The sequence below is a fragment of the Pezoporus wallicus genome, unplaced genomic scaffold (genome assembly GCF_028554395.1).
Source record: "Pezoporus wallicus isolate ANWC-B61680 ecotype Strahan unplaced genomic scaffold, APGP_CSIRO_Pwel_v1 contig_6872, whole genome shotgun sequence".
In the NCBI taxonomy this organism is placed as follows: domain Eukaryota; kingdom Metazoa; phylum Chordata; class Aves; order Psittaciformes; family Psittacidae; genus Pezoporus; species Pezoporus wallicus.
In genome coordinates, this window is record NW_026642757.1 from 538,014 (window position 1) to 682,192 (window position 144,179).

General features: G+C 38.4%; 1 long non-coding RNA gene across 1 annotated transcript; it reads left to right on the forward strand.

The window, feature by feature from the left end:
* Nucleotides 1-15,838: 15,838 nt before the first annotated feature.
* Nucleotides 15,839-84,529, forward strand: LOC130611479 (uncharacterized). The gene is made up of 3 exons (XR_008975243.1): nt 15,839-15,936; nt 66,070-66,237; nt 84,380-84,529. It is a non-coding gene; the product is annotated as an uncharacterized LOC130611479 (long non-coding RNA).
* Nucleotides 84,530-144,179: the final 59,650 nt, after the last annotated feature.

The following is a 144,179-nucleotide window of genomic DNA, read 5'->3' on the forward strand; positions in this document are numbered from 1 at the left end:
TGTTGATCAGATTTTGAAGCACTTAATCCATTTTTATGTAGTCCCTCTTCAGGTTAAACACCCCTTCTATTAGACACAACGGCTTACGTCTGTAACTGTATGAAAGAATAAATACTTCATGATCTGACCTATAAACAAATATTTATTCTTGGTAAGATACTAAGCCATTGTGTGACTTGGGAAAAAGACTTCTGCCTCTCTGTGTTTCCTGACAGCTGTGAAACAATTCTACTTCAGAAGTCACAGGATTTGAATTTCAAAATAACTTACAAGTTGGGAGCAGAGCTTTAATGTTTTTAAAACATTAAAGGGAACTAAGTGAGAAAGAAACTGGAAATTATTCTAGAAGTGTCAGGAGAATAGTAATTTTCATTTGTAAAGGACTTTAAAGTTTTGACGTTCTTTTAGAGAATTTGGAATGAACACCTTAGTTCTCTTGGAACAAAATGGAGAAAAAAAACCCCAACCCCGGAACTCCTTGGAGACCCACACATCAAGTCTGGCACTGGTTTTGGCAGGATACTCTGGGAGTTTGAAAGGACTTTCTCAGAGATTAGAAGAAAGAGTTTTCCAGGTTTTCCATACTTGAGCTGTTACTGCCGCCCAGATGACAAGTCTCAAGGAGAAATCAGTCCATCACTTTGAAACTAGTTCCTGAGTAGAAGAATCAGCTCTACCCCATTTATTTGAATTGGCTTTAGAAGTTATATCAAATGATTGCTTCTGTTTAGTCCTGTGGGTTGTGGGTAACCTTCTCATCCCTATTAAACATGACTTTTTACGTAGCTGTGAACATACGCCACAAGAACGGCATGTTGGCAAAGCATGTTGTGAATGTTAAGAATAAGTCATGTGGGACTCTTGAGGAATTGAGGAGGGCAGTCATGCCCTGGTATTTATCTGTGCTCCCTGGAAAGCTGACAAAAGATGTAAGGGATGTGCAAGATAGTCTTGCTGGTTAAAAAGAATGAATCAGTAGAACTGTAAACCATTAGCCAGATGCTTAACCCAAGGTAGAATAATGAAATGGCTACTCTGGCTGTTAAGTAAGAATTAGAAACTAAAAATATAATTAGGCTTTTCAGTATGGAGCTTCTCAGACAAATCTGCATTTGTTTTGTCTTCAGCAGAGTTTGAGGTCTGGCTGATAGACAGTTATATCAATATTAGATATTTTGATTTCCCTGAGGCATTTAATTTAGTACCACATAACATTTCAGTTTAAAAAACACCACATTGTGTAGCATTAACAGGCTACACAGCAGATGGATTAGAACTGGCTCACTGACAGGTATCAAAATAAAGTTGCTAATGGGGAGAGATCAATAAAAAATTCCATTTTTGTGATGGCCTCCTGGGGGCCAAGGCTACTTTATATATTTATCATTGATCCAGACATTGATGTAAAATCCTTAGTGGTGGAATTTTCAGATGACTTAAAGGTCTGTGAGGTAGCAAGTAGTGGAGACAAGTAATTAGAGAAATCTGAACCACGCCATGTGATGTTCAGAAGTTGTGATAGGTTAATGCTGCAGTAGTATGGGAGTGCCACATCACTACTGTGATTGCAGATGCATGTACCAACCAAACATGCTTTGGCAGTAGCCTCATGCTCAACCTGCCGTGGATTTGTTCTACTGTTACATGTCCCTACTATCCCCAGCAAAACCTAGCCTCAATCTGTTCCATGTAAGAAATATGCTGGTTACAGAAAGGAGAAAGGTGAAAGATGATGTTCTGCTGCAGCAGTTCCCATAAAGTCAAGCAAAAGGTGGGCCTCTTGTACCAGATAGCAAAGATCTCCAGGGCAAATTAAGTCACATCAGCTGGAGAAAGAGATTTTTACTGTTTTCTCTTACTTTTGAAATGTCATTGCCCTGTTTTCTCAGAGCTGATTGGAATGTGCTGTATGCTATTTGCTATTTCAGAATTGGAGAAATCTTGCAGTTGGAAGGAACTTTTTGCAGTCCAAACTTCAAAAATTTCAAGGGTTGGGATCTCCCCATGTCCTCCTGGTAATCTGCTCCAGTGTTTGGACCACTCCAGTGAAGATTTCTTTTTCCTTGTGTTCAAAGGGAATTTTCCATTTTGCATCTTGTAGCTCTTGCCTCTTGTCTTCTCACTGAATAACTATGAGAAGAGTGTGAACTTGAAAAGTTTTGAACTATCTATCAGCCATAGTTGATATACATACCTCATGTTAGTTCTGTGTTGGGATTTCAGCCTCTTGTAGAAGTGTACAGTAAAGTTCCTAAGTGTTCAGTGCTAAATGCATTAAGACTTTAGAAAGGGAACGCTTTTCCTAGAAATGTATTTATAGCCACTAAAATTATACCTCAGTGCATCTGGAATTTTCAGTTCTTTTAAATAGACTCCAAACAAAGAAAATATTTCTACATTTTCCTCTGTCTTATTGTTGCTATTTCTTTTTTTATCTATGCAACAATAAATGCCAGAGTTGTAGAGTATGCTGATGTTTTTAATAGTATGAGGTTTATTTTGTAGGTATTTACTCAAGGCACAGTTCTACATGATTTGTTTGTCTTGTGTGATGTTTTTGCTGGTTTTCTTGTGTCAACAATTGGGTATTGCCCAGCTGGATAGGTGCTCTGGCTATTATAGCCATTAATTTGAATGGAACTCTGGTATGTATGTATTTTTAATGATTCAATATCTTAACATTTTTTGGCATACATCACTATCTGTATTTCTAATTCTGATGGTTTCCTATAGCACTATCTGTACTTCTCACTGATTTGATTTATATCTACCATAAGTAGGAACCCCTAAACTATTCTTATTTCATCAGTGGAATTGCCCTTGTCTATGATTTTGCTTTCTATAATCTTTGTAATGTGTATAGAGGCAGCTCCTCTCACTCCCTGCCCCCAACAAGAAGTCATTTCTTCAGCTCATCTAGCTGTTTTTCCCTCCAAACCCTAGTTAAAGGTCTTGTTATGCCTGAGTAGTTCTGAACCAGTTATAAAATGCATTGGGCAGGAAGCAAACATGTTTCTCAGGCTTTCATCAGTTTTAATACAGAAATGTGGTGTTTCATATATAAGAAAACATCTAAAAATAATTGGAAATTAAAAAAGCTACGGAAATGGCTAATTTGATCCTGAAAAGAAGTGTCACAGTTGCTATCTTAGTATTTAATTTTGAAATTGCCATTGGTATTTGGAAAAATCCCATTTTCATGAAGGAGAAACTGGGAAACTGTAGTGTGAAATGTTGAATTGAGTCAGACAACTGTTTTGCCAGTTTCTTCTGTGCATAACATGAAATTCCATTTCCAGTGAGGCATAGTATTAGGCTTAGTTTTTTCCCCTTCAAATTTGTGCCTGTTCTCTTGTTTTGCTACAGTTAAATACTGCTTGATCATAATTTTGATAATAGTTAGAAATTGAATTGTTCAGTATGAAAGTAAACTACTGAATAGTTATCTTCTACTTTTACCTATCTAAATACATGTATGTGGATATATGTAAGTATAGGTATTTGAACCCTAGAGAAAGCAACATAAATCCCTAGAAACCTCCAGACATTAAATTTAGGTTCTTAAATGCAAAAAGCTGAGGTTTGTTTGTGTGAATCAATATTTTCACAAGTTGTGTATGCAGCTTGCATTTTACTCAACCTTGGAAGTGTACAGCAATAAAACTGCTTCGGTATGATTTAGGATTATGGTGCTGTGAAAAGAATCCCTCGTGGGTCCTTTCTAGCTCAGGATATCTTATGACTTTTTGTTAATTAGGGGGTTATGACAAAAAAACTCATCACAATCAGTGAAACCTTAGCTTGATTCATACCTTCTAATTTCATATTATACTTCATTTTTGGATCCAAATTTTGAATTAGGCCCTGAAAGTTGTAATTGGGAAGTATATATGTGGCCAGGTCATGGAATAAACCCAGACCCGGTGTTTACTCTGATAGCTGAATGGAAATGGTTCAAATAACAGTAATGAATGTTCATCAGAACTGATTTTCAAAGGCAAATACAATGTTAGCTATTTGTTTAGCTGAAAACTCATTCCAGTGAAAAAATATGGACTTGTCAAGAAACCTAACACCCTTTGCTTAGATGCTTGGATTTTATGCTTAAAAGAGGCACATATCTGTGGAAAAGTCTTCAACATATTTTATGGAGGACTACTGACTTTGACTTCTTCCACATTCGCTGCCAGTTCAAATGGACTGCAAATTCTCAACTCAGACTATGTTTTTGGTTAGGTGGTAGCCCTCAGTGAATGTACTCCTGCACCCAAGGATGAATGGGAAGAAACGGGAGGGTCAAATGCTGCAGTTGCTGAAATTCATAACCGCTTTTTAACATAAATTAATAGCATAAATTACCTTGACTTGGATGACGAAGCTTTTTAAAAATGCCACCCCTCTCTGGTTATTAGGACTTGAAGCAGAAATGTAATTGTAATGTGCCTATTTAGGAGCTGTTTATATTGCTCTAGTTTCTGCTGGAGTTCAGACTTTTAAACTTAACTACTCATTAATAAGAAAAGCACTTTTGTTTAATACTTAAAATTTAAAATTGTGAATACTTGGACATACATATACATAATTTTTGCAGATGATAGATTTTAAATTATTTGACTGCAGTTTTGACAGATCTCATTCTAGTTGACACATTTTCCATCAGCTTTTGTTTGTCCTGCTTAGAAATTCTTTTGCAGCAAGAATTTTTACTGGATAAATGAAGTATATTTTAAATGTGACCTAATTTGCTGTATTTTAATTTGTTATTCACACTTTAAATCTTGCTCTAAACTGATAAAATTATTTGTTTTCCACATGGGAAAGGATTTCATGCAGTTGAAACACATTCTTTGTTAGTGAAGAGTTGTTTTGGCTTTCTTTTTAGTGCTCTAGGATTTCTAGTCAGATTATTAGTTGTCTCTGGGTAAGGAAAAGACTATTTGAATGGCTGCTCCTTTTAATCCAAATAAGCCTGGTCTCTAAAGAGATTAACATAAACACATATAGTTGCTTCCTTTTGCCTATGCTTCAGTGGTTTGGTTAGTTAGACTATATGCCACCTCTGATTTGTAAAGAGAAAGCAGAGAACAAACTAAAACTCTGAAAAAGCAATGATTAATTAAGACGACAACTGTTGACTGAGAAAGCAACACAGACTGGGTCAGAAATGGATTATTGTTAACAGAAGAGATAACCTAAATTTGTATTTGCAAGCCTGTGAAAGATGTTGTATTGACCTTCTTGCACAGCCCTAGTGAACTTCCAAGCTGCTTGAGGAACAAATTTCATCTGAAATAACTGTGCTGATGCGAACTGCTTGTTTGTGAGATACAGCAAACAGATATCTTGTAATTGATTGTTCTTATGCTGCTAAAACATTAAATTCATCTAATCTGTTTTGTGGCCTCAATAAACACTAATGGAAGAAATAGTCAAATAGGATGGATATTAAATTTTCTTTTAAAACTATAAATATTGCCTTTATGGTTGAAGAGACTTGCATGCAAATGTTACACAGTTAATTTACATCCCTCTCTTATTCTAAGTGTTCAGCTTCTTCATTTGACCTCTCTTAGACAAAGGAACTTTCTTGTGCATGCAACTGATCTCAGTACTAATGTAGCTCCTATGATGACACTTTTCGTGTGAGATGCAAAATTGTTGCCTAATCTGTCATTAAAGAAGCTTCAACACTTATGTAAAATTAATTCTTTAAGAGCTGCTACAGTGGTGTGCATACATAATGTCACATCTCTGTACGCATATTACTGCTGCCTTTAAATAATTCTGTCTAAATTAGACTGTGGTCTTGCTTCAACTCTTGTTGATTCTTTGCCAATTGTTTATTTAAAGTACCACAAATACTGTAGGGTTCAGACCAGCATAAAAAAAACCAAAAGGGAAATCTGAATTTAAAGAAATTAAATAACTTCAGTTATTTAATATAACTTTTGAAGAAAGCAGCAAAAATTTCAGTCTATGAACCCCCAGTATAATGGTAGATTAAGGCAAGAAATATAACTTGAACATGATTGGAGTTTTCTCTGACACATGTCACACTCTGCACGAGGTCACAAATTACTTTAGCTTGAAAAATACTTTGTGAAAAGTTTTGTTTGGAAGGCTTTTTCCACTGCTAATCCTCACCCACCAACACCCGCTCTCCTCCTGCCCCATCCAGTCCCCTAAAGTAACTGGAACATGTATCTAAAACTTCACATTTTAGCTACCTCTCCCTTAAACAAAATCAAACCCCAACCCAAAACAGAATGCGCAGAGGGTTCAACCCAAAGTCAGTACTTGAACAGACTGAATACTTTGCTGAAAAAGAGACAGTTTCAAAGCATGAGGTACTGACCATAAGATGTATTTTCATTTACTTAAAACAACCAGAAAAATCCCTTCCTAGAAATGGAATGTTCTGGTGCTTTATCAGTATTACTTCTAGATAGTTAAGTTTAAGGTATCATGGGTTTCAAATTAAATGTCAGAAATCACTTGGCACTGAAAATGTGTCTCTGCCTAATGCAGAAATCAAATAACTCTGGCATATTCCATTTTCAGTTCCTGTAACAGTGCCAGGAATGGTAATGTATCATAATTGCTTTTCTGGCAAAAATCAAACCAATAAAATGCATTATATTTTTAATAATAATAATACTTAAATTCTTACATGTGATCTTAATTTGCTAAGTAGTTTAAAAGACTGAAGGAAAAGACTGCATAAATATTTGAATATTGGTTGAGTACTTTTTGGAATCTAATTCTGCAACACCTTGATGAAGTGCTGAGAACTTGAGATTTCCTGGGGTCATTATTCTCTTGGATGCACCTACATCCCAAGGTGTACTCCATGTGAGTGATGCACTAGGAGCTTATACAATATAAACCAGCAGTTACTGTCATCCTATACTCTGAGTTAAGCTCACTATTGCAATTCAGCTTTGTACTTTTTCTATTTTTATATATATTGGCAAAAGGGCAGTGATTTGTAAGAAGGAAGTGATGATAAATCCTTAGAATCCAGTCATCACATGGATTCTCACTTCAGACTTTAGCAGGGTTATACAGAAGTGGAAGAACACATCACAAGAAAGATGAGGGGCTGGCCCTCCAGGTGCACAAGTGGCTCAATGGGTTATTGCAATTGGATTTTAAAACTTTGAAAGTAAAAAGCTGAAGCAAAACAAGACTGGTAGTGAATATTTCCACTGGGGCTAGAGTGTGAGAAACTAGGCCTGGGAGGGTCATGGATTTCTGCTGCAGTCATGTGAATGAGTTTCAAATTTTTCCCACGACAAATAGTAATTTTAAAGTAAGGGCATCATACTTCTGTGCAGTGCTCCAAGTAGCAGCTTCCTACCCCTGCTTCATGGTCTGCTACATGTATATCATATGACATTATTTTATCATGTAGACAAAATGTCACATGGTAAGCTCATGATATTGAGGTTTGTTAAAAGGTATTTTGAAGAGAGGAAAGCTTGACTTGAAATTTGAAATTTAAGATTGAAATCAACTCCTCTCTACCAAGTCAATAAATGAATAAATGGATCAGGTGGAAACTACTCTCTGTTCTTCCATCTCTATTGAGGAAGGAATTAGACTGAATTTGACAGATTCAAGTGATAAATAAGGGATGCAGTTCAACAAGGACAAAAGCTCTCTTCTAGATCTAGGCAGAAGCAGGCAAATGCATTAACTTGGCACAGGCAATAGTTGTGGTTCTGTGATTTGGGGGGGGGGGGGGGGGGGTGGGAGGGTGGCTGTTTTTCTTAATTCAGGTTTGTCATAAGTTAGGGACAGGACATGCAATGCTATATTGCTGTGCAAAGACAGCCCTCCTGGCTTTGTGGACAGAACATTGTCACTTGTTATCTTTTCAGTGCTGGAGCACAGATGTCCATTTTGACTATAAATTAATACTTTGATTTATCTAGCTTATATTCTTAAAGTTCAGAGAAAGGGAGCAAGAATACCCTGCTGTACTTCACTGTATTAGGATTCATTCAATCAGAGGTATGTAGAGATGGATGACAGGGCCTTTTGAGTTCCCTTTCAGACTTCTTTTTCTACAATTATATATAGCAGATACTGTTTACGTGTGTGACACAGGTCAATCAGGAGGAATTCAGTTCTGTCTCTTGAAATGGTAATGGAAATGCAATTTATGATCTCTTTCAAAAATGATTCTTACTACTGGTAAAAGAACATGAACTACAGCAAACGCACCAGTTCTCAAACACAGGGAGTAAAGAGTAACCATAAGTAGCAGCTTCAGTGTTGTCTCTTCCAGCTGCTGCCGTACCTTTTGGGTCAATCTTGAATCTCCCTGGCAAACTGCTTGCTTACACTGGCAAACAGTTAATGTAGAGTTTGAAGAAATAGCTAGGCATATTTACAGAAAATTCTGCACATCAAACATTTTCACAGTTTTTCTATAATTCCTTCCCTACATCCACAGATGCCCTTCCATTTAGTTAAATTTGAATTCATTAGAGTCTTACTTCAATTATATTCCATCCTTACAGCTCTGAAATGCATAAAATATTCTCCTTGATCCATGACAGATTATCTTTTTTTTGTTTGGACAGTTTGTAGTCCTGGGAATGTATTGGGTTATTATTATCATAAAGGACTGGATTCTGTTAGCAGCCTGAGCAATTAGCAGTTGGGATATTCTGGTTTTTATCTCTGTTTATTGGCCAAATTCCTGGCTAAACCAAATAGACCAAATGTACTATTTCAGTTTTTTCTTAACTATAAGCTAATTTCCAGAGAGATGCAAACATAATATAACTTCAATGGCATTTAATGTGAGTTAGATAACTACTAGGTTCTGCATCTGTTTGGAAGATAGGTTTGCATTCCAGCCTCAGGCAGAAAGCGATTTCAGATTAAGAATGCACAGCAGTGGTGCTGTAAAATCCATGGAGACACGGAAGTGTGTTTGCAACCATTTGACATGGGAAGCTTAGACTGCCAAACTCTGAAATTTCAAGGGCTTGGTGATCTCTCAAAGAGACTTAATGCATGATCTAGAATTAATGGTTGAGAAAATGAATAATTGGTCATCTGTGGCTTGCTGGACAGAATCAGTGGATGGAGCATGATATAAAACATAAATACGTTACAAAGAAGCTGACTGAAATTACCTAGTAAGCTTTATATTATGGTGGAGTTTTTTGCATGGGAGAAAACACATGCATGAACAAGAAAGCAATAATGGGAATGGGAAGAAAAGAAACACAATTTCTGTGTTGCAAAGGCAACCATTGCTCTGTTGCATAGATGCTTGATGCTTTCAAAATAATGGAGATAACTGGTCAATTCAAGAAACAAAAGCAGATACAGAAATATCTCAGACCTATAGGCTTACTGACAAGAGTCCAAGGTACAGGATCCCTGGTTTGTGATGCATTTGTGTTTCAAAATCCAGACGTTAGAGCTCATGTAGATTTGGAAACCTTCTGCCAACTTGCTGTGTATACTCAGCTTGTGTGGGCAGTCAGTGCTTCTGTCAGTCAGGAGTACAAGAGTACCACTTGGAGATCTGAGGCAGCTGACAGTGTGATACCTTCTGGTGTAGAGTGAAATTCTGGGAGAGGTTTGAATTTATGGTTTTGTTTAATTTTTTTTTTTGAGAATTGCATCATAAAGGACATCTACATTACATTTTATGCATTGCTGTCGTTGCAGTTTTCCTGAAACAACAGGAATTGCAGTGAGAAGAAATTGGAACATGCAAAGTAGAAACCAACAGGCGGAGCAATTAAAGCTAAAAGTTTTTGCTAAGTAACACAGATTAACAAGGACAAGAAGCCATTTAGTCTACTCATTTAATGCAAAAGACAACTGATATAAATAGACACTTAATCTAGAAGATCCACGGAACTTCTGTACCATATGTCCCTGCAAAATACAAGTCCAAAGTACTCTCCTGAGAACTGAAGAGAAAAATGAAACATGTAGTACAAGAGATGAAGTGCCAAAACATATAATTCTTAGTATTACAGGAAGACAGGAGGAATGAGAGCATAAGCAGTGCGCTCAGTCCACACAAAACAGTCAGTGCTTGTAAGTTACTGTCAAGACACTGTTTTAGTAGGGAACTCAGCAATGTATAATGAGTTTCATGGTATAGTTTCTATTTACCTGAGTGTCTCTGCAGTATACCAAAATGGTTTTTGAGTATGCCAGAAGTGTTTGTGTAGTCTTCTTTGACAGAGCTGAAGTTCTGCTAGATGCTGCTGCCTGATGATGGAATTTCAATGTATAGTCCAGAAAAAAAATCGGGTATCTCCCCTATCCTTAATGTCTCTAGAGGATCATATAAAATTATCCATTTTACAATATTTTGTGAAGAGCTATGCTATTGTTTTATTCAGCTGCAGGTATATAAAGTAAGCAAAGAAAAACCCACATACTGTTTCCAGGTGAACAGATGCTAATGTCTTAATTCAATTTTTATTTCCAGTTCTTGCTCTGCTAAACTCCCACTGAAGTCAGCAAGTCTGCCTAAATAAAGAACAAATAAAAACTAAATAAATGCCTTAGGTTTTGTTCTGGGGCAAGGAAATGACTATTGGATTGCTGATCAGCCAAGCTTTTCCACAGAGAGCAAATATTAAGATTTCCATATATTAAAAATTCAGTGTGTGTAATTCAAAATAAGTCCAAAACCATCTATCTCTGATCCATTAAAACTCCCCTGAGAAATGCAGATAAACGTTTTTAATAGTACTTTTTATTTCTGTAATGGCTATGCTTTTTTTGGGGGGGAGGGGATCACACATTTCACTCATGTATGAACTAATAAATTCTCATATAACCCAGCGATAGCTCCAATAAGAGAAAATTATTATTTTGCTTATTTTTAGAAGCTGTAAAATCAAAATCCAAAGTCTTAAATGTGTGTTTTCTAAATCATTTTATTGGTAAGTATAAACTGAACCGTGCATACTACCACTTTCAGACGCTGAGTCAGTGTTGAGCAGCAATTTTGAACTTGGTTATTAAACAAATTTAGGACAATGTCGGTTTGACCTGGTTTAATTTTTTAGAATTGCAGGAATGATTGCTGTATAGTCTATGATACCAGTTAGCAGCAGTTCTCTTCTTGACCTTTCTGATGTTATTGATGGTTTGAATTTGAATGTTTTGGAAAGGATGTGTATTTTCTTTTTCTTCTCCAAAGTCTGAATGCAAATCTGCCAGAAATCTGGTGGCAGAAAAAGCAAGAGATTTAAAGAGCTTCCTGTGTTTTGTGCTTTTGTCTGATGTTTCTTTTAGGACCTCTGATAGCTGGTTTGATTAGTACTTTTTGCTAGCTAACTCTTGCTGTGACAAGAGAGTCCTAGATTAAGATGAGTTTCATTATAAGCTAATGATGAACAGAGGGTTATACAGACTTCCTTGAATTTGTGTAGATACACTCACTCAGACTGAAATCTGATGTGGCTACACACCATGAAAGTACTTTCTCTGAGGGAGAGACGTACTTCTGACCTAGGCTGCGGATGCAGTTGTTGCAGGGTCATTGAGTGGCAACATCAAAACCTGCTACCTAAGTTTAAGGGATTTTGTGATGCAGGGAAATCAATGGCAATCAAGGAGGCAAATTACTGCTTAACTGACACAAGTGTACGTATTTATTAAAATTATTATTATGCAGCATTTGTTTAATCTAAATGCAGGCTATTTTGTGCTGTCTAGTATGTGTTAATTGTGCATTGAGTTGAGATATTGAGCAAGGCTCCATTGCTGTACTTTTAGAAAGCTTGATATGATATCAGAAGATGGAAAGTATCCAGTGAGATCAACCTTTAAAGCTTTCATTAAGTTTTGAGAAATAAGATGACAATAATAGCTAAACTATGTGTCTTCTTTCCGTCAGGATGTTTCTTTGCTAAAGAGATATGAAAGATTGATAAATAGATATGAAAGTTAATAGCATTCAATGTTGACATAGATGAAACTTTAATGGTTGGATACAGTAGCTTAGGGCAGGTTTGTTTCAACTGGTTTCACACTATCTGATATGATGCTACTTCAATCCCCTGAGTGCTCCTTGGCATTTTTTTCCTCTTACATTGAATAGTTAGCATGCAGAGTGTAGCATAGGGAGCAGTCCTATCAGCACTTCACAACCAGAATTGATCTAAAATAAATAGGAGTTCAATGCATCGATCAACTTGCATACATTTGAACAGTTGCCAGAGTTGGGAATTAGCAACTTCATTATCTCTCCTTTTGTATTCTTAATAGGGAGTTAACTGGATGTATGTCAAAAGCATAACTCTAGGATGTAGACGGTTTGCATCATGATGAGCGCAGTGAATATAATTTCAAAAAATGGTGAGGGAGAAAGATTGCCATTTGATTCAATTAAATACTTTAGAGTAGATCATGAAGCATTCACCTCTAATATAATATTTAACTGGATTAATATAAAACAAGTTGATGCAGGCTGTCTTGATCTTAAAATGGATAACTTGTGCAGCACTAATTTTTCTGTCTCCAAATTTTGAAAGAAGCTGTATGCATTTCCAGATTGGATTTGGTGTTTTATTCTTCAAGGGCGCAGGAATTGCAAATGCAAACCTAACACAGCTAGATAGCTGCCTTTTGGGGTTTGAGGGCAGATGGGCGGTGGGGTTTTTGGAGGAGAAAAGCAGGGCCAAGGCCTGTTGAACTGAGTGGTTTACAGCTGTTCACACATACTTGTCTCTAACCGGAGTGCTACAGTTTCAGCAAACTGTTTTGCCTGTAGGCAAATCTTCACAGTTCACATTTTCTCAGCATGCCTGGGGGTTTAACTCGAGGTGAAACTCGGGCTGTTTATATTTACATTTGAACTTTCACTTGTCAATATGAGTCTAGGGATCAGTATCAGGGTTCCACCTTCTTTACTCAGGATTTTGTCTATTTTAGTTATGTGTGAAATTGGCAGAGTGCAAATCAATGTGCTATGCTTAAAAGTGTTAAAGCAAACAACAGTCTGCTGATCACCAGCTACTGCTGCAGTTACTAGTTTTCTACTCCATAGCTAGACCTTAGCGCACCAAGTCCTTGTAGCACAGACACTTGAGAATTGCAGTTGGAGTCTTGAACTGTAATAGCAAATACCACTCACGCATTTATTGCCTGAGGTTTTGTGTATGTCTTCCAAGAATAAATATATAACCTGTAAGCTTATAAAGTCTGCTTCACCCACTATTTTGATGAAACAGAAACAGCAACAGAAGGAAGCCCTCAAGCATAGATCAGGTTATCTTATTCAGTAGCAGGCATGGAGCATGACAAACCAGAGTCAGCAGCGTGGCAGTGTCATAGGAGACACTGGGTAAAACTTCCACTGACATCTTTTATGTCCAGAGATTGGATCCGTGTTCCTGAGATCACAAGACTGTATCTTCCCTGAAACCTTATTAAACCGCTACACCAGGACGCTCCATATGCCAATGAGCCCTTTGAAATGCCTCTCTGTGGTTTTGCTATTTTAACTTCATAACACATATCGGAGAGGCCAAAGTTCCCCTTTTTAATTTTACCACCTCTTAATAGAAGCAAGATGCAGTAGACTGGATGGCAGTTCAGGGTAAGTGGAATTCAATGTAATAACTCAGTGTACTTGTTAATCGCTCGACACAAAGGCCTCAGCTCTTCCCTGGCTTTGCTTTTTTTTGAAGAGGGGTAATCTCTATTTCATCTCTACTACAAGCTGTGCTTTTGGCCTATTTATAACTGCAGCTGCCTGGAGAAAGCCTAAAGGAGATGTGATCAAACCAGACTGTACAGCAAAGCACATTACATAAACATGCAATTTGTACCAAAGAATAATTTGAAGTATGAGGGGAAAATGTCAAGCATGATGTCTGAAAACCAATTTGGCTTAAAATTCACCGCATTATGTATATGTGGCATTTGCCAGCATCCCATTTATCCTTGCAGGGAAGTCAGACATCAATCATACCTGCATGTCAACTACTGTCAACAATGCTAAACTTTTTCAGTGTATTTTCTCCTCTGGCACACATTAATTTAGAATATATTAATGTAAGAACTCATGCAGTGATTTTTCTTCATAGGCAGACAAAAATTATTTCTCCTCAGATGCATGCTATGAAACTAAAGAATATCTGTAAGTCACTACTGATACAAGTTTGCTTCCATTCAAATGTTGCTGCATATTAGGAATGACTTTTTCTTTCTATTTTTAGAACTATTTGAAAAGTTGAGCCTAGAATGGACCTCAAAAGACAAACTTACTTGCTTACGTGTACTGAAACAAATGTACCAAAAGCATCCCTGACAGGTGTATTTGAAATACTGGGGTTAAAAATCAGGTTTTCTAATGTCTAAACTAAGGATTTTTTCTCACCTCCCAAATATGTAATAACTCCTTTCTTCCCCAGTAGAGATCTATTACTATCAGTTTAGAGCAAATCTTATGTATTTGGGAATCTGTTGTCATGTGACTTGGCATTACAACTTTTTTCCAAGGTTAGTAAATGGATTTCTTCTGCCTTCCTGCTTGGATCAGGTTTTGGAGGCCTTATTCCTATCAGTACTCTCTAAGCTTCTTTTAATTAGTCTTTACTCATTAAATTGTTGTGCTCAATGCTAGATGCAACATTTTGGCTGAGGTTTGTTGGGTCTAAGTATTCAGTAGGTGGAGTCTTGTGCATAGTAGTATCTTGACCTGTTTTCATTATTTTCATGCATTTCATTTCTTCATGTACATTGCTTGATGATGCTATTAACTAATACTGTTATTAATCACCACCAGTTGTATCACATCTGCGCTCTGTGGTGAGGATGGGGCTCTATAATTAGGATCACTGCGGGGTGAGTACAGAGCATGAGGCAGGCTCTGCAGCCCCGACCAGACCTGCTGCATCAGGGACCTGCCATGCCATCCATCACCCCTTTCTGCTTGCAGGCCTGGTCTCCTCCTGAAGTCATCCAGGTAAGTGAAAACTGCTTATGCAGGTTTCATCCAAGCCTGATGTTAAACAGGGAATGGGGTTTGCATGTGAACACACCTTGCAGGGCAGACCCTGCCATTCTTGCTCTACCGAGGTTTAACATGTAGCACTTGCTTTAGTGTGAGAGAACAGGATAATACTCTATATAATGTATGAAACATACAGATGCATCTATGGTATGTATCTGTGATCTTAAGTGGACATTTAAGTGGATGTTAAGTAGATTTGGTACTTACTCATTTTTGACTTACAGAATCATAGAATGGTCTGGGTTGGAAAGGACCTTAAGATCATCTAGTTTCAACCCCCTGCTACGGGCAGGGATGCCTCACACTAGACCATGTCACCCAAGGCTCTGTCCAACCTGACCTTGAACACTGCCAGGGATGGAGCGTTACCACTTCTTTTGGCAACCTGGTCCAGTATCTTAACAGCCTCACAGTAAAGAACTTCCTCCTTATATCTAACCTAAACATCCCCTGGCTAAACCATGTTTAGTCAGGCTTGGAGCAGACTTTAAAAAAATGAAAATATAACAGTTTAAATTTCTTTAGCCACATAAGTACTGCCTATTGAGACTTCATGTGCTCTATTTAAGTACTTTTAAAAAATACATAATCTCTTGTAATAGCCCATACTGTAAATTCTGTATTCTGGAGGTGCTGCATCCTCTGGTATTTTGTCAAAGGTGTAGTATAAATGTTTGCAAAATCTTCTGTACCTATGGAAATTCTGAGGGGTAATCCTGCTCAAAAAAGAGCATCAGAACTTGGGCAGCTGTGTAAAAAAGAAACAAAGTTTTGCAACTTTTGTTCTTCTAAAGGCAGTATTTGATGTTTCTTTTATTTTTTTTGGCTGGACCTGAAGTCTCCTTCTTTTATTTAACAGTAGTCTATTACATTCCTCTGGAGCTAGCTGGCTTCCTGTGGCATTCCATCATCATGTCAATGTAGTGCTTCACAATATTTTTCACATTTTCTGCCTCATACATCAAACTATAGAATGCTATCCATAAGGTACAGCTGTCATTCTGTAAAATTTTTAGCAATGCTCTCATTTTTATCTGACATCTAGAAATACCTAAAGTAATAAAAAATCATTTCTACCTCATATTTGCTTTGGTGCTCATTCTGTCCCTGTCAGTGTCTATACGTTATAGCAGGCAAGATTTATACATCCCCTTGTTTAGCATTCTGTAAGGGCCATGCACAGAACCCAAGACTGTGAAATTATTCCTGGATTTGGGGTGGGGGGAATCAACTTGCAAAAACTTCCATTGAATGTATAATATATGCTCTTTTTGACCATAAATCAACACTTCATTGAACGGTTTCTGTTCTCCATATGCTTTTTTTCTGTGCAGATTCTCACATTATCCTGTTTCTACGGTTCTGAAGATCATTAACTTTTGCTGTATTTTTTACATAGAATGATTTTATTCAGGAGAGGACAAGATGCCTGAATCTGCCCTTTATTTACTATTCAGTTGAATTAAGTGTCACTGATCTGCAAATTCAATCCTCTAAGTACTTCAAATCATCATGGAGAGAATATAAAATAAATCTGTCATATTTAAAGTAATGATTTGCATTATAATCAAGATAAATTGTCATAATCTCATACGTCTGGAAAAAAAAAAAAGCCTGAAATCAGAGTTCAAGAGCTCTGAACAGTTAACTCTGTTCAATGTTACTTCCATGCAGCTGATACCCTTCTCTGATCAGGAAAATGTCATGTTTCCAGGGTCATCTGTTTAATGCCTCACTACATTCTTCATGAGCTGCAGGTTAACTTCAAAGAATGAAAAGGATTTAAATCTCTGTTGGCCTGAGTCTGTAACTCATTTGTTAAAACATGTATGAAACATGAGTCGTATGATTGAAACAGAGTTATTCAGTTGTGGTGTCATTAATAGAATTCCGATAGTACTATATGGTAACTCCAGCAGTTTCATAAACATGTTGACTTCTGCATATCATCGACTCGCAAATATTGGCACAGATTGCTAAAAAAAGCTTTGGAAAAGTTAATGCAAATATTGGTAGGTTAGCCCAGTGTCTTTTAGTCTGCAAAGGTATACAGATTTAAATTTATTGTTGTATAGAGGTACTCTGTCCAATATTAGCAATTCAAATAAAGAGCTGTGCTTTATACCATAGTACAAGAACTGTCAAGGTTTCTAAGTTAATTAGGCTAAACAGACAATTAATTACATCTTATTAAAATGTAAAGGACCTGTGACAAATTGCACTAATTGCATGTTCGCATATATCTGAAGAGGTCAGGCTACTTAAAAAAAGTGTGTTGTTAATGGAAGACAAATGTAGTTTTATATGCTCAATAGGAATATTATAAACTGCATTATTTATGACTCTGGTAGAACACTTAGAACACTTAATAATTTTAAGTTCTAAATCAAACTGTTCATTAAGGGATGGAGTCAGAACACAGCCCTGAAAGTAGTCTGTAAAAACCTGCTGCCAGTGTAATATTAATTTGAAGGTCTATTGGTTCCCCCATTCCACTCCCACCCCACTCCCTTCTCCTCCTTGGCAATACAAAGATACTGTTATTGTAAAGCATGTAAACCCTAAGGAAGTTTGAGCTCTTTGAAGTTTTCCTTTACTCTCCCAATCAGATAGCACAAAAACATCTTATAGTATTAATTTTTTCCAAAATTATGTTAAATCAACCTCTCTCAGGTCTAAACTATTGCCATTCTATGTAATAATTACCAGTAAAACGAGCAACGATATAGTGAATGATTGGACGAAGACTACAGAAGAAAGTTGAGGAAACCTCCTAAAGACTTAGTAGCTTTTGCTGTAAAATGTATGGTCAGTACTGGATATTTTAGTGGATATGTTATATTATTTTAAGTACTGATTATCTTCAGTTTAAATGAGTAAGTGTAAAGTTGCTGCATTTATGCATTGTAAATGGGCCAAGCTAAGACTAGCGCAAGAGAGAAGGTTTGCCATGATAGAACAAAAGGGAGATGCCATTTCAAATCACAGCTAACACAGAAGAGCACAGAATCACATTTACAAACCCTTTTGTCACAGGCTTGGAAGTGCCTTATTTCTTAGACTGCTCAGTTAGGATAAAAATCAGTGCTAAGAAATGTATCTGGAGTGGAAGTCATGGGCACTCTAGTAATGTTAAATCTAAAATGCTTGCACAGGGAGGTAACCAGACTTACTAAAACTGACATTCAAAATCACAAAAACTTCTTTAGACACTTCCATACCAGAGAACATGGAAGACAGTGTTAGAAATTTTGTGGTACTCTGGGAGCATTACAGATGACAATCTGCAAGAGTAACTTTAAATTCAGGTAGTGTGAAGAACTGGAATATCCATATGTTTCAGAATTTTGAGGGGGAAAGATGTTGTTTTGATTATATAGTCTTGAATTAAAAAAAGATTTTGGATTCAATGGATATTTCTTCCTAAATTCATTGGCTCTGGTATTGCTGGAATGAAATTCTTGTAATGTGTCTAACAGACAGGATCATTTGTCTGTGTTTTCCCTGGCTTTGCACCAGTGGTCATGTTTCTGCAATATACTTTTCTTCGTTAAGCACAGAGGTTAGGATCATCTTTTTGATTAGCTCAAATGGATAAGAGTAATGTCCTAATGTTATTTAAAAAATGAATCTATAGATATATTTCCTAATGGCTTGGTTGTATCAGAAGATAAATTATGGCTATTAATAGTGACTACAGTAATATAGAAGAATAAGAGTAGAAATTATTAAATACAAATGGATATATTTTGATTACTGCTGGAATAGTTGAAGTGCTTTGAACCATGTACCTACATAACTCTTAATCAATCAACACAGGGTACAAAATGCCTTACTTTAGCAGATATTTAAACATAAATCTGAGATTAACTATGTGATTTTATAGCCTCTGGGCTTAAAAAAGACTATTCAAAGTGAAGATTTTATTCTTCTAACCAGGGAGAGCAGGATGTCAGTGTGGTTTGACACTCCCCTTATTTTCTAAGCTTCATGACTGGTTTATCTAGTATTTTGCTATGCTTGTTTAAGTGTTCAGTGTGTGTACGATGCTATGTCACAGTTGTTCTCATAACAAGGGGTACATCAGAAAAAAATTGTTTTTCCACTGCTATTGCTTTTGTCCCTGAGGGCTGTGGTTTAATTGCCCTATGAACAACTTCACACTCAGCAATGTCTGACAAATCTTGCTGCTACAGAGTAGTGACACAGAACCAGATGCTCCAAGCTTCACTCTTGCCATCAACAGTATTTGAGCTGCGTGCCCTGATGTTAATGGTTTTTCACATGAATATCACCTTTGCTGGCCTATGGCACTTACTATTGGTACTGAGCTTACAGTTGCTTCTAGTTAATGAGCTATCATGCAGTATTGTTATTGTTAATTATTCTGATTTTAACCACATGTGAAATCCATACACACTCTGCTTTAATACAAATTTATGATAAATTTTGTTTTGCTATGAGACTATTTCTCCTTAATTAAACTATGCAGTAGCAAAGAGAAATTAGTTGTCTTAGAAACAGTTATGTGTGCATAGTCTTCATACACTATTGGTAGGAGCCCCTTTTATTATTTCACATTTTCTCCAAAAATGGTCTGTAGCAGAAATCTAAACTGAAAATGTTGGCATACCCTGCACAGAAACTGTATAAAAGTGACACCTTGGTAGATTGAAACTGAAGTCGTTGATAGAATGAAATCTTCCTCTGAAATGATCAGGTTATACTCTCCAGTATGGATTGCTTATAGATAGCTGCCAAAATAAATCCACTTGGAGAGGAAGGAGGAAATTGTTCTTTGAATGACAGCCTCCGGCCACATTCCCCAGAGAAGTCAAGACCAATGATGATGAGTTTCAGGGTCTGACAAGGATAATAAATTGATCCAAAATAACGCAAACCTGGGGAACCCTTGGGTGTTCTGCACAACAGTGTCTGGCAGGATTTCTGCATATACCTGTCACAACCAGGGAGGGAGACAAAGGGCTTCCTGGCCTCACCTGTGTGAAGGAGCATTATAATGTAGCTGGGGCTGCAGTGTGTTGTGCTTACCCTGGTCGCATGCTGCGACTGTGACCTGGGGGTTGAAAAGGAAAAATGTCTTAACAGAAGGTTAAGAAGGGAGAAGAGGATGAGCATACACTTCTTACAACACACTGGGCAAAATGCTGAGGGTGTGAAGGTAAGGCACAACAGGGAGGAGGCTGTTTTAAGCCAAAGGAGTAGAGTGTGTTAGTGATTTCTCCATTTAAACGCACAATGCATACATGAGTTATTGAATGAATTACTGACATACTTATCTGGGACAATCTGAGGGAAAACTTGCATCTGACTCTTTCCCTTATCCATTCTGCTGTTGCATTCCCAGGACATTCCAATAGATACTTGCCAATATAGTAAAGATTACTCTGCCACATAGTTTTGAGATCTATCCTTTTAACAAAGTGTGTCTTTAATACTATCTATTATATTTTTATCACTGCAAAAGTAAACCTGAGTGTGATGATAGTACACCAGTCTTAATTTCATATTTAGTAGTAACTGATATGGCAAATGAAAGCATTACATTGTATAGTGGAAGTACGTGCTACATGTATTTGTGTGTATATGTCTATACAGTATTTATACACAGTTTACTACAAAGGGGAGTAGAGTTATTCAGACAGATTTACACAATGCCAGTCTTTCCTTTCCAGATATACTCTCAAAAAACATTGCTTCTTCACATGGACAGGCAGGGCTAGATCCTTAAGTTTGTTGCAAATCAGTTTGCAACCAGGTGGATCAATTTACTAATTCATAGGTAAATTATTTTTTATGTGGCATCTAACTGTTCTCTTCAGAGATCACTGTTTCCTCCTTCACAGTATTTGGCTTTACCACAGTATTGCAAATTTGTAACGAAATTCATAGACTTATGTAGGATTTCCTGTGATGGTCTCTAGAGTATCAATGATGTTCAACTAGACAGTGAAAAGACAAGTAGTCAGATATACATTTCTCTTATTACCTAAGTCTATACCCTGCAGAATGTATTCAGAAAGTCAAAGACTTATTCTGTGTTTAACTTTGTCTTTTCTTATTCACACAAATTCAAACTCTTCAGTTTCTATACAGCACAAAACACTTCCTAACTTCCTCTTCTATTATATTAAGCCTTAATCCAAAATCATAGATAAATTTGGAAATAACATTGGTTTGCTGTTTATACTTTTTGTCATGGGAGAGGTTAAAAGTTATGGTACCATTTCAAATAACTGGATGAACGCAATCCAACCAGTAATCTTTAGAATATTGTAACAATCTGCATGCATTGCTTAACTTGGAGAGAAGTAGTTTTTTCCTTATTTGTAGCAACTTTAAAGACACTTATTCTCTATGGCCTTAAACCAAATGTATAGTTCAATTTAGTGGCCTCATTTCTGCATCTGGAAAAATGGTCACTTGACTAATACACAGCACAGGTTGCACTGGGATGCTCTGTCTGGGTGCTGTGACCTAAGTACTGCGGTAGTTATTTGTCATTGTAAGGGATAAAATGTTTCTTTGTGCTGCACATATTAAAAATTTAACTACATGAGATTTTCAGTGTCAGGAGAAAGCCCAAGTGTCATTTGGTAAATAGTGTGAATTCAGATATGGAGCATTTGATTCATCCTTCAATTTATTTGTGTACAAGCCCTCTTATTTTCATCTTGGATTCTTTTCTCCCTTCCTAAGTAAAGGTTTTAATGATAGTCTGAAATTGTTTCCTTAAGCCTGGAAGATATTTGTAGCAGCAACATGCTGAAATTATAATCGAAATGTGGAGCTGTGATCATCCTTATCATCTGCATATGTCCCCACATGGTGAGCATTAATTTATTCTGGTTTGCTATCTTTGCATGTTAAAACTGATTCATAGTTTGTAAATATAATCAAAGACAACAGCTGCCCCCTTCTGTATCTGTAATAAAATGGAATCTTCCCAGCAATCTTTTTGTCTGGAAAAATTACTATTTTATTCCAAGACTAAATCTCTTCAGTGTCAGTTTGATGAGTGGAATAAAGCATTCGAGTCCAGCACCAAAATGCTTCTATTATAGAGGCATCACGAGGGGCGCCACAATTTAAAATTGCATTTTGATTTCCAATAAAAGCAGGACTAAAATCTCTTCATCTGATACTTTAATATTTGAATTTAATCTCTAAATTTGGCACAATAGCTCTTCAAGGGACAAGTGAAATTTCTATCTATTCTTCTAATAAAATATTTATAATGTTCTTCATTAGAAATATTTCAAAAGGATCTTCTTAGAAATGCTACTTTAGTTCTCATCTTTCTTGCCTTCCCATAGCTAAGTGAATGGCAATTCTCTCAAATTTCCAGCTGATGACATTCTGATAGCTTTTTGGGCATGGGCCTTTTCAGAAAAGTTGAGCCTCTAGTTCTTTGGTTTGGGATAGCATAACTGAGACTGGTGAAGATTAACCAATAAAACTTTTTCTGTCCATAATCATAGAATCATAGAATAGTTAAGGTTGGAAAGGACCTTAAGATCATCAAGTTCCAACCCCTGTGCCATGGGCAGGGATACCTCACACTAAACTGTCATCCAAGACTCCATCCAACCTGGCTTTGAACACTGCCAGTGATGGAGCATTCACAACTTCCTTGGGTAGCCCATTCCAGTGCCTCACCACTCTCACAGTAAATAATTTCTTCCTTATATCTAACCTAAATTTCCCTGTTTAAGTTTAAACCCATTACCCCTTGTCCTATCACTACAGTGCCTAATGAAGAGGCCCTCCCCAGCATCCTTGTAAGCCCCCTACAGATACTGGAAGGCTGCTATGAGGTTTCCATGCAGCCTTCTCTCCTCTAGGCTGAACAGCCCCAAGTTTCTCAGCCTGTCTTCATATGGGAGGTGCTCCACCCTCTTTTATCATCCTCATGTCCCTCTTCTGGACTTGCTCCATGTCGTTTTTATGCTGGGGACACCAGTACTGTACACAGTACTCCAAGTGAGGTCTCAAGCACAGTAATCTTAAGGCAAGAAGGTCACAGGGAATTTCATGTGTACCTATGTCCCAGCACAAAATTTCACAAATCTTACCTAGTAAAGGGGCTCTCCCTAGTAAGTATAAAGGGAATTAGCTGTAAAATGAAAGTGAAGGCTCCATATAGACTTAAGTATACAGGCTGAAGTTGGCAGATTGCATAAAGACCACAAAATTTGCTTTATCTGTGGTTTCTGGGTTTTTCTTAAGTCCTTTCCAATCTGTATGTTTTATTACATGCCTCTTCTTACTGCCCTGCATCTGATGTTATGTGACTAAAATATCTTATCTGTTGAAGCCAATAGTACGTAGAATTAGTGAACCCATATATTGCCTCTCATTTCATGGAATACCTCCCTTGTAGCTACTAATTTAAAATCATTATTGTATTTCTTTTAGTTTATTTTTATGTATTTGGAAATTAGTGTCAGTCAGCCCTGACTGCTTCTTATAATCTGAAGACAAAAAGCCTGATTTCTACAGGAACAAAACTGGTCTCTGAGCAAGAGAGCACACATCTATGTCTATTGATGTATATTGAACATTTTCAAAACAATGCAATGATACCGTAAGCTTTGCAAGATGGACAGATGCTATAAAACTGTCAGGCTTCTACAGAGACTGTGAAATTGTCTAGCTCTATCAAAATTATTTGTCAATGTCTCAGAAAACAGAATCTGCACTTTTAACTGAAGTGAGCAGTTTTTTATCTTGGAAATGTGTAGGAAAGTGTTTGGTGCAGAAAACTGACCACCTGTCTAGAACATACATTTTAGATGGCTTTTATGGTAGCTTTTCTCCAACCCTATTAACATGCCCTGCATTATTATCAGTAGGCTAATACCTGCTGGCCTTTTTTTTCCTGGCATGTACTACTATAACTTAGTGAAAGGAGGAGAAGTAATGTTACACCTCTGAGTTCAGCAAGATCCAAGATATGGGAAAGGCTTGCTCCTGCAAAATCCTCACTCTAGGAATGGGAGAAGATGGCTCCTGCTGAGTGAGAAGCTCAGTAATGCTTAGGAGTTTGGTACTGCTGCCTCTTAAATTAGAGTTGAGATGAGTGCCTTTCCCTACAGAAAGAGATATGCACAAACTTTGTTTCTGTCAGGTCTTTGCCCCCTGTGGGCTATGAAATCCTGTTGCAGGGTCTCTAGCACATTAAGTGGTGACCCACAAAAACCTGGATGGCTGTGTAATGAAAACTCCCCTTTGATTGCATGTGGTGCACTTAGTATTACTTTCACATGGCAGGTGATGATGGAGAATGAATGTGACAGGGCACAGGTGTACAGGGCTGGGAGACTGCAGTGGGAAAGGCAAAAAATGAGTTTTCTCTGTGGATGGTTTGTGCAAGGAAATCTGAAAAACAGTCTGTTGTCTGGCTCTGGAACTTCTGAAAGTCAAGCCAAGTTTGTCCCTTTCTTTTCCACTTACTTTTGTGGTAGCTTGCCAGACTTTGTAGAAAGGTGGATTGGATAATGGATAGGTGAATGAACGAAAGCAAAGGAGACTTGTTCATTAGGCTTTGAAATAATGTGGTTTATATTTTTAACTGCATGATTAAAAAGGTTTTTAGGATACTTTCTACCACCAATTACTGAAAAACCAAAGAAGTGGTGGGATGTGTAGCTGGAGGGCTGAGAATTGTATTACTCTTTTAGCAGTCATTAAATAATGTATAAAACCACAGTAACACAATTTAAAACCCTTTAAAAGAAAAACAATCCTCTCTTACATGCTCTGAAGTACTGCCTTAGGTATTTAATGGTTCTGCAAAGCTGCTTAAGTCTTACCTGACAGAAGTTCTCTGATTAGCTTCTGGTGATAATTCTAATGTTGCCATCAGATCTAAATGACTGTGAATGCAGAACTCTGCCATTAGAGCAGGTGACGTACCTGTGTGTCTAGTAATTCAGAGTCTATGAACTCTTCAGCAGGCATTTCCAAGTAGGTGGTGCTTCCACAGGACTTGGTCTCAAGGTGTTAGGAAATGTGGCTTATCGACTGTTGTAACTAGGTCGTCCCTGTCTACTGGCTATAGAGCACAGTCAGAAGACATTCACGGAAACCATTTCCCAGAATTAGTTTTTTTATGGAGAAAGGGCTCTGGGTGACGCACAAATGAAGTAATTAAAAAGGAAGAATGAAGTGCTGTTTCAGACATTGGTTAACAAGTAACTTCAAGGGTCTTAGCTCTCAATCGATCAGCTGTATGTTTCTATTCAGCCTCTTGATGGCTGTAATATCATTTGTTGTTCTCCCATATTGCTAAAGTGACAGCTTTTGACTTCTGTCAAAACCTAATAAAAACATTCTCTCAATGCAGTCTAGACAGGCTGCCTTTTTTTCTTTCTTCCCTTTATATTGGAAAATTTTGAATAAATCTAATGTAATATTTGAATGACTTCACTGACACAGCAGTATATAAGAACATATGGTTGATTTTGGCTTTAACAGACTCTGTAGGTTTAGTGCTAGTGTCCACAGCTGCTAAAACATTACCTCTGCTTCCATTCACAAATCTACAAGTTCCTTAGCAAGAACCATGCTCTGATTTGGAAATTAGTTGGCAGTCATTAAAGGTTTCTCCTTCCTTTATGACTCAGAGGAATAGCGTGAAAGGTTTAGTACTGACAAGGCTCCAAAATAAACGAAAAATTAAAGGCTAAGGTTAATAGCACCATAGAAACACCCATCTCGCTGACCTAATGTTCACTCAGATAACCAAGCTGTTTGAATAAGAGTGATAGCTATAATTTGCTGATATGAAGTTAAAGGCCAAAGCTCAAGACTGAAATAAATGTAGATGTGCATTACATATTATAAAATCCTCAAAAGCCAATATATGCTGGTAGAAATTGTTCAGTAAAATGGCAAAACTGCTATATGTGATCCAAGGAAAATAACCTTGTAGCAGGGAGGTGTGGCAGACATAAAGATGTGTAAAATGACTCCACACACAGAAATATGGCATGCTCTTGTATGTTCTTACACTGCCTTTTTGTGATTGGTGGTGTGTAGCCTGTGAGTGCCAGTTGTATCTATGTATAAACACCAAAATCATTTTAAGCAGAAATATCCAAGTTATGTTCAACCACCCAGCTCATTTCTAGGTTAAGGTGACAGCGTATGCTCGCAGCCCAGCAAAACCAGTCCCTACTTTTCTACTGGCATCACTGGGATGTTTCTCTTAGAGCCCTCATCTTTCAGGGCTTCCTCTCTTCCTGCTGAGCAGCTGACCATGCCTGTGGGAAAGAGCTGGAGGAAACAGAACACATGCGTAACTGCTGCACACATCTGCAGTACAAATCAGATGCTGATTTACATGGAAAATGGGGAGGGTAAGCAAAGCTTGAATGTGATGTTTTTGCCTCAAGTCAAGTGGCACAGAACTTCTGAAGAGAGCAGGGATTAACTTCAGTGGCATCCCAAATTTTAGTGGTTGCAGAAAGGCACTTTCACATGTTTATGAAGATGCATGGAAAATGTCTGCCTGGCATTTGAGAGCCAGGGAGTGAGTTTCTGCTCTAAGCGTTAGCAGATGTGTTTTCTCTGAAGCTCTGTTAAGCTTTGCAATTGCATTTAGTGCTGTGGCTACCCGTACTAAGAGGAAAACAGAATTATACGTGTATCACCCAAAATGGACTTGAAAGAAGATCCTGAAACTGTGATTTATGTCTCTATACAAATAAGAAAAACTACTTCTTCACCCAAACATTTCCATTTTTTGCTAAGAAAGGTTGGACCAGATGATCCTTGAGGGCCCTTTCAACCTGTGATTCTGTGATTCATTTTACTTGGGGTCCATGTATGGACTAAGATGTGATACAGTGGTGTAATGGAAAGCAGGGCTATATGCCAATAACCATATTTTTTATGAAATATGTGGTTTTTTTTATAAAACCGTATGCCTTTCTAGAGCTTTGGTATACTTTCCTCCCTCCAGCTCCAGTGGCATCGCTCCATGTACCTTTTGGAAGTTTGCACAGAAAAATAAGAGTTGTGAATAATGCTCAAGAAGACTCGGGCTTTTATTCAGTAGCAATGTAGTTAATCTTTAGAAAATAACTTTGCTGAAATATGGGTCACCTATAGTTTTTACTGTTTTTTTAACTCTACCTGAAGAAAAATAATTTCATCTGACAAACCAATCTTTCTTTTTAATAGTAAGAAATATAGGGAGAAGGGGGATTACTGCTTCCGTAAATCATGGCTGATGATTACAAAGCTCTGTTTAAGGCCTAGGCCTTTAGAGGTACATTATCAGAAAACTGCAATGCTAAGCTCTCAGATGCTAGGTATTATCTTATGTCTAGCATTCTATAAATGCCATAAACTTTGATTTAAAAGGATGTAACCAGGTAATTGTTCAGAGTTTTTAAACTTTTAGTTTTACTTTTCAGATTTTTAATGCGTTGGAAATGTACTTTCTTCCCCTATTGATCTCATTCTTTCCCATTTGGCGACACTGATTTGTTTTCCTGTCTCTTAAATGTAACAGAATCCAGGCAAGACTGTTTTTATTTAGCAGCTTCAATTTAAATAGGACTTTAATATCTTCCTGCAGCAGCATCTTTGAATGGTATTAGCACAGTTCTGAGGATACTATTTGGTATGTGCTGATGAAGTTGAAAGAGGGCACTATATTATTTTTGTGCAAACTACTAATACATAAGTTCTTTTTACCTTGATCCTATTTTCAGTAAATATGTGATGGGAAGTTTTGGGATATCCTTGAAAATAAACAAATATTTAAAATTATTAAAATTAGGAAAATCAGGATTAATTCTGCAAACCCACACTAAGCTATAACTTCCACAGATAACTCTAGCATCCACTAAAATTTTAAGCATACAAGCAGTTCCCTTTATGTCACTTAAGTTTAGTACTTAGATCTGTGTTCAATTCCATTTTAAAGTTTTTAGGCCTCATTCAACTTAACTGCTCTTATTTCTAAATAAGAAAGTGATTCCTATTGCTATAACACAAGGCTTAAGAGAGAATGATACAGCTTGAAATTTGGGTCTTTGGTGACTTGGTGACTTTGGGTCTTGAAATTTGAGAGAAATAAGAAATAAGAAAGTGATTCCTATTGCTATAACACAAGGCTTAAGAGAGAATGATACAGCTTGAAATTTGGGTCTTTGGTGACTTTGCAAGATACTGCAACAAAGAATGAACTTCTGATAGCTCAGATTTACCCGTCACATACAACCTGGAAGTCCTTAAGTGCACAGAAAGTTTGGTTTGGGTACTATGGTAGAGACTATGAGTATCACCCCCAATACCCAAGTGAAATCTAAATTTCTTTAACTCTGCAGCTGTGAGTGGATACAGGAAAATTTGTCCCCTCAAAATGAAATCCAGAATAGAATGAACCCTGTGCAAGGAATCACTCAAAGTGGTTCAAAATCCAGTTGCAGGTAGATGTTCCACTGTGGATGTACTTAAATATTTCTGACCATATATATGCCTTAAATTCTGTTTGTGTCTTTTAAGCTGGGGAAGATAAGTGCCCCCCACCTTTTTTTTTTTTTCTCAATAATCTAAGGAATCAGTTATTATTTTAAAAGCTATCTGCAAGGTGTTTTCTCATTAGGTAGTAGTTTAATTATTTTAGAACACTGACATAGGAGATCAGGACATGAATTCAGTTCCTTCCTCCCAAGATAGTTCCATAACACCAGGAAATAATACTGTTTGGTTAGTCTTTGATCACCCCTAGGAACATGTGGTCAGAAAGAGAGTACAAGAAAGACTGTGACTATATAATCATTGCCCAGTGGCTAGGGTATTTAAATGATTATGGAGCTCAGTGGGGAAGAGGAGTGAATTCCCATTTCTCTGCTTTGTGAGAGAGCAGTGTTGTTATTATACCTGCCTACAGTTCATAGAATGGCTTTTCATACCTACTTCCGTAAAATACAAGAAAGTCTTGAGAGTAATCCCAAAGTGCAGTTATGCCCTGAGAAAGTCTGCAAATCCTTGAGTAACTTAGGTAAAGGGTATTCACTAGGAGCACGTATTCTCAGATTTGTTGACAACATATTCCGCAGTTCTGGGCTCAGCAAGGATACATCTCTAGGCAGTTAGGAAAAGCTGAATTCAGACATACAGAAGATATACAGGATTGATTCTCCCACACTATGAGCTAGATGGGGATTGAATGAGAGAGTTCAGAATTACAAGTTTGGACTTTGATACTCAGACTCCATAGAGCTTTATTCTCTGTCCTGTTCTTCCCTCTCTCTCTTTTTCCCTTTTAGTTTTCTAGATCTGCTCTTCAATGCTGTGTTGAGAGGAAGGCTTTGGATCAAAAAATAAAAGAATAAGAAAATCCACTGAACTTCTGGACAGGCTGGGACCTGAATTACACCCTTAAAATTCATCTGTACACTAGAAGTTATGATGTTTGTTACATATTCACTTCCTTACCCCAAGAGTGCTCTTTTACATACATTCCTCGCTATTTTTTACCTGTACCACCACAGGGATTATAAAAGGTGGTGGTGCAGTAAGAATGAATGTGAAATGAAAAATGTCTGTGGAACCACAGCCTCACTGGGCAGCAAAAGCACCAAAATGACCCTTAGGTGGTAGATTCGAGTGCTTTCTGCTGGCATATCATCAAAAGAAGCAACCCGTCTTTTCCTCTCTTTCTTCCCAATCCCTTGTTTGTGCCAGTAGAGTCATCCTGTGGAGCAGTTTGGAGCTGAAGTGAATCCAGGAAGCTAATCAATCCCTTTTAGACCCAATTGGTTTTCTGACCCTGTTTGCTGTACCTCCATCACTTTTAATGGTACAAAGGCAGCATTTTGGTTGTAGGTGAGGGACCGGTAGCTCGGTGGAGTACAAATCTCTGTCTTTAAGGGAAATTCCTACCTTGTTCCTGCTTAAAGTACTCCTGAAACTGTTGCTTTGGATCAACACCTGCCCTGTGTATAACCCATAAGACTGTGTTGGGAAAACAGTCACTGATTTCAAGTGCAGAATTTCAGTGTTTGTCTTAGAATACTAAAACCAAGCAGTATCAGACTGGGATTTATGAGCAGGTAGCAAATGCACCACTACTGCCTTACAAACCATTGTGGAGAACCTAGATCAGACTACTAGAGAAACTCTGTAGGAGAATTTCTCCACTATGTACTCAATTAAAGTTATATTTCAGAGTCAGAGGTTTACAATGATTCAGCTTCCCTTGGAAGGTCTGTCAATCAAATAACAATATAGCTCCTACTCTAAAAAACTTTGAGTTCTTTTTCTCGTAGCTTGCAAAGAAATAAATGTGTAAGTCTATATAATATTATGTTATTACTCCTGCATGGCAGTAGTAAGGCTGGCAGGCAACCTAGTTTCTACAGTGCAAGCATGCCAACATCACACTGCAATGGAAAATCAATTCTCAGCCAGCTGTGCTTGGATTGGAAGGAATTCAAGCACAGTTAGCGTTCTGAGCCTTAAATTGCTACCATGATGTCTTTGCTCAGAAATAAATTTCATGAAGGTATTAGAGCAGGACTTGTAAAAGCTGCATCTGAGAATAATATTTTTATTAAGGGTAATGTTAATGCCATTTCATTTGAAAATAATGAGACAGAGAGAAAGCAAGAGAGGGAGATAGATCTCACAAAAATTAGAAGTCTCAGTAAGATGCTCACTGGTGGTATGTATAAACAGAGGTGAGATTAAGGAAGAACAGGATGGTGCTTTCATAAAATTAAAACAATGTACATACAACAAAATCAAGAGCTAGGAGTGGTGATAGTACAGTTTATGCATAGTAATAACATTTCAGCCTTTCTGACTGCATGTGTTCTCTGGGCTGTCTCCACACTGGAAGCATCTTTAAAGTGCTTTTACAATTTGCTGTCAGGTTGGTTTGACAACATTTGGCTGCCGAACAATGGATTTTATGCCACTTAGTTTGCTATAAGGGCTGATGAAAATAACATGAACATTATGGTTGGGATTAACCCTCTCTTTTGTTTCTTAATACTGCAATTGATGTATCTGAATTTTCTGTATTTGGGAGTAATTCCTTTCTTTTTCCAGCCATGCTTGATTTAACAAGCGCTAGTACATCTCCTCTTTCTCACATTCTCATAAGCAGTTGGGGGGGGGTGGTCTTGGTCTGAAGATGCCTTTTAGGTGTGGTGGGTTTCCTGCACCTTCTTCCATGTGATTCAGGCCATCCTTTAAAAAAATGGACTTGTTTTCTTTTTCATAAGTGAATGTTTTACTTCTCATCAGCACTGGACTGAAATAATTCCATAAATAAAAAATTTATACTTCAGTTAAATGAATAAATATTATTAATTCATGATGGTGGCAGCTAACTGAAACACTAGTGGCAAAAAGGAACTACTTGTGGTTTAGTCTTACAAGAAAGACTGCCTTTAAGAACAGACTTTCGGACACTGAGAGAATATATATTCTGCCTCTAATTAGGGCATTGTCCTTTAGCCTGTCAATACCATACCTAAACCAAGTGTTTGATGATATCTGATTCTCATTGTTTGAAGAATCCTCTTCTGCTTCTCTCATATATATAATTTAGGCAAAGCACCCCAAATCAGACCTTTCTTGAGTTCTCCTCTAATGCTATTTACAGTGAAATATTTTAGTATTTATTCCAGTATAAACATATGTAGAAAAAGCCATTTTCCTGTATATAGTTCATGAATGAATGAAAGAAAAGCTTTTTTAACCTTGAACATCTTAAATGAAAATTTAGTAAGTTTTCGCAGTAATCAGTAAGCAGAACATCAATTGAAAAATAGCTGGTTTATAAATTAAATAAATGGCTTTAAATGTTTAGAAGAGACTTTTAACTTTAGCAGAGATACGTTCTCGCAGTGAGTCTCTGTGACTAATCCACTGGAATGATTTACCGTTAGGGAACTCAAGGTCTGCATTTCAAAGGAAATATTGGTAAGGATTATTATTCCCTTGTCCCCAGCAGTTCTCATAATCCCTTTACACTCAGAGTAGGATTTACAAAAACAAAATTAATGACAAAACTAGAATACTCTGGGGCCCTGTTTTTGCCGAGCTAAAAATGAAGCCTAGATGATTTGAATCTTATTTTGCGTTCATTATTAGGCACCTATATGTTTTTTCCCCTGCTAGGCAACATGGATAAGAAAAGAATCAAATGTAGGCCCCTAACAAGTGGCGGCAACAAAAATTACATCAAAAAGGCCATAGCAGCTAGCATACAAGACAAATCTTGAAGAAGAAGTTTAATTGTAGTATTGGGATTTAGGATGTTTTGGTCAGCACCTAAAGCTGCAACCTTTATTATAGGTTTATAAATGGATGTTTGAGGTGAGCAAAAACCAAAAAAATGGGATCCCTTCTTCAGCCGGCTGAAATCAATGATAAATCTCACATTTGGGTTGCTGTAGGCTCCCTGAGGACTCGCTTATGCTGCTGTAGCAGAGCAGCAAAATGAGTTGCTAGTGGAACAAGCATCTGATAGGACAAGGAGTAACGGCTTTAAAGTGAAAAAGGGTAGATTTAGATTAGATATTAAGAAGTTCTTCAGTGTGAATTTGGTGAGACACTGGCACAGGTTGTCCAGAGAAGCAATGGATGCCCCATCCCTAGAAATGTTCAAGTCCAGGTTGGATGGGGCTTTGAGCAGCCTGGTATATTGGAAGGTGTCCCTACCCGAGGCGCACGGGTTGGAACTAGATGATCTTTAAGATCCCTTCTAACTCAAACTGTTCTGTGATTCTATGACTCTAAATGAGACCAGAGGTCAGGGCTCATGTGTTTCAAGTTAGGCATGTCCTTAACCGCTTTCTTGAATGCTAATCCAGGTTTCATTAAGCAAGACAAAACCAGGTTAGCTAAATAAAGATACATGGAAAGATCAGTCAAACTTGGTGATAATCGGGTAGCTCAACAATGTGGGATTCTTTCATGCATCTTCAGAATGGCAGCTGTACAATGAAAATGTAAAATTCGTCATATAAATTTGTTTTCCTATTAACCATTTCAGAGAGATACATGGACAGGCTTTCACAGAATTTGTATACATGCAAGTTCCCTGCAAGAGCTGAAATGCAGATGAAATCTTTCGTAGGTGTTGCTTATTTGTATGATATTTTCAAAAGATGCTTTGCTAATGGGTACATGAGTTTTCCATATCCTGTTTCTTAGTTCCAGCCTACCTTAAGGGAGTACTTAAGTTCATTCCTACATCTTCTGATGAGGACAATGACAATATGTTGTTTCATTTTCCTAAATGCAGACAAAGCCTGCTAGAGATTTTTCAAGAGGATACTCTAGAACAGTATAAGTTGTTTCCCTGTCTATGTCTACTGTTTCCATTACAATTTCTCACACAAATGAAATACACTAGACAGAGTGTGAGAAAGCTTTCTTGTGCTATTTCTGTCCTTTCCTGTGACTTTAGATCATTCCTTGTGACATTGCCTTTTGAATTCTGAATTATAATGGCTTGCCTGGATTCAGTCCAAGTCATTCTTTGATTTTGGTTTGTTTTTAGGGAAGTAGTCTTGGGGGCCTTTCAGATGGAATTAAGAGTTCACTTAAAGTTAAATCCCATGACAGAGCTGAATAAAATATTCAAACTAAACCATATGTTGTTTGGACCATCAGTAATTTATGTAGGAGGTACCTATGTCTGTGAATGCTGTGTACTCTAATGGAAAGGATGAAGGGATCTTTTCTTTTAGAAAGAAATTATAATTTTTTAACAGGTCATGTATTTTCTGCTCAGTCAAAACACCACTGAATCAAGTCCTTCTATTGGATTTTTTTTTTTTTTTTTTTTGTGTCTTAAAAAGTAATGTCAGTTCAGTGTTGAAGCATTATAATCTGAACTGGATTTGGCTGAAGAGCACTGTCTTGTACCAAGCCAGGCAATGTAGGGATGTATTTCCACCTTCAAATCTCAACTTGTTGTGCTCACTTGGCCCCTAAGGGGAAGGTTCAAGGTCCCTAGCAATCCTAAAAGTCCTGAAGTGCTCACTTTGCATTTGCACAAGGACTAGAGCTGTCACAGGATGCTGTGAAAGGGGACTGGAGGGAGATGAAGGGTGGGACTATGGCATCCTCGATTTGGAGCACCAAAATTATCATGGTGTTGCAACCACAGACATGAAAAAAAAAAATAAATCCTAAGGTCAGGAAGCCTTCCTGTGAAAATATTTCTGGTCCTTTAATGAAGCATTTCACAGGAAAAAGTGCTGCTTGGTGGTCAAAATATCAAACTCAATTTTAAGACTAACAAGCAGTAGAAATGAGAGTGAAGCAGAGCAGTATTATGTGACTGTTTAAAGTTGTGGTACGCAGGTAGTTCTCATTGTCCCATTTCAAAATGATTTCTAAAATTTGATAAATAACAATAATGGACCCTAGAGTACCAGAAACACCTAGTCCACGCTGCTGGGATAACCAAACATGGCGCATTTTAAGCACTTAAGTAGATGTTCACATGCCACTATTTGTCAGTGGAATATATAGAGAGACATTTTTAAAGAGAAATTTTACAGCTGATAGGAAAAATGGTATTGTGAAAACCAGCTTGTGTAGTGGAAAACTCATAGTAAGAAGAAACTTTGATAAATGATCATCCTCCTCTGCCTCAGCAGATACAGCATCCACCTGTGGTAGGACAAGTGGGATGAAGTTTTCTTACAGCTTTGGCACCTTTTTGTGCATCTCGACTTCTTGTAATCTCTATATAACGATACTTCTGTCTGCTATTATCTCTCCTTGGGTAAATAACTTGGTTGAATTAATAACCTCAAGCTACCAATAAATTATACTTGACTTAAAGACTTGGTATACTTTCTTGGTATGGTGATGTTTCTTGGTTCTTGGTATGGTGATGTTTCTTACAGAATACCTTGTTTCTGAAGTGTAAGGTGTACTTTCAATCTGGAAACTGTCTGGAAACTTCAGATCTCTCCACCTACGGCAGTGAAATGCATGCAGGACAAAACAAGAGTGACTTAGCAGAAAGAAGCCAGGTTGTCACAGTGCTTGAAGCCTCTGACGAGGCGTGCCAGGCTTCTTGAAAATCCTATTAGGTGCAGTTTATTTGGCCCATAGCTTGTCTGTGTCAGAGTTTTTCATCTTTAAAATAAGTGTCACTATATATGTTCTCTGCTGGACAGGGCTCTATGGGGATATGTGTGTTAAAAAAAGAGATTGTCAGTTCATGTGAAACTTGGACCATTTAACTATGAAAGAGAGAGGTTGATGCTTTACATAAGCTTTTGATGTGCAGCTGCCTCCACAGGGTAAAATGATTTTTGTGGATTATTCTCATTTTAGTAGGTTAGAATTTTGTCCATCAATGGACAATAAGAATAGGTTGTTTAAAGCAAACACATATTGTGTTTGGCAATTTACTAGGATTTATACTGCAAAGAAAAACAGATCTCTCACACAATTCACCATGAAATTAAATAGCAGCTTACCCTAGCAACAACCAGGAATCAGCCTTCTGCCAGAAACAGAAATGCTTCTCCCACACAGATGCAATAGCTATCTTCTACCACACTCTACATGAATACAGGCACCTTGCAATGTGCCCTGTCAGTTAGTAGACTTGGGCTATTTCAGATTAGGAGGAAACTTGTTCCAGGCAGAATACAACCATGGAAAACAGCTTATTACCAGTTATCTCTGCTTTCACAGTTTCTCTCCATGTGGTTCAAAACTTTTTGATTATTCTGGCATAGGTTAAAAAGAAGGTTTACCTTCTTTAATGCTCTCAGATGTGGATGCAGTTATATATATATATAAAAATGTTAATCTTCATGGTTTATGCACTAAAGGAAGTAAAAATATACTCCTTCCTTCCCACCCAGTATGACAGCTTTCATTGAGCTAGAAAATAAAATCGAATAGTAATCTTTATTAATGATTCAAAGCAAAGGTGTGCATAAATGTTAGTTTCTCAGCTTTTGTTATACTCAAGTGCTTAGGAAACAACTGAGCAATAAAGATGTAACATATGTTAATAAATGGACTTTGGAAAGGAAAGATTAGCCAGCCTATTCTCTCAGTCCCAGGTTCTTCCCCTAAACCCTCAAACAGTAGGAAGGTTGGAGCCTGAACTGGAGCAGGAACCACGCTTTCAACCAGCTCACTAGCCCACTCCAGGTTTAAGATGCTTATATATTGCTGTGTGTGTGGAATCTGGACTTAAGAGTTTCAAGTAAGACTTAGTCAAAATACAGGCTTTCATTTTGTCATCATAGGAAAGACATATGTCATAGCCTCATTATTTATGCTAGGCTTCTGTCTGTCTTTTGGAGTATATGTCATCCCTCCACTAAACCCTGCTATTTTGCTAAATACATATAATGGGGATCTTGTGTAAAAGATGTTTATTACAGAGTTTTTTATCACTTTTGTGCAGTAGGAAATGGTCAGGCGAGGAAAGGCTAGAAAAGGCTAGAGCATCATTTTGATTCCTTAGTGACAGCTTATACAGAATTGCAATGGTCTGTTATTTTCCTTCATATGAAAAAACCCTATGGACCTATATAAACACATACAACAGGCCACTGTGGAGAAGTAAGCCAGACAATACTAATAGAAGGCAGAAAATGAGATCTTTATTTCATTTGGAAGGCCATTACAAGGCACTTGATTTATAAATTTCATCTTGAAAAAAACTCAAGAGCTAATATGACACTTCCTGGGAAGTGGAGGTATTAACTATATATTTTAAATGTTTATGAGGACAGAGACACAAGCTGAGAAGTGGGCCATTTAGGAAAAACTTAATAACAAAATCTGTTCAAGTTACTTTGAAACCTGTTGTAGGATCCCCATTCTGAATATGTTCAGTTGTTGGACTTGGTGATCCTAAATGTCTTTTCCAATCTAGTTGATTCTATGATTCTATGATTAATGATGCGCGAAAACCATTAGTCTGAACTTGACACAATGTCAGCAAGTAATCACATTGGAGGAAAAGTTAGACATGGTTTGGAAGTCTGAGCGCTGTACCACAAACAAAATAAAAGATGGATTGGTTACATGAAAGCCTATACAGTTGTAGTTCAGAGGCTTTGACCAAGAACATATGTGATGGCAGTGTGGCTGCTGTCAGGTTTAGTATAATTTCGGTCCCCTATGAGCTGGTATGAATATTCTGTAGCACTGGCAATTTGCAAGGTAATATATACATTGAAGGCAAGTGCTCTGGTTAAATACTTAAAATGCAGTCTCTTGGGCTTGTAAAGCATTCAGGGAGCTCAGGAGAGCTTCCCATCCATATGCATGTGTCATCACAATGCTAAAAGAGCCATTAGAGTTGCCTTAGAAAGGAGAATGGAACAGGCATGTGTGAAGTTCAGCTCAAAAGCACTTAAGAAAGACATTCGCATCACCTAAAAAGTCACCATATTCTTTGTTCATCCTTTTATTCTTTTCATCTCTGAACTCTTTCTTTCCATTGGTTCTTTGACAAAGCAGTCCCTCAGTCACTAATAGAACAATGTGCAACGTTACAAATCTCCTTAATGGAAAGGATGGTGAAAGAGTCTGGGGGGATGGTGAAATGGGGCGGATGGTGAAAGAGTCTGGGGCTCAAGTGATCTTCTCCTCACTCCTTCCATCTTCCACTGATGATGTGGGAAGGAATGGGAAGATTCAGTCCATAAACGATTGTCTTCGAGACTGGTGCTACAGGCAGGGCTTTGGATTCTCTGATAACAGCTGGTTTTATAGGGCACCAGTCTGGACAATGACAAGTGGGAAAGGTTTATCTCACAGAGGCAAAAGGATGCTGGGGCACAAATTAGCAGGGCTCGTTTGGAGAGCTTTAAACTAGATTCGAAGGTGGATGGGGTTGTAGCTGGGCTTGCCCCAGTGGGGCAGCACTCCAGAGTTGATGAAGACTGGGAGGCCTCCTATAATCCTAGGGTGAAATCGGTGTGCTCAGCTCGCTCCCTGGAATGTCTGTACACCAATGCATGCAGCATGGGAAATAAGCAGGAGGAGTTGGAAACCTGTGTTAAGTCAGGAGACTATGATCTGGTGGCAATTACAGAGACGTGGTGGGACAGCTCACATGACTGGAATATAGTCATGGAGGGCTATGTCCTTTTCAGGAAAGACAGGCCAGCCAGGAGGGGTGGTGGGGTTGCTCTTTATGTACGGGAGCAACTACAATGCACTGAGTTCTGTCCAGGGACAGATGACGAGTGAGTTGGGAGTCTGTGGGTGAGAATTAAGGGGCAGGCTGGCAGAGGCGATACCGTTGTGGGTGTCTGTTACAGGCCACCAGATCAGGGTGAGGAAGTTGATGAGGCCTTCTACAGGCAGCTGAGAGCGGCCTCACAGTCACAGGCCGTGGTTGTCGTGGGGGATTTTAACTTCCCTGATGTTTGCTGGAAGGACCACTCAGCAACCCAGCCACAGTCCAGGAGGTTCCTCCAGTGTATGGATGATAACTTCCTCATGCAAATGGTGGATGAGCCAACCAGGAGAGGAGTGCTGCTGGATCTCATCCTCACTAACAAGGAGGATCTGGTCGAAGCAGTAAGGGTTGAGGGCTGCCTTGGTTACAGCGACCACGAGATGGTGGAGTTCAGGATCTTCTGTGGTAGCACTAGTAGAATAGCAAGTAGAATTGCAACCCTGGACTTTAGCAGGGCAAACTTTGGCCTTTTCAAGCAATTGCTAGGGGAAATCCCATGGACAAGGCTGTTTGAAGGTAAAGGGGCCCAAGATAGTTGGTTGGCATTCAAGGATTGCTTTTTCCGAGCTCAAGATCGGAGCATCCCGACAGGTAAGAAGTCAAGGAAGAGGGCCAGGAGACCTGCGTGGCTAAATAGGGAATTGCTGGGTATGCTCAAGTGGAAGAGGAGAGTTTACAGGTCATGGAAGGAGGGGCTGGCCACTTGGGAGGAATATAAGGCTGCTGCTAGAGGATGTAGGAAGGCAGCTAGGATGACTAAGGCCTCCTTAGAATTAAACCTGGCGAGAAGGGTCAAGGACAGCAAAAAGAGCTTTTTCAAATACATGGCAGACAAAAACTAACACCAGAGGCAATGTAGGCCCACTGATGAAGGGGATGGGTGCCCTGGTGACAGAATATACAGAGATGGCAGAGTTACTGAATGCCTTCTTTGTCTCTGTCTACTCTGCTGCAGGCAGTCCTGAAGAGCCTTGTACCCCTGAGACCTTAGATGAAGTCAGGTCAACGGAGCGGTTTGCCTTAGTCGATGAGGAATGGGTTAGAGATCAGTTGAGCAATCTGAACATCCATAAATCCATGGGTCCAGATGGGATGCACCCGCGGGTGCTGAAGGAACTGGCGGAAGTCATTGCTAGACCACTCTCCATCATCTTTACCAAGTCTTGGGAAATGGGAGAGGTGCCTGAGGACTGGAGGAAAGCAAATGTCACTCCAGTCTTCAAAAAGGGCAAGAAGGAGGACCCGGGTAACTATAGACCGGTCAGCCTCACCTCCATCCCTGGGAAAGTGATGGAACACCTTATCCTTGGTGCCATCTTAAGGCATATCAAGGATAAGAGGGTTATGAGGGGCAGTCAACATGGCTTCACCAAGGGGAAATCATGCTTGGCCAATCTCTTAGCCTTTTATGAGGAAATAACACAGATGATGGCAGAGCGGTGGATGTGGTCTACCTTGACTTCAGCAAAGCATTTGACACAGTCTCCCACAGCATCCTCACAGCTAAATTGAGGAAGTGTGGACTGGATGATCAGGTAGTGAGGTGGACTGTGAACTGGCTGAAGGAGAGAAGCCAGAGAGTTGTAGTCTATGGGGCGGAGTCTAGTTGGAGGCCTGTAACTAATGGAGTGCCTCAAGGGTCAGTACTGGGACCAGTATTATTTAATATATTCATCAATGATTTAGATGAGGGAATTGAGTGTACTATCAGCAAGTTTGCTGATGACACTAAGCTGGGAGGAGTGGCTGACACACCAGAAGGCTGTGCTGCCATCCAGCGAGACCTGGACAGGCTGGAGAGTTGGGCAGGGAATAACTTGATGAAATATAACAAGGGAAAGTGTAGAGTCCTGCATTGGGGCAGGAACAACCCCAGGTTCCAGTATCGGTTGGGAAGGCCTGTTAGAGAGCAGTGTAGGGGAGAGGGACCTGGGGGTCCTAGTGGACGACAGGATGACCATGAGCCGACACTGTGCCCTTGTGGCCAAGAAGGCCAATGGCATCCTGGGGTGTATTAAAAGGGGGGTGGTTAGTAGGTCGAGAGAGGTCCTCCTTCCCCTCTACTCTGCCCTGGTGAGACCCCATCTGGAATATTGTGTCCAGTTCTGGGCCCCTCAGTTCAAGAAGGACAGGGAGCTGCTGGAGAGAGTCCAGCGCAGGGCAACTAAGATGATTAAGGGAGTGGAGCATCTCCCTTATGAGGAAAGACTGAGGGAGCTGGGTCTCTACAGTTTAGAGAAGACTGAGGGGTGACCTTATTAGTGTCTATAAATATATAAAGGGGGAGTGTCACGAGGATGGAGCCAGGCTCTACTCAGTGGCAAACAATGATAGGACAAGGGGTAATGGGTACAAACTGGAACACAAGAGGTTCCACTTAAACTTGAGAAGAAACTTCTTCTCAGTGAGGGTGACGGAACACTGGAACAGGCTGCCCAGGGAGGTTGTGGAGTCTCCTTCCCTGGAGGCATTCAAAACCTACCTGGACACATTCCTGTGTAACATTATCTAGGTGTTCCTGCTCTGGCAGGGGGATTGGACCAGATGATCTTTTGAGGTCCCTTCCAATCTCTAGCATACTGTGTAAAAAAAAAAAAATAGTCCATGGTTTTTCATGGCATTAAACTACAAAATCACAATCAAAAGAAACAGTGAAGTTTTCAGTGGTTGTACTGGTTAACTGTGTATGTGCTTTAGCAAATCCTGCTGCGAAAAACCTCAGTGATTATTATAATTTATCATTGTAATTTATAAATTACAGCCTGCCCTTGATTCTCAGCTATAGTATGCTTAGCTAAGAGTTTCAGAATGGAACAAGAGAGAAGGCAGAAGATTTTGTAATCTGCATGAGCCAAAGCCACCTTAGACTGTTGCAGAATAGGGGTCAGCTTGAGCTAGAAAGATCAGTAGTCTCTGGCTCTTGAATGTACTTTCTGATAAATTTCTTCTGCTGGATTAAGCCTTTGTCAGAGGTGTAGACTGTCTGTAAGAGTCAGGAACATATAACTAGTGCCAATCTCTATTCTCATACACTAAGCTGAGCTTGAACCTAAAGGAAAATCTGTTCCAAATTTCTGGCGAGTAACAGCAGAAGGCCAGCACAGCGAATCAGTGAGACTCAGTCTCTCCTCTCCTCCACTCTTCTAATGTATATTCTAACTCTGCCTTTGACTGCAGTTCTGAAGAGGTTTCTTTTACTTTTTTTTTGGCTTACCTGAATAGGCATGAATGAACCTAGGCATGCAGCAAGCACTCAGAATAGACAAAGTTCCCTATCTCTTTAATAAAAGCTGACCAAAAGCCAAAACGACATTAGTTTCTGTTATGTGTAAACCTTCTTTTGCTTTATGAACCTACTACAAAGCCATGCAGAAAACAATAAACTTAATTTCAGGTTTAAACAGTGCTTAAGAACTTTCTTATTTTGACTATAGGAAGCTGAAAGCAAATTACTGTGAAAAATCTGTTAATATTACCCTGGAAAAGAATCTCATTAGTTTTCTAGGGAGGCAAAAGAAGTAAGATAAAATATGTGTACAACAGCTTCAGGTGAGTGAATTTACGGATCCTAGGAGTCAGCTGCCCCCCCCCCCCCAGAGGGGAGGAGGAGTATATGCCTGGGCCCCACAAGGACATAGTGGATTGGTTTTCCAGATGTGAATTTGATCTGCAGAGAAGCTGCCCCTCTCTGCTGTTGACCCATGTTCAGAGCAGTTCCTTTTCCCACACACAACTTCCCTGAAGCTATGCAGTATATATACTCTACTGTAATTTTTGTCCCATTTCTCCATACTTTGAAATAATTTTTCCACTTCTGTCTGTAAACTAACATTTCTGAGAAGCCTGTATCTTCAGTAATGACCATGCTTCTGGCTTGAGTTTAGTTGCTTTCTTCTCTGTTACATATTTGGTAATATCACAGCATCTTGGGTGGCCATGTTAGGCAAAGATGCAGAGATATATTTCAGTCAATTAGCTGCTTTGAGGTTTATCGTGCAGTTTTAGAGGAGTCACAGAATGAGCTTTCCCAGTGAATTGCTGAGATGGAATACGACAGTGGTGGGAGGCTTCCCATTTTGTCTGAATTTTGCTTGGTACTGGGGTATTTGAGTGGAAACCAAGACTAAAACCCCTAACTAACTTGTGCCCTCAAGCTGCGCTTGGCATGGGGTCAAAACTGAACAGCCTCAGAAGTTTCTTCTGGTTTCTGTGGCTTCTCCTTCAAAAAAGAAATGAGCTCAGAATGACTGGTAAGCTCTGGGAAGCCTTTCAACCAACATAGCCTGAATTTCAGTTTTGTAATTAAAGTATTATCATTGTCAGACTCCATAGGCTGTGGGAGAAAATTTTAATTTAGCTCCTGGCTCTCTATAGCACATCAGTATAATGTGCTTTCATGCTGTGAGGAGGATATGCTTCTGCCAGCCGCTTTAGGTAGCAAACATCATTTGTTAAAAATCATCCTACAAGGAGTTAAGTTCTGCGCGGAAAAAAAATAAAAGAGGAGGAAAATTTGGTATCTAAAAGCAGAAAGTACCATCCCTTGAAAATACAGTGTTGAAACACCTCCCAGTAAGAATATATTTGAATCCTATTAACCACTGTTGGCACAAATACTAGGAAAGATGATGGGCATTTGCTGGACCTGTGATTTCATCTTACTGTTTCTACCAGAGGAACAGGTTTTCACAAGTACTGAATTCAGATTCTAAAGACATTTGTTCTTGCTTTATTACAAAATGACCCAAGTGTCAAAGATAATCTGTTAGTCTCATTCTTCTGTACTAGAAAGTCAACTAGATTACCTCACCAAAAGAAGTTCTTTTTTCTCTGTCCATTTTTCTCCTCCTTTATTAAGTGACAACAAAATATCAGAAGTTTGTCTTTCCCAGATTTATTTATAGGATGTCACAGTTTAGAGTCTCACATCTTAATGTAGCAGAGAAATTATATGGCTGCTATAACCAAAATCAATTTTAAAGCCCAAGAAGGTAGAATGAAATAATATTGTAATGGAAATGTTGTTGATATGTAACTGGAGAGTATCTAATGCCACTCTATAATATACAGTTTTATAATTTCATTCAGTTTGCAATTAGGTTCATAAGATCATAAAATCAAGGAGATTTCTTACTTGCTAGTAAAACTGCAAACTCTTATGGCATCTGATAAGTTCTAAATTTATTCTTGACTAACTTGACTTGCAGGAGGACTTGCTTGTCAGCTTGTTAGGGAAGTGAATTCTTATTCTGCTGAGCACGGTGGCATTCCGATATGTTTGACTGTAGTAGCTTCATGATAGAGAAATACAATTAATTAAAAGTTAAACACACAAGAAAAGCCATATTTAAATTGGCTGTCTCCTAATGTTTAAAACGATAATTTGAGTAAGGGTCCTTCTCATATGCAAATATATAATTTATATTTATGATTTGCATCCGTCTCAGAAGGCAGTGATGTGAACACTGAACTGTACTGTCAGTGTATTACCTTGTTGGCAGCTATAAAGACCAACTGGCGAGAGATATCCATTTATGGGGATCATAAATTTATGACATCAGACCAGATGAATAAAGCTCAAACATGAATGCTCTTTGAGATCTCCTTAGGGGTCCTCTTTGCTCTCTTCACTTTGGGACACAGCACAATCCTTTAGCATGACCTGCAGATAATGGCTGTCTTTCCAAATTACCTTCTGGCAGACATATCTGAAGTAAGTCTTTGTCAATCTACTGACCTTGGATCATCTGCTGTTTCTCTGTACAGGACAGGCACTTTTACATCCATCCACTGTCCAACCCAAAATGGTTTTAAATTTATTGTTATAGGTAGCTTTCTCTTCTCAGATGTGATATCAGGCTCTCTGGCCTTTTATCCAATGTTGAATATTTAGCATACACAGTAAGGATGGAACGTTTCAACTTTTTCTTGTTCCCATGGGAATTTGCCCACACACACTGTGCATGCAAAAACCACTTACCTCACCTAGTCTGTACCATTTCACAGTCATTACGCTTGCACCATTCCAAGCACAGTCTCTTTTATTCATATCTGTGTGCAGCAACTTTTAGGTTTATTTTCCTTTCTCTTACATGCCTCAGACATCCTCTGGGCCATTGAAACTTCCCTGAATCCTGATGAGGAATGCACCAGAAAGTCACCTGCCAGCTCAGTTTGGCCAGCGCTGTGGTGCCCACAAACCTCCATTGCATTGTTTTTTCCCATGCATAAACGACAGCTGTAATCCCATGTCACCCCTCCTCTCACACTGTAGCAAATTAGCTGCTGCTGGCAGTAGATCACACATTGGTTTTGACAGTAATTTACTCTTTGTACACCTTTGCTCTGAAGGTCATGCCATGCTAGTGTCTTATGTTGATCCAGCCCTACCTAATACATTCATTTTGCTTTCTTACACCTGTTATGTTACATTATTGTAATTCTTCTCTTCTGTTTCTTTAACCTTGCTGTGAATTATTTCTTTCTGAATTTTTGTTGCCTTGCGGCAGTTATAGTATGTACATTTTTTTTTTTTCCTTTGTTTCCTCTGCAAGTTGAGAGTTGTAAACTTTCATTTGGGCAGCAAAGGTTTTCATGAAAAAAATTCTCTGTACCTTGGCATTTGCTTCAAGGCTCCTGAGAAACCTTTTGCTTATGGCCTTGAAAATTAGGCAGCAACAACATTTTTGCTTCATATCTCTTTAAATGCTTGACCTTTTCAGGGATCTAAGAGCGAGACTTCCTAAAGGAGGGCTCTGACTTAAAGCCTGGATGGCTTTAGCTGCTACAGTTTAAGGTCTTACCTTTCACTTCTGGAGCAATTTAGGGCCCCTGCTGCCTGAGGAAGGAGATGCAGCTTCTCTGCTGCAGCAGTGTCTGGCTGAAACAATCTTCCTAGTTTCCATTCCAGAATAGCCCACCATATACTGAAACAGATGAAATATCAGTGGTGAGTGAGTACATCTTAAAACTTCTAGGGAGGTCTTTATGCATACATCTGTGCAGATATGCCAGAGGATAACTGTGTAATTACCATGATTTCAAAAGCATGCTGAACAGAAGCAGCCTCTATGAAGAAATAACAGAAGAAACAATAGTAGGATGTAGCTGTGCTTTTCAAAAGCTATAGGCAATACAGAAGCCAGAATTGAAAGATGAAATGCCTGTGAAACTTAGATATATCTTTCAGATATTTTGAAATGCTTTGGGAGGAGAATATGAGCTGATAGGTCATAGAGAGAAAAACGTTAGCTGACATGGCAGGTCTGATGAGCCTTGCTATTCAAAAAGAGGAAAAAAACTTGTGTCAGGAAAACAAAATCCCTCCTAAAAATGGTTTGAGGTTGTGTGAGGTTGAACATAAGAATGGACACACCAGAGCAGACCAAAGGTCTGCGTAGTTAGTGTTGCATCTCATGCAGGTGGCCAGTAGCAGATTTGTGGAGGGGGAGGAAGAATAACACCAAAGTGAACTTGTGGCAGTATTTCCCCTGAATACTCCCCAGTCCTTCAGAAATGTGCAGCTCAGAGATGTCTTGCTTCAGAAGAGGTGTTTCCATAACAGGCTCTACCACTTTTTGGGATAGTGGGATTGAATTAGCTCCCAGCGCAGTGCCAGATGGCACAATGCTGCTTCCCCTCATCTGTTTACAGCTTGTGGTGCTCAGGGCATGGCAAGAAAGTACTATCATTGTATTCTTTTTACCCTTTTCTGCCCATGTAAATGATGGATTTAATTTAGCCCTTAACACATTTCCTTTTGTGGTCTGCTAGAATTCCGTGGGGATCTTTCTGCTGCTAAGGGGCCTTCTTGTCTTTGGGGTTGGTTTGGGAAAATTCCAATATTTCAATAGACCTAATCCAATTTAGAAAAAAGCATGCATGCAACATTGTAATCAGACCTAATATTTGATTACAGTGCTTGGGACAAGCTCCTGGTCACTGAGGGCAGCATCCACTGGTTTACGGTATCTTGATACATTTCAATAAACATAAATCTGAAGATATCAGTGTGTAGTCTGCAAAATGATGCTGATCACAGTCTTCAAACAAATAAAACAAATCTTCTTATTAAGAATTATGGTCTGAAAGGTGGAATAAATGTCTCCGCAAGATGGCAAATGCCATACAAAAGAGCAAGGGGGACAGACTGAAAGTGTGATCTCACACATTGTGTCAGCCTCATGTTCTTCCAAGAGTTTTATATAAGTGTGTGGTGTTTCTGAGGGGGTTGCAGATCCCAGAGAGGTTTTCCAGGACGTTCTTGGTGGTAAACAGTTCAGGCTTCCCGCTTCTGATGTCAAGCAGAATAAATATTTAAGAAAGTGCCTTTGCCAGCGTGCAGCTTTATAATGCAAAAAAATTGTTATTGATAATGATATAAGAAACAACATGCAATGCTAATTCTTTTACTATTAATAATATAATTATAATTAATGTTGTAATAATGTTTTTATCATGCTATTATTAGCTTTATTGCAAAATAATGTTTTGCTGGCATGACACATCAGAGCATCTGACTTTCTGTAGCCAGCTGAATTATCTGCAACATAGCATGAGTTGCATGACAGCATATGAGTTTGGGGTGCCTGTGTATTTGGACTGTTTTTTAGTGAACTTAAGCAGTACACTAGGCCCCTGGAAAACAAATAAAAGCCAGAAAAGCCCATATTCAGTAGAGTAATTTCATCAGTGTACAGGTCTCTCCAGTTGTCATTTGGGAGTGATCTCCAGCTTGTCCTGGTAGGTCTGTCTTTCAAAGCATTGAAAGAGGAGAATGATCCTGTATCTTTTCCTTTCAGATCCAAAGCTGTTTGAGACCTTCAAGAAGAGAGGCTGCCATCTCTGAGAACATGTAGACTTGTGTGCTCAGGTCATGGGAAGTATCAAATCTGTATCATTTAACAGATGTTAGTGACAAACCAGAGTTAGTGCTGGTCTCTAGTTTACCTCTCACTCCAGGTGCACCAGAACTGTAAGCCCAAACTGCGAGTAACTCTGAAGTACCCCCTTTGAAAGTCATACTTAGAAAAAGTAACTCTTAGAGTTCAAGAACATGTTAACTTTTTGAGTGGAGAAAAGTGCATGCCAGCTACACAGAAAGTCCATGTTTTTATATCTAGGGCAGATGGAACTTCAAACAGCGAATGTTAGCGGGGACCAGGCAAGGTGTCTTGTGTTCTGCATTTGGAAATGAGATTTTCTGCAGAAATTGTGTTATTGTGATTATCTGTGTTGCTGTTACTTCAGTATGAGACAAGTAATGACACATTGCTTGAGGCTAAACTGAAATTAGAGATTGAAGTCAGGACAGAATCCAGCTGTTGGTTTAATAAGCATTGCACTGTGCTGCTAGCTCTCTGCTTCACACAGAGGCTTGGTGTTTCTGGGACATGTTGCGGTTTGAAATGACAAAACCTTCAGTGTTTTTCAGCAATCTTATGCATAATGTGTTGCACTGAGCGAGTGCTTCACCGTGCTTGCTTGGGAGCTCCCAGGGGTTGCAGTAGGAAAGAGTTGTTGGCAGAATTCATCAGAAATCCCTCTCTTCTCTTCAGCCTGGTTTTAGGATTCCTACCTCATAGTGCTTGTTAATCTCTGAGTAAATAGCAAAGTTGACCACTTTTCCTATGTGTTCGGGAAGTGGATGTATAAATATACCTATTCCAAAGCACTTAACTTATGTTAGTTACTATTACATTCCTAATTTGTGAGATCAGCAGGAATTTTTCAGAGTGGATTTTCCTTTGAGAAATCTTACTGGCATAAAATTCTAAAGGAACTTATGTCTGCAGGGACTTAAGATCATCAGTATTGAAGTACTGCTAAGTATAACTTCCAAAGGTGTGCTTAAGACCACAGAGTTGAGAGATGTATTATTAACACCTTATTAAAACACCTGTCTTTCTGGAGCTCATCTACAAACAGCAGGTGCAGGTTAAAACTTCAGCTGGGCCACATAAAATGTTGCTATATTTCCTACCTCTGATGGCCAGACATAGCGTAAAGGAGACCAAAAGGCTTATTTGAGCTTGGCAGTTGAAGTTTGGTTTTCAAGAGGAGGCCGGTGAGCACTGCTGGGATTTAGCAATGACCAAAACCAAATATGCAACTTGGTTTGGCAAGTGGGCTACACACCACAAAGCTGATTGCTCTAGAGAAAGAGGAAAAATATTAAATGTTATGTACACATATACAAGAAGAATGCAATATATTAACTGTTTGCTCTTGGTCATATGGTCTTGCTTGCTTTCTTGAATGTGCCAGGACAGTTCAGGGTGGGTGAGACTGGGTCAGGTGTGTTTCACCTTTCCTATGAGCTAATGGAAACTGGACGTTTTATCCCCATTGCTCATTCTCTAACCCTTCCTACAGTGCATTAAATATTCTTCATGTTACAACTTGAAACAGGAAATGTCATCTTTATGTGATTTAGGAAGTTAACTTGAGTTCATTGTTGCATTCATGTGGTTGCATGTCTCTAGAGGAGATCAGGTTTGTGTCTACTGGGCTCCCAGTGCTGGGAATGGGACTGTTTTCAAGATGCTACTTGCTTAAATCACTCTACACAGAACTCATAAAATATATCCTAAAGAGAAACTCTTGAAGCACATGTAACAGTGATCAAATGTGAGCATATTTTTTCTTTTCTTCATGTTCTTCAAATGTTTTGCATTCTTTAACGACTCTTGACATTAATGGTGACCAGAGATTTAATGTTCCTGTAACAAGCTAATTTTATGCAATTTTAGAGCCAAATATGAAAGAACCAGTAAATCTGAGTAGCCTGGGTTTCGGTTCTTCATTTTATACAGTTAGGTCTTCATCTTTGGAAAAATCCCTACTATTCTAGGCTGGTCTGGAAAAGAAAATCTCCCTGAAATTAAGGACCAGATTGGAAAACTGTGGATCTCAGTCAGTCTATGTTTCATATTTCTGGAGTACAGTAGACACTATGTGGGTTCAGAAGACCTGAGGGATAGTACGAAATTTAGTTAATTGTAAAGAGAAAAAACTCCCTTACCTATGTGCTAAAACCACATTGCTCTTCAGGAAGTTACATTAAAATAAGCTTAAATTTAAGCTTATGCATGAGTCTCACTAAGCATGTGCTGAAAAGCCTTTCTGGAGATGAAGGCTCTTCTGAACAGAAGCTTAATTAACTTGTTGCAATCCCACAATAAAAACTCCTGTAGAAACAGAAACCAGTTGCAATGATAATACCACACTCAATACATTTTAATCCTTTTATTTTCTATGATTTTAACTTGAACGCATACTCAGCCTTTAAAAAAAGAATACAAATGGTCAAATTTAAATGTATAGCAGCTCTTTTATTGAAATTGTTTCATGAAACGTGTTCTAAATAACACAAAATAATTGCAGATGTGCTGTCAGACTTCAAAATTCAAATAATTTTCCCCAATGAATGACTAAAATAGCTGTGCAAGTACTTTTGCTTATACATTTTAAAAGCTGTAAGAGCAAAGCTGCAATCCCAAATGTCATACTAATTTTATGTCCTTTATAGTACACATGGGACACAAAAAAATATCTTGGCTATGTATTTCAATGAGCATTTAAATCCTAACTCTAGTTTGACTCTACAAATTAATAGCAGTGCTCCTATATAATTTATTTTACGTAGGTGTTACCTTTTCCCCTTTTTCCTTATGAGGAGTTTTTAATTGGCCCTCCTTTTGTGTGGACTTAAAGTCTTTATTTAAGTAAGCAGGTGATTATTAACCAAGTATGCGATTTACATGTGCAAACAGAAACAGCGTATCTATAGGTTTCGGTGGTGCTTTTTCTGGATTTGCATCAGTAAAACCTGGCTTTATTCCCATTAATATAAAAAGCTTTGATGAGGTAAGTTTATGGTGAAGTAAAGGCTGCAGTAGTATTTAAATGCAGCACCAGTTTAGAGCTTTACTGGCAGGATCTCCATGTACTTTGAGGAAAGAGTGTGGAAAACACATGCTCACCTCACTAAGTTTGGCTGACTGTGCTGCAAGACTTTTTGTGTTGGCTTCCGCCTTCAAATGGAGCAGTTCCTCTGTTTCCCTGTAGACCCCAATGATTATAATTCTCTTACCTTACTTTTACAACATTTCCTGCTTGTTGGCTAAACTGTGTCCCACATGTAGGATTGCAGAATTGCCGCTAATCATACAACCCTTTGGAAACACAGAAAGGATTGGACAGAGCCTTGGGTGACACGGTTTAGTGTGAGGTGTCTCTGCCCATGGCAGGGGGGTTGGAACTAGATGATCTTAAGGTCCTTTCTGACCCTAACTATTCTATGATTCTATGATGTTCTGCTGTGTCTGGAATTATCAGTGAATGGGCAGTGAGAGCTGTAGGGCATTTGTAGGAACTTCACTTTCTGCCAGTGTCTTTTTGGAGAAAGGGAAGTGTAGATTAAGGTGTTAGCATTGATGCCTATGACAGTAGACACTGCAGGGACTTCCCATGCTTTGTAGGGGCCTGCTGGGCTGAGATCTGTGCTCTTCCTGACTAGTGAGGGAGCTATGTGCACAGACTGTCTGACGCTGCAGTGTAGAAACCATGTCAGGACTTAGATCTCAAGGTCACCATGACCACTCAGGCAAGTCGGACTTGAAACACAGCGTGATTAGTGACCAGTGAACTCAGCATGTTCAGGGACTTTCATGGGCACAGACACTCAGCTGTCTCTGGTTTTCAGATGGTCTTTGCTGTTGTTTTGCATCAGGCCAGCTACTATCCTCCTGGTTGAGTTTAATGGTCAGCCTGTGGTACGAACAATTTCTTCTAAGTACTTCTGTGTTCAGTCTCCTTCTTCTGGAAGCCAGAACTGCTCAGTAGTATGGCTGTGAAGTATTCTACTACTCTCCTACATTTCAGAGGAGTGGGGCCTGACAGTGGGGCAAAGCAGATAATTGAAACTTAAAAAAGTCTATTAGATGTAGGTACCATTTCCTTTCATGTTTTATCCTCTGGCTCTCAAAGGCTGCAGAAGTCAGGAAGTTCCTACAAGTTTCATAGGAAGCTAAAGGCTTTCCAAAGAAGTTGCTTGGGTTCACATTCTAATATTATGTTCTTGGTATATTTGTCTCCTAGGTGTTAAGGTATACCTGTGTCTGAAAAGGATTATCTCTGATTTACGGACACTTTACATTTGGAAGTGGTGCCTCTTCCGGGCAAGAACTGTGGTTAGGAGTGGGAATGTACAGCTGTAACTCATGTTTATCAGGAATTCTTAAATAGGAGGTGGCAACAGCCATGGTACTGAAACACTGTTACTTTGCAATTGCAGACTAGTCATTAACATTGGTGTTGTAGTGCTGGTACTCTGAGGAGAGGCACTATACGTTCCCTTTCAGTAGTTAGAAATTACCACCCTGATCTCCATGCTTGGCTTTCTTGACTAGCATAACAAAAATGTTCTGTGCTTCTATGTAATTGTAATATTTATTTGCTTCTTTCTCTTGTGCTTGTTTCTTCTCTTCGTCACTGGACAATTTTAAATGAGGTAGAAAAATTCTTCTGCAATGTTTATAGAGAGGCCGGTACAATGAAAGCTAATTCTGGGTTGTATGTCATACTACTGTCACAGCTACTTCTTTTTATTTTTATTGTTCCCTCCTCCTTGACCGTTGTAATCAGTGTACCTTTGCCTTCTGTTTTACATGGTTTGCTATTCATGTTGCTCTGGCTTGGATGCTCTAACAATACTTGTTGATCAAAGTTGTTACAAGGGGCTTATTTTTTTGAAGCATGCCAGAAGAGGTGCACTGAAAGGATTGTATTGTATTACCCTTTTGTTTAAAACCACTATCAGTTATCTCATTGACTTCAGTCTTATATGATGTGATTTAACCCTGGTGGGGAACTAAGCCCCAGATAGCTGCTTGCTCAACTCCCCACACAGTGGGTTGAGGAAAAGAATGGGAAAGGCAAAACGGAGGAAACCTGTGGATTGAGATAAAGACAGTTCAAAAGGTAAAGCAAAAGTTATGCATGCAAGTAAGCAAAAAAAGGAATTTATTCAGTACTTCCCAGTGGCAGGCAGGTGCTTTAGCCATTTCCAGGAAAGCAGGGCTCCTCGGGCTACTTGGGGCAACAGGTTACATAAATCCTAAGTTTCCCCCTTCTTCCTCCTCTCCCTTATAGCTTTTATTGCCAAGCAGCACATCAGAGGGTGTTGGATATCCCTGGAGTCAGCTGTCCTGGTTTTATCTTTTCACAACTTCTTGTGCACCCCCAGTCAAATGCTGGTGGGGCAGAGTGAGAAGCAGGAAAGGCCTTGATGCTCTGCAAGTACTGCTCAGTAATAGCAAAAACTTCATTGTTTTGGTCACAAATCCAACAGATAACACATAAAAGCTGCCATGAAGAAAATCAGTCCTATCCTAGCCCAAATCAGTACAGATTATTAGCCCTGGGCAACCGCCTACCCTTCTTGGCTATGAATGGTACCTTGCTCAGTGTTTGCAAATGATACTTGGAGTAAACTGCAGTTTGGAGAACTCTCATAAAAACTCCAGTGGTGTTGCAGCTTCCTACTTTGTGTGTCGTGTTACAAACTGACTATTTGGTTTTGATTGGTACACCTTTCCATCATTGTCAAGGATGTACTTACCCAGTAAAAGTTCTATAGTCTCTCTATGTAGAAGCATTGTTTTAGCAGCTGCCATGGAGATGCAGCCTTGTCTCCTCAAGCTCACAAGTGGTGTTTCAAGGATATAGTCTTGCCAAGAGAATGTATGAACAGACAGTACCAGGCAGATTCACTGTAATTATATGATCTGCAAATTTGCAAGGCCCACTACTTTTTTTCTTCACATCGCTCCTTTCCATTATTCAAACTGCTCATTCTTTGCTGAATGAGCTACATTTTAGCATATCTAAAAATAATTTGCAGAATTTATGTTTCAGGAGGATGAATACTTACTGCAAGGTAATCTTTCATGGAAGCACTTGCATATCTCAATATATGACTCAGAATAGGGTTCCAACAAACTCTCATAAACAAGATTTATTTTACCATTTAACTGTAATAAAGTTGTGCCTTGAATTGTACTGTCTGTAAGTCATACACAAAGGGATGTACATTAATCCTTAATATTAAAGCCCTGTTCTTATTTGATTAGTGTAAGAGACTTCTCACTTATTTTTCTTATTTTTAAAATGCTGCATTTATCCAATTTCAGAACAGATTGTTTTTTTTTGCTGGTAAAGAGAGATGCGTTTTGTTTAATCCATTTTTTCTAAATATTGACACCTTCATCTAGTAACAAAATGAGAACTTCCAGTACCTGTGTTCCCTTAACCTGAATATTTTACACAACGGAACAGAGCATTCAAGGATATGTAAAGTGACTTTTGTTTGGCATTGTGTATGCACAGTGATAAAAATGACATTTTACTGTTTTGAAATGTTTGAATTTACACTGCACTGTGTGAACTTATTCATTAAAAGAAATGCTTCCAAAGAAGCAAAATATGAACTTACATTGTTTTACACCTACTTCATCTTTTGAATTTTAGTTTGCAGCAATTTTAGCAATTCTTCTTTGTGTAAACTTGATTTTGATCTTATCATGCCTTTGTGGCCTCCTTGGCATTACGCACTTCCCAAGCTTTAATCAAGAAATTTTCTTCAAGCTATACCACAATATTTGATCTCTGCTTTGAAACAGAAATCAACTGAGGCCTCTTAGAAGTTGGGCTAGCTATCAGGTGGAGCCTGGATCGTGGTCTATATATTGCAACTGCTGGATAAACGCTCTTGAACAGAGCTTCTCTAGAATCAAGGGTGAGACCAATTAAGTCAGCCAAATTCTGAGAAATTACTTGCTGGGGAAGAAGGAAAGTGGGGAATGAATTTAAGTAAATCTTAAAAAGCTATTCCATTCAAATGCAAAGAAACCTGGGAATTTTTCTGCTTTGAACGATGAGCTTACTTACCTCTGCAGGAGATGCTTTACTAGAGTTGGTTATATATAGCAAATGACTTCTAAAATTTATATGAGTGAAACCCAAAGAAAGAATAATGAATCTTTTCCATGATGCTTAAATGATACCAGTACTGGATTATAGCTAGTACTTAACATGATTTACTTGGAGGGTGAATAATGGCTACATTTCACCACCTCTGTATGTAAGTGCTCAGCACGTGGTGTTCCTTGAAATCCTTTCATCTGTCCTACTTTGCACATAAAAGTTATGCATAAAGGATATATAAAGTCCTTCCTACTCTTTTTCCTCCAGTTCCCCAAGCTGAACAATGTTTTAGGGATCTTCAATATGTTCAATAAGCTTTTTTTTTTCTTTTTTTTCAGATACAAAATACAGATATTTAGTCCTACACAGCAGTACAGCTGTGTACAAGTTTGTTACTCGCCCATTGATAATACCTCCATACCTCCTTCATGCATAATCACCTTATAAGCACATCTAAAGGTCAGTATTGTTTTCCTTCTGAACAAAGCTGCTTGCTACATGACGAAAAAAATTTAGTTTTGCAAGACAAAAACTTTAAAGGCTTCACCACAGGCAGTATTTCCTCATCATAACTTGTACTGTTACTCTTTACTTTACAATGCAGTTGAAGCCTACATAAGGACTCTGAGATTGTTACCTTTATGTCACTGTCTTTGGTCCAGTTGTACAGCCATAAAGCCCAGATTGTAAAGGAGAAATGGCAAAAAGAGGCAGACAAGCTGCTTTTTAATTTAGAACTAATATTTTTCAAACAATGTTTTGTGTCTCACTATTTTGCTCCAAATCATTGATATCTTGCGGAGAAAGTCTGCAACAAACTTGAGGGAGGAATTATTTTCACAAAGAATGTTCAGTGATTGACACAATGGGGATTGTGGAGGACTGAGAAACACTCTTTTTGTTTTGTTTTTTTTTTTTGTGTAGTGAGTCACAAATCCTCCCTTCCAGCTACAAGAGCTCTTCCCTTCAAGGTTTGTTTGTTAACTATTTCAACCATTACAGGTGGTTTTTTGCTTGTGTTTTGTAGGACTCCTGGTGTTACAGTCATGGCTGGTTCCTTCAATTTTTGTTGGGCAACTCCTGTCTCAATTTGCAGGTGTAAATTAATGAAAGGTGAGAGTAAGATCATTCCATGCTAAGAATTAGCTGAAATTTGCATCTTTCTCATTTAGCTCTTGCTTGGTGATGTAAACATATGCAAAGGATAACAAGTTACAGTGACCCTGCAGTGTGCAAATGAACAAAAGTAACCGAAATCTGAGATTGATTTTTAAGTTTGTCCTTTTGGAGTCTTCTCTCAGTTCATACTGTTCCCGTGCAAACACTTCTTTCTCTTTAGGCTTATTCTCACTTTTTCTATTGCTGAAACAAATGCTGAAGACCACTGTCCTCCAAACATAAATGGTAGCATCTTGTTTAATAGACAGTGTTACCTACCATTTGCTCATAAAGTCTTCATCCAGCTCCACTTTGCTGTCATTTAACACTTTTTATCACATAGGGAGTCTCTGGGTAGTGATTACTTTGAAGGATAGCCAAGGAAGGGTGGAGATACCTTTGGCATGAGGCCAAAGTCTCCCAGCTGATGAGAAAATCCTGCTGGAGTCCAGACCACCAGCAAAGCAATCAGAATTTGTTTTGCCTAGTCATGGAGAGGCCCGCCAAGAAAGGCAGCATATAAACTCTGCTCTAGGCCTATGAGCTTGACTTTAGAAACGCTATGTTCTGTTCAGTGTATGCATTTTAGATGAGACCTCAGTAAATCATCGAACCATAAAATGGTTTTTGGGGTTGGAAGGGACCTTAAAGCTCACCCAGTTCCAACCACTTGCCATGGGCAGAGACACCTTCCACTAGAGGAGATTGCTCCAAGACCCATCCATCCTGGCCTTGAACACTGTCAGGGATGGGGCAGCCACAGCTTCTCTGGATAACTTGTGCCAGTGCCTCACCACCCTCATAGTGAAGAATTTCTTCGTAATATTTAATCACAGGCAGTCCTTTGCAGTCTCCACATCTTTCAAAAGAGAGGTGCCTAAGTACCATGGTCACACTACCAGCGAGGGAGAAGATCTTGATTGTCAACTGATGAGTGTTATGTGTCCTTTTATTTAATTAAGCAATGAAAGTATTTATGGATTGACTTAGATGGGAATTCATGTGGATAAAAATGCAAGTCTATCATTTCCTTTGCAATAATACTTTGAGACAGTATTCTTTCTTCATAGATTTTCCTTTTACAAAGGTACTCCATGCTTCTTGAACTTGCATTCTTTTTGTGCTTTGACCGCTGTGAGATTTTAAATCTGTTTGTGCCCCAGAGCAAGAAAATATTTTCATTCTGTTCAAGAAAGCCTGTTGACAATGAAGCATCAACAGAGTTGTTTATTCTTTCAAAGACAGATTTCTTCTTTACTTCAGTATCTATGCTCATCCAGTTTAAAATGTAAAGCTGCTTATCATGCAAGTCGTGGAATTCTTTAGGATTTTTTAAAAAAGGAAACATGTCAAATAACAGTGCAATACTTCCCAAGTGCTTATCTAGCAGACTAGAGAACCCTGATATTTCACTTGAATCAACTGTTTAAATGAGCAGTTTAATGACAGTCATTATTTGTGCAAGATTTGCTTATGTAGCAACTTGAGTATTTATACAAAGAATAGAAGCCTGATGAAACAGAGTTAAGAAATGCATGCAAGCAAAATTAGATGTGTGCCAAACCATCTTGTTTCACATTTTTTACATTAGAGGATTAACTCTTCTTCCATAAATGGAGAAGTTTGTATCATTTCATAGAGAAGAAGTTAAAAAAGGTCCCTCTGAATTTTAATTAGGTTGATTATACTCTGAGAAAAATCAGAAGCCTTCTTCCTATTGAGTCCATTTGAATATTTTACAAGAATCTACTTTTATCTGGCATGGAGGTTTCCATTTGCAGGCAAAAAGAACCCCTTAAAATGATCCAGGAAATGTGTTTCTACTTGCTGAAGAGTACTTAATAGTGGGGCTTTTGCAGTCACAACTTTCCTTATTAACATGGGGCAGAATTCATCTTATCTACAATGTCTACAGTCTAAGTGCTCATATCTAATGGGCATAAATTATCTGATATGTTATACATGCATCTCACTTTAGGGTGAGATGCATAGCTCATTGTAGTGTCTACTTATCTCCACAGAGTATGATGTAACCTTAGGGAAAGTATCTCAGATGTAGGCTTCTGATTTCTGATCTGATAGATCCTCCCATGTGAGTCCCATTAATGGGAAGATTAGTCTATTATTTTAATTAACATTTTTTAGCCTATGGAAAAAATTTTCAGTTATACTGCATGGTTTTTTTTGGTTTTAGGAATTTGGTCTTTGTTAGCTGCATCATTCTAGCTCTCATGTTTTTTGAAATCACTTTCACTTTGAGGGCAGAAGGAAAGATTAGGCACTGAGCAAATACTGTGTAAACTCTTGCCCTTCTGTATTATCCCGAAGAGTGGCTCTAAACTGTTCTATTTGTGGAGCCATTTACTTTCTTTTTTTGAAAGACATCAGTGGAGTCTTTCTGCTCTCATTAAGGGTGACAGTATGCATAAATAAGTTTTTCCACTCAACATAACTTGATCTCTGTCCAGTCTCTTGAGCGATGTATTCCTGTGTCTGTCCTTTTCATTTGACGGTGTGCAGTATATGTAAAAATAAATCACTGAATGTGCAGCAGGAAATGGTGCAAGATTTTCTCAGGAGAACTGGTCAATATGTGTGCATTTAGGAGAATATTTTCTAAAAAGTTTGTGTTTGAGTGTTCTTGAGTTCACTTTACGTATGTGTTCTGATAAGTGCATTTGTCCAGAAAAATGCTTGTGTAACTTCTGGATTGGTAATAAATAGCTGTAGAAATATATTCAGAAGTAATACCATGTGATCAGTACATAATTCTAGACTGTAGAATTTGAGTTGTCTGCAATCAAGTGCTTGGAAATGAATTTATAGTCTAATATTTTTCGGCAATGATTTTTAACACAAAATAAATTCAGTGACAAATGTGGTGTATTCATGGGCAACTGAAGAATTAAATTAAACAAATTGCTCTCCATAAACTGTTTCCCTATCCTAGCTGTAAACAGCACAAATATTAAAATATTCTTTGCAGAATACAAATAGACATTTACATTAAAGTTCTCGGTCTAATCAGAAAGAGAATGCAGGCCAGCCGGTAAATTATCATTAATGACAATTATTTTTCTGTTTGTAGAAGTCCTGGCTTTTACATGCAGTGCTATTATAATGAAGAACAGTAAAGAATATTTAATTCCTGGGGAACATAATATAGACAGATGTGCATATTTGCATGCAGGAGTTTATTTTATTGTAACAAAATAGGTAATGTAGCTATATCTGCATCATGCAATGTAGCCACTCTACTGAGACTCATGCTATAGCTCATGTACCCCCTTGCAGATACAGCTCTGTTAGCTGAAAATGTTTCTGCCTTAGCTACTTTCCTTTTTTTCCCCCCTCTTGTCCTTCACCCTTTAGGGTTTGCTGGATGTGGTGCTTCACAACCATTTTCTATTGAAAAAAGAGGATAGAATAACCTGATAAATTAACCAGTGTGCATTACAGATCCAACTTTGATTGAAAGGACACTGTTGATAAGTGTCCTTTCAGTGTGACATGGAACAGGGACTGCTTTAGGGGGGTCATGGTTTTATCAGTCACATCCAGAAGGGGATGTACACTCAAGGCCTGGCAATACTCCAGCCTGTGGGGTAATACATCTGAATCTGCATAGCACTACTTGAGATTATGACTCTTTTGGGGATGCAGTGCTGTGCTTGAATAGATGTGTTCTGTAGCCCTGTTTTAATACTCAGGAATATATCGAACTGTGCTGGGCAGCACAAATTCCTCACTCTGTGCTGAGGAATGGTGTGGGATACACACAGAGGTTGATTCATAAAAGAGAATCAGACAGAAGCAGTCAAAGCACAAAAATATGCAGTATGTCTTTATCCCACACACCTTTTTCTCTGTCGATCTCAGCAGGATGCAGAAACTTATTCCAGGCAGACAGAATTAGTATGTTTTGACTAGGAAAAGCATAGCTCTGCTATTGATGGAGAGTCATAGCAGCTTTCAGAGAGCTGCTCTGCTGTTGGAAATGATGGTATAAAGCAGTGAACAAATCCAGGTCTACACACTTGGAGGTTTTTTGGTGACTATTCACAATTTGTTTTTAAAGTAGTATTAATGTGACCTACCACTACTTGATTCATGTTTGGTTTGCAGAACAAATAACACGTTAATTTACAACAGTATGAATCTCTGCCACAAATATGCCTGTGATGTTCTCCAGAATCTTTTGTTACAAATTGCAATTTGGTTCAAAAGCAAATTAGGCAGTGAGCTTTCATGGAATCCTGTCCCTCTGGTTTGTAAGCCTGCAAAGAAAATAGATCAGTGGCATTCCAGTTTAGTTTCACAGCCAGATCAATTATGAAAATGTTGCCATGTCAGTGAAGCTGCTTTGACTTAAGGCCACATTCTTACCCTCCCACACTAGTAAGTCTGATACAGATGATGAACATGAATAAAGGATCTCTGGTTTCAGGGGACTGTTGTGCTCAAAGATTGTTCATCTTCAAATTCTGTCTTATCCATCAAAGTGTTTGAACCTCAGGTTATTTTGAAAGATTATTTTCTGTGTGAGAACTAGCATCGAAGTTTTTCTTTGAAGTATATTCATATTTTCAGAAAATAGCTTTCCTATAATGTAGTTCTAAAGAAATCCACATGCAAGGATTGAATTTTAGGCACGTTTTCACAGATTTCCATAACCATGAAGTGCAATTTGCCATAGCTTTGAGACTATGACAATATTTCCATCTAAGGAAAATCTTAATTTTTAAGGTATAAAGGCAGAATAAAAAGTTCTGGGTGAAAGAAAAAAGAATTTACCTAACCTGATTTGAGACATCAACTGTAATAGGTAATTACTCCCTTTTTGTTATTCTTCTTCCTCCAGTGTAACAAATAACATATTTCTGCAGTTCGTCTCTTTCTTAGAGAAAAGTGAAGTATGGCTTCTTCAGAGCTGGATTGCTCTGGTATTATTGGATAAGATCAGGTAATTGACATATAGGGAATCCACCATGTGACTTATGCTGTGATATTTTATAGCATTTACTGCTCAGGTTTGAACAACAGCCTAATAAATCACAGTTGCATCTGGACAGAACAAAGCCTCAAAAAGCAATTCACTGAAGTAAAACTTAATAAATACATGCTGTCTTAGGCTAAAGCTGATTTAAGTCTTTTTACTGAAATGATTACCTAGTTCAAGACAATTCTGCTAGTAAAAAACAAGAAGACTTTTTTTTTTTAATATGAAAAATGAAGAGCAGTGAACAAACCGGTATATTCTCAAAGTAATCTCTGTGTCTTCTGTCTGCCAAAAACCTGTTTAAAACCTCTGAAAATATGAAAGGACTGTTTCAGAATAGTCCCTGATTGTTTTAGTAGTGGCTATCCTCTTCAAACTCATGGTGAGCTAGAGTAATTGAGAAGCTGAATCCACAGGATTAGTGTGTCTGGAAAAGGAGCAAAAAAGGTAGAACACTGGAAGTTCATTAAAGTTAAAAGATAGTTTTGTTTTCTGGGTTCAGTTTGAGCTTAAAGGGAGCTTGTGAGCTTCAAAATCCTGTAGAGATTTGACAGCTCAGCATGCAGTAAGCTCAATTTGTTGTAAAAATTATTTCTTTTGGCAGTAACACTGATCTATGAATATTAATGATTTAACTTAGAATTCTGTAGATGGCATCCACAGGAGCTCTGTAGAGGCTCTTCTCTATGTCACCATCCATGAAATGTAATTCTGTTTCAAGGGAAGAAAAACACAACAAAGCCTCTTTTACTTGTCTATGAGTCTACTTGACTCACAGTTGGCTTACAGCTGTATAACGCTCCTCCTAACCTGTTGGGAGCTGAGATGTGTTTCCATGTAAGGCCTGTAGCTGGCATTTGCAATCAATAGTCTTGATATGTGCTGCCATTATACCTTCTTGAGTGGACACAAGAGAAAAACTGCTCACCACCAAACACCTGCTTTCTCTGTAATTGCACTGAAGGAACTTCTGCAGCTAATGTATGCAAGGGCTGTAGAATTAACATCTTCTTTAAACTTTTAATATTATGAGGAGCCAGGAATACAATTAAGGTTCTGCTTGTGCTCCAAATCATGTAGTAATCTTTGATCTTCCCAAGGAAAAGCAATAGGTGGAGTGAGCACAGAACAAGTCAGAGGTAGAGAGGTCCTCAAATAGACATCCTAATTTGGCAACTAATTGTAGGATTGTCCAGCATGCCATTGCTACCGGCAGTGGTAATGCAGAGCTCTGTATGCTTAGGATCCTGGACAGATCCTGGGAGCAGCTGCTATTTAAAAACAAATGAATGTTTTGGCTGAATAGTGTGGGGAGCAAGGACAGCTGGCAGCTCCATGAAGGCAGATGAGCTGGGTGCTGAGGGTGACAGGTGAGGAGCAATTACTACATCAATCAGGGGCCTGAAGTTGAGTCAGCACTATCAGGGCCATGATCAGAGATGATGACTCAGATCAGCCTCTGTTCAGTGATTGCTTAGCAAGTCCGTGGTGATAAGGTAGGTCCCAGGAAAAGCCAGAAAGTGAAGTCACTGGGCAAGGGTCAAGGATTAAAGAGGTGCAAGACCAGCCACTTACAATGGTAAAGGGCAAGACCTTCAGCTTAAATGCTGCTTCCAAGGAGAGGAGAGAGGAGCCTGCACTAAGACTCCTTCCAGCTCTTCCTTCTTACCAGGTTTTAGCAATGAACTGGCACTGAGTGTAGGAAGCTAAACTGCCACAGCCAGTAGGGCCCGGTGTCAGAATCATGGAATCATAGAATAGTTTGGGTTGCAAGGGACTTTTATAGGTCATCTAGTCCAAAAAGACCCTACAATGACCAGATGTCCAGTGGACATCTTCCACTGGATCAGGTTGTTCAGAGAGCTGTTTAGCCTGACCTGGAATATTTCCAAGGATGGGGCATCTATCATCTCTCTGGGCAACCTGTTCCAGTGTTTCACCACTCTCATTGTTAAAACCTTCCCTCTTGTATCTAGTCTGAACCTATCCTCTTTTAGTTAAAACCATTACCCCTTGTACTATTTCTGCATATCTCTCCCTATCTTTCCTATAAGCCCCCTTTAAGTATTGAAATGCCACAATAAGTTCTCCCCAGAGCCTTCCTTCTCCAGGCTGAATAACCCAAATTCTCTCAGCCTTTCCTCATAGCGGAGGTGTTCCATCCCTCTGATCATTTCTGTGGCTCTCCTCTGCACCTGCTCCAATAGGCTGATGCCTTTCCTATGCTGAGGACTCCAGAGCTGGATGCAGTATTCCAGGTGGGCTCTCGCCAGAGCAGAGCAGAGGGGAAGAATGTTATACCCTTTAAGCTGGACACTTAACAAATAGTATTCCAAGTTGTGCCAACTTATTGATGTAAAAGATGTAAAAGATGGTCTTTACTTCTTCTCACAATACAACAGCCTTTGATTTTGCATGTGTGTATACGTATAAACATGCACATATGGGATATATTGTAAAGTGTACTTGTTTGGACATATATTTATATTGTTTGTGCCCATATGTTAATATGTGTTACTAATTTTCAAGCTAAATATCAAACTGTATGTTTTCTGGTGTTTTTTTTTTTTCTTTTTTTTTTTTGTTTCGTTTTATTTTGGTGCATCTAACAAATGTGAGGAAAGCTTCTCTACAAAAAATAACCAAAATGAGAGTAAGGTAGCATTACCTCGGTGCAAGATTGATAATGCAGGAAAAAGAAAAACCTGAAAAAAACCCTTATTAAAATCTAATAGCACGCTGCAGGTGGTCACAACAATATCTGTTGTAAATCGTAGCAGACTAATGATCTGATCCTGTTCCCTTATTTAGGCAGTTGTCATTCCAAACCCCTTATCACTCTGAAATGTCTGACTATCTCTCTGTCTGATCTTAATCAATGTTCATCAGTGAGTCATATGCATTAGTCATGTAGGTATGCATAAGTGTGATCACCAACAAACAGATTGCATGAAACACAAGGATTAATGTATGGAAAGGCAGAACTTTGATGTTGGAACTATTCCTTGCCTTGGAAAAGGGACATTGTTCCTCCTAATGAGTTACCAACCTGTTAAAGGCTTAGGCAGTTCTGGGAATAGTCATTAACAATCTGTCTGGGCAGGGAGACAGTTTGGAGGAGGCCCAGGAAATATTAGCATATCCAAAGCAAGCAATAGTGCTCTGTTGCTTTAGTAAAGGAAGGCTCCAACCCTTCCTAACTGGGTTAGTGTGTGCTGGAGAGAAGGTGGGGACCCATCTGGTGTTTGCACCTGAGTAGTCTCAAAGGGGGATTTGGTCAATAAAAGATAAAAGGTCTAGCCCTGAACCTCTGTCTGTGAAGGGTTTATCACAAAGCTGAGAATTGTATGCCAGTTTATTAGAGCTAATTGATGTGCAAAGTGGAGGTGATTCTCCTACCTTCTCTGTAAACTCAGAGGATGGAAGAGGTTTTTTTTGCACGGGGGAGGGGCAGGGACCAAGGATAGATGGACAGACACCCACAAGATAACTACATTTAAATTGCAAGGCTATTTTAAGAACTGCTAACGCAGGAATCTGACAAGTAGAAGTGACTTGAGGTGAGATATGTAGGAGTGTGCCTGAACCTCAGGAATACGAAGAGTCTGGGGCAGCAATGCTAGAGGGAAAAAGCAATTTAAAGTAAGTAAAACTTTGACATTTATCTGGTCTCATAGTGGTTTTGCTCTGCCACTGCCAGTTACAAAATCAAGACCTAAGGAAGATATTTGAGCTGAGAACATCCTGTTATGAAATTTAATAAGTACTGCTAGTACTATTTCATCCAGAAATGCTTCCACTTACTGTGAAAGAATTACATTCTCTGGCCCCTCTCTCTCCCCCTCTTTTTCCAACATACTTCAGAGTCATCTGTCCACGTTTTTGTTCAGGAATCTTAATGTGTGAGCTACAGTTGGGAATTGCACCTTAATATGATTCTGATTTGTATTAACATAACTGAAAGTGTTTGGCACCCCTCGGCAGCTGACCATCATGAGAATGAAAGGAGGACAGTATGGGATTGTTCCAACACCTCTATTTTATTTACCTTTTTTCCATTTCCTGTTTTCTTAAGCAATATCTAAAACTCTCATAAAAGTCTGAAGCAAGTAACTGTTTGGATGCCAAGAAAAAAAATTTTATTCCTGTTTATCACAAGGATATAAAGCATAGTGTTTTAATTGCAGGCAAGAGAGCATAGCTGGAAGCACCAGCCAGCATAGTACTGTCAGAACTATTTCTGCCTCTAAATGGTTGGCTTTGAGCAGAGCACCAAAGATGACAAAACTCAGGAATCATTTTAGGGAGCTGCTGATTCTGAAAGTAAGATACCAAACATCTGTTTCTGGCTCGTTAGCTTGTAAGTTACCTCTATGTGGGGAGAAAAATGTTTGCTTGCTGTATTTTTCCTTACAGCTTTACCACAAGGTTTTATTGAGATTCCTTTTTTTATGCTTGATACCTAGTTATACACAAAGCTGTCTTGCAAATCTGACGTTTTGTATCTGGATCTGCTGCCTTAATGGGAGTATGGTCCAGTATCTCAGTGATGCTTTCACCCATTCTTCACCCTGAAGTCAAAGAGGGCACTCCTTTAGTACTCCTTTCCCTTTTCCAATATTTAATGGCAGAGTTCTAGATCAATTTATTGCAGGACAAAGAACCATGACATATGTTATCCAAGTAACACATGCTACATCAGACAGATTGTCCCTAAGGGCTGTCTTGGTGAAGACACCCAGGCTCTGTTTGGTCTGTAAGCCCCAAGGGTGCACCCAGACTCCTAGAGTTATGTCTATGTTGCACACCAGATAGGAGCTTTGTGCCAGACCTGTTTCACAGACCTGTGCAGAGTTGTCTTAGGAGGCTTTTCTAACACTTCTGTGTCATGCCTGGCTGCTCAGTGAGGAGCCTGATCACCTTCCAAACTGCCTGATGCACAGCACCTGACCTATTGAGGTGCTGTCATCTTCACATCATTTTCACTGCCGCTTGCTGTAACAGAATAAGAGAAAACTGGAGATTCCAGTAAGCACAGATGGGAAGAAAGATTAAACCAGTTGTGAGGCCAGCTGCCTAAATTATCACTACCCAATGTTTGCTGGACATAATATGAACTGTGAAGGATATCACTCTCATGCTTCAGGGCGTTATCAATCATGAAGGGTCCAGATGCTGGAGCTAAATTACCTGGTAATGTTTTTAACTCCTGTGTCCTTTTGGAACAATAAAGGACCTTCTCCTTTCTGCATACCAAAGGTACAACTGAAGGGTGCTACCCTTACACTTACCCTTACACAGTTTTTTTTCCCCCATCCTATTCAGCTAAGTCCCATTGCCCTTCTGTTTCTCTTCCAACTTCTCTCAGCATGTTTAACAGGTGAGCCTTCTCTTATTAGAGGGTATCCTGAATGTAGGATATGGAAGGAAGTTTTTCCTATTGAAATAACTAAAGAGGGAGAAAATTTAGAGTTTTCTGTCAGAGCTCAGACTCGGGTACTTCCTATTAGGTTTAATCTCCTAGAAATCCTTAGAACTAAACAAGATACTGAGTGTCTAACCACATATGCCCATGCCCTTAATCTCTAAATGTGGCCCACGGTTTTAGAGAAATCTCTCTTTGCTTATTGTCAAAGGAGTAAACGTTTTTTTTTTTCTTCTTCTGAACAGAAAATGTGATCAGAATAAAGAATATGGTGTTCCCAAAAAGCAGAACTTGCTTTTTCTTTTCTTCATGGGACAACTTTCCCTAGCCTCTGCTTGTTTGAATGCCTGTAACTCGCTTAAAGGAACAAGAAACACCAGCCCACCACTAACAAAATGAAGTCTTATGTAAGGGTAAGCTTTTTCAGCTTACTTCAAAGGATATCCACTGAATTTGTGGAGGTTGCTTATTTTCTGTGGGGGACGACATTGTCCTTTAATTAGGCTTTTCAAATGTAAATTTCAAGCAATGAAACATTTTAAGGATAAAAGCGTTTGTTTGTGGCATAATGCCTCAAAGTGTCAACAAATCTGAGTCTGTAATCTCCATATGTTTTGATTACTTCCTATCAGAAGAGGCTTCTTGCAAAGCAAAACTTTTTTTTGCTCCTTTTTTTTTTTTCTTTTTAACACTCTAGCTGCATCTACTCTAAACTTACACCTGGTGCCCATACTCTCTTGCAGCCGACATATGACTGTTTGAGTGGGAACAAAACCACTTTGACAGATGGGCATAAATTCAGGGATGCCAAACAACCAGTGCCTGCACTAACTTTGAATGCTAACAGGCCATTCATAGCCAGTAGTGGCAGAACAACAGCCTATTCACAGCTCCAGGTCATTAAGAGAGAAGGGGGAGAGCAGAACATGTAGTCAAATTAATAAACCTGAAGATGATGTCGTTGGTTTTAATGCTGTAAAATTAGATAATAAATTAGAATAAATTGCCTAACATTGGAATTTAGAGAACTGTGTTAGATAATGCATAGAAAGAAATCATACATCTTCAGTGTAAGCAGCTCTGTATATGGCCAGCTGCTGAGAAACTTTGAAAGAAATCCAAAAGAAATTCTTTGTCTAGCCTTTTACAAATAGCTTGTTTGGCTGCAGCAGTGAGGTTTTGTAAATTACTCAAATCATCTTCAAAAGTGATCTCCAGTGCTCAACCATTCCTAGTGGTCAGCTATTCATTCAGACATATTCTGGCAATTTTTTTTAGGAGAGGAGACAGGCTCTCTGGTCTTCCTCAGTTGCTTTCTAGAGCTGCCCGTGCAATCAACCAGGTATGCAGCAGCAGTGTTCTGCAGCTGCTGCGTTAGTTCCACATCACTTTTCAAAGAAAGATTTTTGAAATGAAAGAAATTACATAGAAGATAAGTTGCTAAGTAGAAAGAAACAGTTCAGCTGGCCCATGTTCATTTACTCATCACACGTTCTTCCGGGGATACAAGCTTGCAACCTGTGAATAAACTACCCTTGCTCCAGTGAACTATACACTACTGGGGCTTTTGTACACTGTACTCTGCAAGGATTTGTTTCCTTTTTTTTTTTTTTTTTTGCTTACAAGGAAAGCCTAAGACCTTGAGGGATGACAGTGTCTATCTCTTAATTTTTAATAATTAATTTCTAGGCAGAGATATCAAAGCCCCTGTTGGTAAAGCTTTGGGTAAAAAAACTCGGGGGAAAAAATTTGGAAGGGAAAAGACTTTTCATTTAGGGCTTATTAATGTGGCCAGAATTGCACATGAGTCTTTGTGCTTGGTGTTTTCTCTTGGCTAGCTTCAGGCTTTCAAAAACATTTAGTGAAAAGGAAACACTAGGCTCGGGGGCTTAGATGGAATTTGGGACATCTGAGTAGCTCTCAGAGTGCATAGAATAAGCTGGCTTTTCTCTGGACTAAGGTTGTTGACTCTTTTGGGGCATGATTGTTTAGAATTTAATTTACAGTTTTGGCTACATGGTACAGATTTCATTTAACTGTCCCTTCAGGCATGTACAGAAATTTGTTTATGACTGAGATTTTTCCAGCCCAACTGTAGCTTTGTTACCAGGGCCTAAGGGGTGAATGACACTTCCCGGCCTTCTACAGCTCTAAACTTAGAATTTTTTAATGATGACCTCCTGTTGTGGCTCTTTCCTCCAAGTTTCCTGTTATATTTTTTCTATGCACATGTTTTTTCAATTTGGAAGAAGCATATACTTCTGATTAATGAAAGGAACAGAAAAAGAAATTCCCCTTCTGAAAGAGAAAGCATTTTCCTCAGATATTGTTCTCTCTTTAACATCCACATTAATCCACATGTGGTGGTTTTGGCCACACTGACTTAACATGTGGAAGCAACACTTGATTTAGAAGTTGCTATGGAAAAAGAATATAACTAAAATGTCTGTACTCTGTTTTAAAAGGTATTTATGATTAATTTCCAAGATAGCAGCATAGATCGTTAGAACCTTGTTTTTAGGTATAAAGTGCCAGTTCTGGTCATAGTCATAACTGATTTAACAGGCTTGAGCGGATGGAGATTTTGTCTTGTTTGGAAACTGGAGAGATCAGATTCGTTGTTGTATTCTGCTAAAAGAGTGCAACTTTTTTCTAAAATATCTCTCTATATTACAGAATCACTGAGATCGGAGAAACATGTACATGTAGAAACATATGTAGAAACATATAATTACTATAAGAATAGATAAATATACCCTGCTGGGATTTTTTTTTCTGGTCCCTGATCTGATAAATATTTTTATGTATCTAAGTATATAATAGTTTCAGGAGAGTAACCAACCCAGCCTAGAGAGCTCGTGTAAGCACAGGTGAGCTATGGACCACACTAAATACGTCTTTTTTAGCAAAACAGCTTTTTGCAGTTCTGCTCCTTTCTGCCTGACCAGGGAAAGGCAGGAAATACAGGCCCATGAGCGCTATGGAGCAGCAGCAGCATGTGCTCCATTTCTGCCCTGTTGCTTGTGACAGGAGCAGGAGGCATGATGTGTTTGTAGCAGGTGCATGCAAATGTAGGACATCCTGCTCATTTCAGCTGCGTTAAAATCCAAAGTGGAGAATGTGAGAGGCTGCTTTCTGCTTGTAGCCCTGACAGACAAGCCCCGTACTGGATTTTCTGATGCATGTAACGCATATTCTGCCCATGGCCCATGGGAATTACAGATGGACTTTAAGGGATAGATTGAATCATGGAAGTCATATGACCTGATCAGCTGAGGACAACTGTTTCTCAATTTCTAGTCTTTAAGGTTTAAATCTACCCTTGGGGCAGGTGGTAGCCACATTAGAGACAGCTGTGTGTTGTGCCAAGACCCAGCACTGTAGCTAGCTTGCTTTTGAGGGGTTTTCTTATGTATGTACGTGCTCTTTAGAGGCTGTTTATTTTCAAAAATCAATATTTTGAAAGGCAGAGGAAATCCTGTTAAATATTGACGTTTTCTTTAAATGCCAGATGTTACGAACCTTCCATCTGCTGATCACTTTCTAGACAGATGCCTGAAATAAGATACTCCCCCTCTCCTACCTCTAAAGTATCCTCCTTACTTCTTTGCTCCTGCAGCCCTTCCTCCTGCTCTTCACACCAATCTTTGAATTTCTGTTCCCCTACATGCTTATAAAATGCTTAATTTTTACGCTTTCTTCCGTTTTACTAAAAGTCTTGCATTTTGTTTTCCTCTTTCCAATTTTTATCAGATACAAACTGCTATGTTTGGGGCATTAGCAGGGATAAACTACTCCTGCCAAATAACTAGCAACTAATAGATACAGAAGAACCTATGAAACTGAGCACCAGGCAGTGCTCTGATCTATCATTTTTAGTGGATCCATTACAATCTCTGAAGTGCAGGATATGAGCTGCAAACTGAATGCTTGCACAGTACTGACTGCAGCTTTTCAAGAACCTAAACAGCCTCAGAAATGTAATGGTATGGGTACTCATCTCCACACTCTGGTGCTCTTGGTGCTGATCTATCACAGGGAGTGAAGACTGGGTTTTTCCCTCTTACATGGTTAGGAACAAAAAGGAAAACACTGGGATCAGAACAGAGAGCCACACTGTGATTTGCAGTCACATCAGGGCTGGCCTAGAATGAGATCTTTTCAGAAAAGCTTCAGCCTCAACTTTGTCCATCTGCTCTATCACCTACTCCTGTAACGGGAGGTAGAAGCACCTGCAGGAAGAAGTAAAGAGTTATCATTATGATGCTTTAAAGCTCTTAAGTCTTAGTTTAGCCTGGCCTGGATAGAAGACTGTGGTCTGGCTTAGGTAATTTTGTTCTACCTCCAGTACCACGCCAAGGCAGACCTGGTTCAGAAGGCATTTAGATGTATTAATAGTGTCTGAGTGCAGAGACTCAACACAAAAAAAACATCCCTTTTATGCAGAGCTGGTTAGACTACTCTGGGGGGATTTGGGGTCCCACCTTGTCTAGAGTGACTTGGGTATCAGGCCATTCATGGCCATTAGCTTAGAGCTTCTAAACCGCTTCTGTTGAAATGATTACTCTTTCACATGAATAATTAAATATTTGTTGGATTAAGGACAGGCCACTTTACATAGGTCTAATATTTATGATATATCTGAATGAGAAGAGTCATATGAAGAGTCTTTCTACCAAGAGAATATGCACTTTCTCTGTAGTACAGAACAAGACTTTTTGCACTTTAGAGCAGAGACAATCATTTCAGCCTTTCCTTTTTTTTTTTTTTAATATGTCCATCCAAATTTCCCAGGCATTATTTTAAATGGGTATTTTCCAACTCAGTTTCCTCTCTGAAATCTGATCATAACTATAGCTTCATAGGACTACAAGTTGTGATGTTGGCTAGGCAGCTGTACAGTTAAAATTAGGAACATGTTTAGCACTTTATTCCTGATTGTAGCTCTAGTTCACAGTTATGCAGACCTGTATTTAAAAGGCAATTAGAAGTTTTAAAGGATTTTAGGCATTTAGATACCTTTTCAGCTTGTGGCTTCAGATTGTTTGAAAACATTAGTGTGCAGATAGATTGGGAGGTAGTATTTACAATGTTAAGATAGCATTAGGAAAGACCAAACAGCCTTGTATCAAGACACAAAGAATCTATAAGGTGAGTATCAAGTTCCCATTTTTATTGGCCATTATTGTTATTATGTGTTTAATGGCTGTGTCCTCCGTTTGGCCTATGTGAGAACATTCAACTTTTGGAACGTTCTCCAGGGAACATGGTCTGACTGGGTCCAGAGATGAAAATAATATGAGCTTTTAAATCAAGCGAGCCACATGGGTGGGTTACAACACAGCCCATGCTGACCCAATTTGGACAGGGTTAGAATTTGCTAGGTCAGACCAGGCTGCAGAGGCTCTCTAGAGTCGTAGTGAGTTGCTCAGGGTACCTAGGTACTGTCAACAGTAAACTTTGAATGAACTCAGACAACATCTGCATTGTAACCTTGCCTGGTAACTAGTTGTTGATGACCAGAAACCTGAGGAAAATCGACACATAATATGGAAAATGGTTGGGATATTTGGTGAGGAAGTGGTGGTTGGAAAAAGATTATTCTGTTTTACAGCTGATAATGTTAGATCTGATACTGCTGTGCTGCAAAATGATGACCTTTCAGTCTTTGAAAATTCACCATGAAAGACTACGTATGTGCTTTTCAGCACGCTGCCTGGCCTGGTGCTGGGGATGCCCTCCAGCCTCTAACTTGGGTGCCAGACAGGGAGCTGCAGGGAATTTGCCCTGCTGAAACTTTATTTAAACCAGAAGGAACCAGCAAAACCTGCCAAAACATTGGTCAGGGATGTGCAGTTTTTTTTGTGACCACATGCTTTAGGAATTATAGTGCACTTCAGCCACAGATGTGCTCTTGGAACCGAGTTTTAACATGTTCTAGTTTAATTCCAGTGATAGTGCTAGGATATTTTTAAGTGAGTTGGCTTTCCATGCTCTCTGGCTTCAAATAATTATGCCTTCTGCTGTTACTTTGCTCCTACCAAGCGAGTGACAGCAAAAAAGAATACATTTAACTCTGTAAAACACTGCTGTGAAAGGAAAAAAAGTATTGGTTGGTTATATTGAGTCTAGCTTTTTAAAAAAATGTATAAAAGTGTAGGGTTCATTTTTCTGGTTCATATATGCATGTTATACATTCATATTCATATATGGACATAGTTCATACGTTCTGCAGCAACCAGTGATATACCTAATGTTTATTTAAATGTCCATTAATTATGTTGCTTGATTTTTATTTACTACTGAGAATGCCCTGTAGTGGGCATAGTTCTGCTGAGTGCTGTGGGTATACTGAAGGATACGGTAAGGAGGGATGTAGTGTCCAACCCAGAATTCTGCAGAAGTAATCTCTTGCTGCTGGGACTGAGGGTGGAAGAATTAGTCCAAGTTACAGTTTAACATTGCCTGGGCTAGGATTCTCTTAGTAATCCTGACTGCTGCAAAGAAATACCCAGATCCAACCCTGGTGATCTGTCTGCTCCAAATAAATTTAACAACAAGGCTCTAGTGGCCTATATTCTGGGAAGCTTTAGCTTTGGCTCAATATTGACAGAATTAACTTAAGTAAGTGTGAAAGCAGTTCTGTCTGTTTTATCTAAACAGCTACTTCCATAGTGTGCTGCATTGGTTCAGATGAGGAAGTGGATTATTTTTCTAAATATCGTCAGGACTGACACAGCCTGAGAGGTTAACCAGAAAGCTGCTGGTAGATGTAGAGCAGAATCCAGGTCTCCTATCTGTCTTGTGTCTTGGCTCCAAAATCATCATCCTTTTAAGGAGAAATCCCAAGACCAGTCATGTTTTGTCATTTCTAAGCATTGAATTCACTGGTATTTTAATTTTTAAACTTTCATAAAACTGAAGAACCCTTTTCTAAAGCTCTCTATATGCTCAGAGGCAAATTTCCTTTCTTTTTTAATTCTAACTAAGCTTTCCTTTAACTTGGGGGAGAGGGGGATATCACAAGAGAGGCTTTATGCTACTTTCCTGTTTTCCAACATGACAGATGCATTAGAAAGTGTAATGCACTCTAACAAACAAGGCAACTTTGCATATTGAATATAGCACATGAAATAATAAAAGAGGAACAGCTGCTGAGAGACAGAAAGGAAAAAAGAGAGATAAAAGTTAACTTGAGTTGTGTTTTATATGAAGAGCTTTGAATTCAGTCAGATTTAAAATTCAATGCCAAGTACATTTACAGGCATCTGGGAAATCAGGTCACATACTCTTTGTTAGTCTGCTACTACTGGTATATAAAACAGGGCACACAGAAATGTAAGCCTGTCACAGAACACCCTTTTCCTTTCATAAAACGTTGATTTAACAGTTACATTCATACAATGATTAATGTGACCAGTGACAACTGGCAACAGGTTAAAACCAGGAAGGGCTTATAATGGGATGCAAACTTCTCTGAAGTTTAAGGCTATGTGAATCTCCACGTTCATGGTGTAACATTTGTGCCAAACCTGTATTTGCTAAATGAATGCTAATGAAATCTTGTGCATCAGGACACTAACTTATCACTGATGGCAATAAGAAAGTACAAATAAATCACTGCAGAATAAGTAACTGTTAATAAAGAAATTCCTTCACAGGATATTGCTGTGCAATTGCCATTGATTTCAACTGTCAACATATAGCCAATAGATGGAATGTATAGAACAAGTTTCTTAGATTCCCAGGTGTTTGTCATATGTACTTAGTATTGAATGTTAGATTAGACTGACCTTGATCAGCAAAGTATTTGTACTTTGTCCATCCCTAAAAGCTTTGGGATTAAGTTCACAGTGGTTTTGATCTCTTACATTGCGTGAAGCTTGGAGAAGAAGGCAGACGGTGCTCAGGAAAAGTGGGTAAAGCTGCATACAGTGACCCTGATGCTGAATGAGCTTTAGTAGTTGCATCTGCTTACAAGGAAATGCCTGTCCCTGGTAGGTTGATGGATAGTGGTTTCATCAAGATGATGTTGGCAGTGTCCTAAGCACAAATATACGGGGAGTGGTCTTATGGCTGTGCTAGCTTGAAAAATAGAGAAATAGGAAGAAGATGAAAACAGCACGATATACTCTATGCCTTTTCACTGCATTTTAGCTATCCATCAACTACTGCTGTATCTTCCTAGTTGTAAGTCCTCACATGTATTTTAAGTTCTAAAATTGAATATAGGTCCCTGCACCCTTCCCCGGAGGAAGGTTGAGACAAGTTGTTTTGCCTTTGATTTTAAATAACGTTAATTTCAGTGTGCGAGAGATAGCAAAGCAATGAAAGATAAGGCATGACCTGTCAAAGTCTGCACTGAATTTTCAGAAATGCATGTAGTCCTCAGCAGGGTCCTCAGTAATTCTTCGAAGAGGCCCAGCAGGTCTGGCTGCTTGCCTTTTTGTGTTGGACCCCGTATTGCAAATATCAGAGTACAGACTGCTCAAGTGCCTGGAGCCTGATGACAGCAGTTGGACTGAGCCAACACTGGGCACTACACATCACACAGCATTTTGTGATTTCTTCAGAAACTAAAATGTTAGCCCTGTTGGCTGTGAGGAAAAGCAAAAATACATCTATGCTGCCTGCCTGAGTCTCCATGCAGCCTGAAACAGTAGTTCTGAGAAAACACAAAGGCTGACCAAATGTTAAGGGACAGCGGTAGGATAGTTACAATAATCCCTATTTTTCAGTTGACTGAGAGGGAATGTGAGCAAGTGGGACTTATCCTGAGGATGACTGCTTGGGCATTCTTGTAGGACTACTGAGCAAAGTTAATGTAAGCAGCCTTCACTGCCAGGTGACACAAGTAACTGGTATTTGCACTGATGTGCATAAGGAGGACAATGATATTTTCTTATCAAGTTGTGGTATGAGAGCAGTAGCTTTCTGTAGGGAGGTAGCAGTAACCAAATGGGGACTGATACAGTGACAAACTGTTATACTTGTGCCTAATGGTCATCACATTGATCTTTAATGTATTCACCTGTTGCTTGAGTTGTAGCATTAGCCCTTTTAGCGGGGGTACTTGTACTCTCCGTCTGCTCTGAAGAGCAAGGCAGAAGAGTAGGGCAGTTTCATTTTACCTGCAGACTCTCCTGCAGAGAAAAAATGCTCACCTGGCTATGTAAACTTTCCTCTCATCACCTCTGCCTCGTTCAAGTGGCTTCTAGAATGTTGTGTGGAAATGAGAATGTGCCTTTGTCTCTTTTCTGATCAAGGATGGCAGATCTTTCTTGGATGAGTGCTCAAAGCATTTAATGCTATCATGGAAATCTAGCTTGATACCATTTTAGCAGCATCAGAGTCTGAAATCCTTTATTCATTTGTATTGTGTGGTGTTTCAGTCTCCCTGCCTTCTTTTTCTTTTTTTTTTCCTTATCTGTAATAAGATTTTACATTCCCTGGGGGGAAAAAAAAAAAGGTTAGGAGGTGTTACTTGGGGTGGCTCTCTAGGCTGTACTGAGTACATGCCAGTTTGTATCACCTGATGAGACAGACCACTGTTTTAAAATAAACATATTTTCTTTCAGAGAGAGAGAATGGATTAAAAGGGAAAGAAACAGAAATCCCATCTAAGCCTCCAGTATCTTAAGTGTTGAATTTCTCATCACATTTTCCTTGTGAAGATGAAAAGCCTTAAAAGAATATCAGACTTTGTAATCAGACGATGATGCATGAAAGGATGTGTCTGGATAATGTGACAGATGATCCTAACCTTCATTAATGTGCTTTAATTGGATTAAGCTCTGTGAAAGGCCTTTTTTTCTTTTTCAACACCTTCAGGGCTTTTGGCTGCACAATGTGAATGTACGCAACATCCTGCAAAAGGGCACTCATCCAGCTTCATAGACATATGCTCTACATCCTGACACTAAGTTAACATAAACAGAGTTTATCTTCAATGACAGGGCCCCTAGGGTGCCGGAGAGTAGTGGCCATCAAGTGATAATTGGGCAGTTACATGATTTGTTGCAGCATTCGGAGCACTAAATCCCTTTAAAACCGAACGGTTTGCTGCACCGGGGCTGGACACTGTCAGTGCAGATATCAACTCTTCAAAGTACTTTTAATAAAAGCACAGATTATAGGTGATTGATAAAGGGACAGCCTCAATGCTGCTGCTAACACTGAGAATGCTGTTCCCCACCTCTCACAGTTTTCAATAGGACTACCTGGGGAGTAAGGTATTACTGAGCATAAGCCAAAGTGGCAGCCACGCTCATGAAATGATGGACAGAAGCAGCAGGAACATATGTTTTGCCTTGCTGGACTAGAAACTATTCTGCATCGTTTTAGACTATTTTTGTGAATAGAGTTTACTCCCACAACTGTTTTTCTGACCTCTGGCTCCAGACTTACTAATTTTGCCTGCTTTTAAATATTCAATGCTGATGAATTCCTGACAAGCATCCACTGTAGTGGATTTGGATACTGCATTGGGTGGTTAGTGGGGAGGAGAAAGATTAGAGAGAAATAACTAAAACTAGGCTTAAAAATAGGGTGGGGTGGGAGATATGAGATGTGTGCTGAAACAAAAAGGGAGGAGAGAAGCTATCAAAAAATATGTATTTCACGGAATATAAAACACAACATCTCATGTTAGTGTGGTTTGCTGGTCATAGAGTCTTTCTCTTAAATGGCACTTACCCCCCAGAAAGCACTAGATTACATGGTTAAGTGTAAGTCAATGCATTTGATGCTGGCTGTAGCAGTTGTATATTCATTCAAGCTGGAGGTGCCATTGTATATGTGTATATTTGAACATCTGGTATTTTAAACCTCAAAAAAACAGGGACATCTGGATTTGAGTACTCTTACATTGTATTCTCTTTGTGTTTTTGAAGGATCTTTTACCATACTGAAGGATCTTTGTTTAACATACTGTATTTACAGTAATTTTGGAACTACAACTTCATGGGAAGCTACCAACTGTGTCACAGCTAGAATACTTTGTGTAAAGAATGTTCCCACAATATGTCTTTGGGGATATGCCTGGGGGAAAGCCAACAATTCTGAAATATTTCGTATTGATTCATGACTCTCCAAATTTTATTTTAGTCTTCTAGATCACAGAATGTGGCACACTCAAGATTTATTTCTTTTCCATATTTTAACAGTTGTTTGTCAAAGGTCTTTGTCCTATTTTTAAGATGACTTTTGCAGCTTCCTTTTTTGCTTTTTATTTATTCACAATTCCAGAATACTTGATTTTTACTTTGGGAATATTTTGATTGTTGTTCTTTCCCTTAGTATTAACACATTGTTTCTGTAACTTCAAATGGATTACAAATTTGTGCTACTTTTGAAAGCTAGATTTGGGTTTTACTTGCTGCTTGAAGTCATTAGTGTCAATGGTAGTAAAGCCAAGCTAGGAACAGGCCTGTCCATCTTCCTTCACATTCTTTATTACGATTAAGTCTTCTGTGTTGTTCCTTGATGTTTTGCAGCCTGTACAAGTTTGTCTTTTTACTGAAGGAGACAGAAATAGTGGCTAAATGTAACCATCTGTGGGGCCTGAAGAACTTCCTAATGCATGGAATTATGTCATAGCCCAGTATCATACCTCAGCCCCACTGAACATGGTGCCAGGCAGAAAGCCTGATACCCATTCAGGAGAAAGTACATACAGAGAAATTACAGGCTCACAAATAAACCAAACTTAAATATTTTATGTTTACTATCAAATCCCCTTCAAAAAATCATGGCCGCTTTACTGTGAAAAGGCTGTGTTCTGTTGCCACAGACACTTTCTAAACTAATATCTTTGTATAACCTTAATAATTCTGTGTAGTCTGTGTGTTACAGCTTTAGAACTGGAAATTTTAACAATATCTAGTTGTTAAAAAACAATAATGAAATAGTAAGCTGTCAACTCTGAGGTCCAGATGCTTGTTAGATTAACTATATAAAATGCTTAAAATTATTTAGGGGGACATTATTTATGTTGAGAATGTTCTGGACACCCACATCTAATACCTAGATTTGTACTATGAGTAATTGCACAGGTATACACCCCTTCAAAAATAGAAAAAAGCCTTTCATGAAGTTCTTTTGTGCCATCACGAAGCCATACAGAGCAAAAATCCCAAGGTTTTTCTCTTCTTTTCTAGGTCACCTTCAGCTAACTTCATGCTGCTTTACTCAGTGACCTCTGAAATGGAACAGTCATCCAATGACAGCCTGCTTCAGGCTAAAACTCCTTTCCTCTGCAAACTGCAACGTTTTCCATTAATAAATTCTCTAAGGTCACACGTTAGTAACAAAAATATATGTATGTTTGTAGCAACCAGCAGTGCTGCAGAAGTGCTTTAGAGGAGCACATGCCATTAAGACATTGGTGTGATGGCAGCACTCGTACACAGAACCACAGCCTGCCAGAAATAGCATGAGGTGATGACTTGTTTGTGAATATTGGCTTAGAAATAATATTTCTTGTGTGAATCCAGTTTAGATGAGTGCTCTTCTCTGGGAGCATGGCCCAACATTGCTCTGAGCATCCGCATTCAGTATGTCAGTGGCTCAAGTGATGTTGTTCCAAAGCAGCCCATGCTCAGGCTGCCTACAAATCCCCCCTTCTTTCACAGCAGATACTGCAAGGTCATGGGTGACCTGTAACCCATCTTTCATTTTTCTTACCTTTCCTTAATTCATCTCTACACATGCAAAATTTTTGCCTTGCCACTTAGGTTTGTGTCCACCTGGTGTGGAAGATGAGGTGATGTGCAAACTGATGTAGAGACCAAAGAAAAAAACCCTGAAGTAGCATTTGTAACAGTGGCTGATCAGTTCACTTGTAGGTTTATATAATGTCATGGCTCTTGTGGCATGGGCATTTAAGTTCATAACTTAGCTGGATCTTTAATTTTAATAGCTTAAGCTTCTTTGTTGTTAGAGACTTCTCCCAGCAGTCTCCAACACCTGAAAGGAAGAACAGTGGAGGCACGAAGGCATGCCTATTATCTCTGGTCATAGCCCAGTTCATGTCTGAAACAGTATAAATATTTAATATGGTGCTGCACACAGTTGTTTTGGTGCTTTCTGATCTTACTTGTTTTCATAGTGATCACTTCGTTGGACTGTAGAGATTTGCTGGGTCAAAATTAGATCAAGGATTTCTGAAGTGTATTCCATTACATGCTGCAAAAATGCATGTGCTGTAAATACAGTTGGGAAGTGTCTTCTCCTCTATTTTTCTTTAACTGGGCAGCTTAAATTCTTCACCTGATTAAAACAACCTGGAGCAAATTCAAAGAGTGGCAATATATCTGAAGACACCCCAGAAAAAAGACCCTTTCAGAAATCATTGTGTTTGTCCACCAAGAACCTTTAAGAGGGTTTAAGAGGAAGATTCCTGTTGCTAGTTCTTTGACATGCCTCTTTGGAAAGGAAAGGCAGGGAATGCAGGTGATGCTTGTAAGCTTCAAGGCTCCCCATCTCTCTTGAGAGACAGATAACAAATCATGCGAACTCTCTGAATCATTCTGGCCTCTCTGCTCCCTAGTTTGGAGTCAAACATATGGTGACCGGCTGCGGGCAACATCCTTCAAGCTGGCAAGACAGGAATGCTTGCTGTCAGCTCATCTGCCCCCTTCCTTCTGCCGCTTCCAAGGAGCGCCTACGCTATTGCTCTCATGCTGATACTTGAGTAGGTCCAGACTTTTTTTATAGCTCCAACCAGGAAAGCCATCGGGCACTCTAAAAAGCTATGAACCTGAGCCAAATGCAGACAAATTAAGGAGTGAGAGCAGAAGAGTTACATCTGCCAGGTCAAGCTGGGTGCAAAATGGCTTTGGACCTGCTGAAATGGAAGAGGAATTTCACTATGTTGAACTTCTCATGAGAAAACAGCCTGCTCTTCCGCATCCTCCTCCTGGGGACTGTGTGAGTCAGCCCAAGTGGTATGTAGTTTACAGTACGGCTCTGGAGGAAAAAAAATAACAACATGCCTGAGAATCCCAAGGAGATAAAGATGCTTATTATAGAGCCCTTGTACTGCTAAGCTGTATTTTCTCCCCAGGGCAAAATGTTAACAAGTCGCAGCGGTCAGCATGAATAGCAATTTAAAAGCATTATTCTCTTTTCTGGAGGAAGATTTTGAAAAACTGATTTCATCCAAAATCCATTTCCTTTCAAGTATTTTTTTGCTACATTATTGATATAGTTTCCTTTTTAGAGTTATCATTTACACAGAAATATAATCCTTCCCTTTCCTCTTAATTAGTCTGTGGCAGCTCAGTGTCTCTTTTGAATGCTAGGTATGATCTGTGGAAAGAGAAGGGTGTGTAGATTTGTTTTCTTTCTTTTTTTTTTAATAAGGACATTCAGAATGTGTACTTCAACTTCTCTATGCAGGCGTACATGTATGCACAGTTCACATCATTGCAGGATTTAGTCTGCTTGCTTTCTAGTATGTCACTGACTGAGCTTATCTTACCTTAAAGCTGTACTGGTGTAGGCTCATTTAAATACAGATATTGCTCCCACAAAGGTCAAGAGAGATCACTTGATAGTTACTGTTAAATGAATAGTCATCAACTGGCCAAATATCATGCATTTGATTCACTAAATGTTGAGGCAATGATGAGGTATGGAGTAGCCCTGTAACAAGCCTGTTAACCACTCAAGCTGGGTGCACTCAAGTTAGCTGCACTTTTTCTCTCAGGGCTCCTGTTCCTCAAAGCTGAAGAGACCTGAGAATCAGTGAATCAAAGCCACAAAATGAGATGGACTTTGTCTCCTTGTTTGTGTGACCTGTTTTGTTTTCTACATGTCATCCATTTCTGCTAACATAAAGCTGGAAGTCACATGCAAAGTGGAATGCTATTTTTTGCTGTTCCCCTAGGACAGTAATAATAGTTCTATGGAATAAATAGCAAGGGTTTTTATTCTTTCTGTTGTGGGAGTAGGCGTATGCTGTGTGATCAATAGTGAGCATCCATAGGAGATCTTCCAGAGACTTACTTTTTCAGCCCCCAAGTATTTTTTGTTTCCCCTCTAATGCCATTCCACCTACTGGTAGGATTATATAAAGCACATGGCAGTGTTAAAATCTAATTAATTTTCCAAAGCTAATCTCTGTTTCCCTGAACAATCCAAGAGAAACAAAACAGAGGATCATTAGGGCTGGGACTGCAAAGCCAATGTAGAGTTTGAATTTGGCTCTAGAGATGTAAAGGACCATAACGTCAAAAGCCTCACTGGATGATGCGTATGAGATGACTGCCAGAGGTGAATAAGCCCAAGTCCTTTCTGGTAAAAGAAGAAGGAAAAACTTCCATTCCAGGTATTTCTTCTAAGCATATGTAATGCAATATATATTCTTCTGGTCAAAATTATAACCTTCACATAATTAATGTCTGGCTGGAGACCAGTAACAGGTGGCGTCCCTCAGGGATCGGTGCTGGGACCGGTCTTGTTTAACATCTTCATCGCTGACAGGGACAGTGGGATTGAGTGCGCCCTCAGCAAGTCTGACGATGACACCAAGCTGTGTGGTTCGGTTGATACCCTGGAGGGAAGGAATGCCATCCAGAGGGACCTTGACACACTTGTGAGGTGGGCTGATGCCAACCTCATGAAGTTTAACCATGCCAAGTGCAAGGTCCTACACCTGGGTAGGAGCAATCCCAGGCACAGCTACAGGTTGGGCAGGGAAGAGATTCAGAGCAGCCCTGTGGAGAAGGACTTGGGGGTGTTGGTTGATGGGAAAATGAACATGGGCCAGCAGTGTGCGCTTGCAGCCCAGAAAGCCAACTGTATCCTGGGCCGCATCAAAAGGAGCGTGACCAGCAGGTCGAAGGAGGTGATCCTGCCCCTCTACTCAGCTCTTGTGAGACCTCACCTGGAGTGTTGTGTGCAGTTCTGGTGTCCTCAACATAAAAAGGACATGCAACTGTTGGAACAAGTCCAGAGAAGGGCCAAAAGGATGATCAGGGGACTGGAGCACCTCCCATATGAAGACAGGCTGAGGAAGTTGAGGCTGTTCAGCCTGGAGAAGAGAAGGCTGCGTGGAGACCTCATAGCAGCCTTCCAGTATCTGAAGGGGGCCTATAGGGATGCTGGGGAGGGACTCTTCATTAGGGACTGCAGTGACAGGACAAGGGGTAACGGGTTAAAATTTAAACAGGGGGAGTTTAGATTGGATATAAGAAGGAAGTTCTTTCCTGTTAGGGTGGTGAGGCACTGGAATAGGTTGCCCAGGGAGGTTGTGAATGCTCCATCCCTGGCAGTGTTCAAGACCAGGTTGGACAAGGCCTTGGATGATATGATTTAGTGTAAGGTGTCCCTGCCCACGGCAGGGGGGTTGGAACTAGATGACCTTAAGGTCCTTTCCAACCCTAACTATTCTATGATTCTATGATTCTAATGTAAGTACAGTCATATGAGGCTCTTTCTAAGAAATAAAACAACCTCAGTTGAAAGCATACTTCTTCAACATGCTATTTCTGGACCTGACCATAGTTTTACATGTAGAAGCTTGGAAGTTTTCCTGATTCCTGATAGAATCATGGAGTCCGCTCACGTGGACTAGAATACAAGATGGCTGAGGATACCTTAACTTCAGACTTAATTTTATCATTGATCCTTTGTTCACAAATGAACATGGCTATACTAGATTCTTCTCTTTACAGAAATCGTGTTATTTTTCTTGGAAAATACTAGAATTCTGTTAGTAGATTTGAAACTATCTTCCAAACCACTGCTATTAAATTAGTCTCAAAGCTATTTTATCTAAAGGTATATAAAGTAACCATTTTGTGAATTTAAGATTGCTAATAAGGACTGTTTAGCATGTTCCTTCTTCATTATAACCTCAGGGGTTTGATCCAGCTTAAATTGCCCAGAATCTCTACAGAAAAACAGGTTTGTTTTTTCAAATGAGTCTGAACTTCTGTCCAGATGTCTTGGGTAGGAAATCTTCTGCAGATTGTTCTGATTTTTGTTCTAGCATGTAGTGCAGCCTAAAAATTTTGAAGGCCAAATTACTTTCTTTCATTAGTGCTGGTAGACATGTGCAGCCACCTTCAGGCTAGTTCACTGTCTCTAGTAGTGACAAGACAGGACAGTAAAGACCATAGTAGTATCAGGACTGGTTTTATTTGTGACTTGAGAGGATGGCATCAAAGAAGTTCAATGAAGCATACATCCCTCAAGTTAGACATAAACAAAGGTTTGGTTTTGTATGTATATTATTCAGTAGGGGCAAGAATCTTTTAATGTAATATATATAACTCTACAGAGCTTCTAAGGTAAGTCACTGTGGGCTACTTTAAGAATTGATCTCAGTCTGTGAATGCTATATATGACCCAAGAACTTAGGAATAGGTTGCAGTAAAGTATAGTCTGTAACTTGTTTCTCACTTTCTCCTTTACCAGTAATAGGATTTTGCTCTAAGTTGGCTGTGCTGTCCTGCCTGATAGTCACAGCTCACCTCTTTCTCCTCCTCTTTCTTTTCATCACCATCACAAGGGAAAACAGACCCCTTTACACTGTTATCTCCCCTTTTTGACACAACTTGCTGTAAGCCCAAGACAGGGACAGAAGAAGCAGTCTGAATTAATTTACTTACCTTTACTCAATCACAACAGACAGCTGATGCAGTCTGTCTCCAAATGAGCATTTCTCCTGTGGTACAGCAACTTGTATAGGCAAAACTCTGTCAAGTTACTCTTGAGATGAATTTTGAAAAGAATGTGCAATACTAGGCAGTTCTGGAAAGAAATGGTATCCAGACAGGATTTTCCTCTGCAGACAATAAAGTAAACTCTGTCTCTGCCCCTTATGTATGTAATTGATTCAAGGTGGCCTGTCTTGGGTAAATGCTCAAGTCGGGAAGGGGGGGGGGGGGGGGGGGGAAATTGGGGGAAGGGAAGGAGGGAAGAGGAATTAAAAATCGTTGTTAGAGTGTATGGAATTTACATGATGAAAACGAAAATCTGAATGTAAGCTTGAAAATATGGCTTTCACAGCCAGAATGAGAAACTTTTCGAAGAACAACATGGAAAATTATTGAGGCTTTCAAGTACATGTTTCAGCATCTTCCTTGTGCCTGTCATCTTGCTGTGCTAGCTTTGTGCAATGTAACGTTCTTACGGAAAAAAAGAGCCTAACAGCTGGTCCCAATTATCCTAACTACAGTGTGACTACATGCATAAATGTGTCCCATTTCCATTTAGTTCCATTGCTTAATGAACAAGTTCTTAAAAAAAAAAAAAAAAAGAAAAGAAAGAAAGAAAAAGAACCGTGATGTTTGTACTCTGCTCTGCCATTTGTTTCTGTTTACTCACATCACTGGAGCTCAGTTCACATGATCTCTCTGGTCAGAGGCCAGCATGTTTGATCAGAGAAGAGAGCTTTGCAGAATTAAACAGGCACAGTAGAAAAGACTATGTTTAATACAGAATAACATAGAAAGTTCCTCCTGGAACCAAGTGACATTTCTTTTAGTAATGCTACAAATAAGGAAAACTGTACTATTAAGAATGCCTTTTTTTTTTTAATTTCAGATAAGGGTAACTGAAAATGACCCAACATTTTGGGCCCAAGTGACCTTTATCAAAGTCAAAGACTCCTGGCTACAGCGAGTTATTAAGGCTAAACCTGTTATGTTCTGTACTGTCCTTGATAAAGGTCACGTGAGACTAAATGTCAGACCTTTTCCATCTCTTCACCTCAAGTAAAAACACAATTTTATGTACTAAAGCTGTCTTGATTCATTTAGTATTTTAAGGAATTATTTGGGTCCAGTGTGCCCAGAGGAGTTTTGTGTTGGTTTGTAACAAATGAGAAGCTGAGTCTGGAACAGGGAGCACCCTGGAGCACCCGCTTCATGCATTAAAGTCAGGCTGTTTGTCCGCCCCTGTTCAGGACTCACCTTGCCCTTTTAGCAGTCAGGTGAGAACAAAAAGAAAGCTCCAGGAGAAAGTCAGACACTCAGAAACTACAGGAAGTAGTATGTTGTTAACATATAGCCTGTGCTTTTTCAGCTTGTGCTCTCTAAATAGTTTTAACCAGAGGCTGGTTTCCTCTCGCATGTGATGCTCACAATGGCCCTGCACAGAGACCATTCCTCTCACCAGACACGCCCTTCTCTGCCTAGTTGCCCTCACTGGTTTCATAAGAGCTTAACTACAGTCTGCCTGGCAACTGAGCTGGAACAGACTGTGCTCAGTTCTCTAGCCACTGCTTGTCTATAGCTGGGTTGGAGATTTAGGGGAAGAGCATGCCTTGGTGTGAGGATGGAAGGCACGGACCCAGAGGTAGAGTGCAAGCTGGATCATTTATTGCAAAGGTTGCACAATATTTATATGCTTCCGAGCAATTAGCTAAGCACATCTGTGTTTGCCTTGTGGTTACATCAGGTAAAAGGTCTAGAAATCCTCTTTCCAGTTCTGATGTCCTTGTTTCCTTGTTCCTTGCCAGTTCCAACATCTTCCAAGAACCAGTCAGGAACGGGTCACTCTTAATTGCCTGCTGTAGCTCCTCCTTCCCATGGTCTCTGACAGTTTTGATACATTCCAACCCCCACGCCTTGGGGTTAGTGAACACATTTGTGTGGCCTCTTCTTTGAGCCAATGTTCAAAACATTTTTCTAAAGAATTCCTTATTTTTTATCTAAGTACAAATAATTTATTTAGCATTCTAAGTGGTTCTGGCCAGGTCACAGCCTCAGAAATTGCCAAGATCTGGGTGTTCTCTATGGAGAACCGCAGAGATGCAACCTTGTCAGTGTGGGTACTATAGCAGTCAAAAACTTCCAGCTTTGTAACTTGGAAAAGCCTAGAAAATCTTTCAGTGTAGCTCTCTGATGGACAGGTGCTGCGCTATAGCAGGGCCTTGAGAACCACGTGAGGTTTTAGAAGGTAACAGGAATTTATGGTAGAACTGGCCACCTCCAGGGTAGTAGATGAGATGCTATGGTTTCCTGCACCAGGTAAGACTTTCAGCTTCAGCTGAATAACAGGGCAGGAAAACTGCAACTGTGGAAAGAGCAGGAAAGGGTAAATTCTTGTCTGGTTCTACATTATAAACTTCCTGCAACATTTTGCAGTCAGTATGGAGAAGAGAGGGAAAGCTTCACTTTGCTCTGTCCAGGCAAGTTCCTGGGTAACAGTTGTGTTCATGCAGAAGGAAGATTAATTTTTCCTGATGGCCTCCCCTGTCAGCTCATCTTTTTCTCCCTTTCCCTTTTTTCTCACTGATTCCCTGACTAACTCTGTCCTTAGCTCAGGCTTGACTGGGGATATACTTAATCTGGATTTGCAAGATGTTAGGATATCTGTTTTGTGTATTTCATTTCATCTGAGCCTGAACTTGGGCTCACTTGCTACCTGATTTAGGAATGTATCTGGCAGTTCTCATATTCTGATGTGCAAAGTGTGTCCTCTATTAAAATCTATAACATAATTATGAAATATCCATGAATAAAATCTCTAGGTGGGTGTAAACTGTTCCTGAAAGGAATGTAATCTAAGAAAACTAGAATGAATTTTGAATATTGTTAGTAACTTGCCTGGAGAAATTATTTGGGTTTTTTTAATCATGTTTCATATAGTTTCTCTTATTTTTTTTGCAACATGTTTATTTCTGTTATTCTTGAGTTCTGCCTAACGTAAAAAAAAAAAAAAAAGAATTAGTACCTACATGATAATTCAGTATAAAATACTTAATGTTGAAGCCAGAACTATCGAAATTGGTTGCTACTAATCTAATTCAGTTCCAATTTAATCAATGCTAATGGCTGGTTTTGCTTCAGTTAGGTTAGCACTGGATTCATTCAAGCTGCATTTAAAAATGCTGTCCTGAAAGCATATTGTATAGATTTATTATAGAGAATAAATAGAAATCTTTTTTGCTTCAAAAAAGTAAGGGAGGGTCACAGAGCAAGCTGTTCACTCAAATCCACCCCTTCTGTTGCCAAATAAGTCAAGCATTTAGAATAGGCTAATAGTACACTCATGGTTTTACACTTTATTTACACTTTATTTGCATTCACCCACCTTTGAAATGATGGCATATAGAATTCTATAAATTCACAATATCTGATAAATCTCATGACTGTAGAATACAATGAAAGAAAAAAGGTTACAAGAGCCTGTAATACCCATATTCTGGTATTTTGAGACAAGACAAGATAAAAACTACATCTGCAAGTAAATGGACTCGTATTTAAACAATATTTATGCTTTTGGAGGAGCTACTGACCACATCCAGTTTGGTTATATCAGCTAAGAGAAGAGGTCTGGATGCTTATGTACTATCTGAGCAGATTACACTAGACAGACTGTGGGAGGCTTTCTCATTAGAAAAAAATAACATACTCTACAAGCTTCCTTTTCCCTCTTGCAACAGGATGTGACTTCCTCCGTTTACTCTCCATTTATGACAGCCTGTCTGTGGAAAAAAGTGATCCTGGTAACTTGTCACTCACTGGGGTAGAAATCTTGTTGGGAATTGGGCTGAGATTGTCTAACCCTCAGGCAGAGGCTAGCTGAACCACTGAATAAATATGTTAGTCTTTGTGAATATAAGAGGGGATTTTTGTTACATAAACCAGGTCCATGGCAGCATTTTCTGTGATATCAAAGGAAGCTACTATATGACAAGTAACTTGCTTACAAAAAAGAAAGAAAAAAAGAAAAGTTTATACAAAAGACCTTTGTGTATCTTCCAGGGCAGCTTTCCATCAGGATGCTTCTACTACAGAAAATTCTGTAATAACACAAGACAGTGAACATTGTTTCTTCTTTAACTATGTGGTTGCAAATGTTTTTAAGGCAATTTACAAGTGCCAATCATTTTACCATTTGCAAGCACTAGTTCTGACTGGCTGCCCAAAGTTCCCAGGAATATCTCAAATTCAAGTATTTAATAATCTCTTGAGTTGTCTGTTCCATATTTCAAAACACTAAAGCAGCAGCACTTCCAGAATTATAAATAACACAATCAGATATCACTGTACACTTCCTACTTTAGAAATAGATCACTAAAGTAAAGAATATATTTTCAATTTACTGCTTTCAGATACGGTATCAAAGATAGCTTTTCAGTGACATCAAGAAGTATATTCACAGAGAAGTTATATTTAATAATAATAAGAAAGATGATTAATTTTTTCAGGCATATGGTCTGCATTTTAAGGCAAAGTAACAAACTTATTTGCACTTCTGGCTTTTAAGGATTTTTTTTTTTTTCGGAAGATCTTCATGGTGACCAGCTTTATTCCTACCAGAGACAATAAGTGGTTTGTTACAGATTCCAGTCAGTGTAACCAAGTAGGGCTGAATGCTTTTGGAAATTCCACCTATCCTCCAGTATAACCCAGAGAGTAACTTAAATGATGTATTCATTTTGTATCTCCTACTTTTGCTAGGAGCTACTTTAGTAACTGTTGTTTCACACCTATGCTATTTTGAGTATTTTCATTTTGAAATATTGGCAATAGCTTCTGTCCTGGGTTTAGCAATAGCAGTCAATTTTTCTCCTTCTTGGTAGCTGGTGCAGCGTTGTGTTTTGACTTTCAGCCTGGGGAACAGTGCTGATAACACCAATGTTTTCAGTTGTTCCTAAGTAATGTTTGCCCTGACCGAGGAATTTGTGAGTCTCATGCTCTGCCAGGGAGGAGGGGAAGCCGTGAAGAAGCAGAGACGGGGCGCCTGACCCAAACTAGCCAAAAAGGTATTCCATACCACAGCACGTCATGCCCAGCGGTGTAACTGGGAGTTGCTCGGAAGGACATGGGGTCTTCTGGGTCGGATTCGTTTTTCGAGTGAATGAGCTGTCTGGCTGGGTTTAAACCATGACAGCTTCAAAACTCTATCTCTTACTGTCTCTGTTCCATTCAAAAAATGAGACATTTTCTCCTAATTCACTTGAGTATTTCATGAACCACCATTTCCCACCCTTCACTGCTTCCTGTTTCAAAATGTGATCTATTTGCTGAGTTCATTTTGGATACAACTATTCCCATTTTCCAGAAACATTTTCATCTTGAGCTTCAATTCTTCAAGTAAATAAAATAAAAGGTCAAAATACATCAAATGTTAAACTTGGGACAGGACAGACTATGTTCTTACTGACTTAAAGTATAAAAGAATTGTTCATTAGCATCTGAAAACTTCAGTCACAAATTCATTTCTGAAGTTAATGCCTTATTCAGCAAGCCTTTAAAATTGTCTGACTGGTGCTTTTATGCTACAATCCAAAGTGCACTCAGCTCCCCGGAGAGGCTCCCCTGTCCATCAGTGGGGTTTGGATGAGGACCAAAGAACAATGTGTGGTCAGGTAGGAGGCTCTGCCAGAGTGGAACAAGGCTATAGTCTCCAGAACAGGATGAATTGACCAGTCAGGTCTATAAAGATTTCTTTAATAATATTACTTCTGGCTGAGTCTCAGTCACCTCTTCTTTCTTCCTTTTTCATAATACTCATTTTGGCAGGGCTCAGAAAATTCTTGGCTTTCACAATGGTTCTTAAAGTGTTGCATCTAAGAAAGTTTTGAAACAATGGGCTGCCCCAGAGAGGATAAAATCCTCTATTTTTCTTCAGACTTGTATTCAAACTCTGAAACAATTTAACAGGATGGAGGGCAGAAATTAAATAGCAGTGGTAATAACAGGAAAAAGTATCTCCAGGTAATAATGTGATCCTATTCTAAAGAATGCTTGATATGATGTCTGCTTTAAAGAGTATTCATTTCAATGCAATTCAATTTATTTTGCTTCATCTACGAAAATATTTAGAAAGGAATATTTATTGAGAAGGTTAAAGTTTAAGTTTTTGTAATTTCAAACAACTTCTGCTGACATACATACAGATATATAACATTGTATCAAAAAGGTTTTTTTTTAACGCAGTTTAATATATAGGAACACTGATAGTTTAGAGCAAAGAAGATTGGTGTAAGTATACATCCTCTTAGATTTTTATAGTTCTATAATGTATAGAAAACCTGCAGTCATGTAGTCTGGTGGGGTATGGGGATAAATTCAGACTAGTGGATTTTCTTTTTTTTCTTTTTCCAATGAAGACTGTTGAAAAAAGAAAAAAAGAAGTCTTCTTGAAATGTTGACAGTATAGTTTGTCAAGTAGCAGCACACAGACGGACTCCACAATCGGCTGTGATTCAGTGTTTTTAAGTATGTGCTTAACTACATGCACATCAACAGCTTTTGTTAGACTTATCAGTGTCACTTGCATAGTAATACTTAACAGTGCACTAAGGGTTTCACTGTTGCAAGGTCAAAACTTTTGTTCACATTTAATGCTTTTTGGAAGTCCTTCTCTGTTTTTAAACCTCACAGAATCTTTAGACGTCAAAGATGAAGGCTATTATGAGGTTCTCATTAATGACTAATCAAATGCCTGTTCCTGAAAGTTCTAATACTGTTGTTACTAAGCACAGCATTAATAGTTCTGTTGGTAATTTCAGCTGGTATATGAGCTGGAAAAATATACTAAAAAAAAATAGTAATCTGACATGAATAAAGAAAATTTATTATTAACTAGCTATTTTTAATATTGGGCTGTGGGACAGATATTGATTTTTAGAAAAATGTACCTGTTATTTAAATGCATGTTCTGTGTATGACTAGACCTTGACATACTAATAGGCTTTTAAAATGCATTATTCTACAATACATTACAAATGAAGTGGCCAATTTTAAATAGTCCCTAAAGTGTCAATCATTTTAACATATGCAAGAAAGTAATTAAAAATGCAAGGTAATAGATGGCTCAGATTTAATGTGTTTGCATCAGATTTAAATTATCCAGAATGCCAAGAACCACAGAATTGTATCCTAGAGGTTTCAAAGCAACTTACTAATTTCTCTGAGCTACAGATAGGTAGGAATATATATCTCTTAAGTTTACAGGCAATGCAGAAAGTTTTGTTAGGTTTCTTAGAAACTGGAACTCTTTATCAACATGTGGAGGAGTAAGGAGCTCCATAAAAATTATTTTCCTTGGGCACTCTAATAAAACTGAGTAAGATCTTATTCTCTTTTATGGTGTAACTAGTGCCATCCAGTTGTTGCTCCACAGCTTAACAATAACTGCATTCAAGGGTGTCAAAAAGTAACTCTGATATTCAGAATCAAAGTCTTTGTGGTTTATTTGGATAATTCCCCAAATGAAAAGAGGAAGTAAGAATGTATTGTTTCCCTTTGTAGCCTTACATTAGTATTAATAAGTACTAAATCGGAGAAAAATGAGGAAGCAGTATGTATTTGTAAGTAGAAGTGTGTAGTGTAATGGTATGGATGAAAAAGGTACATTAGACATTTATTTTCAGATGTAATTCCCACTTTCTGTAATTACAAGCTAATTTGTCCTAAGGCCTTTTTCATACTTCCATGAAACTCCATGGAAGCAGGAGGATTGCCTTCCCCTGCTGATAAAGGAACACAGCTTCAGTATCACACTGTTCAGTTTCAAGGAAACATTTCTTATTCCTAACCTTATTTGTATTAGTGGCCAGTAAATATCAGGTTTTGGTTTTGTGCTAACAGCATAGTGAATTTCCTGAGGACAAATGGCTGTTGCTGAGCCTAGTACCTATGGATTAGCAAGATAAAATCTTTTCTTTTGTATTTACAGATAGATTCACTACCCAAACTATCCTAGAGTCCTAACCTTCATTAGATGGTAAGACACCTTACTGAAAAAATGTCTCTGTTTCAATATGAGTTCATAACATTTGTCATAAGAAACATAGAGCATTGCAGTCAGAGATGCTGCAGTGTTTTATACAGGACATAAAAACTTTCCTATTTTTGTTGAAATGTAGTTCTGCTGCTTTGAGAAAGCTATTTAGCTCCTTTTATAGCTTCCCTGCATTGGTGGTTTGTTGATAGATATCTATATCTTTTGTTATATCTAGCTGAAAATACACAGTATAAACCAGGCACTATTGCTAGTCCCTAACTGCATGACCTTGTGCTTTTTACTGTAGCATTCATCTGTTTTCTATAATTTCACATCTCAAAATACCCCTTTGCCTTGCATAATACTCCTAGAATTTACTGTGCATCTTATGTTTGCATTGGTAGGAAATTTATCACCATATTTCTACATTTTCTGTCAGAATGACTAATGAAAATAATGCAGAAGATTGTTCACAAGACTGATCCTTGCAGAGCCATATCAGAAACATGCCTCTAACCCCAGCTTTTAATACAACCTTTATTACATTCACGTCACATAGTTCTTTACTCATCTTATAATCCTTCTAAGTACTTTACATATTTCCTAAACTTCCTATATGCCATAGTGCTTAATTCGGCATGGACATCCAATGCTATTTCCTTTTTCTAGAAAATAAGCTTAATAAATATTTATTCTGGTTAGTCAGTCTGTAAATTAAAAGAAATCAGAAAATTACCCGACACACACATTTGTTCGTTATCAGAACATTAGCACATACCCCTAGTTTTGTAGTTGCATAAAAAAATAATTTTGTGATGAATCTACCAAGATACGTCAATTGAGGTCTTCTGGCCAGAATGCTAGGACAACTATTCCTGAAAAATATGCAGGATGATTTAATGGTTTCCAGAATTATGTGCTCCCAGTTGATTATAGATTTAAGAATAACAAGAAACACATATGGCATAGGTTAGAATACCTACATAGTTTAAAGTCAATGAATTATAGATATCTTGCCTCTCTGATGGCAGTTCCTTGTCAACAAGAAGTAACTTACACTGAAGTCCTCAAATTGACCAGTCAGTGGTCCAAAACATATTTAGAAATGATTTTCAGACAATAAAGTATGTATTTGCAACATTTCTCCTACTGAATGAATTGGAAAGTAGGACCTGTGACACTTGTTTTGGAAATAACTTGGTCCTGCTTCTAATGACAAAACTCCAGTTATCTTCAACTGGGAGCAAGACTGGATTATATAGTATTTGTAGTAGTAAATTTCTTTATGGTTTTCACATTTTCCTCAGTTATAAATGTAAACCTTCCTCTGTTATAAATACAAATGTTTGTTTTGCCAAGTCCAAGCCTAAAAGAAAGTCTCCTATTTCTTGAATGAATTCTTCACTTTATGAGCTGGTTCTCCTGCTTCAGACTCTGGGTATCATTTGGTGGGTTTGTTTTTCTGTACAGATCGAAAAAAAAAAAGCACTGAGAATGGTTAGTTACTACCCCCATGAAGACAGCAAAATCCAAAGTATACCCTTTCTTTCTGTGAAAAGTTTCTGGAATGCAGAGAATTTGGCATTGTAGGAGGTCACGCTGGAAGTTACCATCATATCCTTCAGGGCAGCTCAAATTATTCCCTCTCTTCACCATTTTTTCTCTGGTCTACTAACACTTCCTTAAAATCTGTATGAAAAACTGTACCTGATCTGAAAGTGTTTATCTGGGCACTGAGAAAATCACTGCAGAGAGAGGGAAGGGAAAGAAGGGTCAAAATATGGGTGGTTTTTAAAGGTTCTTACATTTTATTCTCAGAGCTTCATCAGAAATTATAGCTTAACATCAAATAGGATACAGATATTGTGAGATATTGTACATATCTGAGTTTTGTTCTTCAGGAAAGGTTCTGGAATTGGAATCAAATGTATAACAGTCTTCACAGATAATCATATATGCTGGTAACGAAAGCAACTGATATGCTACTGGATTGCTGCATGTTGCTCACTGTACATCTTTTTGAAGACATTTGGTGGAAAAAAAGATGGAGACAACTGCCAGAGAGGTTGTGAAGTCTCTTGCTTGTAGAGTTATTTGAAAGCTGGAGGTCCTGCTGACCTGTTCTAGTTGACCCTGCTTGCACAGAAGCGTTGGCCTAGAGGACCTGAGGAGGACCCATCCAATTTAAGCGATTCTATGACACAATATTGGTAACCAACAAATGTGACCCTTTCTTGCGAGAAGATGAAGGCTGGACTTAAAATGCTATAGATAGGCTAACCTCATGGCCTCTTTATCCAGACAATATCTAGGCCTTCATACCAATGGATGTCAACTTCCAAAATCCAAATCTAAACCGGAGCTCAGTATATTTTTACAATCTCTATTGTTTTGTTGGTATTTTAAAAATACTGTAATTTCTGCTATTCTACAAGGTCAGACAATATATACTATTTCATGAGCCATCAAGGTTGGTGTGGACTTACTTAAAAAAGACCAGATTTGGGTGGTATGTGCCAGCAGACCCAACTGCTGTTCTCTGTTTTTCATTTAGTTGAAGATATGCTCAGTCATTAAACTGAAAGCCTTGAAAGTTAACTTGTCTCTTCTGCAAATGAAAGGTAGAAAAGAAGACATGGTGATTTGAGACCTACCTGAAGATGTGCCTAGTTAACATCATAGCTTTGGGGCTCTGGGAACTGGACCAGCGGGTAGGAAAGAATTTGTTTGGTTTGCAGGGTTAGTGAGTGATGGCTGATGAAAAACTGAGGTGGCATCTAAAATTCATTAGTCATTTTTGGGAAAACAAACCAAACAAAAAACAGAACAAAACCTTCTTGGCTTGGTTTTGTTTGTTGGGTTTCTTTTTGCTTTCATTGTTTTTGTTTCAATACTTTGCTGAGAGAGCTTTGAAAGAATTACACCTTTGTGAGAGAATTATACCTTTAGAGCACACTTCAGTATTTCTTTTTCTGCTCCGCCCATATCTCCTTTTGCTCCAGCTACCTATTTTCTCCATGGTATTAGATATCTTTTGGCATAGTCAAGTGCTGTGTCTTGCATATTAGCTGTCTCAACCTTATTCAGAGAGAGTGGAATTTTAATCTGAAAGGAACACAGGGTTTGAAGCCAAGTCCTATGGAATCAGTGACATAAGGGATTTTGAATCCCAGCAAGTTTTTCTTAAATAAAACTTCCACTGATTTCAACAACAGTTTTCCTTTCATACGTGCTGAGAAATGACTTATACAATTCAAATCTGGTAAATTAACTGCAGCCATATACTATTATCTGACATTATAAAAAGCACTCATATATAGCATATTCTTTTACACAGGTTTATTGAATGTTTGAGTCAATAAAATAATTTTTTATTACAATTATTTTAATTTATTTTATTATTTTTTATTTTTATTAAAAGAATGTTTGATTCGTAAAAGAAGCAGTGAAGAGTACTGGAATTTTTTGATAAACAATTTCAGTTCCTGGAGTGAATCCTCTAAATCAGCTTCCAAAGAGAGACAGAAATATGTTGAAGTGAGGAGTGCATTAGGTAAGGCTTAAACTGATACACAATTTCAGTTCCAGTTGCCCTGAAGACTCTAACGGTTAGGGTAACTTGGAGAGCTCATGTGAATGCATATGTTATATATCTATTCTACATGATGCAGGAGCCTACTGTATGGTTCAAGAAAAAAAATTCACAGCTTTTAGTAAAGTGTCAATGGGACTAGCAGGACTGTGTGAAAATTAACGCATATAAGGTGTATTTCTCTCTGTCCAACAGTTAAGTGTTTACCTGGGACTCTGCCAGTACTGATACAACGCCTTATTACTGCACATGGTTTAAGCATTGTACATTTACAGCAGGTTGCTTTAATTTTCTGACATTTTTTAATTAAAGGTAGGAGATCCATGAGAAAGTAATGATCGTAGAGATTGAACAGTGAAAACTCAGTTATTTTTCCTATAGCAGAGCAGTAGCACATCTCTGTAAATAACTTCAGTGGAAACACAAGTGGAAACCAGGGCACTTCTCAAATAGCATGCCTCAGTTTAGCTTTTTTCCCCACTTTCCCTTTGCCTGGCCTGTACTTTGACAGGTAACTAACTTTGACAAGAACACTCCTGTGGTGTGGAACTACAGGTCTGAGATTTTGAGAATGATTATACTTCACCATCTAAGTGTTCAAGTCATTAAGAGAGGAAAAGTGACTTTTGTTATCATTTCAGTTTTCCTTGCATTAATTCCTATGGGTTTCCAATAACATTGGCAAAGCTTACACCATGCTGTGCTGAGAACAGGCAGTCTCCATGAGCTAATCTCTCACCACCCACATGCTGCTCAGGAACTGCTCAACACTTGCCAGTTCAAAGCACCTTCAGACTTCATTTCCACACTTTCTGAGTGTGGCTTGCTTTATGAGTGCCTAAGTGTGCTTTGACAGTAAGGCAGAATTTGCACTAATTGTCCTCTAGAGTGGTTTGAGGCTGTGGCATGAGAGGGTGAAAGCTGTAAGACAGACAGAAAACCTAGAAATAGCATTGGCTCTTGAGAAAAAACAAAGCATAAAAGAACAAAACCACAAGTAGGGGCTTAAAGTACATAGCAAGGCCCTACTGTCTGTATCTATAACTGAGAAGTTGCAGAGTTTTATTTCAACTTCCAGAGAAAAAATGTACAACTGATCATAAGCTGAAAAGGTTTACAGAGGGGTGCAAATTAATTCTGAGGAAGTGAACTCCAGAATGAGGGAGGGGAGTGAAATTAGTTTACTGAGTTAATTAACAAGCTGAGAACAACAGGTATGTCAGCATGGTAAGATGTCTTTCTTGCTCCTGGCACTCTGGCTCCTGCTTTCTATTTTTGATATGCACCTTGCTCTTTGAGTTATCAATTTATAGGAAATCTTGCCCGGCTGTGATACTCATAGGAAAAAGTGTCTTTTAATTTGTTCTAAGGTCAATACATTTCCTTAAACAGGATTGGGCAGACATCTGACATTCGTAAAAATAGTGGTCTTTGAAACTGGACCACTGTGATCTGGCAAACCTACATGTTAGGAGAGGTGGTTCGATTATAAATTCTCTGTGTAATTAATGACAAAAACAAATAACAGGACATTCTTCACTCAACAGACTTTACAGTCTGGGCCCATCCTTATCCCTGGAGTAGAAATAATCTACTGTTTGTAGTTCTTCTGAGACTTCTTCACAGGAAATTTTTACATCAGGTTTCTTTGTAGAAACCCTGTTAATAGACCTAACCAGGAATGCATTTCCCTTTGCAATGTGAAAAGGCCTTTCAGGCTCTGAAGAACTCTTTCTATTGTAAGTCTGTATATGCTTTTCTTCAGTGGGGAATTCACATTTCAAACATATTTCTGAGAGGAACTAGGGGCTGTCTTATCCTAAGAGGTCAATGGACAGAAGTATCTATCTAGACCAAATTGCTTCTAAAGCTTACTTGATGACAGAAAAGGAATGCCGTACTATTGAAAGGCTTTGAATGTCTTCACAACTGCCTCTTCAGTAACCAGTCAGAATTGATGACTCTTTCAGACATCTCACTTCCTGGGAAAATGTCAGTATCTGAAATAAAATTATAGTGCTTAGCCCTCAGCCCTATTCTTTCAGAAGCAGAATACTATATTTCCATTTCCTTAGCATGGAAGAATTTGACATTTGCTATATGGGTCTGATGACCCTTGCTTACTTGTATATGAATGTCTGTGGAGTGCACAAGCTCAAGAATAGCCCAGCATAGAAGAGGATTAAAGAATGAAATTGTCAGATTAGATTTAGGTCTTCCTCAGTGCAATAATTCCCAGATATATGTGTCTTATTTGAGAATGATAATCAGGGAAAAGCAAGAAACAAAGGAAAGAAGCTTCAGAAGGGAACTTCTTTTACAGAGATATGACTAATTTGATTCATGGATTAGGTCTGTAAGCACAAGCACTTCACCATGGTTGGACACCTGATCTAATAGACTTTCCCTACTTACCTTTCTCATTCCAGGCATTTTTTTCTTATTTATTTTTGAAATGGGGGAGCTTTTTTTTTGTGATGTTCTTGTTAGAGACTTTTATAAATTTCTTCTGTGCTCTCAAAGGCCTTGACTTTCTTGAAATGAAAAGTTTTTCCATTTGATATTACACTTTTCTTTCTCTTCTTCTTATGGCTTATGCCTCTCTCAATTTTTGCCCTTTCCTTTTCGTCTTGCCTTCAGCTGCACTTCTGATTTCCTACTTTCTTTTGCTTCTCTGCTCTTAATTGCTGCTTTTAGAAAGCTGAAGTGAAAAAGGGGCTTAAATATTCTTTGCACAGAAATAACAGACATTAACTGCAATATCTCTGAACACCTACCAAAAGCTAGGGAAAGAAGTCTTTCTTTATTTTCTTCTTTACTTTAAACTGTGCTTTCAACAGTCTGGATGTGCATCACTGTGTTCTTAGGTAAAATGTCTTGACGTGAAGTCAGTAAGTGCTGTCTGTAATGCAACAAAACAATACAAATTAGTAAATCTCAATGGATACAGTTGGAAAAAATGACAATTATGTGATAATTATAGTCAGTTTATGAAACTTCATAATTCTAAAGTTTTCGCTACGTATCTTATATTTTTAAGTAGTTAATGTAGCAATAGCAGCAGGAAGCTAAGTAGGATCAATATCATTACCTGAAAGGTTGTCTTCTTTTTTTTTTAGAAAATAAGTGAATTTACATTAGATCAGAGAGATGGAACTTACACTGATCCTGTAGGATACTTAGTGTCTTCTGATGCTGAATGATCAGATTCCTGAGGCAGGCATTCATGGTCTTGCAGGAGTGACCACTAGAATTCTTCTTTAGGCTAGTTCAGCTTATGCTGGACTATCACAATAAGTAACAGGCTTAGCCTGAGGGGAAAGTAAGAGGAATGAGCTTATTTAGATAAGTTTTGCTATTTCACACCAACTTTACCCCTTTCATGCTTTCCTTCCTAACTACTCTTTTGCATGCTCTCTGCACATATGGTAACACATTCAGGCTGGGAGGAAATGTTCATGCATGTTGGGAAGACCGTGTGTTCATGTGCATACTTTCTGCCTTTTCCAGAGCACATTTTCTCTAGCTAATAATTGCATTTCATTTGAATCAATGATGCAAAACTCCCAGCATTCCTGACATTGGATGAAGCAGTTTCATGAGAAGCCCAGGGTAATGGCAAAATTCTTTGGGAGAATAATGAAAACCTTACAGAATTATAAAAGCCCCCGTCATCTCTACCCTGACTATTTACTCTTGTTATGCTGTCTGTCCAGAAAGGATAAAAACACCTATTCAAAGAGAATTTTTACCCCAAATCTTCCTGTCATGATCTTGATTCAGCAGTGCATTAATTCAGTGGGAATTCTAGCAGGATTTCACCTGGGACAGATTAAAAACTGAAAGTGTGATCAGATCCTTCTATGTTAGAATTTCTCTGTTGTGTTTTAGTGAATGTGTGTATTTCAGACTACTTGAGAAGTACAAGACATGGGCATCATAGCTTTGAAAGCCCTGGGTATGGCATTCATTTGTAAAGACACAAAGCATAATGGGAATTATTGGAGGAAAAAACCCCACATCTTTATCTGCTGATGAAGTTTTAACTTCCAAATTAAGCACAAAGTAGTATGACTGAATTGTGCATCCTAACTAGGGAGTGTGGGACAGTAGAATCCAGAAGTCTGTTATTTATTTCTTTTTTTTGAAATCTGGTCAGTGGCAGATGATGTGAGCCTCTAAAAATGGATGGATAAAGTTGAATATGAGCAGAGACAAGCTTGGCATAGAGGAAGGCACAAGGACATCAGGAAGTTCAGACAAAATTGGATAATCTTTTAAAAAGCATCAGGATTTTGTAGCCTTATTCAAATCAAACTCTCTGTTCATCTACCTTTACCCTTAATATTTTACCCCTTGACTTGGCAGTTATCCCTACATATAGCTTCTATGCTGGTACACATCAGTATTTAATCTTTTACTTCAAACAATGCAGGAATTATTTTACATCCTTTCCATGTGTTCCTTATTAGTATCTTGAAAGGAGAGGGACCGACCTCCCAGCATTTCCTGCTCAGAAAGCCTTCAGTTCTAAATGTCTAGAGAATATTGGAAAATATTTGTTTATAAATGCATTTTTAGAACTTAGCTGCATATTCAGAGCCAGACTGGATGTGACGGATGTTTACAGTTGTCCATATAACCAGATCTGGAATGTGAGTTGTTCATTGCAGGAAGAAATGTCTTGGAGATCTAAAGAAAAAGAGAACTCCAAGTTTGATAAAGTTTTGTTTAGTCAAAGAGCTAAACAAATTCCTGGAGGCTTCTCTTGCTTTCAGCTACTTGACGCCTTTTAATCACTTACACATGGCTCATGTGGGACTGTTATGAGATCCAAGAGCAAAACTTCCCCAGACTTCCAAGCCACTTTATGCTAATGCCTTACTACAGCCCAGTTAATCCAAACAATAAGTAATACATCAGATACTTCAAGCCATTCTGCTACCATTTTGCAGAATGTAACTCCACCCTTCAGAACCAATGGTTTAGGTCTCAGCTGGGAGTACAGAAATAGGTGAGATCTGTGTGATCTTATTGCTCTGAAGATTAATAACTTAATTCTAAATTTGCTTGATACTTTTGCCTTATTTTGAACCACATAGCTTCTGTGCTTTAAAATCCACCATCTAATGTTAATTGTGGGATCCTGTATTTGGCCTCTTCTAGCCATACACAAGTAGAATAAAAAGATTTTTTAGATAACACTCTTGGGCTCTTATATAATTTATTTGTTATTGTAAATGCAAAGTCATTTGTAGATGGGCTTGCTGGGAAATAGAATTTTTTTTTTCAGAGAAGTGAAGTTTTTCCTTTTCTTTCATGCAAAACACACCAGCGGGGCTATGTTGTCAGAGTTTTTCTCTCTATAAAGAGATATCTGAATCAGGTTTGAACAGGAAAAAAAAGGCATCAAACAACAGACTTTCAACTATTCTAATCAGCATGATTTTTAATACTTCAGCATCATAATTACAAAAATACCCCAGCTATGTAATGAGGGAAAATGTCAATATATATTGCTTGTGTATTCAACTATTAAAAGGATTATTCTGTGTCTTCTCCCAGGGAATGGCTCTTTCTCATTCAATAAAACTCAATCTGGCCAATAAGCATGTCCATATTTTTGTGAGGAATTGCTTAGACTTACCATTCCTACTTTTTTTTTTTTGATTATAAAATGCATTGCCACTTTTCGGCTCAGTTTTCTACTGTATTTCAGTGATTGCATCCTAAGACTTATTTCTTCCCATCTGTCTAAAGAATTGCTGTGCTTTTTTGTCAGCTAAATTACAAAACTGCACAGTATGTAATTTTATATTTTTCCCATTTAGAGATTATAATGATCTGAAACTTCTTCAGTTGTAGCTTTTTTTCTGTCTTATGTGGACACTCCAATACTCAGCAGACAGTTGTTATCGGGGATTCCAGCATGACTTATTTCATCCAGCCTGGCAAAAACACGGCTAAATATCAAAGGGATATTAACATTTCAGTTTGCCAAGAGTGGCAGATCCGACTCAAAGCTGGCCCAGAAGACTGCAAATAATGCCTATTAAAGAAAGGTGACAGATTATTTCATGCTGTGTTTCATGTGCAGTCTAAAAGCATGCTGTGAGACCTGGCTACAGCTCCAAAGAGGAAAATACATCTTGTGGCAATATTCAGCTAACAAAAAGCAAGAGAGGAATGCATACAAATCTCAGTGCATTCCTTTAGTCCATATTCATAGGCTGGGATGATATTTATTAAGGATTTTTGCCTTTCTTTTGGCTCACAAGTTGCTTGCAATCACATCATAGGGCTGGGCAATGTCTTCATTCACTCATGCTGAATAACTTCTGTGAATGATTTGCAGTTTCTTGCTTGTTCACAAGCATTTCATCAGTCACAAGTATTTGATATGCAAGTTGTTCCCTTTAGAAGCACAGGTCACAGAGTTTGCACCCTCGCTGGATCAGAATGAAGGTTTGGATGCAAATTTTTCTGATGATGAATTTAATACTTTTTTCCATTTGAAGATAGTTGCATTTCCCAACAAAACATGGTTCTGTCAATGTTTTTCTGATCAGTTCTAGTGTTGAATCTCTGAAAAAACAATTAGCTAAAGGAAAATGTAAACCATATGTCTGTACCTGTCTCTATAAAATGACGTGCATATACAAATATCCAGGAAGTACTGTGGATCATAGGGGCCCTATTTACACTAAATTAAACATGCTTTGGATCTCACAGTTCTTGGAAGGCACTTCACTGGTCTAATACACTAGTCCAGACTATTAATGGAAAATATTGTTTTTCCAGTGTGCATGCCAAAACCCACACTTAGTGGAGCTGTGGAGAGGAAACTCAAGAGTGGGTGATGCATGCTATTTCCTGTCTTGAGTCTGCCTGTCTGCTGTTGCATCTCCAATAAATCTCTGCAGCAAAACTCACTGTGCTGTAATAAACTCCGTACATTAGTCTTACAGGGGGATGGGGTAACTTAAGAATGATCTCTGCAGTTCAAAAAGGACTAAATGAATCTTCTTAGTAATGGGAATCAGATTCCTTGCTCTGAGTGGGAGGCACTTTTTTTCTTCAGTGCTTCCTGTGACTGATGCAATTTGTAACCTCCCCCTTTAAGTCCAATGCCAACTTCTTGTCCCATTTTAGCTTTTCAAACTCAAAATGAGTGCATTCACTTGAGAAATGTGAACATGGTTGTGCATCATTAGCCAGGGTTCAAGGTGTCTTGGCTGCCAGAGTTGGTGTAATTTTCAGTATCATTCAACACACATTCACCGATGAGTAAATTTGCATAATAATTTCTAATGATTTGCTTTGATCAAATCCCATCAGCCTGTGGGCAAGACACTGGAAAATACAACTAGAGCAGACGAGATGCAGGTGAGAATGTGGTGGGTATTTACATGTGTATGTTGAAAAGGTGTTTGCTATGTGATCACTATAAGGGAAAGTCAGGGTCTCTGGAAAGGCAGATTGACACTGAGTAAAGCTGCTGCTAAACCTTCCTCATGCTTCCTCTTTACTGTTGTTTCTGTTGCTGTCAATGTTGGCATTTCGTAGCTTGGTTCTTGCAGGAAGCAACGTACACGAGAACAAGAACTGGTCCCCTTGCAGGCTGCTCACCACAGTGGCCTCGTGCTATCAAGACAAGAAGTTGCAAACCTTCTCTCTGTGACATAGTCAAGTTCCAGCCAGTTCCACTGCAGTTACCAGCAAAAAGCTTGCCCATGACATCAGCTAATAGGTACTCTAGGTATCTCAGCCTAGGAGAGAGAAGATGACAGCAGCATGATTCAGGGATCATAGCTAACAGTGATCTCCTGGGAAATGCAGCCACTGAAATTTTAAAGTGTTAAGAAAGAACAAGTCAGATTTCTAAATATGCTTGTATTTATCAAGGTGTATTTAGAAGGGACACATTTGTCATTTATTTTAATAGTAGTCCTGGGGTGTTTTTCTTTTTTTGAAAGCAATTTTTTATTGGAGTAAAGTTGTTGTAATAGCTAATCCTTTCAAAAGCATGTTTTATGAGCATTTTTTTTAGGTTACAAATAGCCAATAATGAAAACATTTGAAAGAAAAAAAAACACATTTTTCTTGCAATGTTTTCCCATTATTGAAGATAGATCATTTTCAAATGACTATGAACAAAAAAAACAAACAAAAAAATTAAATAAACTATACAGACAGCTTTGCTTGGGAAGAGGATCAGATATCCATAGGGCAAGCAAGACCCCTGGATGCAATAGCTTTTAATGTGCATGAAAATCTGGTCTGGGGAAAACTATTTAACTTTATTAATCTCCAAGAACTGTTTTGATGATGTCTTTTTAAGCAGCTTGTTCCATATAAATTGAGGGATTTTTTTACTAACTCAGCAATATCTGGGAATGAACTGATGAATACTTTCTCACATCTGCCTACGCTCACTGATGACATTTTCCTAATGTCAAACAACACCTTTTTGCAGTGCTTTTTAGCTTCGCCTTTATTGTTCTGAGCTTAAACTGAGTTCAAACAGCTACCAAAACATTTCCAGCCGGGAGGGAGGAAGGTGTAATAGCTAAGCTTATGATGGGCTGAATATGCCATTCCCTTTTGAGTTGCAGGAGGAAGAACCTACAATATTTGTTTCAGGTTATGGTTATTAAAAGACAAGTTCTCATAGAACTCTTCAGTGTGGAGAAGAAAATTCAGGCAGGGCACAGAATACAGCAGCTTTGTAATTCATTGCATGTATAAGGTCCCTAAGAAAAAGGTTGCAGTCAGTGGATAAATGGATATTCCTTACCTCCACAAAATAGTAACAATTATTGTGTCTTTGGAGACATGATTATAGTTATGGTAGGGGAATAGTTCCATCCTTCTGTGACTGGTAAATAACATTTCTTCTTTTTTCTTTGTAAGAGAGATTGGATTATTTCTTTTGTCAAGATATATCCTCATTGATATAGGAATTGCTTAGGGGAACAGTTTTCACAAGCTCTTTTCCATGTATCTGAAAAGATGAAGAATGATGCTCTGCAGGAATATAAATCCCTGAGATGTAGACAGGAGTTTTATCTTTGTCTATTTATTACATAGCATTTCATGAAATGGCACAGGTTTAACAGGGAGACAACTTTTGGTTTGCAGAAACATTTAGGTTTATGCTTTACCATCAGCCATCAAGAACTCGGCTTCCTGCAGATCCCAGATGAGGTGCACACCTGGCAGTTGCAGAAACAATCTGCTAACTGACATTGAGCCACTTTGCAGTTTGCTATATTTAGACACTGGCCAGTTTTGGGGATCCTGAAATACCTAAATTCTGCACATGGATTCACACCTAGCAAATACCCAGATATTTCAGGGGTATAGATTTTTCTGCTCTCCATCAGTGTGGCAGGATAAGGGCAGTGGTGGTGCATTCTTTCCAGTTCTCTCTTCCAGTGTTCCCCACATGACTGGTGAAAGCAGCACGTGTGATATTTCCCCCCTTCCCTTCTTCTCCCTGCACCTTGCCCCAGGGTTGTGATGCAGGAGAAAATTATTTTCAATGAAACTAAGTAAAATCAGATGTGGGAGTCACTCAACCACCTATGTGCTGTCCTTACCAGAGTTATTTCTCAGTCTGTAACTGCACTTAATCCATGTGATTTGAGTGTATGTGTCTGTGAGATGTGGACTTGAACAACAGGCGAGGTAATGAGCTAAATAAACTTTGTGGAGTAAACTGGTATGTGCTCATGAGCCAAATGTAACGAGAGTTAGGTGTGCATTTCCTTAGGGGGATAGATCTCCAGTTCTCAGGAGTGGTATTCAGCTTGCCTGAAAAGTGTGAATGCATTTCTGGATCCCGTTGTAAGAGGCTGCTGGAGAATGAGGGTTACCATAGCAATACAGAAAAATTTTAAACAGCTAATACTTCCTCCATAGCTGAATAGTGGGCTGAATAGCAGAATCTGAAATCATCATCTTCGGCACAACTAAGTTCATTGTAGATATATTTATTAAATGTTTTCTTACATCACACTGGATACTCTACCAGACCTCAAAGTGCTGTGCCAGTGTAATGTGTAATCTGGACCAGCAGCACTCAAAGGTAGGCATGTTTAAGTGGAGTGATGACAGCTGAGTACCACAACATAAGATGATTCAAACCCTGCTGAAGGACCAAGTGTGACAGCAAGACAACTATCAAGTGATGTTGTGTCCACTTGGAAGAGATAAGATCGTTGATTTTGACAGTCCCTTCTTCAGTCAGACTCTGCTAAACTGCATATTATAGAAGGCTAAAAAAGAAACTTGTAAGGAAACTTACTTCTTTCTCTAAAACACATACTGTATGAATCACCTTTTATTTTTTGTCTTGAACCATCCTGTACTAGTTTTCTGCCACTGACAATAGCCAGTATTGGGTGCTTTCAGAAGCTATACACACAGAGCAGGGAGGTGGTTCACCTGTGCAGGAGTTAACTCATCACACAAATTGCATATTTGATATGTTTATGAGCTGATATGTATTTGGTGTGTGTGTGTTTTGTGTTTGGGGTTTTTGTATTATCTATGTATGTATTTTTATTATCTAGCTGCTTAAAATCATGAGACTGTCTCACAGTTCACTTTTAGGTTGACTGCCTTGAACAGTTTTGTATTATCACGAAACTTTATCTTGTCCTTGCTGATTTTTTTTTTTTTTGTGGTTTAGGACATTATTGAACGCTGTGGGTGTCAGAACAGATCCCTGTAGGATTTGTGACAGAAAAAGTGTTTCATCAGTTGTGAAAACTGAATATTTAACCTGTTTCCTATCTTCAAACAGTGATTAATTCGCAAGCAGGTGCTCTCTTTTTTCCCTTTCACATGGTGCAAATGAAAGCTTTAGATCTTATCTAAGGATCTCCACTCAGTACTAAACCCAACATTAATTCTTAGGGAACTTGGAGATTTTCTATACTTTTTTTTTCCAGCTTGGGGAAATACTTAGTTGCTGAGGATAGTAGTTTCCCCCTATAATTGAGAATCACAAGTAGTTGGTGTCCAGGTTTCTCCTATGAACATGTCCAAAACACTCCAAATATGTAGGTCCAGCTTTTCTGAACTTTTAGCCTTGATGCCATATTCACCTGCAGAGACATTATTCCAGGCATAGCAGAGTTAGTAGGCTCAACAATCTCACAACAAATACATTATTCTGAAGTAAGTTTGTTATGAACTCACACTGTCTTCAGTGCTGACAGAGGCTATCTCATTTTTGCTGAATACTGTGCAAAGTAATGAATCCAGCTATGGACTTGCAAAGTTACATTATACAGTCACCCAAGGGGGTTCTCCTTGTCCTTGCTGTGCATACAGAATTGTGCAGTCTAGCAAGTAACTTGTATGTGGCTGCATATTTTATTTTTTCTCTGAATACTGTGCTGTCAAAACGTATCTGTGCCATCACTTGGAGGGGCCTATGTGTCAAGCTATAACTAAATCCCTTTGAATAAGAATATGCTGCCTTAATTGAGACCTTTTTTTGAGTTTTCATCTTTTTCTTTTTTAATTATCTCGATTGCTTTTGGTAGCACATGATGTCTTACAGGCACTGCCCACAGCTTTACGTGCAGACAGGCTCATGGCTGGCTGGAAGCTTTCATAATCAGTGGCATCTGTGTTCATTCATAAGCTGACATGCTCACATAGCCAGGCCTAATGGTTGGTGACTTTCAGGAGAAATCCGGTTGTTTTTATAAACCACACAGTTCTGCAGCATCCCCCATAAGCTGCGGTATGGTTTTCCTTGTCAATAATCGCAGTAGCTCTGCACCTTATTCTTTTGGGTGTCATCTCTGTTTAATGTCACTGTCTTTTAAAACATTTCTAGTTTTTTAATTGTGCTTTCCCTTTGAGATAGTTTCATGACTGACACATTACAGAAGTTGCATTTTTACTGTATGAGCATGTTTGACTTGATGGTCCCCTGAATAGTGATAACACAGAGACTGAGGAGGAAACAAGCTGTCAGCAGATGTGGAATTTTACAATACGAGTAGATTCAATTCCCTGTTCTTGTTATATCTCTGAGATTGTCACAAGTGAGATACAAAATTACTACGATGAGACTTCCATAGATAAAAAAAGGTGGGTAAGAAGGAAATACACGTGTCCCCACTTCTGGTTTGAACCAAAACTCTGAAGGCAATTAGTTCTTGTACCTCATCTTTAGCATTCTACTGCCCTGTCAGCTATATTTTCTCAAATGAATAAATAGTGCTTCTACCCTATCTAAATTTTAGAGAATTTTAGTGTAATTGGTGACATTGCCTCAGAGGATATGGCAGCCAAAGTACTTTGACTTTCAATAAGATAAAAATCCTTAGGGATACATACTCACTACAGTATTAACAGGCTCATTTTTTTTTTTTCTCTGTCTTGCTTTCCACGTTCCCACTCATACACCAAGGTACATGTCAGCAACAAATAATAATGTCAGGTCTGACTAGCTTGCCTTGATTCCACTCCTGTTTGTGCTTTCTCCCACAGCAATGCTGAGGCATGTTGAAATAGCAAGTATTAATAATCCCCTAGTCACTTCCTGCAAATCCTCACTTCCCTGCTGCAGCCCCAGAAGGATAGCTTAGGGACTAACCAGAGAGCAGCTGAGCTTTACAACATGCAGGAGATGTCCTCAGAAATTTAGTGGCATACCCTCAGGAGTGCAACAGCAGAGCACAGAAGCACGAGGATGGCTTTAGAAAGTGTCTGTGAACATCTGCTGCTAAGCTAACCCAGATGCTTTGGCCCCAGTGTCAATTATCCAAGTTTATGCTATACTCCAGGCATGTCACAGATCCCTTTTGAAAAGCAGGCTTCAGTTGCTAAGTGATGTCAGAGTATTAGTAACTTTATGATCTCAGCCTTCTAGCTTTTGCCCAAATCCGGAAGAATTGCTATAGATGGATGAAAGTTGAAACAGTATTTTAGGCAGAGAAATCTACAAAATCATATTGCTTCTACTGTATAAATCTTAAAATTGTTATAAGAAAAGTAGGGACACTTTTCTTATGTAATATCTTACAAATTTCCTGTTTCTGAAAGGTTGTGTAGAAAATACAGCAGCCTGCAGATGTATCCCATTAGGAAGTTTAACTGGAAATTACATATAGTTTTATAAAACTCTATTTGTTGTGACCCCCAGAATCAGGGCAGGTAACAGAATTGTTGCTTCTTACCTATGAATCTTCCTGTGAGAACTCAAAAAGGAGAGATCCCCACTAATAACACATTTGGCACAGTTCTGAGGAAATGGATACTAGAAAAGCCTCGCTAAATAATTAAAATATTATTTCCTCCCCCCCCCCCCCCCCCGAGCCCTACCAGCATGGACAAAAACAGAGAGAAAAGACTGCACAATGAAATAGATGTGAAATTCAAGGGTCCTTTAGAAGGCACTTGCAAGAAATAAAAGGACACATTTATATTTTATAATGTGGTCCCCAATCACCAAAGAAAAAGCATAAAATTATGCAATTCCTTATAGACATTCTTTATGATAGCACTACTTTAATAATTGAAAGAGAAGTCCTTTTTAAAAAGAATTCTATGTATGACTCCCTCCTGCCTTCTGAATGCATTACCCTGACTGACTGGGAGAACTCCGTGTGAAGCAGCATGATGGTATAGTACCGGCTATGTTTTTTAACTTCAGTTTCCTCTCTTTTCTCTTATAACTCTGGATTTCACAAGCTGATCTGACTGACTGCCTCTGAAAGTCACAGTCCCAGTAACATGGCATTTTCCAGAAGTGCACAGACAGGTAAAAGGGAAACCGAGTGAAAGATCCTAGGATTACTTTACACAACTGCTCTCCTTTAATACTTATGTTAATTCACATGGAAAACTGGGCACATTAAACACACAGGTTCTGCACGAGACATTATGCACTTGGATCCGAATACAAATAATAACAACTGTGCATCTGATGTGCCATTTTTGAAGCGTATACTTTCTACAGAGAGGGACTGGTTAAGGGTAGGGATTTGTTTTACTTTGTTATTTAATCTAGTGAGCACTGACAGATAAATTTGGCAGTGAAAATATTTTCTGTGGTTGCCCTGTGAGACATCTTGGGTGATTGTTTTTCCTGCACAAACAGAAAATCTGTGTCCAGATAAAGCCTCACAAAATATAGGTTAGTAGGAATACACAAAGAATGTGAGTGAATAACCAGTGTTTTTTGATCATGTCTTAATTAAGGAATCATGACTACACCAGAAAACAATACTTAGAATAATGTGGCAAATGTTATAATACATACAATGGAACTAATTTTCTTAGTGAAAATAAACAAATCTTGTTAAGAATATAAACACCTTTCAGTCTTTGAACTCCCATGCTGGTAATGTTATTTCTCAGATGATATTTTAACACTACGGTATTGCAGTCGAGCAAAACAGTAACTTTGGGATAGATACTCCCTTTTGTTATTAGGTGGGGGGGAAAGTAAACTTCCTTAATTTGAAGAGGTGAAGGAGTTATCTCCACAGCACATATTCCTTCTTAAAATTGTCTCTGAGTAACTGGGAAGGCACAAAGTATCCTTGTATGTCTTCTGCTAGGCTTTCTAAGTTCCTGAAGAAGAAGCCTTGGGAACTGATGTGGAATGTGAAGTACGGAACTTCATGCAGTTTTCCCATTATTTATATAATGCTAAACCCAGGATCACTGAAATAGACTAAACAGATTGGCACTCAGACCACTTGCTATTTGTTAGTAGATTGGCACTCAGCCACAAATGGAAAACTGATGAAGAAAAGCAGAATCATGTCTCCTTCTCAATGCTACCTGGAAAAAGCAGATGTTATCTGTTTTCCCTTTTCTTTCTTTTTGATGGTTCATTTTTCCATATAAGGAATATGACACTACATTTGAATTCCTTGTCAATCCCAGCTTAAGTTCTTGGGATTTATTTTTCATGTGTTGGAAAACCTGTGTCTGGCTTTATTTGTTTATTTATGTATTATTTAGATTTCTAAAATAGCCTTCTGTCTTCCCACCATTATGCAAGCAGAGATTTTTCTAAAGATTTTTCCCTAGGTAACCTTTTTTTAAACTCAGTCTCTCCTCTTTTCATCCCTTCTGAAAATTAAACATGATGCAGTGAGAAGGTATTCGGTACGAGGCAGTTTGATAACATTACCATCCAAGGTACTAGCTATTTTTAAGATCTATTGTTTCATATTTCACTGCTTCTATCACTTTGCTCAAGCTTGAACTCCACAAGTCAGTCCTGATTATATCTTCAAATCACACATTGGAAATGTGATCTATCCAATAAATGAAAAAACAAGCGAAGGGGAAGCCACAGGAAAAATCACAGAACAAATCCTCTTTGCTGTGTGTTTGATTAAGGCTTTTCTTGGGTCATGTGGAAAACTAGGCACCTAAACTCATATTATGGAGTGATGGGATTTGAGTGTGAATCTCCAGCGTCCTTGTACGAATTGAACAGAAATGGAAAAATGAACATCCTCTGTTGCCTGAAGAAAATGGGATGCATCATAGTACATTCGGCTCCAACCCTGTCACAGGATCACTACAATTTTCCAAGAGTGTTGGCAAGCCTCACAGCTCTGTCCTTATTGCCTCCCATTTAAATAACAGCTTTCCTGTTCTGAAAACCCTGTCTTGCACAGGAATATTTTGAAAAAGAAAATAAAGCAACTACTGAAGACTTTATTTTCTACACAGTTTTGTTTAGTTTGAATTTAGGAGTATCAGTGTCGATGTCATATGCAATAGTGTATTTTCCTTTGCTTATGTTGATAGGATGTGATTTTGTAATTTGCTTTTCTTTAGTAAGAATCAATGTTTTTCAATACTATTTTTAGAATGTAGCTCTTTCTAAAAGACTCAAGACAGACAAGATGTTATCTGTGGAGCTCGCAGTGGAAGTTACACTGTAAGTCAATGCTGTAGCTTTCAGGCTTTGGTTTTGCACACAAAATGGTCTCAGAGGGTTTAGGGTTAGTAAGGAGAGGGGAGTAAGGGAAGACAAGGGTGGCAGCATGTCTCCCTGAAGAAAGTGTTAAGGGGCAAGCCAGTTATGCATGTTTGGCATACCGAAGGTTTATAGCATGGGACAGTAACTCTCCACTATGAATCACTGTGATGTTAAGGAAAACACATGTTCTGTTCCTGAATTCAAGGAAGAAAAGCCTACAATTCTTTTTCTTCCCTAAACATCTTTCCAGATACATAGTCCCTGGCTATATAATAACTTGAAATGGACCTCAACAAACTTCTGTTTTTAAACATTTAAAACTTTTGGTATTTGAATTTAGAAATTAGTAATCAAAACACAAATAATTCTTAGATAGAGGTTACAAAGAGATGGTTAAAGAAGGAAGTTAAAAAAAAAAAAAAAAAAAGAGGTTAAAAAATGAAAATGCAAAACCTCAGAAGAAGATGTTTGAACTCCAACATGCAGAAGTGAGAGCGGTCATTGCCGCTGCTAAGGTGGGTGAAGCTTCCAGGGCCAGGCTCCTTGAGAACCACCTTTATGGAGACATTAGGAGAGGAGGAGATGCTGTTCTGGAGGCTCATTATCACAAAGCCAGCCCAGATATGAGGCTGGTTTACTTATTTTAGCAATCCTGCTTCTATCAAGTACACATTTTTTATTGTGATTATACTTTCAGGATGGAAAATTAAAATGATGAGCCCACATACCTACAACATCAGAAAGACTCTGGAAGCCAACACAGAGGAAACAGTACCACATATTCAGCTCTTTTTGAGACTCCCCATACTCCCTATCTCTAAGATGAGATTTTTTTTTCCCCCTCTTGAGTATGACTTTTTCAAATATCTAACCTCTACTAATTCTTTAGTCCTCTGGTATGAAGCAAATGCACAGGATCATACACAGCACTTTTAAATTACAGACACCTTGACTTAGGACACAGGAATTCAGCACAGCCCTAAAGGGTTAATATAATGCCATCTTGCCAGGCTACACCACTTCAGCTTTAGCTTCCCAAATCATCCTCAGTATAGTATATATTTTCTGCTTCAGCTTTAGCTTCCCAAATCATCCTCAGTATAGTATTTTGTGATAATATAAGCCTGAAGCCACAAAGGCTTGCTATAAGGCCAGTTCCTCTTCAGTGAGAAAGGTTCCCAAGTAATTTGACTTCTTCCACGCCAAAGTGTCATTGAGGTAAATTGGGTTCCTATTCTCTTGCATTCACAGAGGTATGACGAGTCTTTTTTTTTTTTAAGAGATCAGGCATTCAGAGGTAAATGCTCTCCTTCTGGTTCTGTGAAGAGCTTTCACATTTCAGCGGTCATACCATTGTAATGAGTGAAACCAACAGACCATCTGGTCCTCTATTTGATCTCTGGTAATGGCCGGTACCAGATGCTTCAGAGGACAGAGCAGCAGAACCTACAGCCGAATAACCAGCCGACAAGAGAAAGTTTTTTTCAGCTTCTGTCAATTAGTGGCTCACTCATGCTTTATAAAGTGAGCATGTTTTATTTCTTATACTTTTTGTTATCCAATAATCTTAAGCTGTAACTCTTCAATACAATTTTAGTTTTGTATTCTGGAAATACTGATGCTGGAAATTTCTTATCCTCCTCCACATTTTCAGAAATTTATTTCACTTTTAAAATTGACTATAGATGATCAAAGGATTTTACATTTTATGATGTAAAGGCAATTTTCAACACAGCATAGCCATGCCAGATAAGTTAGTGAAATATAGTTATTTGTTCCAGTGGCCATCCTGTTCTTCAGCTCTGACTTGTTACACCCTAGTTCAGTGTGATTTTAGATTTGTACTGATTAGAGTAGAAACTGGAACAAATACTACAACTGGGTGTACAAGAGCACCGTGACATAATAATAATTAATCCTAATTTGTAATTCAGGTTTACTAAATCCAGTTTGTACCTCAGAGCCCAAAAGTTTTGTTGATCTTATCTGTGTCTAACTGCACGCTCCTACAGGCTTTGCCACAAAAGTGCTATCTTCATTAGTGTCTCTTGGAGGTATTGCTGTACAAACTGTTTAATAATAGTTTCTAGTGTGCAGGTTTTTGCATTAATAAATAGCAACAAGCACAAAGTGGGTTTATTTCAGGCTCTTACTTCCAATTAATAAGATACAATGCACTGTTGTTGGCCAAGTAGCGGGAAGTTCTCAGTCAGTAATGGTTTGTATATTTAACTGGTTATTTTTAGTTTTTAAGTGTATCACTTATCCTTCGTTTTCTATTTCATGCCAGAATGGTGAACCTTTGTGTCTCATAAGATGAAATTTGATTCACTGGTTCTCTCAGACCTGAAAGATTGAGCTAGAACCTTAAACCAGAGTCTCTGGTTTAAGGCTCCCATTACACGTGTGGGATGGAGAGTCAAGGGCTGCGCAACTTCACGTTTCCAACCAGGCTCTGTGTGAATGAGGTTCATAAACAATGGTGCATTGGTTTTGGCTGGCATAGGGCTTTTTTTCTTCATAGCAGCTCTTCCGGTATTATGGTTTGGATTTGCAATGAAAGCTGTTTTGATGACGCAGTGATGTTTTAGCTGTTGTGCACTAGTACTTCCAGAGCATCAAGGCCTTTACTACTTCTCACTCTGCCCCATCAGCGAGTAGGCTGTGGGGGCACAAGTTGTTGGGAGGGAACACAGGTGGGACAGCTGACCCCAACTGACCCAAGGGAAATCCCACACCATATGATGTCGTGCTCAGCAAGAAAAGCTTGGGGAAAAGGAAGGAAGGGGGGATGTTTGAAGTTTTGGAGTCTGTCTTCCCAGGTAACTGTTCTTTATAATGAAAATAACTAAACACTTGCCTACCAATGGGAAGTCCTGAATGAATTTTTCTTTTTTTTTTTTATTTGCTTTCTCTGCTGAACTGCCTTTATTTAAACCCATGAGTTTCTTCCCTTTTGCCCTTCTCATTCCTTTCCCTCACCCCACCACAGGGGATTAAGTGAGCACCTGTGTGGAATTTAGCTCCCTACCAGGATCAGCCCTCAATAAATGCTTTAAAACTAGAGTATCCTTCCCAAAGAGCTATTGACTTCCTTGGCTCACTTTTTAAAGATTACTTAGGGTCCTAGCTTTCAGAGGTCTTTTAGAGTCTGCTGATTTCTCAGATGTTTTGGCCTGCTTTTTCCTACCTTTTCTATGATTTAAGACTTTCTTTTCTCATTTTGCTTTTCAAAAAATAGATCTAACAGTGACTAGGACAGGGTCCTTTTTTTTAAAGAAGGTTATCTGGGAAAGAAAGGTTCACAAATCAGATCTGCCATCTAGCCAGAAGAGGAATGCAAAGAATTAATTAATATATGGAAAGAGCATGCAGCAGAACATGATTTCATTTAGAGTGCACAGAACCAGCACATTTATGACAGAATTGCTTTGCAGCTACCTCAGGGAACACAATATAAAAAATAATCTTACGTGCAGAATGAGAAACAGTGGCAAAGGCTGCACGTTATTGAAAGTTAACTGCAAAGTGCTGAAGAGTAATTTTGTCAAGTGTGTAGGAAAGCTAACAAAGTTGAATAGCTGTGAAATTTCACATCTGCTTCATGGCAGAGACATGATTGATTTGGCTTCATGCAGAACTGCACTTGTCAATAGATCAAAAATTCATTTACAGTCTAAAAAGTCATCAGCATTTTGGACAGGCTTAATATGTAATATGCTATATATTGGTACAGGTGCAAATTCAGCAGGTTTGAGAGGCTTACAAGTGTAGATTCAGATTGGTTCTTAGATAAACATGCAAATGCTATCTCTGGTAGCTGGATTATAAGGTGGTATCCAGGTACAGTTGTTTCAGACTCTGCATAATATGGACATGTCAGTGTACCTGCCATTTGGCGAAACTCTTCCAGATTAAACAGAAATACCAATGGAATTAGTTATTTTCTTCTTTTCTAAAGCTTATCCTTGTTTTCAGCTCAGTTTGGTGAAAATGTATCAACAACTTTTACAAATCACTGCAAGGGAGGAAGAAATGAGTAAAAATCTCTTTCCAGTGTGAATATTTACTGTGGCATGAAAAGACAGTTGATTATCACCATGATTAACTACAAGAAATCCTAACACAGCAAAAAAAAAACAATGACAAATTGGCACAGGGAAGGGAACTGAATGAAAGGAATAGGTTTTCAATATAAGCATAATCTAAAGCATGGCCTCAAGTCACCAGATGGCTCAAGGGATTAGCAATGCTATATAGTCTTTCACCTTCCTCCTCTGTCCCCTCCCCTTCAAGCAACAGGTTCAGATGTTCAAGTAAGGAACATAAGCATCCAGCCAGCCACAGCTTAAATGGTCTTTATCTACAACAGGCAGCATGGTGAAAGTCGTCGCTATCTAGTAGCATTATCTCTGTGAGAAGAATTATATGCTGGGGCTGTGTGAATATTTCTTTGTTGATGAAAAGAAAAACATTCATCTGGTTTAAATTGAAATCTTCCCTTTGAAAAGTTTCAGTTTATTTTTAAGTCCTTTCAAGAGACATCATGATGTTTATGTTCGTTCCATAGATGTAAACCATAAATCTGTGAACATGCAGGGGGGATCTGATTTTTCATTTCAGTATAGAGAGTGTTTCTGAAGTTTGCTTCTGGTCATATTCTTAGGGGAACACATTCAAATACCATCAAAGTATGATCATGACTGCTAATAAGTGAAAATCCTTTAGGAAATTTTAGTAGACTACATACTACTTAAAACAAATTTTTAAGTCACCATATGAGGAAATGTGGGGTAAAATGTTTCAAGGAGTTATCTTTTCCTCTATATTTGTAGTGCTTGCTTTGTAGATAGATAAAGGGCTTTAATCCTTGTCATGAGGGCTATAAACTATGTTTCAACATCATGAAAATCAGTAACCAAAACCATTGATTGTATTGATCTACATTCAAATAAACACTACTGAATACAGTAAAAAAACAAACAAACCAAAACAAACTAAAGTGGGAGGGGTCACTGAAGCCTATGTATAACTGTAATCCAGAATACTGTATCATTTATTCTTGTGTGGTAATTCATTTATTCAAAAAATATGTGTCTTAACTTGAATTTTCAATTGGTCATACTCTGCTAACTTTCAGCTATAGACCTAAATTACTCTCTTTTCTTCAGTAGAAGTAACATTTTATCCTCTATGGAAGATAAATACAGAAGAGGGGAAAAAAAAATAGTTAAGTTTAATGACCTGATTTTATGCTGCAGCTTTGATAAAACTCTACTTTTCTCCTTTTGCTCAGTTACTTGCCTTCTGTAGCCTTTTTTTTTTCTTTCAGGCAGCTGCAGTACCGTGCATGATTTATACTTCAGATGCTAAAATATTTATTTTCTTGTATGTTCAGGCATTTTCCTAATATTATATCAGTTTATTTTGTAAATCTCTACCCTTCAAGGTAATATGTTGGCCCCACTGATGTCACTAGCAAAGCTTTTTCAAACTTGAACAGGGAGGAGGGTACCCTCAAGGATATCATTGTGGTAAAACTGTAATGCTTCTAGGTTATATTCAGATTAGGTTCATATTGCCTATGATTCCACTCTGTATGCTTTTTGATCAAGTACATGCTCTTCTCCTGGAATGATGCACCTCAGATAATAGTATATATTCATCAGCTGTGCTGTGATGTTTGGGTACAATTGTACATGTGAAGGATAAAGTTTGGGATGTAGATCTATATTGACTGTATTAAGTCACAAAGTATTAGGATTCAGTTTACAGCTTAGTGCTGTTCATCACCCTCTTTCTTTACTTCCCATGATGTAGGTGGTGTGGTTGCAGATTTGGAGCAGAAAAACATTAGTGTGATACGGGCATAGTCTGGCAAATCTCTGCAACCCTGGGGCCCTTTGACAGTCTCTCCTTACTTAACTGTAGTGCATTCTCTACAGTGAAGGAGCTACTCTTTTCTTGTACCCTATAGGAACACGAAGAACAAGAAATGGGATTTCTCTCTCCTTTGTCCATTTATATTTAGGCAATTCCATTTATATTTGTATTCAACAAAAATAGAGAAGAGAATGCTCAACTTAAAAAAAAGTCCCTGGTTCTGCCAGGACCTTTCAATAAATTATTGTTTTGTGCATAAAGAAATCATTAGGTTATATATCTTAATGGAAGAGACGTTCAAAACAGTGTTTTGATGGCTCAGTGACAGCCATCACTGAGCAAGTTCAGTGTTGAATAGGCAAAGTTTTGCTCAGATCCTCTCACTTGCAAGATCTTTCCTTAATCAAGATAATGATTGAATCTAGAAGAATAATATCAGGAGAATAAATAACATAGTGTAAGCTAGTCTTGCATGCAGTTTGGAACCTGGAAGCAGGAGATATGCCAACTGAACTAGATGTTCATCAAGGTCTGCCCAGCAGCACTACCCCATCGCCAACCACTACACAAGTTCACAGTAATTCACCTAAGAGTTCATATCTCAGTAATCTTCTCCTGAGACTCTCTTTCAGGTTTTCATATTCTATCTATCTCATTTTCTGTCATTTAATACCTCGTAAGTATCAGACCATCTTGTTTTTCTTTACTAACTTCTCCCTGTAATCTCCTTTGAAACTTGCAAGATTTTCTCTGTATTATACATACAATGTATTGTGATACCACCACGTCAGCTACAACACGAATTTCAGGACACTTGCAGACTTAGCAGTTTTACGGTACAATTACTGTGATGGCTTTGGCAGACATATGAGCCTGCATATCTTATTCAGGCAAAACTTCTGTAAGTTCATTGAATGCAGTTAATCAATGGAGACAAATCATGCTGACGTTGAATTCACAAAGTCTGCCTTTTGTTCATATACATTTCTGTGTAAAACTGGTACACTGAGAGTTGCCAACCGTAGGCCTGAGGGGCTTTGAGCATCTCTTGCTTTCCCAGGTTAACATGGGCTTCCTCTGATTCTCTGAAGGACATGCACCATTTTACTATCAGCTGAAATTTCAATTCAAATTAGAACACGGAGACAGCTTGTTGGTCTTCAGCTATTTTAAAATTCCTTAAATATGTTGGTTTCTGTGAAGTTATCTGCTGTGCAAAGCAATGTTCAGTCTGAAATTTGTAGAATGGGTATCTAAACAGATTGAAATTTATTGGAGTCACAGTATTTCTACATGAACTATTTAGTGAAGCGCAGAATGTAAAGGTGTGGATTCTAAACATGGTTTCATGTACGGCAAAAATGGTTTTGGGTAAAATTTATCTTCTAGATCTTCTCTGAGCACTGTCAGTGTTGTTTCAAAAAAGTTTGAGCCATAAAATTATTTTTACAGGAAAACTCCTTAAAAACCTATGCAGCTGAAAGACTAAATGCAAAATTCAGCCCACACGTTCAGTGTGAATATCCTGTGTGCTAGACTTATTTTGAAACTGGGTAGTTTTGGACAATTTTACAGTTGTTCTCAGATTACAATAAAATCCAAACCAGACTACGGAAACGTGCAAACATTATTGTTAGCCTGTCTTTCAGATCTGGTCTCATAAAATAAATTTGGAGCTGCAGATTTCCAGCAGAAAAGCGTTCAGACATCTCACCATTCAGGGCCATGCGAGATGAAATGGAGGTGGGAGGACCACCCTTTTCAGAGGTGGGTGCAGGCCATGTAAACAGATGTGGCTGGGCTCAATGGGGGAGCCTGAATGGTTGCATTGTTCCTTCCCTTCTCGGCCCCCCTCCTGCCCTCCCAGCAGGGACCAAGCGCAAGTCGCACTCACAGATGAGAGCTTAAATTCTGCGTGTTACAACTGAAGAAACCCTGAGTGCACCGGGTTTTTATTAAGTCTATCAAATATCTTGAACACTAGTTTACCTCCCCAGAGCCGGTTCAGAGGCATTCCAGAGCAGCTTTCAGAACAGCTTCTTTCCCCGTGTACGGCAGAATTAATTTTAAAGACAACATCAAAATAATTTCCATTTGAATTTTTACATTTCTCAATTAATTGTAGCTTATTTTTGAAACTAACTCATTTTCAGTGAGTGACTCACGATGAACCTATAAATAGTATCTTTAACATATACACACATATATATTACTGTTCAATAGCTACATTAAGCGCATTCCAAGAAGGTAGACTTGGGAGATACTATAAACATATTTTCTAAAAGGATACATGTATATATACAAGTATATATACAAGGATGTATGCCATGCCTTCATTAAAATCTTCAAAACAGATTGTAGGGACATGATTCAACAGTGCTGGTAGAAGTTCATCCTGAAACATCCGCACCACTGCTGAATGACTGAATTACCATATATTACATATATAAATAATGGATTTATTTCATAGGGGACTCTTATTGTTGAATACTTGTAAAGGTCACAGATACCAGCATTTGGAAGCTTTAAATAACCTTTAAATAACCCCAGGGGCACAGAGATTTGTGATTCCTGAGGTCTTTCTGGGGAACAGACAGCAATAGCAGTGCAGTTCTAACGGTTTAACTAGTGCTTCATTTTACAGAAAGCAACAACATTTTCCCCATTTAAGTTCAGTAACAAAGTTATTCATAAAATGCACACTGTTGTATTCTGCTGCACAAGAGTGTGGGTTTTTCCTCTCCCCTAGTCATGACAAAAGTTTGTAATAAATGTACAGTTTATTAACTTTGTGTATAAAGGTCCTGAATGTATTTTGTAGACATTTCTGGCCTGAAGCATGCCAAACATTGCCAAGACACAGAAAGAGGAAGCGAAACAGAAGGGAGAGGAGGGCAAAGGAATGCATGCTTTGTAAGTGCCAGTTTGCACTTCTTTCATATTCAAAAATTAAGAGTAGTTCTGTGACAGTTCAACATGCACATGTGATAAGAGGTCTAGTTAATTTTCCAGCCTCTAAGTCCTTTGTTTGTATCAACAGCAGAAACTTGAGAAAGTTGAGAAAGCAAAATAAACCCAACAGTGTACTTTAAACAGTATTCAGGGTTGTCCTGCAAGCATTCAGTTAGCAGTTCTGCTGCAAATCTGCTGCCATAGGCAATATACAGGAGTGTGCAAAATCCCCCTTTTTTGGAGGATAGGGCTTGGTTATTTATTCTTAGGCACACTATCAAAGTTTTTATTTTATTTTTTTTTTCTTTTGGTAGTATGGTTCTATCTCAGAAACAGTGATAGGGTGTAAATAAGGTGGCCTGATTTAATTTCTTGTTCTGCCACACACTCTGACTTTGTGTCTCATGTCATTAATAGATCTAATAGGATTTTGGCATGAAACCAAAGTGGGGGGGAGGAAGGGATGAGCTGCAGAGAGAGCTGCTGCCTTTCTCAACTCGAAAGCGATGTCAGGCCTATCAGCCTCCTCTTTAGTCCTCCCTGACAGAGCTGGAGGCATTTCTCTGTACATGAATGTGTCTCATGCATTCATGAGGCTTTTTGACACCACAGCCTCTTTGTTATGAGCTAGATCACGGCTCTGCCCTTCTCTCAGCTGCCATATGGTGCAGTGGAAAGAGGCTTTCAAAGAGAGAGTGAGACTTAGGAACTGAGGCAGAGAGAAGAAAGAAATCGAACTGCGGCAGATGAAATTGATTTATTTTCAGAGCAAAAGGGGCAAGTGACTACGACTGGTGGAGAGAGGGGGGGGATGCCTTGGAATATAAAACCGTCTGCAGAGCAGGCGAGCAGGCTGTTCAGATGACAGCCGTGCTGTGCTTGTTCTCCAGATGCAGTGCTTGAAAAGAAGCATACACATTTTTGTTATCTTAGTAATGCTATCTGAGAAAGACTTATAGCCCCAATGCCTCCTCACTGGACCTCAGCAACTTCATTTCAGCTTGTGATTTTACTTTTCTTTTGAGAAAAAATACCTCTGCCCTACCATGTGTGCACAACTGTCAAGTATTAGTATGGCAATGTTAGAAGTCTCCAAAAAGTATCTGTCTCTACCATGACATTTGGAGAAGGATTGTTTGAAGGAAAACATCAGATGATAAATTCTTCTCTCTCTTCAGTGAGAGCAAATCCACTAAAACCAATTGAGTTTGTTTAAACTTGCAGGTCATAGCTTTGTTTTACCAAGGTGACCTATTCTATTAAAAAAGAATATTAAACACAAGTCAGATTTACTTCTTGTTATTTTTCCTGCCTTATACTTCATTCGGCTTCAAAAGGAAGTCTGTTCCACATCTGCCTGCACTCACTTTGACTTTCAGATTGGTGACAAAATATTTCAACCTGAAAAAAAACAAAAAGAACATGATGTGTCTTAATTCAGAGAGTTTCTTATGGAGATTATTTATGTTTTGTGGCAAACTGGGCTTTAATCTTGGTGTCAATATGTATCAGAAAAATATGTGTAAGGTCAAACTCCTTAAAAGTTAGGGAAAAGTCTGATAAAACTGATTGAAATAGTAATTCCCTGAAAAATTATTATATCTACATAAATATTTTCCTACCTCTGTAGGACTGTACTAAAGTATGCAGAATGCATAGGAACAGAATCAAACGTTGCTTAGAAATTTTGAAAATTTTCTTTTAAATTCATCTGGTGGTGTTTTGCATACCCTGAACTGCTTCAAAAGACTTATGGGAATTGTAGTTAAAGTGGCATGTGGGAGGACTGAGGAGGTCTCATATAGAGACCATTTCCACAGTAAGAGAGGATACGTGGACAGAAGAGGCAGTGAAAAAGATACGGTACATATTTGAAATATCATGATTGGCATGGTAGCTAGCGAATCATTATTTACTGTGTCTCAATGAAATGACTGAAAGACACCCAATGCCAATTTAAAATAGAAGCTTTGAAATGAATCAAGGAAATCCTTTCTTCCTACTATGCATAATTAAATTGAAGCTCTCATTGCTGCAGAAATTTCTGAAGGCCAGAAGTGTTGATGGCTTTAAACAGATTGAGATATTTATTTGAAGAAGCATAAGGCTGATATTACAATGCTTTGGGTGCAGTCTGCAGATCAGGAAGTCTTAGAAATGGCACATTTTTGAAAGCTGGGACAATATGTCAGAGGCATCAATTAATTTCTGATTTTCTTGTATCTTCTTATCTCTTTTACTGACCACTATAAAACCACAAATGTACACTAAATAAAAATTTTATCTGCCCAGTATAATTATTCTTTTGTTTTTATAAAATATTTGTCATTTCTAGTAAGCTGGGCTCTCTCCTTACTCCATTTATCCTATCAGGTACCATTTTTATATTTACTTCCGTAGTTCACTTTTGGGGTTTAATTGGAGGCAACATATTGAAGCAACATATTGAAGCATTTGGGAGATAATATCAGCCAAGGAAAGCTAGCTTAAGGGAGAATACTCCAGTCCACTTCCCATGGGACAGTATGGGAAGCTTCAGTGGCTACTGAAAGTTGAACTGACTCAAAACTAAACACTCCTTTTCTGAAAAATCAGCTGCTTGGCTTGGATTTGACCCAAAATGATTTTTATAACAGACAAATTAGTTTTGAATCAACAAATCACATGCTTTGTTACAGAAATAACTTTTATGTAGAGCTTGTATTTTCCATTTCCCAAAATGTGCTGGTTAGGTTAGTTTATTGATCACTGCAAAAGGCTTTCTCTAGGAGCACAACACAGTAACCAGGGTTACTAATCATCTAAAGATGATTTACACCCCTGACTTCTGAAACAGCATTCCATATGTTTGGCTTGTTTCAACCTGGAGGTGGATCTTCCCTGTAAAGGTTTAGGACCATATGGTAGAACTGACAAAGGAGGAAAATGGTCAAAGGAAGAATAGGAGGCAGAGCCCTTGGAAAACTCAAGCAGCAGAGAGAGCACTAGAGCAAAGCTGGATGATTGTGAGGGCCTCTGCTGTCAATCCTCTCTTTATCAAGAGCTGCTTTCCTCACAGATACATTTCTGTGCCCTCAGATAATGCTGATGCTCTGAGTGCTGATGTGACCACCCTGTGGTTTCCGCTTCTCAAGGAAGAGAATCAAGTGCCTTTCACACATACATAGCGCATGTTGTATATGGTCTAATTGTAATGTTGTTTCCTGTTTGAGGGATGAACAAAAAAAAATGGGACTTGCTCAAGTGCTGGTGGTTGGTGTTGGTAGGGCCTCACCATGCTAGCAGTGCCTAATGAAGCACAGTCCCAGCTGTCCCCCTTCTCATCCATCCCTCTGTCTTTGAGCATCCTCAGCCTGCAGCAGCACAAGAAAGGAAGGTCACTTCCTTTCCCACGCTGACAGATCACATAGGTCCACCGGAACCCTGTAGTACTTGGGTAGTGAAAAAGGATTGTCCTTTCACCCCATTCACTGATCAGAGAAGAGGGAGAAATGCCAGCCTGAATTCCTTTGGCTTGGATTCAGCAATGCCTTTGAGTAAGAGTCAGCGAGGCTTGTTTTAAGTTAATGACTGCGCTACACTCAGTCCTCATGGAGAACATGTGCAAGGGATCATGTTCCCCTTTTATGCATATGTCAGCCCTTAAGAAAAGTAGAATGAGATGAATAAAACCACTTCATCAAGATTATTTCTGAGAATTTTCCACTGAGTCATCCAACTTTCATATCTTTTGGAATTTAAATGTTCTACATAGTCATGTTTTGCCTTCTGCAAATAAATATATATGCAAATGAATGAAGTAAAAGAAATAATGTTTTTGTGAGATGGTGCTGGTCACAAAAGAGCTATTGTGTTACTTTTTTGCTGTTGCATTTTTCCTCTTTATTTGTCCACGTGAAGAATAATTCGTAATGTCAAGTGAAAAGACACTGCAATTACTAATCACCTTAAAAAATGCTGCTGCTTTTTTGAAAACAGAAAAGCAGCATTTGGGCTAAATTCTGACCCTGCATTATGAGCCAGGGTTAGTCACAAACATACTTATTCAGTATTCCTCTTCTTTAGCTATTTTTACAGTAAGAAGAGAAAGACAAGTTTGCACAAAAGAACAGATAGGTAAGTAATTTTTTTTTTTTACTTATCTTTTATTTATTATTATTGTTTTTGCTATTCTTATTTACAGTTAAGAAAGGAAGAAATGCTCTGTTCGGCCAGACCAGTGGCCCATCCATCTCAGGACTATTTCTTTGAAGTGCCACAGGGAAAGACACTTGAGCTGTGCCGTTCCGGCAGCCCAGCCACCCTTTACACCTTGACATCCACAGCTGTGGACCTAGCTGTTTTAGGACTAGGCAGGAATATACCCCTTTTTAATCCATTTAATGACAATTTGTTTTAAAATACAACATCTATAGCTATAAACTTAATCCTCTCAAGAATGCAAGTATGATAAAACAATACTAAAATTCAGTGTTCATAAGTTTAATTAAAGAGAGTAGTACTTAGCACCTTTCTGTATTCAAAGTAAACTGTTTATGTAGTATCACATGGTCAAGAACTTTTACTTACAAGTTAAATGTTCTTAACAAGGTCAAGCAAATTATTTAACAATTTGAATTTTGTAAGTATTTAGTCTTAGTATAGATCAGAAGCATGAAGCCAAATTACAGTTCCTTTCAGCAAATGTCTTTGTTTCTGATAATTACTCTCCTAATATTCTCTTTGGGCAACCTGGTAAAGCTTCCTTATTCTTAAAGGCATAGAAGGAGCTAGATACGCAGTGCTTCTAAGGTAGGTAAAACATCCTAACACAAAAAAAAATCCCCAGATTTCAGTGGGCTCCACAGTATTTCCAGTATGGCTTGCTTCTGAATCCCTGTTACAAAGCTATTTTGTATTGTGTGTGGGTAGTTTTGCCCAGTTGTTCAAAATGGATGCTAAAGCAACAAAGAGCTTGCTTCAGGTACCACAGCTACAGAGGGTCCCCGAGGCCATGGGATCTGAACTAATATTTATCACTGCATAAGAATATGACATCCATCTTGATTTTCACTTAATATGCAGTTTTGGAAAATCATTTGAAAGGACATTAGACAAGGATCGCTCTACTTGGACATCTTGGTTCATGATTCTGGGTAGCACAGAGCACAGAAGTGTCAAAATGCATTGGTTTTAAGTTGCCGTTATTCATATATGTTTTTGACAATGAAGGCATTATTATACCAGAGTTATTCAAGTATCATAATTAGGTGCCTCATCACTTTATAAAAATTATGTCATCAATAATTGTAATGACAGTAAGATCTCATACAGGATATCTGTAGAAAGGTATGCGTATTTGATGTTTAAACATAATCTAATATTTTTACAGCCTGTGATAATTATTGTTATGCTTTTTTTCAGAGGAAATAAGAAATTGTACCTTGACTATTCTGCAGCCTCCAGGTAGGTCCTTGCTATAGTTTGACAACTGGAACTGTTCTTGGGTCTTGCCTAGCACAGGAGGATTTTTGGAGAAAGATTTCTCATTCATGATACTCACAGGAAACTGCTACTTAGAAAGGACTAGGCAACAGCTAGTTTATCAGAGAAACCTTTTGAAAGCTGTGACTAATGGTACTGAAAACTTACATTTAGAAACATATATGAGCAAGTTGCAAGTTGGTTTTATATTGCATGGAAGATTTTATGGAGCCCTTAATGTAGCACCTATTACTGCATGTTCCTTTCTTCGTTTTAGCAGCATTAAATCAGCAAGACTGCAACAAATAGCTCAGATACTAACTACATTAATACACTAAATTACTGGAGAGCAATATGCCAGAACTTGACACTAGATAATCATCTAATTTTCAGGGAAACATCTTTTTCATTACGTACCCAAATTTCAAATAGCAAGATTTGTAGTCAACTTACAGGTACAGCAAAAAATGCTTGATTTAGTACTGTTCAGAAATTATTACTTCTAAAGGCTGAGTAGAAATCTGCTTTCCAATTAAACCCAATTGTTTTAATTTTAAATATAATTAATCTGTGTTAGTAATGAAATAGATCAATATAATACAAGCTGAGTTCTTAAAAGAATCTTAGAGATTCTCTCAGCCCATGTGAAAAATAAAACATTCTTATGTAAAAGTTGTTATTCCTGAGTTAGAGCATTACCAGAACTGAAACAGAAGAAATCACTAAAAATCATGGTTCTCAAAAATGGTTTAACTTGGTTTAACATTTGGGGAATAAGTGATTCTTTAGCAGAATTTTGTTTTTTTTTGAAGATGTTATACAGAACTGACTTTGAGATGGGACAGTTCTACACAATCACTTTAAATCAAACATACTTTATGCCATAGAAAGAGGAACGATGTAGGGCCTGCAGATTTTCTGCACACAGAAGTCCTCAAATCAAAGCCTTAATTGCTGCTTTTTGTGGAGATTAGTTTCAATTATTCAAGTGCAAAAAGCTTGATATCTCATTTGATACCGTTTTTCATTTTGTTCTTGTGTTTATGTGTTATTTTGCATCACCCTAAAATTGCAAACCGTATCTTCTACTACTATGTTCTTTATGTATTCTGTATTCTTTAGCGGTTTAAATTCTAGGAGCTAGAAACAGAACCATAAAAGAAGCATATGGATGCCAAGAATTTCTGTTTTGACTTGTAATATAAAAATCTTTTCAAGCAATTAAATAGCAGTGAACCCACAACATATGGATTGTGAAATACAAGTCATACATGTACATATATGTACATATTCTATTTCTACAGTGGGCAACTTTAGAAAGTGTATGTGCTAATGATGTTTTAGAAGTTTTATCTGCCATTAAAATGTCAACCAAGTCACAATGGTCAAGATTTTCACAGGTTGTTGTTAGGTTACCAAGTCCCGACCAGAAATCAGTAGTTTTTAGAAACTCTGAAGTCTTACTGATTTCAGCATGGTACAAACGTTCATAGATATTTACATTTCCAGAGATATCAGTACTGTAGGAAGATATGTGTGCTTTGTGCCCAATGAAGGAAGCTGGGAGCTGTGTTTCCCAGCCAGTCTTTTTCACTGAAAACTCTTGGGTTCTCAGCCCTTTTACTGAAAAGCAGCCTCTTACTTAATTTTACTTAAAGTTACAAAATTTTGCTATGTACAAACTTCCATAACTATTACAGTGTTGCAGTTTTTTTAAAAAAAAAAAAAAGAAAAGAACTTTGTTCCTTACAAAGTGCTTTTACCCACAGGATTCTTCAAGGAAACTGGTACTAGGTTTGTCCATGGCATTGCACATGTTGGGATATATGTGTGTGTTGAGAAGGCAAAAAGAAGTCTACTTTTCATGCTTAATGCCCAGTGAATGTTAGTGTATTATACAGTTATTTTGTGTCCAGTTTCATTAGTCATTCCTCTCCCTGCATCATATCATTAATTTCTCATAAGCTAGAAGTGTACTTCCATCAGCAGCCTAAGGTTTGCTGCTAAGGTTTTTTAACTTTCTGCCAGATGGTTTCTGCTCAATTCTAAAACAAAACCAACCAAACCCAACCCTACATACCGATTTAACCTTAAACACAAGTCTTCTCATTTTATCCCCAAGTTAAGCACAGGTCAGTGGCATACATTTCTGCAGTCTTGACAAGATGCAGTAGGTGATTCCTTAAACAAACACAAACCTAAGTAGAGGCAATATTTGCACAGATAGCTATCAAGTCAAACAAAATAAGCCCCCATTTCATTACTGAGCACAGTGCAATAAGCACTCTGAACAGAAACACATTTCTTCTGGTATTTCAGCCCTAGAACATACTGAAGGATCCCCATGGCCAAATAAAGTAAGTTGAGAAACCATGCGTAATGAAAAGCAGGATATTATCCTGTTTGTCACTTTTATGGGGTCACATGCTTTCTAATGTTAAAGCTGGATCATATAGCACTTCAAGTGACACAATAAGTAAGTAAACACTGAAACACCCCCCTTCCTGTCCCTGCTCCTTCCTCCCTGGCCCTCAGAGGAACAGGGGAAAGAGCAAAAGAAAGGGAAAAAAGACAACTTACATTTGCTAGGATTTAGCTTCTGGCAAGAGACATTATAAGGAATTCATTTCCTGGCACATAATTTACATGTCCAGTCCTCCCTCCCACTCCTTTTTTTTTCTCCCACCCTTCCCCCCTATTCCCCCTCCAAGCTGTCTTCTCACTCCACAGCATTTGCCGCAGTTTCCTGCCGTATGTTTGTCTTCTATTTTCATATCCATGGGAAAGGAATCTGCTGTAGCACAAGGCTGCTATCCTGCCTGTGCCTGAGCTGCTGCCACTGCCACCTTTAGCTTAGGCCACAGGTATTTGGACTTCATTAAGCGATGGTGAAGCATGGAGCAGATGACAGTCATTAAATTTTACCAGAATCAGCTGTAGAAATCTCTTCTTCTCTTTGAGGTTTTTGCTTTCTGCTAGAAAGCTGCAGACAAAATAAAATAATTTTCAATTTTAAATATTTAATCTAAATCCTGTTTTAGGGTTTTATTTTGGGGAAAAGACAGTCATGTCCCTCTTGCTCATTAAAGGGCTCTCTGTTGTGTATCTTTGATGCTGCTTTGGGCAGCTCTTCTACTTTGATCCTCTTAGAAATAGGCTCATTACAACATCCACCTCGCAGAGTAACACTTCAAAGAGCTTTGTGAAGGACAAAGGAAGGAATTTAGAAACAGAGCCAAGTGGCTCTCAAGTATCTTGACTAAATTAACTTTGTATTAAGAGTTACTGGCCCAATTGCAATTTTGAGAGGAGGAAACAAAGAAGTAAATCTGTGTGCTTCTTTCATGTGTTTTATATCAAATTAATAAACACACTTGAAATTTTCTAGGACTCACTGCCATAACTTCTGCTAAAATAAGCAGCTACACAGTTGTCACATCAAACTTGCTCTGGAGTTGTTATAAAGGTGGATTGACATTACTACTTGATTTATATTATTCAGAATGATAAAGCCAACATTAATCAACCAGCAAGATTAACAGAGGCAATAGGCAGTTCTCAAAATCATTATCTGCAGAAATAACAGTAACTACGTACATTTCCAACACTCTTAAATCTATTATAACTGGAATGATTAGTATTATTGGTCTTCTCCCATTTAATGTCATTACTTCTGATGTGTTTGACTTAGAATTTCAGTTAGGAAGTCATTACCATTACAATATATTATTTGTACTATGTACTTTAAGCACAAATCTCAGTGCTGTACAAATACAAGCTACTTAAGTGGCCTTGCCCCAGCGAAACTGCGATGACCATCAGAAAGTTCAGCTGATGCCCTGAGTGTCATAGTCATGCTGCCTAATAAGCATGTGTAAAGCAGTCTGGCCCTTGTACATGACTGTGAGCTTAGACTCTTGGCTCATATTGCCATAATCCCTGCAATGAGAAGGGCTCTTTCCTTTTGAAATATCAGATGACCCTAGTTTAAGTGGTAGTGATTCTTGACATAAACCCTTTGCATGTGTTGTAAGCCAGATGCAGATGTCGTTCATTGCCCTAACCACTGGAACAGCCTTTGAAAATTTAAATTCACTTGAAAGTTCTGATTTTATTATTTGTTCTATCTATTCTACCTTTTGAACACCTTCACCAGAAGCTTTTCTGAACATCATTTGCCTGAGGTCCCAGTAACATATTCTAATCCTGGCTTAGTTAGGCTTGAGCCATTCTTAGTTTAGAAAATTCTATAACTTGCAGGTGTCTTACAGTACCCGGTATTACAACGCAAGTTGTGCATTCTACCATGAAAGTATAGTAAGCATGGAACAAACAGAGAAAAACCACCAGGAAGCCTGCACCTCTTAAGTGCTATGATGGAAGGTTCAGATGGCTGCCATTCATCAGGTCTAAGCCACATTCATTATGTGTTTTATTGCCCTGTAAGAACTGTCATAGTCCCTTGCCCACACGTACTTCTTCTCTGTCTTCTTAGCAGTCCTTGAAATGTACTTATGTGTCTCCTTGAACCATAATTTTCCCTCTTGCAGAGAGTTATCAGTGAGTTTAATCAATGAACTAGGAAAAAAAGAGCTGTATAAACTTTTGCTAATACATAAAATTTCATTCAAAATAAAGAAAATCAGAGCTTATATGAATTTGGTCTACCCACATGTATTTCTTTGTTAAATATGAAGTCAATGCTAACATAATTTCAGTTTTTTCTTCATCTGGGTTCATTAGGACTCACAGGATTTCCAGTCTGGTAAAGGAAAACAGAGAATAAAATTGTGACTTTCATTGATCCCAAAAGTGACTAAATTTAAGGTAGAGCATTTGGGGACCAAAAATGAAGCTATTCATTGACTTATTCATTCCACTTATTGAGGAATCTACTTCCCAGCCACACCATCCCCTTATCAACCTACCCAGCTGAAAGATATGGTGATAAATGAACTGATTCAGTTTTGTGAACAATATATTATTGGAGATTCAGAATCACTACTATTTTGATGTTACTATGTCCTGTAGAGACAGCATTCTGCCCAGCAGCAACTCTCACTCTCTGATTCTCATCTTTGAAGTTATCATTTAAAACTTAAATCTAAGATTCTGAAGAAAATATTGACAGACTGTACATTTCATCCACAACCTGTATTGCAAATTGCACCTAACTTCATAAGCACTTATTTTACATTTTCTGCTAGTCTTTCTGTTCATTATTTGTTGTTTTTTTTTCCTTTATAAGGTTTCTTGCAAATAATTATGTGAGGTAGCCATCTATGTAGCTGCATCACATTCCTTATATCCTTCTTGTGGTAGTTAAAGTAATCACATGCCGATTGCTCTACTGGTATGTCTGTTCTTATAGGTACATTATAGGATATATGTAATCAGCCTGCTCTTTATATTTTGTCTGTAAACCCGAATATACTTTGCAAGTATTGTCTTAATTCTGTTAAATTCTGCTCAGCCCTAATTATCCTGAGGAATGTAGCTTTTCTTTCTTTTCCACCCAGTGTAATAGGTAGGAGGGCCCACTTACATTACTTCAAAATACACAACTCTTTTGGAACTGTTTAGAATTCTCTGAGCCCCTTGAAGCAGGCATAAGTTTCAGGTTCATGATATCTCACCCTAAAGTTCTTCTTGTCCATTTCACGACTCCAGTAATGAAATAAAAAGTTCTTTTCAAGATTGTCTGATTTGAAAACTGGGACAAAATCTGATGATTAACACATCATTAGCTTAGTAAGAGATGAGTAGAAATCCTACCCATTTCATTAATAAGAAAGCTACAATTAAAATAGCTATGAGTCAGTCTCCACTGAAAGACTTGACCTTACTCTAGGGTGGAGTTGGAGGGTTGCCACGGTTTTGGAGAGTTTTGTGCTGTCCTGGACACGATACCTCAACATGATAATTTAATATTCTTTTGTATTTTTCTCTTTAATGCAAACCATGTTAAAATTAGCCTTGTTTCTGATCAATCAGCCTTCTGTTCAGAAGGCTGCTTAACCTTTGTACTTCAGCCACAACACTGGAGAATCTGCCTGGCACAGGCAGGACCCACACTACAAGTTATCAGGGAGAGAGTGCAAGCACCTGTGTTGTAACATAGATAAAGTCTGTATATAAGTTCCTGAATGCTGAGTGAATAAGAAAACTTGATTTGATCACATCAGCCTTGCTTTGAACATCTATTTCTGCCTTGTCTGGAAGACAAGACATCTGTATAAAGAGATGAATCTTCTTGATTTCCAATAGCAGAAATGTCTACCTGGGATGAAGTCTACCCTTCAGGAGAATGGTCTTGAGGTAGGGCAGCAGGTCTCTGTTTCTGCTGCACCTGATTTCTGGAGGAATTTCCCAAAACAAAGGACAGGCTATAATGCAATTTTCTAAAACTTTCCAACATTCATTCTGGTACTGGCCAGAAAGATTATGGGCACTGACAGGAAGTCTCAATAGCAGTATTTTCTCCACCAGTATGTCACTGACAGGGCCAAGCAGTGTCAAATAGAGCTCTTTCATAAATGCAGCTATTCCTCACTATTTCATTCACATTTCTATCGGCATGGGGATGCTGTCAACATTGTGGTTTTGATATAGCAGGGCACTAGCACAATGGTCGTTATGACCTTCTTTTGTGTAGGGAGTTATTCCTTTCCCTGACTGTGCTAAGCAAAGCTAGATAGCTCAAGATACTGTGAAAAATTCTTCCAGTCTTGAACTGACCTTTGTCATTTCTGTCTCTAAGTCTATGGTGTATCTTGTCACAAAAACACTCAGAAGTGTCTGAACAGAACACTTGCTGACTGACAACTTGCCTTTAGGAAACAAACTTTTGTAACTAAACTCCAGGAAAAAGCTCTTTTAGGGCAGTTGGAGATTTACTGTCCTGATGGGCTGCATACTGTCTTGAGGGTGATTCTCTCAAAGTTGTCTCTTCCTCTGAATTTCTCACTATTTTTAACACAGTGCAGTGATCTTTAGGCAGTGAAATATTGGTTTCATTCGAATCTTATTTCTTCTTCGTTCTTCCCCCCAAAGTAGACCCTAATCTATATTTCATCTTCCTTTTAATATCTGTTTCAGGCATAGCCTCATGTAGAAATTGACTGAATTTTACAAAGTTGCATATCCAAAGGAGCATCCATACCCAGCATATGAGGAAACCCAACTTTTACTGATCGCTTTGGTTGGCTGTTAATGTTCAAAAGCTCTCTGCCATGTTCAAGCAAATAAGATTTTACTTGGGAATATTAGGTTTCATATTTCACTATTTATTCTGTTCTCCTACTTCTCTAGTTATTTCACTGTCAACTGAAGAACACGAATCATGCCATGCTTTGAAACCTTACCTGAAAGCTGAGATTGTAGTTTGATTCCATCCTATTTTGAGCAATAACAGATTCAAAAGCAGCCAGTAGTGGCTTATATTGCAATATTATCAAATCCCTTTACTTGCTGGGAATCTTGATCTTATATGAGGTTTTGAAAAAAGTATGTTATTTGCAGCTGCTGTCCTTTCAACAACATTTCTTCCCCTTCAGACCCCCTCATAAAGATGGGTAGATTCTTCAGATGTAGCTGCTTTAATTGTGAAGTACCCTTACCAGCATTATGAGTGCATCTAATTCATCGTGCAATGTCCTGGAATGCCATACTTCTACAACACAGAAATATATCTCTATTTTTAACACAGTTTATCACTTCCATATAAGGAGAAATCAAATCCTGACACATTTCTCAAAATTGTGACATATCTCTGGGAAACTGTTGCCTAACTACACTTTTCAGTTCATAGAAAGTTTCTCTCTCAAAATCTTAAGTTTATTTACTTCTGCAATTTTCAAAAGCTCATAGTGATAGGAATATATTCATGAATTCAGACTGCCTTCTCATGGGAATGTGGTTTATCTGTTCAGTTTCTGAGGAAAAAACACACTTGTTTTTCTCAGGGAGGCTAAGAAATCAGAGGCAACTGTAAAAGACAAATAATGGAAAGGGCCGACAATGTGAGACTGGAGGGAAACGAATGTACTAAGGTTTTTTTTGTGCCTTTAGTGACAGTCCTCATTTTACCCCAAAACTACTACTCATGTTTCTGTGGGGACCTATGTTCCTTTGTTCCTTTATGGCAGAAATAAAACCCAACAATCTGAGTTCTTTTCCAAGAAAAAGACTAAAAGGTTTTTTTTTTTGTTTCATAAAATGCCATTCTAAAGGCCTCTAAATAAATAGGTATTATAAGCAAGCTAATATCATACAACACTATACAGGTGCTTGTGTTTACTGCAGACTTCTGTAATAGTAGCTGATCTATTTGTTTCCCATCCATATCTTTTATAGGTTTCCATACTAGGCAGACCTTTTTAGCTTGTCTTAATTGCAGAGAATTATTAGGAAAAAGTTCTATTTTAAATACAACTTGTAATTAAAAAAAAGAAACCCAAACATTTTAACATTTATTAGTTTAAGAAGCAGCATATTGAAGTATTTATTTTTACTGACAATAAAAATTAATCCTTTGGCAGGATGACAGATTCTATTTGTAAATGTGTTCTGAAACTTCTGTATGGATTTTTCTTAAGTATTTACTGAAATTATCAATCATAGTTCCTAATCTATGGATCATTTGAACATCTAAGACAAATGAACCTAGACAGATCCATAAAAATGGAATTTCAAAATGATGTCTGCTACATGGACTTATCGAGATTATATACAGAAAGCAAATGCATTGTGCTTAGCTTGTTATTTTCTCAGTGCAAGAATACAGGTAAGTATCTCATGGTGATGTAAATCGTGTATAAATTTAGAAACATCTAGTAATTGGAAATTAATTTTTGTCTATGAATTCGTGATATTTTGGGGTTCATGCAGCTTGGTACAGTCAGTAAGTTGTTAACCTGCTAAGGTATGTGAAACGGGATAGCTCACATCCTCTGGGGTTACTGTGCTATTTGCATGGTTGTTGAGAAATGGATGAGATAGTTGAGCTTGATGAGATGGTACCCTCTGTGCCTGGTCCTGCTGCCATCTGTAAGACCTCTGGGTTCCTCCGACTGCTGTGGGGTCAACAGAACAATCACTGTGCCAGGCACTAGACAAAAAGTCAGACAGCTTCTTTCTGCAAGATGAAAAATGAGATGGCAGAGTTCAGCAATTAAGGCAGTGGTCAGAGAGATTAATGTGACCAAACTGAGACACTAAACTGACCAGACATAATTCACAAACTAGTATTACTCCAGATAACATGACAAAGTGCTCTGGCCCAGGGAGATCTATTTTTGATGTACTGGCATCTGAACAAGAAAACTGGAATTAATAGTCACATCATTTGTTTCCCACTCCCACCCCTCTTAAATTATTGGACAGGGCTCATGGGAGAGCAAGAAGCTTAATGCCAAGACTGATGAAAACTGACCCATTTCAGTTTGCATGTGACTGGTAAGAACTGTGTCAAAAAGCCTCATGTTTCCACTGATGAATGATCTACAGTTGATCTCTCAAAGACAGCAGGTGGGAAACCGAGTGAACCTTTTATAATACAGTGGAACAGAGAGGGACTTTTTCAAGCCAAGTAAATAAAGAGATGAAAGCATAGTAAAGAGCACCTTTATAAATGCAGGTAACAAAGGGCTACAAACTCAGCTACCAAAATGAAGCTTTCTTTTTCTGTCCTTTTGGAACACCAGCATAGTTATCAGCTATACAGAATATGGCACCTCACTAAACACAAAGCAGATTTGCTCCTGGTCTACACACTGACTGCAAGTAACTGGTAGAATGAGGCATAAGACATTTTAATCAATTTAATGAAAGTGTGTGAGGTAAATTCTTTATACTGGGTTTGAGGTATTGATGTGCTCCTTTTTCCAACACTGTGTGGAAATTAAATTTATCTCATCAGTGTTAAAGTTGTAAGCAATGTGTACACAGCTTTCTTCTAGCAGCTCCAGTCTCAAAACTACGTAATAGCTACTGCTTGAAGGCTTGGCAAAAGCTGATGTGCTCTGCCTCCAGAATTTCTGCACTGAAACTGTTGTTGAGTGAACAGGTACATCTTTTTCTATCTGCATAAATGATACAGAGTAATTAGGGTTTACCAGCTTTGCTAAATTGGTTCATCATTTAAATCAATGAAAGATGTTAGAAGTGGCCCTAGGTTTCAGTACCAAAGGTTTTGTATAGTGCTTGCTCACGGCCCTGGGTATCGGCCTAGGTATGGAAGGCCACTATACTTGTAAGTGACCACTGTGAATTAAACTCAAGTGAAAAAAACTCAGAAATGCTGTCCAGAATTTGCTAAGTCTCTTTTGCACAAGGATGATATTTCTCTGAAGTGGTCCCATGTTACTACTATACTGTTTGCTGCCAGACAGTAAATGGTTTGTTGTCTTCTTCTTTTTTTTTTCTTTTTATTTCCCCCCCTCCTAAAAAACAAAATTTTAATGGGACTTTCTGCCTGGAATTTCCTGTCCTTTAGACAAAATGGTGTCTTCTTTCTCTCCTTAGCAGGTACAGCTGCGAATATTGTTCACTAACTGAACATATGTATTTTCCATGCAAGATGACAGGTACGTATCGGAATCAGTTGTGAAATAATTTGCAGACAACTTAGCTGCAGACAACTAAGTCGAAATGATATTTTCTTTCCTACTGTTCTGCCCACCTTCTGTTGCTGCATTTGTGAGATACAATGTAATGCTGTTTCTCATCAGTTCAAACATGGGATCAGGCCTGCACTAACCATGGCCATGTATCTCCCAGGCAGGTCATAGACAGGCTGAACTCAGGCTATTTTAGAGCCCAGTCAGACAGCACTCACATGAGCCTGCAAAACTCTGTGTAGGATTTAACCTTCATTATGTCAAAGGGGCATTTGAATATTCATTTCTTTTCAGAAATAATGGTTCTGAAAGATCCCAGCGTTGGCTATACAGTAACAATTTGCTCCCACTAGTCTCACCTATAAAGATGAAGGTCAGGATTGAGTGGATGAGTTGATTGTAACACAGTGTAGTGTCTACTGGCCTATTTTTACCCTTAGAACCAGCTAGAACCCTCTATTCACATTTTATATTCATTTATGCCTATTTGCTAAGTAATTCTTTTCTTCTTCATCCTTCTATACCCTGACACCTTAATCTTGCTGACATCTTACAATAGTTAATGAGGAACAGCTCCCTGTCATTTCGTTGCTTGCTTTTCCTCTCTTAATACTAAGGCATCAAATGATAGTTTACTTTGCAAGACTTGAAAATGTTGTGTGGTACTTCTCTTTTGAAGAATACATATATATTAACAGAGCTCAAACCAAGAACAATAATGACAGCCTTATAAGCATGATTACTAGCTGAGACACAAGTACAGACACTCTTGAATATATCACCCAGGTATTATTTTCAGCTCTAGACCTGAAAGCAATTTCCATATTTTATAGACAAAAACATGACACCTATCTCTAGGAGAAGTAAAACCTATCTAATATCTTTGGAAACACAAAACAACTTCTAAGTAAAAGTGGTTTTGCTCTATGACTGAAATAAAGAATGTCTCATTAAAAGAAATCCTAACTCTACATGGATTAAGGGAACTTCTTTTTATTTGAAGAGGGAAGACTCTTGGCTTATGCTAGTGTGCCATAGAATCATAGAATAGTTAGGGTTAGAAAGGACCGTATACAAGAAAGATTGCCTGCTTCTTCGAGATTGGAATCAAGCCCAATGACATCTATTCTTCAAAGGTAATATCCAGGTTGTGAACTCAATAGACTTTCTATGCATACTGCTTTTTAAGTCCTGTGGAAGCTTTGACTGCAGTGTGCCAGTGGATGCTGGAGAGGGTCTCTTCATCAGGGATTGTAGCAATAGGACAAGGGAGAATGGATTTAAAATTAAACAGGAGCAGCTCAGGTTAGATATAAGGAAGAAGTTCTTTACTGTGAGGGTGGTGAGGCACTGGAACAGATTGCCTGAAGAAGTGGTAAATGTCCCATCCGTGGCAGTGTTCAAGACCAGGTTGGACAGAGCCTTGGGTGATATGGTTTAGTGTGAGGCACCCCTGCCCATGGCAGGGGGGTTGGAACTAGATGATCTTAAGATCCTTTCCAACCCTAACTGTTCTATGATTCTGTGATTCTGAGTCTACATCTTTGTACTACCAGCACCTATGGCAAACAGTAAATCTGTCCCGACTCGGGGCCTGCACCAGTAAGACACCTTCTTGATCTGATCTCACAACCTGCTAAAAGTAAGCCTGACCAGTCAAAATTGCCTTAGGCAGTTGCTTCTCAGGTTCAGATGGAAAGTGCAATAATCTATTTCATTCTTTTTCAGAAATTGATGGGAAGGACTCTCCTGGTGATGAGTTGACACTTTTTTTCTGAATCTAATGTATTTATTTCACTGACTTTTTCCTCTTTCTTATAGTATTGACAACTTTTCTTGATTCACTGTTCTCACTTGTTTTGTCACAAGATGTTTAGGCTACCCAGAAATAAGCACCTTTTATACCATCATGTAAAGTTTTATCACTTAGTAAAATCAGGTCTGATGAAAATCTAGTAGTTCCTTCTAATTTTAGCATGTTAGCTTTTCTAATCTAATTATTCTGTGCAGTGTTTTATTTAACTGGAAGTCAGGGACAAAGGGTAGATGTGGTGAGTTAAGATGGAAAGAGACAATATTTAGAAAAAGATACTGAATAGCAACAGGCATGAAACTTATCATGACGTCTGGTTGTTTCACCTGGGGCTTCTGTGGTGATTTTCTGTTTGCAGCTGTCCTAGTTCAAAGCAATAATATATTTTATGTTCCTCTATCTTATTTCTCCTTGAGTTTTTCTCACTGTTCTTGAAAAAAACAGTTAAAAAAGATCTTTGATAAAATGAACCTCTACATGAACTGTTGCTCCAAAACCAGTTCCTGAATATCCTGGGCTAACATAACTTTGTGGTCCTTTAGAAGATAAAGTGTTCCTAATTGAATACATTTCTTTTTTTTTTTTGGTTTGTCTGCGTGTTTGTTTTTTCCAGGTTATTTGGCTTATATGTCAAAAAGGGTCCTGAAACAACGAGAATCTACTCAAGACATAGAAGCTCTACCAGGCCACTGATGGTCAATAGTCCTTCAAAAGCTGAATTTCATTGCAGAAATTTGGAGCCTACCTCAAAGCTGGATAGTGTATCAAAGTGACTGTCACGTGAGTCGGTGCAAAGCTCATCACTGGTAAAACTTCTCTACATTTATGTTTTCTCATTCAGATTCAGGTGCCTTTCATGGATCCAGAGTATATATAAAAAAAGTTTTTGTAAGGATTAAGCGCTGACTGAATTGTTGGCATGCTGGTATGGCTAATTTTGAAATAAATTTGCATTGAATACTTCATTCATCTGCCAAGAAATTATCTCAAACCTGGCCTTGAACACAATGATTTGTGAGTTTCAAATCTAAGGAGAAATCATACTGTAGATTAGGACTAATTCAATGCCTCCTTAAATTCTTTTTTGCTTTTACCTGCAGGCTAACTCAATTCTTCTTCCTTCTGTCCAGAATGCATTCCAGTGAAGGAAAAATTTGTTTCCTGAAACCGTGCTGCCCTCAGCAGATTCTAATAGCTTGAAATTATGTGGACGTATCTCTTTTCTTATTGATATTTCTCCTTTAATCTTACTGAGTAAATAGATCTGCAGTGTTTATTTAGGATTTTTATTTTTTTGTAAATATAAATTCTAAATTACTACCCCTGTTTGGCTACTTAACATTATTCAGGCTGTCAAAGATTAAGCAAGGAAAAAAAACGGTTTTGTATTCCTTTCTCCTCAATCCTGGTTTATAATTTACTTGAATTTATAAAGCCTTGCAAACTTCAGATACTTTTAGTGATGTCTGCTTTAGTATTTTCTTAAAACCTTTTAACATTTCACCTTTACATTCTTCAGACTGTGACCTTTAGCTTTCTCTGAAAGGAAGAATTAATTCTGCCTCTCCAACTATATCAAATTTCTCTGTCACCAGCATCCTACTTTTGTTCCATAATGGTCCTAGTAATGTCTTTTTTGATAGTTTGCTTATTTACATACAGAATTTCTGAGTGTAGATGATTGGAGCTGGGAACACCTCCACATATACATTCAGGTCTAACAGCATGAGGTACCCTTAGTAACCTATCAAGCATGTGAGAGCTTTTGCACACTTCTATTATTCATATAAAAGCAACACGCCTCTACTGCATAGTATACATCATCATTTGGGTATTCATTACTAAGCATGTGAGTGATGCTGATCATCCATTCTTCCAATGTCACTTGACTAATGTCTTGAAGTTTTTTCAGCTACATTTTTCCTATTAGCTGGGACTTTCACCTTGATTTTCCTTTTCAACTCTAAGAAAAGAGTAGTGCCAATATTGAACTAAATCTGAACATAATTCAGTGTTTGAATCTCTTCCTTATTCCTTGCATTCAAATCTGTTTGGCCAGGATTTAGAGTCTGGTAATGTTTAAACGTTAAAAATGGAGACATTACAAGTGTCCTCTTTAATGTAGCAGTTAATGAAACATGACTGTTTTTCTTCTACAATTCACTTCTTTATTGCTAGATTCATCTTACAGTACTTTCCTTTATATATTATATCCTGATTAAAAAATCCCCAGCGCATAAGCTTTTCTAGGTTTTCTTGCTCCCTTGTTCATTCTTTATGTCCCAATTTTCCAGAAAGAAAATAACTGACCAGCTGACCACACAAATACAAATGAAAAAAACCCGAACTTATATGAATATAGTGTTAAAGAAAATATTCTGTGTAATAGATAAGTTCCTTGTAACTTCTCCCTTATGCCACTTATCCCTTTTTCTTGTCTCCAGAATAATCCTTTACTCCTACTTTTGCATATTCCTGAAACAAAAGCCTCAAAAGTTGTGGTAATATGGAAACGTGTCAGCTCTAACAGTACATCTGCTTGGGATACAGCAGTCTTTCTCCCTCTTCAGAGGAGTATAATCTAGTTTTTATTAATAATGCAAATTATCTTCAGAAAAAGATGTTAAGAAGGACTGAACTTTCTTCTCTGTTTTGAATTCATTTTGTTAAAAAAGGTGAATTGTAGGATTCTCTCTATCATCCATATAATCAAATTCTCACTTTCTCTACATTATCACAGTATCATCTACAGTTGGATTTGCCTCCCCAGTCTTATATAAACTGTGTGTTTCCTAATCATGCAGTATTCCTGTGGCCTGGACTGATTAATTTGTAGTTTTCGCTGTAATACTAAGGTTTTCTTGCACAAATTCTTTAAGAATCTTAGGGTTTTACAGTTACTCCTGTTTGAACACATGCAATTCTGAGTGTATTCTCTTTGGATGCTGTCTTTTCTATTTTCCAGCTCCACATTTGCATTAACCATCCTAACTTTGTCTTTACATCTAAACAGTTTGCCCCATACAGCATTCCAGCGGGAGGAATGGAGTTCTGACTTACTACATCACAGTAGGCCAAAAACATCTGCTTTTTTTCCTCCACTCACCAAATTATTCAGAAATTAATCTGATTCTGTTTACAGTATGTAAACTTACCAAAAACATGATTTAGGAGTCTAATTCATGCTCTCCTAAATGGCAAAGCTGTCAGGCATAGATTTTTTAAAAGGTATTAAGTGTCTAAATATTTATCAGGACTGGTATTTCATTTGTGTCTAGGTGCCTAACTCATTGATTTCAGTGTACTTTCCAAGTTTCCTGCAGCGAACTTTCAGATTATTGGACATTCAGGCATCTTTCAAAAACCTTGCCTTTGAAAGCTGGAATTTCACAGTTTGCTAAGGCATTTCTGAAATATCTGCAAATTCTCTTTGGTTTAGTGAGAAATCACTGCACAGTAAAATTATTTTGTTTACCTCTGCCAAGGAACCTACTTAATTTCCATTTCTTTTAAGAAACATTTTAAAAAATAGTTTGTTATTGATTCTATACAACTTAATATCAAGTTTTACCTAAAAAATTTCCTCTTTAAGGTGTCTTCATGTGATCATGCCTCTGGTCTGGATAATGAGTACTGTATTTGAAGATTTTTTTAAAAAATAAGTCTAACACATATTGTTATACAGATCTTATAAAGAATGTACTGTCTGATGAAGTATTATCAGGAAATTAACCACCAAAGCAATAAATTACAGCAGGCATAACAGTGAAAGTCTCAGAATAAAAATTAAAAAAATTGTACATTAACATAAACAAGCCTCCCAAAATGGTTGAATTGCCACAGTTTTGTTCTCTTTTCCTTCTCAGAGAGGCTAATTGTTCTTCAGTTTAGGCAGAAAAAGTACTATTGAATGTGAGTGCCCATCCAGGGAAATGAGGTTAGCAATAGCCAAATGAATATTATGTACTGATAAATCAATACAAAAATGAGTTACAGAAGTTCTTCCACAAGTATAATCCATCTTACTTTTAAACTTGTCTTTGAGTTTATGCACTGCTGTTGATTATGTCTTCCACGGGAAGAGAGGAGAGTGGCCATGTTCTCCCTACTCCTTTCTGTAGAATCATAGAATAATAGAATAGTTAGGGTTGGAAAGGACCTTAAGACCGTCTAGGTCCAACCCCCCTGCCATGGGCAGGGACACCTCACACTAAACCATATCACCCAAGACCTCGTCCAACCTGGCCTTGAACACTGCCAGGGATGGAGCATTCACAACCTCCCTGGGCAACCTATTCCAGTGCCTCACCACCCAAACAGGAAAGAATTTCCTTCTTATATCCAATCTAAACTCCCCCATTTAAGTTTTAACCCATTACCCATTGTCCCATCACTACAGTCCCTAATGAAGAGTCCCTCCCCAGCATCCCTATAGGCCCCCTTCAGATACCGGAAGGCTGCTGTGAGGTCTCCACGCAGCCTTCTCTTCTCCAGGCTGAACAGCCCCAATTTTCTCAGCCTGTCTTCATATGGGAGGTGCTCCAGTCCCCTGATCATCCTCGTGGCCCTCCTCTGGACTTGTTCCAACAGTTCCATGTCCTTTTTATGTTGAGGACACCAGAACTGCACACAACACTCCAGGTGAGGTCTCACGAGAGCAGAGTAGAGGGGCAGGATCACCTCCTTTGACCTGCTGGTCACAATCCTTTTGATGCAGCCCAGGATACAGTTGGCTTTCTGGGCTGCAAGCGCACACTGAAGCCAGCTCATGTTCATTTTCTCATCGACCAGCACCCCCAAGTCCTTCTCTGCAGGCTGCTTTGAATCTCTTCTCTGCCCAACCTGTAGCTGTGCCTGGGATTGCTCCAACCCAGGTGTAGGACCTTGCACTTGGCATGGTTCAACTTCATGAGGTTGGCATCAGCCCACCTCACAAGTGTGTCAAGGTCCCTCTGGATGGCTCATTTACCCACATATTGACTTATGTCTACAAAGTGCTGATTTACGCAGATGCTCCTTTTCTGGCATTGGCATGTAAAGAACAGATTACAATAAACCAGGATTTTAAAAGTTAGCTTTTATTACCTGGGAACTGCATTTGTTCTGGTTTTCTTCAGAAATTCCTTTTTGTGAAAGTTTTTGAGAACTGTGGTTTATTTTAGTTTGGCAAGCAACTGAGATAGAAACAAAGTCTTTCAAATGCTTTGAGAAATGGGGCAGAACAGAAGCAGATATTCTTCCTGTGGGCAAAATTTACTGGATGACCTTGGTCTTCAGACAAGTTTGCATTTAAGGTTTTGTTGAGAGAAACAGGTTCCAGTAACTGTCATAATTTAGCCAAAACAGCTTATTTTGCTAAAATTATGATCAGTAGAAAACATCCTGGCCAGCTCCAACAGGAACACAAATTACACTGTGTTGTTTGCCTGGTTTGCAGTCTGCTGACTTCACTTTGCTTTTATGTTGTTTAAGCATCCACACAAGAAATGTGCTGCTGCTTCAAGCTCAAATCATCAGGAATGCAAAGGAAGAAACTGCAGCTTCTCATCAGGTCCTTTCTTCCCCTGTCCTGCCAGGTGGCTGGCTCTGTTCTGCTGCTTCCAGGGGTTTTTCTGTCTCTCTTTCCTGTACTGCTAGCTGCTAATTGATCCCCCTTGCAGTATTTTTCTCAGCTGCTGCTCCTCCTCTCTGTTCACTGATCTCAAATATTGATCCTGGGACCCCTTTTTGCTGGTCACCTGCAGCATCCAGCTGTGATCATGGCAGCACTGTTCATTTCACAATGCACCTTCTGGAGATGCCCCACAGCTTGGTAAAGGCTCTCCTCTTCCCTATTTTCTCTTGTTTTGAGCTCAGTCACTGCTAATCCCGAGGACTGCACCCACCATTTCTTTTTGGCTGGCAAAGAATTTCTTCTTCTCTTCATCTGTATCCATCCCCAAAAGACACAGCTGGAACTTGAAAGTGATAATTCAATCCACATGTCCAACAGAGGAAGGTAAATGAATAGCCAGAGCTCCTCAGTATTTTTTGTTTTTGAAAGTCACAACACTTAGAGCTTTGAGTATACTGAATATAGCCACAGTTTATCCCAATATCTGCTCTTAGATGACACAGGAGCACCAAGGTATCGTTTCTTCCCAAAGCTGCAGAAAGAAAATGTAGCACTTGCAACTGCAATGCCTAATTGTGAACATTCAAAGTATTAAACATTTTGACAGCTGGAGGAGAAAACATGTCCTGGAAATATCCAGGATTGTTATTCATAAAGTGATTTAATGAGTAGAAAAATCTACTTACTTTAATATATATATATATATGCACAAAGGAGAAAACCTGCATTTCCTGACAGAATCTAAATA